At 42.5% G+C, this 121,911-nt stretch overlaps 5 protein-coding genes, 4 long non-coding RNA genes, 14 other non-coding genes and 1 pseudogene across 37 annotated transcripts; 16 read left to right on the top strand and 8 right to left on the bottom strand.

Annotated features, from left to right (window-relative positions):
- Positions 1-3,878: 3,878 nt before the first annotated feature.
- Positions 3,879-15,035, top strand: LOC147347517 (butyrophilin subfamily 2 member A2-like). 6 transcript variants are annotated; one of them, XM_086369875.1, is made up of 8 exons: positions 3,879-4,110; positions 4,570-4,697; positions 5,483-5,830; positions 8,831-9,112; positions 10,389-10,610; positions 11,011-11,031; positions 11,131-11,157; positions 13,199-15,035. In XM_086369875.1, the coding sequence occupies exons 2-8, from the start codon at positions 4,607-4,609 to the stop codon at positions 13,813-13,815; spliced, it is 1,608 nt and encodes a 535-aa protein (XP_086226001.1). In that variant the 5' UTR covers positions 3,879-4,110; positions 4,570-4,606; the 3' UTR covers positions 13,816-15,035. The 6 variants fall into 6 exon arrangements, 4 of the variants coding, with proteins under 4 accessions (XP_086226001.1, XP_086226003.1, XP_086226000.1 ...); XM_086369877.1 differs by having other exon boundaries at positions 3,919-4,110; positions 4,650-4,697; XM_086369874.1 differs by having other exon boundaries at positions 3,920-4,110; positions 4,403-4,697.
- Positions 15,036-24,485: 9,450 nt separating this feature from the next.
- Positions 24,486-37,312, bottom strand: LOC147347515 (uncharacterized). Its single transcript, XR_015152295.1, has 2 exons — positions 37,133-37,312; positions 24,486-24,701 (listed from the first exon to the last, which is right to left on the bottom strand). It is a non-coding gene; the product is annotated as an uncharacterized LOC147347515 (long non-coding RNA).
- Positions 28,020-35,012, top strand: BTN1A1 (butyrophilin subfamily 1 member A1). Its single transcript, XM_086369873.1, has 8 exons — positions 28,020-28,092; positions 28,688-28,824; positions 29,204-29,551; positions 30,910-31,191; positions 32,035-32,184; positions 32,695-32,715; positions 32,822-32,848; positions 33,253-35,012. The coding sequence occupies exons 2-8, from the start codon at positions 28,746-28,748 to the stop codon at positions 33,924-33,926; spliced, it is 1,581 nt and encodes a 526-aa protein (XP_086225999.1). The 5' UTR covers positions 28,020-28,092; positions 28,688-28,745; the 3' UTR covers positions 33,927-35,012.
- Positions 37,313-37,411: 99 nt separating the features above from the next.
- Positions 37,412-37,494, top strand: TRNAL-CAG (transfer RNA leucine (anticodon CAG)). The gene has a single exon. It is a non-coding gene; the product is annotated as a tRNA-Leu (tRNA).
- Positions 37,495-42,057: 4,563 nt separating this feature from the next.
- TRNAT-AGU (transfer RNA threonine (anticodon AGU)) lies at positions 42,058-42,131 on the bottom strand. Its single transcript has one exon. It is a non-coding gene; the product is annotated as a tRNA-Thr (tRNA).
- Positions 42,132-45,742: 3,611 nt separating this feature from the next.
- On the top strand, positions 45,743-45,815 carry TRNAR-ACG (transfer RNA arginine (anticodon ACG)). The gene has a single exon. It is a non-coding gene; the product is annotated as a tRNA-Arg (tRNA).
- An 800-nt stretch (positions 45,816-46,615) lies between these two features.
- TRNAV-CAC (transfer RNA valine (anticodon CAC)) lies at positions 46,616-46,688 on the top strand. Its single transcript has one exon. It is a non-coding gene; the product is annotated as a tRNA-Val (tRNA).
- Positions 46,689-46,930: 242 nt separating this feature from the next.
- Positions 46,931-54,432, top strand: HMGN4 (high mobility group nucleosomal binding domain 4). The gene is made up of 2 exons (XM_086369872.1): positions 46,931-47,065; positions 52,690-54,432. The coding sequence occupies exon 2, from the start codon at positions 52,755-52,757 to the stop codon at positions 53,025-53,027; it is 273 nt and encodes a 90-aa protein (XP_086225998.1). The 5' UTR covers positions 46,931-47,065; positions 52,690-52,754; the 3' UTR covers positions 53,028-54,432.
- Positions 49,056-57,498, bottom strand: LOC147347509 (uncharacterized). Its single transcript, XR_015152294.1, has 2 exons — positions 57,053-57,498; positions 49,056-49,220 (listed from the first exon to the last, which is right to left on the bottom strand). It is a non-coding gene; the product is annotated as an uncharacterized LOC147347509 (long non-coding RNA).
- A 5,493-nt stretch (positions 57,499-62,991) lies between these two features.
- On the bottom strand, positions 62,992-63,064 carry TRNAK-UUU (transfer RNA lysine (anticodon UUU)). Its single transcript has one exon. It is a non-coding gene; the product is annotated as a tRNA-Lys (tRNA).
- An 816-nt stretch (positions 63,065-63,880) lies between these two features.
- On the top strand, positions 63,881-63,952 carry TRNAA-CGC (transfer RNA alanine (anticodon CGC)). Its single transcript has one exon. It is a non-coding gene; the product is annotated as a tRNA-Ala (tRNA).
- A 473-nt stretch (positions 63,953-64,425) lies between these two features.
- TRNAI-AAU (transfer RNA isoleucine (anticodon AAU)) lies at positions 64,426-64,499 on the top strand. Its single transcript has one exon. It is a non-coding gene; the product is annotated as a tRNA-Ile (tRNA).
- A 1,091-nt stretch (positions 64,500-65,590) lies between these two features.
- Positions 65,591-65,662, top strand: TRNAP-AGG (transfer RNA proline (anticodon AGG)). The gene has a single exon. It is a non-coding gene; the product is annotated as a tRNA-Pro (tRNA).
- A 1,247-nt stretch (positions 65,663-66,909) lies between these two features.
- On the top strand, positions 66,910-66,982 carry TRNAK-CUU (transfer RNA lysine (anticodon CUU)). The gene has a single exon. It is a non-coding gene; the product is annotated as a tRNA-Lys (tRNA).
- Positions 66,983-69,542: 2,560 nt separating this feature from the next.
- Positions 69,543-71,866, bottom strand: LOC147347503 (uncharacterized). Of its 2 annotated transcripts, none has more exons than XR_015152292.1 (2): positions 71,493-71,866; positions 69,543-69,772 (listed from the first exon to the last, which is right to left on the bottom strand). It is a non-coding gene; the product is annotated as an uncharacterized LOC147347503 (long non-coding RNA). The 2 variants fall into 2 exon arrangements; XR_015152293.1 differs by having other exon boundaries at positions 71,627-71,866.
- A 5,120-nt stretch (positions 71,867-76,986) lies between these two features.
- Positions 76,987-77,077, top strand: TRNAY-GUA (transfer RNA tyrosine (anticodon GUA)). The gene is given in 2 exon segments: positions 76,987-77,023; positions 77,042-77,077. It is a non-coding gene; the product is annotated as a tRNA-Tyr (tRNA).
- Positions 77,078-77,964: 887 nt separating this feature from the next.
- LOC147347501 (heterogeneous nuclear ribonucleoprotein A3 pseudogene) lies at positions 77,965-79,492 on the top strand (annotated as a pseudogene). Its single transcript, XR_015152291.1, has one exon. The product of XR_015152291.1 is annotated as a heterogeneous nuclear ribonucleoprotein A3 pseudogene (transcript).
- Positions 79,493-80,880: 1,388 nt separating this feature from the next.
- Positions 80,881-80,953, bottom strand: TRNAA-AGC (transfer RNA alanine (anticodon AGC)). The gene has a single exon. It is a non-coding gene; the product is annotated as a tRNA-Ala (tRNA).
- A 3,380-nt stretch (positions 80,954-84,333) lies between these two features.
- TRNAY-GUA (transfer RNA tyrosine (anticodon GUA)) lies at positions 84,334-84,423 on the top strand. Its single transcript is given in 2 exon segments — positions 84,334-84,370; positions 84,388-84,423. It is a non-coding gene; the product is annotated as a tRNA-Tyr (tRNA).
- A 318-nt stretch (positions 84,424-84,741) lies between these two features.
- On the top strand, positions 84,742-84,831 carry TRNAY-GUA (transfer RNA tyrosine (anticodon GUA)). The gene is given in 2 exon segments: positions 84,742-84,778; positions 84,796-84,831. It is a non-coding gene; the product is annotated as a tRNA-Tyr (tRNA).
- A 2,681-nt stretch (positions 84,832-87,512) lies between these two features.
- Positions 87,513-88,152, bottom strand: LOC147347497 (uncharacterized). The gene is made up of 2 exons (XR_015152290.1): positions 88,006-88,152; positions 87,513-87,789 (listed from the first exon to the last, which is right to left on the bottom strand). It is a non-coding gene; the product is annotated as an uncharacterized LOC147347497 (long non-coding RNA).
- An 8,009-nt stretch (positions 88,153-96,161) lies between these two features.
- Positions 96,162-108,700, top strand: ABT1 (activator of basal transcription 1). Of its 8 annotated transcripts, none has more exons than XR_015152283.1 (5): positions 96,162-96,421; positions 97,086-97,291; positions 97,447-97,933; positions 108,035-108,343; positions 108,530-108,700. XR_015152283.1 is itself a non-coding variant. In XM_086369870.1 (3 exons), exons 1-3 carry the CDS (start codon positions 96,181-96,183, stop codon positions 97,825-97,827), a joined length of 828 nt encoding a protein of 275 aa, XP_086225996.1. In that variant the 5' UTR covers positions 96,162-96,180; the 3' UTR covers positions 97,828-99,935. The 8 variants fall into 8 exon arrangements, 2 of the variants coding, with proteins under 2 accessions (XP_086225996.1, XP_086225997.1); XR_015152286.1 differs by lacking the exon at positions 96,162-96,421 and adding an exon at positions 96,458-96,554; XR_015152284.1 differs by lacking the exon at positions 108,035-108,343.
- On the top strand, positions 102,587-102,660 carry TRNAN-GUU (transfer RNA asparagine (anticodon GUU)). The gene has a single exon. It is a non-coding gene; the product is annotated as a tRNA-Asn (tRNA).
- Positions 108,701-116,208: 7,508 nt separating the features above from the next.
- On the bottom strand, positions 116,209-117,846 carry LOC147347494 (olfactory receptor 2M2-like). Its single transcript, XM_086369869.1, has one exon. It carries the CDS (start codon positions 117,230-117,232, stop codon positions 116,309-116,311), a length of 924 nt encoding a protein of 307 aa, XP_086225995.1. The 5' UTR covers positions 117,233-117,846; the 3' UTR covers positions 116,209-116,308.
- Between the last annotated feature and the right edge of the window lie 4,065 nt (positions 117,847-121,911).

The following is a 121,911-nucleotide window of genomic DNA, read 5'->3' as shown; positions in this document are numbered from 1 at the left end:
AGCCAGAACCAATCCTCCTATGTTCAAGATGTCTAGAAACCCTAACTTAATACCTAAAGATTGTCTGTAGAACAAGAATTTGGGAGGAATGAAACCAGATGAACTGTTCAGTTCAGTTCAGTCACTCAGTCGTGTCCGACTCTTTGTGATCCCATGAATCGCAGCACGCCAGGCCTCCCTGTCCATCACCTTCTCCCAGAGTTCACTCAAATTCAAGTCCATCAAGTCAGTGGTGCCATCCAGCCATCTCATCCTCTGTCATCCCCTCTTCCTCCTGCCTCCAATCCCTCCCAGCATCAGAGTCTTTTCCAATGAGTCAACTCTTTGCATGAGGTGGCCAAAGTACTGGAGTTTCAGCTTTAGCATCATTCCTTCCAAAGAACACCCAGGGCTGATCTCCTTTAGAATGGACTGGTTGGATCTCCTTGCAATCCAAGGGACTCTCAAGAGTCTTCTCCAACACCACAGTTCAAAAGCATCAATTCTTCTGCACTCAGCCTTCTTCACAATCCAACTCTCGAATCCATACATGACCACTGGAAAAACCATAGCCTTGACTAGACGGACGTTTGTTGGCAAAATAATGTCTCTGCTTTTGAATATGCTATCTAGGTTGGTCATAACTTTTCTTCCAAGGAGTAAGCGTCTTTTAATTTCATGGCTGCAGTCACCATCTGCAGTGATTTTGGAGCCCAAAAAAATAAAGTCTGCCACTGTTTCCACTGTTTCCCCATCTATTTCCCATGAAGTGATGGGACCAGATGCCATGATCTTAGTTTTCTGGATGTTGAGCTTTAAGCCAACTTTTTCACTCTCCTGTTTCACTCTCATCAAGAGGCTTTTTAGTTCCTCTTCACTTTCTGCCATAAGGGTGGTGTCATCTGCATATCTGAGGTTATTGATACTTCTCCCGGCAATCTTGATTCCAGCTTGTGCTTCTTCCAGCCCAGCGTTTCTCATGATGTACTCTGCATATAAGTTAAATAAGCAGGGTGAACTGTAATGGTATTTTTAATCACACAGCAGAGTCCATTTCTAGCAAAGGGATATTTCCACGCCTGATCAGTTATTGATGTTAATGGATGTTCCTTTCAGCTGACGGGTACCAGGCAGAAATTACTCTTCATCATCATCACTATTTTGTTCACCAGTGTATCCCCTCTATCTGACATGTGGTTGTCAAGTTACATTTGTTAAATAAACGTGTTAATAATCCTCACTCTTTAACTGAAACTTTTCTAGATTTTAAGCCCCTACAGTTTACTCACCACAAGTTTTACAATTCATCTCATAATATTTTCACGAAATTCTCCTTGTATTAGTTTTCTATTGTTGCTGTAATAAATTGCCACAAATTTTGTGACCTAAAACAAAAATAAATTTATTATCTCATATTTTTGTAGGCCAGAAGACCATCATGGGTCTCATTGGGCTAAAATCAAGGTGACTGCAGACTGTATGCCTTTCTGGAGGCGCTAGCAAAGAATCTGTTTCCTTGCTCATTCAAATTGTTGGCAGAATTTAGTTTCTTGCAGTTGTAGGACTGAGGTGGTCATTTCTTGCTGGCTGTCAGCCTAGGGCTCTTTCCTGCTTCTGGAGGCTCCCACATTCCCTACCTCCTGGTCCTCTTCCTCCATCTTCAAAGAAGTAATCCAAGATAATCTTCCTATGAATCCAGGATAATCTCTCTACTTTAAGATCCATAACTTTAATTCCAACCTGTAAGGTCTCTTTGCCAACAAAGGTCCGTCTAGTCAAGGCTATGGTTTTTCCAGTGGTCATGTATGGATGCGAGAGTTGGACTGTGAAGAAAGCTGAGCACCGAAGAATTGATGCTTTTGAACTGTGGTGTTGGAGAAGATTCTTGAGAGTCCCTTGGACTGCAAGGAGATCCAACCAGTCCATTCTAAAGGAGATCAGCCCTGGGTGTTCTTTGGAAGGAATGATGCTAAAGCTGAAACTCCAATACTTTGGCCACCTCATGCAAAGAGTTGACTCATTGGAAAAGACTCTGATGCTGGGAGGGATTGGAGGCAGGAGGAAGAGGGGATGACAGAGGATGAGATGGCTGGATGGCATCACTGACTTGATGGATGTGAATTTGAGTGAACTCCGGGAGATGGTGATGGACAGGGAGGCCTGGCGTGCTGCGATTCATGGGATCACAAAGAGTCGGACACAACTGAGCGACTGAACTGAACTGAACTGAAGGTCTCTTTTTGCCATGTAATGTGTCATAATAAGAGGCTATGAAGATTATGGTGTGAACTCTTCAGCCTAGCACACATAGCCATGGCCTCGCTCACTCTTAAGGAGGCCTCTGTTCTGTATATGCTAAGGGCCTCCATGATTGGAGATTCATTCCTGTGACTCTCAACAAGAGTGACTCTTTTTGGAAATTTAATCTGTAGTTCTTCATTCAATTACTAAACTCAGGTATATATGTAAGTATCCCTTTGCAGAAAAGATGATTTTCCCTGTTGATGATATCTGGTGAAATTTCTACTGATCTCATCTCTTAGGTCAGTTCAGTTCAGTCACTCAGTTGTGTCCGACTCTTTGTGACCCCATGAATCGCAGCACGCCAGGCCTCCCTGTCCATCACCAACTCCCGGAGTTCACTCAGACTCACATCCATTGAGTCAGTGATGCCATCCTGCCATATCATCCTCTGTCATCCCCTTCTCCTCCTGTCCCCAATCCCTCCCAGCATCAGAGTCTTTTCCAGTGAGTCAACTCTTTGCATGAGGTGGCCAAAGTACTGAAGTTTCCGCTTTAGCATCATTCCTTCCAAAGAAATCCCAGGGCTGATCTCCTTCAGAATGGACTGGTTGGATCTCCTTGCAGTCCAAGGGACTCTCAAGAATCTTCTCCAACACCACAGTTCAAAAGCATCAATTCTTCAGCGCTCAGCCTTCTTCACATTTCAACTCTTACATCCATACATGACCACAGGAAAAACCATAGCCTCGACTAGACGTACCTTTGTTGGCAAAGTAATGTCTCCGCTTTTGAATATGCTATCTAGGTTGAACACAACTTTCCTTCCAAGGAGTAAGTGTCTTTTAATTTCATGGCTGCAGTCACCATCGGTTCCCCAAAAGCTGACTCTGAGTCAAGGACTTTGTGTCAGGTTGTCTGTTTGAGATGTAATCCCAAGAAACTGCAAGTTTGAAAATAAATAAGAAGAGAAAGCCAACTAAAAGAAAAATGACATAAAGGGTACATTAATCAGTTGGTTGTCATGTGGCAACGGGGCTCCATCCCATCTATCCAGCACTGCTGTTAAGTCACTTCAGTCGTGTCCAACTCTGCGTGACCCCATAGACGTCAGCCCAGCAGGCTCTCCTGCCCCTGGGATTCTCCAGGCAAGAAAACTGGAGTGGATTGCCATTTCCTTCTCCAATGCATGAAAGTGAAAAAGTGAAAGTGAAGTTGCTCAGTCCTGTCCGACTCTTAGCGACCCCATGGACTGCAGCCCACCAGGCTCCTCCATCCATGGGATTTTCCAGGCAAGAGTACTGGAGTGGGGTGCCATTGCCTTCTCCGATCCAGCACTAAGAAATATGTGAAATTGAGATGTGCTATGCTGACATCATCACCTGCCCACACCCCAACCACTAAACACACACACATACATACACACATAAATGGGGAGGGTTCTCCTGGTGATTACAAGCAACACCAAAATCCTTGGGGAAGTATCAAGGCTTCAAAAGAAAAAAGTATCACGCTTCTGAAAAAAAGAAAAAGAAATTATTAAAAGGCTCTGCACAGCTGTAAGATTTCAATTCCTGTACTGTTTCTGTGTGTTCTGCCCAGTAACTAGTGAGAAAGCAAGCTCAGGGATGCCATTGGCTGGCTGACCCACAGCCGGCTCTGAATCATTCATTGAAAATATTGTGACTTTGTGATCACCAGGTGGACCGGGCCCCGGGGCCCGCAAGCCCCACGCCGCCACTAACAAGAGGTGAAGAAAAGTTTTTTTCTCCCCTTTCCGAAGGGTGGTGAATATGCCCCTGGGCGGGTTTAGGGAGAAGAGGGACAGCCAGAAAATCATTATTTGAGCGGAGGGAGGAGAAAAGAAAACGCAGACGTTCATTCTAGAAGGTAAGAAGGGGAGGGGATGCGCGACCGCTCGGGGTGAGGCAAAGGGTGGGAGGCGGTAGATGGGAGGAACAAAACCCAATAAGGGGAGAAGCGAGGACCCGGGGAAGGGAGGCTTCCGGGGGCGAGGGTGGACTTATCTTGGCGTCTAGCCTGAATCGCTGGGAGAAAAGGGAGGGAGGGTTTGGAAGAGTATCAAGTGACGTCTGAAGAAACTCAACTCTGGCTAGAAAAGTGAGCCGAGGAGAGGGGAAAACTGCCTTCCAGATCGCTGTATTGTTGACATTCCATGCAGTGTTTAAAGGATCAATCTATCGGGAAATACTTAAACCGGGAGTCGAAGAGGGCGGCCCAAGAGAGAAGCTGGGGAGCTGATGATACCAACACGGGTTACAGGAAAGTATGACCTAGATCAGAACTATGGTGCCAAGTCTCCTTGGCTGATTCTCCACGTCTCTCTAGGTCTCCCGTCGGTGCCTCTCCGGGTGACTCCTCTTGGATGCTTATGGAGCCAGTTGCTTCTCTGTATTTTTCCCTGCCAGGCTTCCTTCTCTTCTTCCACCTCCTCAGCTCGTTTGCACCGATCTCAGGTAGGGGTGTACGCCACTAACTCCTATCAACTTCTCAGAAAGGAAAATCAACACTTAAGTCTGCAAAGGGTAAAGAAGGGCTGCAGTTGTGCTCACTCACCCTTTCATTCTGCACACAGTCATCATATGGATCACAGTCATCAGATGGATCCTAGGCGCACTCCAGTAGCAATCCAGTGAGAGCCAGAAAGCCAAGCTGTATATGTAACTTAAAAATCCTTAGTAGCTACATGTTAAAAAGGAAAAGGAAACCAACCGATGAAACAAACTTTCATAAAACATTTTAACTTCAAATAACCAAAGTATTATTATTTAAAATTTTAATTAATGTAAAATATGAACATAATGTAAATTATGAAATTTATTCTAAATTTTCAAAATTGTGTGTCTTTTACATTACAGCACATGCCAATAGGGACTAGCTAGTGGTGATCACACTGGACAGCTACAGTTTATATCCTATACCGCAGGCACTGTACTGGTTTGGGAAACAGAAGAAAACCTCTGTGAGCTCAGGGTTCATGAGGGGTGATCAGCATAGGCTTCTCAATGTGTTGTTCATGAAGCATTAGTACCCCCGCTAGACACACCTACTAGGTGTTTTTTGTTTTGTTTTGTTTTTTACTACCGACCAGCCGTATCCCTTCGCCCCCAGAATCCTCAGCCCAGGAAGCCCCTATGGCCTTAGAGAGAACATGTCTGTCCCCTGGAACACCCAGTTCCTTTGCTGTCTCAGAGAGTTGATGGCTGGTGCCCTTGTCTGAGTCTACCGCTTTGTGTAACAGTCCAGTTTACTGTCCTGGGACCAGCTTATCCAATCCTGGCCGTGGTGGGAGAAGACGCCACGTTACGCTGCCACCTGTCACCTGAGAAAAACGCTGAGGATATGGAGGTGCGATGGTTCCGGACGCAGTTTTCCCCTGCGGTGTTCGTGTACAAGGGCAGGAGGGAGAGAACAGACGAGCAGATGGAGCAATACCGGGGAAGAATAACTTTTGTGAGCGAAGCCATCAGCGAGGGGAGCGTGGGGCTGATCATACACAACGTCACCGCCCACGAAAACGGCATCTACTGCTGTTATTTTCAAGAAGGCAGATCTTACGATGAGGCCATCATGCACCTAACAGTGACAGGTGCGTGCTTTCGTTTTGTGAGGTTGCTTTTTCACAGCCTGACTCTTGGGGAAAGTTTTTCTCTTCACTCCAGGCCCCCTGCAGATCAGGGGAGTTTGTGCCTAGAATTCCCAGTAAACAGGGAGGGTGGCTTTTCCCTCCTCAAGGACTCAATGGGTTTGCTCTGCTACTGTGGGTATCAGCTCTTGAGACACACACAACTGTCATCTTGAGCAGGGGCGAATGCTTAGTCCCTACAGATTATCCTTATGCCTACTTCTGAGAAATCTCTAAGCATATTTCTCAGTAACATGTTTTAGAATTAGACATTTTTATTGTTAAATAGAATTTGTTGTTGCTTAGTCCCTGTGTTGTGTCCAACTCCTTGTGACCCCATGAACTGTATCCTGCCAGGCTTCTCTGTCCATGGGATTTCCAAGGCAAGAATACTGGAGTGGGTTGTGATTTCCTTCTCCAGGGAACCGTCCCAACCCAGGGATCCAACCTGCGTCTCCTGAATTGCAGATAGATTCTTTATCACTGAACCACCTGGGAAGGCCCATTAAACAGAGTACTCGTGCAGAAAAACTAGTAGAACATTAATGTACAGATTACTGAATTATTATGAGCTACAACCACTCCTCATATCAACAGATAGGATGCTGCCTTCTACTGACAGTGTCAGTTTGCTAGGGCTGCCATGACAAAAGGCCACGGACTCTGCGGCTTAAATAACAGAAATGTGTTTGCTCATAGTTCTGGAGGTTGTTAAATCCAAGATCAAGCTGTCAGCAGGTTTGGTTTCTCCTGCAGCCTCTCTCCTTGGCCTGCAGGTGGCTACCCTGGTCTTCCATCTGGGTCCTAATGTGGCCTTTGCTCTATGGGTGTGCATTTCTTGTATCTCTGTGTGTCCTAATCTCTTTTTATAAGGACTCCAGCAGATTGGATCAGGGCCCACCCTAACAGCCTCACATTGACTTAATTACATCTTTAAAAGCCCTGTCTCCAAATACAGTCACGTTCTAAGGGACTGGAGATTAGGGATGCAGCATAAAAATTTTGCAGGGACACAGTTCAATCCATAACATGCTGTTTCTCAAAATGCCCAGCTGAGACAGGTTCCTAGGAGTAAAATGAGAAATAATGAGAAAACATTTAAATATTTTGAGAATATTAAATATTTAATATTAAAAATATAATGAGAAATATTTATCTTCATCCTTAATAGATACTACACATTTGTTTTGCAAAGTGTTTGTACCAATATACACTCTCACCGATCGTATAGGATGCTCCATACCTTTTTCATTAAGTCCAAAGAGAAGTTTTTCACATGTGACTTCAATCTATTTTTTCCTTTCTAGTAAGTTATTTTCCATGACTGTGAGGATCAAACACCATTCTTGACGCTTTTCACTTCCTCTCCCTTCCCTGCTTTTTTCCTTGGGACATATCACCATCTTACAGAGTATGCATTTTACTTATTTATCCAGATTACTGTGTCTCTTCCACTAAAATGTAGTTTTCATAAAGGGTTGTTTTCTCTTTTGTTCTTGCTGTATTCACATCTTTAGAACTGAACCTGAAGCATAACAGATGCTCAGTAAATATTATCGACGGAATAAATGAATCTGCTCCGTAAAGCTGTAAGTGGTCATCACATCGTACCTGAGCTATCTCTATTCTAAGCCTGAGATCTATTTTATTTTTCATCTTTTCCCATGAGCCTCTTACCAGTCCATGCTTTTAATTATCTTTGACATATGCTTTAGTCAGGATTGTTGAGCTTATGCTCTGGTCTAAGCAGCCCTCAAATCCTAGTAGGTTAAATCAACAAAAATCTATTTCTGACACATGAAGTATATCCTTCATGAGTCTGGTGGGGCTCTACTCCATACAGACCTGCCTGGAACTTTATGGTTCACCTTGGCAGAGGGAAAGAGAGCTTGGCAAATTATGGTAAACATGAACCTGGCCTGGCCTATCCCACTCTGAATTGAGTCGTTGGACAATTTTTTGTTTGTTTTACTGTTTTTTTGGTTTGGTTAATTGGCTGGCTGGTTTTGTCCTTCGATCTGTTGTCTCATACTTGCCTTTACTGAATCCCCCTGAAATGTTTTGTAGGATTTCTTCCCAAGTTGTTGAGGTCTTTTGAATCTTATCCCACTTCAGAGTTTCCATGCCAGCCTTTCAATCCGCAACTAGTTGTTTTTTTTATTTTCCATCTTGAAAAGATCAAATTGAGGAAGAATCAGTAAGACTTAAGTGAGGTTTAATTTTGTCTTTGGTATAATTTGTGGAAGGTAAATATCTCTAAATTGGGGCGTAAAGCCTGGCTTTGCACACTAGCTCTGTCAATTCTAAAAACCAACACCTCCTTTTGATTATCAGATAGCTGTGGTGATGAGAAGCCCTAAACCAGGAGAAGGGAGACAGTGCCTTCAAGTCAAAAAGTTTCTTAAAATTCTGCCAGCCTGGCAGGTTTCTGTCCTTATTATATTGAACTTAAAACTTCAAGAAGCCAGAGCTGCTGAGAAGTCCTCTCAGGGCAGAAAGTGAAAGCCTAGACCTGTTTGTTTCTGATCAGAGTGGACACACCCATCCAGAAGTGAGAAAATTAAAATCTCTAGCTGAATGAATCAGTCAACAAACATTTATTAGGAGACAGATAGATGCTTGCTCCTGTGATGGAGTCCGTAGGGAGAGCCCAAAGAAGAGTGCAATGTAAGCATTTCCCCTCTTAGAGATCTCACTTTTTTTTTTTCAACATGTTGGCCTCCTGGTATTCTCCAAAATCAAGGTTTTCTTCCTTCCTTTTCTCCTTACTGTCTTCTTCCTTCCTTCTTCCATCCCTCCCTCTTTCTCCCTTCACAGAAGAGAGTGCATGGAATGTGCCTAATAGTTTTTTCTGGACACCAGCCTCTTGCTTTCTTGCCTCTTCATCACCCAGAGCTGCTTTCCTAATACACTTTTGCTAAGACACTATTACCTCTGTTACAGAGCCCTGGTCTCTCTCCCCAGGCCTGGGCTCTAAACCCGTTATTGAAATGAAGAGCCCCGAGGATGGAGGTATCAGGCTGGAGTGTACATCTGCAGGGTGGTACCCAAAGCCCCACGCTGTGTGGAGGGGCCCTCATGGTGAGACCATGCCCCCCCTGGAAGAGGCTTACTCTGTGAGTGCAGATGGGCTCTTCCTGGTCACCATGGCTGTGATCATCAGGGACCATTCAGTGAGGAACATGTCCTGCTCTGTCAGCAACACCCTGCTCGACCAGGAGAAGGAAACTGTGATTTTCATTCCAGGTTAGTTCCCTGCTCTCTGGAGGCTCATTTCTTTCTTTCTTTCTTTTTTTTCTTCCTGGAGGCTCAATTCATGGAGGCCGGTTGCTCAGCAGACAGATTGGAGCCCAGCAGGAGGATGGGGAGGTAGGGCCATGGGGTAGAAGGATCCTGAGCCCTGAAGAGCTGGAAGCTACAGCTGAGCTGAGGCCTCTCCTTGTCATAAGAGGAAAATCAAATTGTCTCAAAACACAGGGGTAGAAAGCCTCCTTAAGGGTAAATCTGATAGTTGTTTGATCATGGTCCTTATCCTGCAGCAATTTGCAAACATTTAGAACAGTCCTAAAACAATGGACGGTGGTGTGGGTGGGTGTTGTCTGCTGAAGCCCTCCCTTCCTCCCCATGATATTTCCCAAGGGACAGTGTTCAAGAAAGTCTGTCTATAGACATTCATAAATGCATTAAAGAAGTACTAAACAAGTATCTCATATGCTCAAGGTACTGTTCTCGAAATCGAAGATAAATCAGTGAACAAAATACAAGAAGATGCCTGCGCTCGTGGGTCTCACATTCTAGAACAGCAGAGGACAATAAGTGAAATCATTAATTAAAACAAGGAGTGAAGTAATTAAACTGTGGACTGTATCAGATAGTGATAAGTATTGTAGAAAAATATTATATTTAAACTCCTGAGGCAGTTTATCTGGCAGTTTTCAAAGACCCCTTAAGATGCAGATATGATTGGAATGAATTGAAGGCAGGGAGAGTTGGAGGAGACGAATCCAGAGAGGCCATAGGTCTGGATTGTATGGGGCAGTGTAGGCCACAAATGAACTTTGGCTTTTAATCTCAATAAGATAGGAAACATTGTAAGGTTTTGAACAAAGAAATAACATGATCTCACTTAGGCTGCTGTGCTGAGGACAGACAGCAGAAGGGCAGAAGGTATGGACAGAAGCAGGGAGGAGGGTATTGTAATGTTCCAGGCAAGAAGGGATGGTGACTTATATCACACAGTGGCTATGCTGATTCTATATGGCTGGTTAGCTTTTAGTCAGCCTTGTCCCACCCATGGTGACTCAACGTGTTACTTGCTTTTTTGTCTGCTGAGCCCCCAATCCTGGCAATTACTGTGGGGTGAGCCAGTGCAAAGTCGAAGTTTGTTTCCCTAGCTGGGGTTTCTCAGAGAGAAGCTGGTGGAGCAGGGACCTGAGAGAGCTCTTCAGATCTGTGCCCTGAGGGGCTCTCATTCTGGAGCTCCTTTTTCTCACTAAATAGGATTTTGGGGCTTCCTTTTCAGAATCCTTTATTCCCAGAACATCTCCCTGGATGGTGGCCCTGGCGGTCATCCTGCCCTCTCTGCTTCTCCTCATTGCTGGGAGCATCTATCTCATCAAGAAACTCCATCTGGGAAAAAAGATTCTGTCCATGCAAAAAGAGGCTGAAAATGAAGAGAAAGAAATTGCACGTAAGGAACTGGGGAAAGAACGTGTGGAAAAAGAGAAAGAATGCCAAACAAAAGGTAAAAGAGTAGGAGGACAGTTCACTGTCACACAACTCGGCCAGCTAAAAGCCTGGGAAACAGAGAGGGCATGAATAAAAGCAGCACCAAGGGCTTGGAACTCGCACATCCTAGTAATGAATCCCTCAGACCTGACTTTCTTCCACTCTGCAAATGCTGCATCCATTCACCTGGCTACATGTAGCCCTATCTTGTTGGACAAAAGCAAATCTAAATAAGTACTGATAGTATCGAGCCACCTGATCATATATCATTTCTGGTATCTTGACAGTTCCCTAGGCAGTGTGGGAGGAGGGTGGTGGTATTCACAGAAAAGATCAACTTTTCATTATTTAAGACAAACTCAGACTTTCTTAGTTCTTCTCTTAAAGACATTCATTTGTTTCTATTTCCTTTTCAGAGCAACTTCAAGAAGAATTGCGTAAGTTTAACATTTCCTAAACTATTCCCTGCATGATTTGTATTCTGCTCTCTTAGCCATTATCTCATGAAGCTCATCTCTCTGCCTGTCCCATTGCAGGATGGAGAAGAAACCTCTTACATGCGGGTGAGCGCCTCTAACATTCCCTGAGATCCTGAGCTTTCTCCCCACCAGGCAGCCAACACGACACATTAGAGGAGCAAGGGGGCCCAAGGCTGGCTGGGGAAGCAGGAGCCTGGCTTAGTGCACTAGCAGGATCCCACCCAGTGCTGGATTCTACCTCTGCTGTCAGAGACACTACACAGGTCTTAACGAATTCTATAGTTTACTCCTGACCATTCTTTCTTTTTTAGAATAATTTCACCCATGATCCGGAGAAGGCAATGGCACTCCACTCCAGTACCCTTGCCTGGACAATCCCATGGACAGAGGAGCCTGGTGGGCTACAGTCCATGGGGTTGCTATGAGTCAGACACGACTGAGCAACTTCACTTTCACTTTTCACTTTCATGCACTGGAGAAGGAAATGGCAACCCACTCCAGTATTCTTGCCTGGAGAAGTCCAGGGACAGGGGAGCCTAGTGGGCTGCTGTCTATGGGGTTGCACAGAGTCAGACACGACTGAAGGAACTTAGCAGCAGCAGCAGCATCCATGATCACCAAAGGTCTACCATACATAGTGAGTGAGGGAAGTCACTCAGTTTTGTTTGGCTCTTTGCGATCCCATGGGCATAGCCCGCCAGGCTCCTCTGTCCATGGAATTTTCCAGGCAAGAATACTGGAGGGGGTTGCCATTTCCTTCTCCAAGGGATCTTCCCAACCCAGAGATCGAACCCAGGTCTCCCGCGTTGCGGGCAGATTCTTTACTGTCTGAGCCACCAAAGAAGCATAAACACTCAAGCTGCCAAAACCCAGGAAACCACACATAGTAGAGCCCCCCAAAAGTTACATTTTAGTAGCCGTTGTTCTTTGAGTCCTGATTAATTTGAAAGAAGACAATACTGGCTTAGCTGTCTTTAACGTGGGAGATGGTATATAGACTACACAGTGGAAGAGCCGTGTGTGGGAAAGGCAATGAAGTTCCCAGGCCTGGCTCAGGGGTGTGTAGAGGCCAGAAATGCCTTCCTGCTCCAAGAGAGCACTGATATTCTGTGTATAGGGGAGGGGATGTGGGCAAGAGGGAAAGTACAGGGTCCAATGACCTGGTCCTAGTAAGCACTTTTGAGTTTTATGATTTGTCACCTTCTGCTCAAGAACATCATAGAATCCAGCCTTTGCTGGATCCCACAGCACTCAGACGTTTCCTCTTTCAAATTTCAAAATTATCACCGTTAGACATATAAATTTGGAGAAAGAAAAAAATCATTTTAACACAGTTGTTTTGTATTAGATGGAGACTGACTAATAGTAACTGCCAAAAAGTAACTGCAGAGACGGCTGCAGAATGTCAGGGGTCTGAAACATTTCTTATATCTGACAGGTCATAACTGTAGTCATCACACCCATGTTATTAAAGCAAAATGGATGGATATAGTTTCCCCTACCTTTTGCCCTCAGGCAGCAGGATGACTTTGGGGGAGATTATCTTCCTTTTTTAGCTTCTGAAGGGTGCTCTTGTTAGTCATTTAAATCAGTTGTCAGCGGGTTAAACCAGTAGGACACAGAGGACCGTGTAGGGACCCTTTATCACCCTTATCTGTATAGGGAAAAAATCAGCCTTACTTGCTTAATTGGGGGAGGGGAAGAGGATGGATTCTCTTTGCTAGTTTAAGCCAAGTGGGAAACTTTATTCTAACTTGAGCCCCAGAGATCATATATCTTGAATAGAAAAGCTGACAGATCTGAGAACTTTGAGAGAAAGTGGAGCCATTCATTTCAGCTCATTGGCTGAACTTTCTGTATTTCTTAGAGCCCCAGTCCTCCTCTACCCGTGGCAGCGCTCCTGCCACTCAAGAGAGAGAAGTGCAGACTCAGTAATTCAGTTCTATCTGTGAGCTGCCTGGGATCTGGGATCAAGGGGCTTTCATGGAAAAGACTGTTACCCAGGGGATTCTCCCCATGCTTTCTGGGATCTCTCAGGGGAACAGGAGTCAGGTCCTGGTCTCAGGATCTCAGGATCTCACAGTTTTGTGAGATCCCAGGCCTAACCCTGAGATTTCCTCTGCAGCTGATGTGGTCCTGGACCCAGACACTGCTCATCCTGAGCTCTTCCTGTCAGAGGACCGGAGAAGTGTGAGAAGGGGCCCTTCCAGGCAGAGCGTGCCTGACAACCCGGAGAGATTCGACTGTCGGCCTTGTGTCCTGGGCCTGGAGAGCTACTCCTTAGGGAGACATTACTGGGAGGTGGAAGTCAAAAACGTGATGGTGTGGGCTGTGGGGGTTTGTAGAGACAACGTTGAGAGGAAAGGGGAGGCCCTCCTGGTTCCTCAGAACGGCTTCTGGACCCTGGATATGTTTGAGAACCAATACCGTGCCCTCTCCTCCCCAGAGAAGATTCTTCCCCTGAAAGAGCGCCTTCACCGGGTGGGCGTCTTCCTGGACTATGAAGCTGGAGATGTGTCCTTCTATAACATGAAGGACAGGTCACATATCTACACATGTCCCCGTTCACCCTTCTCTGGACCCCTGAGGCCCTTCTTCAGGCTGGGGTCCGATGACAGCCCCCTCTGTATCTGTCCATCTTTTAGAGGGGCCCAGGGGGTCACAGTGCCTGAGGGGGGCCTGGTCCTTCACAGGGCAGAGACCCACCACAACCACCAATTCCCTGGTCTCAGAGCCAGGTAGGGAAACCCAGGCCACCTCTACTACAGCACCGCCTGGAGGAATACTACCCTCCTTCCTTCTGGTCACAGGAGAATCTCCCCCGGGGTCCCCCCGGACATGTCTTCAAGCCCCAGAGCGTGTGTCTCCCTCATTAGGCTATTGCTTTAGTAACTTGTTGCATGTAACCATGGGGCAGGGGCCAGTCTCAGGAACACTAAGTGCTGCCACATGGCTCCCAACCAACAAGTAAGTGTGAGAAAGTGACAGGCAGAGAACCAGCTGCTTTAACATCGGATGACACATTCAGCCCGAGACTGGAATTGACATCAGATACTGTGGATCTGGGGATTCCCTAATAGCTCAGTTGGTAAAAAAAAAATCCACCTGCAATCTGCTGGAGAAGGGATAGGCTACCCATTCCAGTATTCTTTGGCTTCCCTTGTGGCTCAGCTGGTAAAGAATCTACCCGCAATGTGGGAGACCTGGGTTTGATCCTGGGGTTGGGAAAATCCCCTGAAGAAGGGAAAGGCTCCCCACTCCAGTATTCTGGCCTGGAGAATTCCATGGACTGTAAAGTCCACGGGGTCACAAAGAATCGGACACGACTGAGCGACTTGCACTTGCACTTTCACTGTGGATCTGGGGCAAGGACAATGGGACATACTGAGATGTAAGAAGGGCAGGGAGCCAGAAATGGAGGTCAGAGATGGAGGAAGTAAGACAGAAGGTCCATTTCTAACCCACCCCCAGGATTTCCAGAGCACACAATAAAGCTCCACAGGCCTAGATTCAGGATGATCTAGGATGAAGGAGAATGAAGGACGAGGATGCATCTGGGCCTGGCCTGGCCTGGCTCAGGTATCCCTACAATAAACAAGGCGTCAATACTTTGTTATTGGTTGTGGCCTAAGGTTTAAGGTCCCAGATGAGCAGATAAGCATTGGACCAAGTGGATCTCAAAGTTCAGGTTCAGTGAGGAGAGCAGTGCTTTCCAACTTTTTGGCCTCAGGATGCATTTAGACACGTAAAAATTATTGAGGACAGAAAAGTGCTTTTGCTCATTTGAATTATATCTATCAATATGTGTGGCATTAGAGATTAAACTGAGAAATTTTTTAATGTATTTATTAACTTATATTAAAAAAGGAACAAGTCAATTATAGATTAATATGTAAAACATGTTTCAGGAATGATCACTATCTGTTGTCTCCAATATAAAATAAAGTTTATTGCGAAGTGTGGTATTTTTTAATGTTTTTGAAAATCTAATGTCTGGCTCCTAGAAGGTAGCTAGATCCTCACCATCTGCCTCTGTATTCAATGCTGGAATCACAGGTCATGGAGGCTCTAGAAAGCATTATCTACACTACTGAGAGAATGAGAGGAAAAATGACAAATAATATCTTATTATTATTATGGAACAATATTAACTTTGTAGACTCAAAATGTAACAGAGATGCCCCCCCCCTCAAAAAAAAATCTGTGAAACATCCTTTGAGAAGCAGGATAAAGGCTCCTGGAATTGAGTCAGGCATTTAAAATTATGGCATAAATGGTAGTATTGGACTTTATGTAATTCGGCCATCCAATTGTAAAACTTGGCTGAAAAATTTAAAAGATAGTTAAAAAGTTCAAAATTGTATTACTGCAGTTCCTACAGTAAACAAGGTGTCACGATGGACACGTTCTAGAAAATATCTGAAACATTGAACTCGGTGATTTGTTGAGATGGAAAACTGGTTTATTAATGTGCATGTGTTTTATTTTTGGTGCTGTTGACATGATAACATTTGAGCAGTTTTAACTAAAAGCACCCGACTGTAAGTTAGGAAATAAGTGCTACTAATACCTGCCTGTATTAATCTTAGAAAAATTACAGCTTTTCAGTGTTTTGGATTCTATAAAATAAGACTTTGCGTGGGTTTGCATATCTTTTATTATAGTTTGTAAAACACTTTTATTTATTCAGTATCCTTGCTTTCTCATAAGAAATGTACTAATCCTCATTTCACAGTGAAATAGTGTGGTCTAGCAAGTTAAAGTGATTTTTGTTGTTATTTAAGGAAAATAGAGTTTTCATTCTTACTTTTTAAAAAAATTGTCTCATCTTTAAGGCAGCTTCTAAACATAAAATTTAGATGTTTTAAGTATTTATTGAAACTAAGCATGAACCCAATGCTCTGCTAATCACTGTATAAAATAGCATAGAACTCAGCTCCCAGCTTCCTTTACTCAATCTTTCATTCATATATTTATTTATTCATTCATTCTCAAGAAATTTATCACCTTTAATGTATTGATCATGTGCAGTCTGTTGTGCCATGAAAGAAATAAACAGGATGATATTATAGAGAAGAATGGGTGGGAGCTAAGGAGGGCTACTTTAGGTAGAAAATTAGATGGTAAAGTTAAGGAGGGCTTCCTGGAGGAAGTGATGGGTCTTCTGAGACTTGAGGACTAAGAAAGATTCCCAAGCGGCAGGAATCTTGTGCCTATAAGCCCCAAAACAGAAATAAACTAACTAGTTAAAGGACATAATCCCCTACTGTCAGAGCAAAGACTGAGAATGGGACAAACAAGTAGAAAGAAGACAGACTCTCTGGGGCCTCATAGCAAAGTGCTGAGAATCAAACTGAAGCAGAATCTTACGGAAAACCAAAGCTCAAGTGAACAGAAAATGTCTGGAGTCACCCGAGTGTTATTATTGCCTCTTCCTAAAAGGATTACTTTTTTTTTTTTTGGTCACACTGCACAGGTTGCAAAACACAGAGTCCTAACCACTGGACCACCAGGGAGGTCCCAGATTACTAATTCTTAACAGCATGGGGAATTAAATTTTCCAGAATTTCCTTCTTTCTGGATTTGGGGCCTGGGAGGGAGGTGGAGTAGAGTATGGAGAAAAGGGGAATGGCCTCCAGGGACTTTTCCCCTTCATTGAGTGTCATGAGTTGGGCCCCTTATAATGATTCCAGCACCCTCAGGGGCTGAGAGCCACAGTGTCTGTGACTCCCATCTGCCCTCTTGGCTCTGACTGTGGCTTGGATTCAACCCCAAAATGTCGGGTGACTCCCGACATTTTCTGTTCAACTTCAAAGAATTCTGAATCAAGACCTTGTAGTGGAAGTTTTTCAGATTTTTGGCATCTTAGTTTAATTAAAGAGAGACTTTGAAAAAAATTAATATTGGAGTAATAGCTGATTAACAATGTTGTGACAGTTTCAGGTGTACAGCAAAGTGACTCGATTATACATATCAAAGAGGGACTTTAGTCTTTTACCTCGGATGGACTGGGAGTTATCATCAGTGATTATTGGGTAATAGTTTCTTCAGTGGTTAATCTTATTCCCCTTGGATCCCCATGTTGGAGAGAGTGGGCTGGGCCAAGGAGGGAGGTGTGGTGGGGAGATTGGAAGTTAGGTCTTCTTGGCACATTCTACCATTATAGGAAGTTTTCTCAGCTTAAGGGAAAGTGAAACTTACGTATCTCTGGACTCATGGAGAGCTTTCCTTAATCACATAACTATTTACACAGGCTAGACGGGAAACAGCCAGGCACATTGCTGCCAGGCTGGTTCACAGGATCATTCTTTTTTCTCCCCAGTCTCCCTGATGCTTGGCTCTAAATCAACCCTTTCATACCATAAAACACAAGGTACGTGTATAACTATCCCAGACCTTTTAATTACAGTTACTATTAATAATCAAGCTTAGAGGACTTTGATATTAGTGACATAAGTAATCTGACACAGATAAGGTATATGTACAATTATCAGTAAATAAGCTAACATTTATAATCCAAGCAGTCTCTTGGGACTATGAATCAGCACACATGCAGCTTATTCTTACATCCATCTAACAATCATTGACTGTTGGCCATGAGCCAACCACTGTCTAGGCTTTGATGAAAAATAACAGTAATCAAGACAGGTGTCATGCATGGAGTACTGTCAACCAGGGAGCACACCCAAGTTTCAATGGCCATACTTTCTACTGAGCTTTCATTATGTAGCCTTGACTGATCGAATCACGGACCACATAGTGATTGAACTCCTTCTCCAGCCCCTCTCTCTTCCTGAGTCAAGCTGACCACAAAAAGCTCAAATCCTCAATCCCCTTGGCACATGATTGGACTTTCTGTTTTGCTGACTCACCATCTCATTAGAATAAACTATCAGGTTCAGTCCAGTGAGCTCACCAGGAATAATACAACACTCTTAATACTCAGGAAATTCCAAGGGTTTAGGTTATTTCCCAGGAGACTAGACAAAGGCCAGACTCCTCACTACACAGTTTGAAAAACAATATCAAGGAGAAAGGACTAGGGTACAGTTGGATTTGGGCTACTACCAGAATAGAAAGATCAGAGCACCAAAGGATGGTAGGGAAAAGTGTGGACAGGCCAGAGAAATACGGAGAGCAAATGCAGTGTGGACTCTTGAGGTAGCAAAAGGAGTTTGTGTTTTCTTTTAACTATAATTGGAAACTATTATTGTAAACAAGGAAGTAACAGAACAATTTCTGGTAATTCCCTGGTGGCCCAGTGGTTAGGTTTCTGCATTTTCACTGCTGAGGATGAGTTCAATTCGAGGTGGGCAAAATAAGATCATGCAGGGTGAGGCAAAAAAAAAAAGAAAGAAAGAATTTCCTTTTAAAAGAGAAAAGGAGCCCAAGGAGCCCACTTCACAGGAGAGGAAAGTGAGGAGGTGTCCGGGGGGACCAGGGCTCAAGCCCATCACTGAGAGCTGCAGAGCCAGGATGGGAACAAGGTTCTCCTGACCCACAGCTGTCCTTTCTCCACCTAAGGGCCCCTCCCTACTCCCCTAAACCCCAGAACCAGAGTCACTATCAGGCTACCCCTCCCCACCCCCACTCTGCCGCCCACCCACAAGCCTGGACTCTGAAAGCCTCCTCAGACCTTCGGGAGCCCACCTCTCCCCCTCGGGGCTGTGACTGCCCCACCCCAGGGAGTCCCCAGGTGAGGGGAGCAGGATCCACCTCCTCCTCCCCGCTGAGCCCCACTTTCTGCGCCCAGCCCAGCACCCTGTCTCCTTGTCTGCTGCATCCAGGTGGGCTGTGCCGATGGGGCTGGTTGTCACCCAGAGTGTACCCTGAACACAGCAGCTGAAAAAAAAAAATAAATAAATAAATAAAAGAGAAAAATAGAAAACTTTGAAGATGTTATACTAATGAACTTGATGTTAGAGAACTGGGTAGCCTCTAGAAGCTAGTGTTGGGCACACTATTCCAAAACATAGCACCTTGGCATATAGAATATCTTAAAGCTCAACATTCAGAAAACGAAGATCATGGCATCCGGTCCCATCACTTCATGGGAAATAGATGGGGAAACAGTGGCAGACTTTATTTTTTTGGGCTCCAAAATCACTGCAGATGGTGACTGCAGCCATGAAATTAAAAGATGCTTACTCCTCGGAAGGAAAGTTATGACCAACCTAGATAGCATATTCAAAAGCAGAGACATTACTTTGCCAACAAAGGTCCGTCTAGTCAAGGCTATGGTTTTTCCAGTAGTCATGTATGGATGTGAGAGTTGGACTATAAAGAAAGCTAAGCATCAAAGAATTGATGCTTTTGAACTGTGGTGTTGGAGAAGACTCTTGAGAGTCCCTTGGACTGCAAGGAGATCCAACCAGTCCATTCTGAAGGAGATCAGCCCTGGGATTTCTTTGGAAGGAATGATGCTAAAGCTGAAACTCCAGTACTTTGGCCACCTCATGCAAAGAGTTGACTCATTGGAAAAGACTCTGATGCTGGGAGGGATTGGGGGCAGGAGGAGAAGGGGACGACAGAGGATGAGATGGCTGGATGGCATCACTGACTCGATGGACGTGAGTCTGGGTGAACTCTGGGAGTTGGTGATGGACAGGGAGGCCTGGCATGCTTCGATTCATGGGGTCACAAATAGTCAGACACGACTGAGCGACTGAACTGAACTGAACTAAAGATAAAGGAGTCTAAGAAAATTGCAGGAGAAAGGCATCTGCCTCTCATCCTTTTTTCCCTGAAAGCAGAAATATAAATCTCACATATGAAAGGTAACTTCCCTGTACCAGGTAGCAAGAAGATATCTTTATCACCAAAGGGAAGGCTATATAAACAAACCTGTTATTTCTTCACAATTTACTTCACAATTTACCTTTACCCTGAGCCCCTTTGCCTCATCAATTCCTCACAAATTTGTTTCTTTGCCTAAAATGGATTGAAACTTCCTGCTCTGACCACTTCTTCAGGTCTTCAATCTCTTGTGAGGTCTGTCAAGTAACACATGTAAAAATTCAATAAATTTGTATGCTTTTCTCCTGTTAATTTGTGTTTGTCAGTTTAATTTTCACAACCAGAGATCCTAAGAGAGTTGATTTTTATTAAAAATTTTTTTATTGATGTGTATTTGCTGTACAATATTATATAAGTTATAGGTGTACAATATAGTAAGTCACAATTTGTAAAGGTTGTAGTCTATTTAGTTATTGTAAACTATTGTAAACTACCATATCTTTGTAGTTTATCTTACACCTAATAGTATTCCCCTACCCCTGTATTGCCCCTCCTTGAAGGTTGTTTTTTAATATGATACCACTGCACTTCTAGGAACAAGTTTCTACACTGGGTACTTACTGCTAAGTAACGAATCACCCTAAAAGTTACTGACTTAAAATAACACTCAGTTGTTATTATTCATATGTCGAGGTGTCAGCTGAGTGTGGCTAATCTAGTCCTCAACTCAGCTGGGCTTTTTTGCTTCAAGCTGCAGTGGCTAAGTAGCTCAGCTTCTCGTGACAAGTGTATGAGTTGGCTGGGGCAACTATTCCACTTGTCTCCTATCCTAAGACTAAATGACTGATCAAAGCAGTTTCTTCTTATGACAGTCGGTTCCTTATGGTGTTCAAGAGTGAATGGTGGGGACTTCCCTGGAGGTCCAGTGGTTAAGACTCTACACTGTCAATGCAGTTCAATCCTTGGTTGGGAAACTAAGATTACATATGCCGTGGCCAAAAAAAAAAAAAAAAAAAAGGTGAATGGAAACAGGCAAGGCATCTCAAGAGGTCTTGGAATAGAAATATTGTCAATTTCTACATGCCACTGGTTAAAGCAAATCACGTGGCCAAATGCAAAGTTAAGAGGTGGGGAAATATACTTTGCCATGATGAGACCATATCAAAGATGAGGATTCTGGGAGGATTGAAGGACTGGGGCTAGTAATTCAATCTTTCACACCATTGTTCAAGATCCACCAAATTTCTATTTCTTACTCAAAACCTTCTAGTAGTATTTCCATCCCTAGCACTCCTCCTATCTCTAGACATGTGCTGGGATTTCATACCCTTTTAGATAACTTCCACTCAAAGGTCATCCTAGTCTAGAAATTTAGGAATACGATTCTAGATTTTTCAAAGTTGAAAGGGACTCTAAAGGTTATAATGCCCCCAATATGTTTAGATCTGAAGGAAAATGCAGACTCCAGTTGAGGAAGAAAGAAAGAAACAAGCCTAGCAGCTGCTATAGTGTTCTTCACTTAAACATCTCACAGACACCAACATCAGACAAGACCATTCTGTGCTTGTGATGGAGAGAGACAAAAACAAATCCACTCTACGATCTTATCAGCACAGGCAAAAACAAAACAAGAACACAAAGCAAGCCACAAAATTGACCATTCACCTCCCTCTCTTGGCTAACTGCAGTAATTACTACATCTTTACCAATTGCAGTTTACTTATTTAATTTTGGCCCCACTGCCAGGCTTGTGGGATCCTGGTTTGCCAACCAGGGATGAAACCTGGGCGCCTGCAATGGAAGCTCAGAGTCCTAATCACTAGACCACCAGGAAATTCCCACCAACTGCAATTTTAGCCCACTCTGTTCTTTACTTTCTAATAAAAATTATTGGAATATTCACTCCTACAACAGCCCACTGCTTTCCGACAGCATTCATCCAGAACAAACTCTTCTTTCTTTGAACCTCCCCCAAATCACCCAACACAGTCCTAAATCCTGTAATATTCAGTGCGCCTGCTCTCACTGATGCACTCCTCACCTCCCAGCCCCACATGGTGTGTGGAATCCACACTACTGTAACAAGTACCAACAAATCCAATTTCATTCAACTACAGGTGGGCTTTGGCTGCTGGCCTTCAACATGGTCACAGGCAAGCCAGATCCCACTATCAGCCTCCAGCGCTCACTCCCATCCACATGAAATTTGGCCCCAGACTTTCAGTTCCTCAGATACAGCAAAATCTCTCAGTATCTAAAGCCAAGAGGAACTTCCCACAGATTTATTAGAACAAAAATTGAAACAAAAAGTATTCTTTGTTCATGATGTATCTATAATTTTTCAGTAATCAAGTATTCACAGAAGGGAACAGTCACTCCATTGTGCATTTCATGCTCACATTCCATCCTCCTTCCTACATCTTTAACTCAAATCTTAATGGGTAATTTTCCAAAGAAACTCATACAAGAACTTGCAGAATTCTGGTGTTTCCTCCATTGTTCTGTAAACAAGGCTTTGTGTTTCTCCCCCTCCCCCTACCAGCTCTCTTTTCATAAGAGAGTAGCATGGAAGGCCTTATATTTCTTATAAAACCTCTCTGTGAAAACCTCAAAGAAAAATCAGACCAATAATGAACTCATGACTGTTGGTTGGTTGCTTAGTTGCTAAGTCTTGTCCAACTCTCTACAACTCTATCGACTGTAGCCCACCAGGCTTCTCTGTCCATGGGATTTCCCAGGCAAGAATACTGGAGTGAGTTGCCATTTTCTTCTCCAGGGGATCTTTCCGAACCAGCAATTGAACCCATGCCTCCTGTATTGGCAGGTGGATCCTTTGCTGCTGAGCCACCAGGAAAGCCTTGATGAATTCATAGCCTGCTTCTAACATTCTTTCATGTTTTCTATAGCCTGTCCTCCAGAGGGTGAATGGAGCCCTTTTTTGGAGGACCTCATCCCACCAAGTAACAGAAAGAGAGGGTCAGTGGGGGGATTCTGGGAACTACTCAGAGTGGCTCATGTAACCCCAGCTCCTTCCTTATATCCTTTTATTTATCCCTTGCACAATCCAACCTAACTTTATTGGCTCCCATATATTCCCTTCCTGAGTCTCTTTGTTCTAGGAACTCTCTGTTTCAAAAGTATTTCCAGGAATATGACTCAGAGATGTCACCCCTCAACCAGTCCTCAGACTCTTGCTGCAGGGGGACACATTTAACCTTACTCCACCCCCAGGAATGCTGCCCTTCTACACAAAAATCCATCACATCTTCCTCGGGCTTCTTCAGTTCCTTTCTACTCACCCTTTACATACACAAATCGGTTGTACTATAATGCACATAATTTTTTTCTTCTAGTTTTATTGAGATCTAATTCACGTAGAGCACTGTATATGTTTTAGGTGTACAGCATAATGATTGACTTAAATACATCAGGAAATGATCACCAAGATAAATTTAGTGAACAGCCATCATCTCATACAAATACAAAATAAAAGAAAAAGGGGAAAAGGTTTCTTTCCTTGTGATGAAAACTGCTAAGACTGACTTTATTTACAACTTTCATATGCAACATATAGCAGTATTAATTATATTTATCGTGTTGTACATTATATCCCTAGTGCTTATTTATCTTAAAACTGGAAGTTTGTACCTTTTGATCACCTTCATTCAATTCCCCCTTCGCCCTACCCCTCCACTTCCGGTAACCACAAATCTCTCTCTTTTTCTATGAGTTGGTTCATTTGTTTGTTTTGAAGCATAACTGACCTACAACCTAACAAGCATGTTAATCCATGCTGCATAGCATAGTGATTCAATATTTCTGTACATTACAAAGTGATCACTGTACAATGCACATGAACTTAATACAGGCTTAATAAATGGGGGAATTGTGTCAGCATTATAATGTCAACATATCACTAGGTCACATCTAATTATTACCAGCATGCCAATAGTGTGTGCCCTGAGAAAAAGCGGCTGGCTACAAAGTTCATGACAAGCCACAGGATATGGTGCTATGCATCACGTGCCTGTGTTCCCCCAGCCCTCTCTTAGCTCAGTTTAGCCACACGCGAAAGACATAAGCCCAAGACCCTGAGCCAGAACCGTCACGCAGGGCATCTCCACAATTTGTGCAGAGCCAGCAGCTGCCTCTCAACCTGTAGCATCCATGTAAAGAACAGGATACAGTGCCTGTGGACCAGCAGCAGCCAGCATGGAGAAGTCTGGTCCCAGTCCAGATCTAAATCAGAATCTGTTTTTAATAACACCCTCCAGTGAAGCATATGCTCACTTCAGTTAGAGAAGCACTGCTTTGGGAGGGATGGGAATGGGGAGGGGTTGTAATAGCATTAATAAATCATCTGAGATGTTTGACTATGCAAACTGTACTTAGAGGCTGTTAAAGGGGTGGGGAGAATCTGTGATGGGAACACAGAAAACCAAACAAAGGAAATAAGATCAATCATTTAACTCCCCCCCTTCCTCATCTCCCTCAAACACACACACAAAAAGTTGTACGGGAAAATAAAAGTAATTACATACAAAACTTGGTTTCATAAAAATATAGTCACATAACCATGGTATAGGAAACATTGAACAAAAATGGCATACTTCTATTGGTGATATAAAAGAATGGTGTTAGTCAGGGTTCTCCAGAGAAACAGGACCAATAGGATATATATTTAAGAAGATTTATTAAGAAGGATAGGCTCATGTAATTATAAAAGCAAAGAAGTCTCACAATCTTCCCTTTGTAACCTGGAGATCCAGAAAAACTGGTGGTGTAGTTCTGGTCCAAACATGCAGACCTGAGAAGCAGGGGAGACAGTGATGTAAGTCCAGGCAGAGTCCAAATGCCAGAGAACCAGAAGTGCCAACATCTGAGGGCAGGACCTGGAAGTTTCAGACCAGACAAAGAGCAAATTCACCCTTTCTGCATCTTTTTGTTCTATTCAGGCCCTCAAAGGACTGGATGATACCCACCTGCATTAGTGAGGGCAATTTCCTCACTTACTAATGCATATACCTATCTCTTCTGGCAACATCCTCACAAACACAGCCAAAAATAACATTTTACCAGTTACCTGGTGGTCCTTAGCCCAATCAAGCTGACACATGAAATCAACCATCACAAGAACTAAATCACCCCTAACCATACTAGAGCATCAAAAAGTAATATCTAAAAATTAATTAATCAAGAAATAGCAACATAAATTGTTCCTCTTGAGAATACTTAGATAAATACCAGATAAAGCAATAAAGCATTTGAAGAGGCTATTTCTAGGAAATGAGAACACATAGGGTGAGACTGGTGCTATTCTTATAAGCTCTTTATACTTTTTTTTTTTTTAAAGCTTTGTATGGATGACCTTGACAGAATAGAAACTGACTGTTTTTTTTTTTTTTTTAAATGCTAGTGGTTACCTCAGTAAAATGCAGTTGGAGGTCAAGTAAGACAAGGGTGAGAGTCATCATTGGCTCTGACTAGTTTATAATATCGGGAAATTTGAATGGCGTGTGATGAAAAGTGGAGTGGGGTGGGGAGAAGCCCTTATATTTTTGCATTCAATTTGCTCTTATACAGAGCACATCACATTCTTCAGCCCAAATGGTTTCATGTCTAAAAGAAAGAGTTTATGCGTCTAGTCTCCAGAACAGCAGGAAATTGCTCATAGCAGCCCCACATCACAAAGGCACCCCACAAACAATGGGAGTCATGACAGGTGGGGGCATCTAGAATCTGTGTTCACAGATGGAGCCTGGAAAATTCAGAGATCCTGTCCAGTGCTGTCGGTTTCTGTTGAAATGACTCAGATATTATCCAACCAGAACCTTGGCTGCCACATAATAGTTTGAGTTCTATGTACCATTTGGTGTCTATTTCCTGGCTCCTTTCCTTCAATCTAGCTCTCTTAGGTGAAAATAAAAGTTCTTCCCCCTCGCCTCTTCCCAAATTATCATTAGATATTTTGACAATGCAGAGCAAGGGAGAGAAGTCTAATCAGAATGAATTAAGGAGAGGAAACTCATTATCAGTGATACTTGTGAAAGTTAAGCACAAACGAAAGCTGAAAATGAGACAGATACATCTCAAACTAGGAAAGCGAAGGACTGGTTGGTGTGATTTAAGCTGCAAATTCTACTTCCGTCTATGTGCTGATAAGAGGTCAGAGAGTATAAACTCAAAGAGCTCAGTTTAGGAGGGGAAGAGAGACTTGGAAACAAAAGACAAAAATAAATGCATATGCATCTCAGAGTAGGCTTCAGGTCACGTTCCTGACAGCAAAGAGGGACCAGGAAGTTGTCCATGTCACAGGATAAATCTGGCGCATCTTCCTGGAGAGCCGATTTCAGTTGGAGGGGGTAAAGTCTAGTCAAGGTCACATTTCTTTCGAAATTTCACATTTAATGCAGTAAAATGTTTTAATTTACCTTAAACGTTATAGGTAAGCCTGAAGACTTTAGAAGTGTTTCTCACGTGAGCTAGCAAGTGCTGGGAGACTAGGGAGAAAAGGCGAAGAGAAAGGAAGCAGGAAGGCCACTAGATCTTACAGCATTTTCTTGACCAGATTAAGGGGCTTGAACTGGATGCTGGGGTCATTAAGCAGTCATGTAGACATTTTTAAGCAAAAAGTGACAAGATCAGATTTATATTTGAGAAAATTCATTCTCCTGGCACTCGGGCATATCCACTGAAGCAAGTATCTTTTTCTTTTCTCTTTTTTAAGCAGTTCTCTTTTGTTGGTCTTGATCACAGTCTCAATTAAAAGGCAAAGAACAAAGGAGTAGTGAAGGGTTTTTGCCACAAATATAATACAGAGCTGATGTTTTCAATTTTTAAAAAATTCACACATATTGTTTTTTTTTTTAAAAAAGCACCAGACTGTCAAAAAAGGCAATTACTTGAAAAGTTTACTTCCGGAATATATTAAAAATATATAAATATGAAAAATGACCAACCTATGGTATAAATGCATAATAAAGTAATAATTTGGTCTGTTTCAGCCCATTAGTGATGATGAGGAAGAATAGACCTCAGTGCTGGTGAGAAGGACATTTCCACTGATGGTGTGATTGGATTGACATTTCAGGAAGAAGCTTTGACAATATGTTCATACCCTTTGGCCTAATGAGAGTATTTCTGGGAATTCAGCAGAAAGTGTATCAGTAAGTTAACAAAAATGTGGACAAAGACTTGTGTATAAACTGCACTATTTATAATAGGCAAAAAACCCAAGATGTGCCATGATCTCAGGAATTATAGGAACCTTCAATATGATATAATATAGCTATTAACAATGTTTCAAATTACATAAAAGCATTAGTCACTCAGTCATGTCTGACTCTGTGACCCAATGGACTGTAGCCTGCCAGGCTCCTCTGTCCATGTGATTCTCCAGGCAAGAATACTGGAGTGGGTAGCCATTCCCTTTTCCAAGGGATCTTCCCAACCCAGGGAATGAACCCTGATCTCTTGCATTGCAAGCAAATTCTTTATGGTCTGAGACACCAGGGAAGCCCAAATTATATAAAAGTATATCAAATTATATAAATCATCAGTCCTATTGCTGGAGGCTATCATTACTTGCTGACATTATGAGTGATTTCTACCTTAAAATATACATATCTTTAAAATGTTTTCTATAACAGTAAGGGGTTTAACCCAAAACAGGGAGTTGTAGGCCTCATAAATTGCTTTTAGGGAGGTAGCTTTGCAGAGAGGCAACTCTGGGCCCTGAAAACTGAATCATACCCATGCATTCTCAGCCTATCTTTAGTTTTCAGCTCATATAAATAATAATAGAATAAAAACTTCCCCTCTTCTAAATCCCTATTATATGCTAAGCACATAACATGCTTAATCTCATTTAACCCTTGTACCACTACTCCAAAGAAGGTATTATTAACAATATTTCCATTTTAGAGATTTAAAAAGTGAGGCTTGGAGATGGCCCAAGACTTTGCATCTTATTTTAGTGTTTTCTTAAATCCTCTTTCTTTTTCGCTCTGTCCCCTTCTGTAAACAGGTTATCAATGCATAGCGTAATTTCTAAGCTGAAGACCACAAATCCACAGACTCTTCTCCTCTCTGGAACTTTTTTCCCCCAAAGTAAATACATCAGGGATGAGGAGGGAGTGTGTTGGGGTGGAAGGGTGTGGGGAGGCAGACTTTCCTGAGAGTACTTCCCCCTTCCTTCTCCTTTAACTTTTGCCAATAGGGCCACAACCAGCTTTCTCATTTGGTAGCAGAAGCTTGTTGGTGCCTTTTCCTCCAACATCAGAGGTCAGTATCTGGGACTGTTCTCACCCCTGAGAGAGCCAGCAGCCAGTCATTTTCTCTTTCCTGGGCTCCTTCCTTCCTAGTCCCAGGCCCTCTATTCTTCCAGCCCTTTGGCTCTCTTCAGCTCCCCTTTCTTGTTCTGTCTCCTCCAGCCTTTCTTCTTTCCTGCTCCTGCTTATTTCCCTAGTCTCTATCTCTGCCTCCATCACTGTATCTTTATTATCATTGCTAAAAGCAGATGTCAAATTATTGTATTTGAAAGAAGAGATTTTTTTGACACAGTAGTTCCAAGACTTGTCTATTTATAATACAGAAACCCGTTAATGGGTACTATGCATCACAATTGCCTTCTCCTAAGACTCTCTTGGGGGCTTAGAGCCCATTTTCTGTTTTGTACAGACAAGATTGACTAACCTTAGGGTGGTAGGTGGATGTGTGCTGACGGCAGCCGGGACTGAAAGTCTACCCTTGGCAGAAGGCAAGGAGGAAGCTTAAGGTGCAAATGATGCTTTCCAAGCTGAAAAGAATTGCTGGGAGGGCACAGGAGCACGGTGTCTCAACAACTCCTAGTTATTGCCTATTCTTTCATCTCTCCTAGGCTGAAGTTCCCGACAAACTCGAGCCCACCAGCATCTTGCTGCCCAGAAAGGTTGGAGATGGCAGTCTTTCCAAACTCCTGCCTCGCGGGGTGTCTGCTCATTTTCATTCTCCTCCAGCTGCCCAAGCTGGATTCTGGTAGGTCAGGAAGCCATCAGACTTGTTCCCCAAAACCCTTTTAGGCTGGAAGGGGTTGGCAGGCCTAGACTAGGGGATAAGTTGGAAGAGGGTTTGAGCTGAGTAGAGAAGGAGCTGCGAATTATCTTTCTGGGTGGAACTTTGTTTCAATGATGTCCTGCCTTTTTCTCTCAATTATAGGATAATTTCTAGCCTACAAGCTTGAAATTTCTCAGTAATTGTAAGCAATCCCGTTTGGTTGTCCTTAGGGACTTTCCCAAGGGCCCAGATGGATTCCCTGGAGCTGTAGTGGGAGAGTGCCCTTCAGTGGGATCCTCATCTGTATCAGTCCTCAACTCCCACCTCCACATTCCGTCCGCCCCTCTTGGTGTTTTGGCAGCTCCCTTTGACGTGATCGGACCCCCGGAGCCCATCCTGGCGGTGGTGGGTGAAGATGCAGAGCTGCCCTGTCGTCTGTCCCCCAACGTGAGCGCCAAGGGCATGGAGCTGCGCTGGTTCCGGGAGAAGGTCTCGCCTGCGGTGTTCGTGAGCCGCGAAGGGCAAGAGCAGGAGGGCGAGGAGATGGCTGAATACCGGGGAAGAGTGTCGCTGGTGGAGGACCACATCGCCGAGGGCAGCGTCGCTGTGAGGATACAGGAGGTCAAAGCCTCTGATGATGGGGAGTACCGATGCTTTTTCAGGCAGGACGAAAACTACGAAGAGGCCATTGTGCATCTGAAGGTGGCTGGTGAGTGGACGGGTTTTGACTTTCTCCGGTGACTCCATGCGAGATAATATTTTCCTGTGGCTCTGTTACTTTGGAAACCATCAAACGTGTTCCCCAAATCCCTTTCAGGCTGGAAGGGATTGGCAGGCCTAGAGTAGTAGATAAGTAGGAAGAGGGTTTGAGCTGAGTAGACAGGGAGCAGCGAATGATCTTTCTCCTTGGAACTTTGTTTCCATGATGTCCTGCTTTTTTCTCTCAATTATAGAATAATCATTTCCCCATGTTAATAATTAAATAAGTGTAAGATGTAATGACTATATAACATTCTCTTCTATTAGTGCATCATAATTTGCTTGGTCAAAGCCCAGAATTGAGCATTTAAGTTGTGTCTGTTTTTCACCATTTATAGTAAGGCTATAGTGAGCAATCCCAGTGCTTACTTGGTGAATTAGTACCCAAGACTGATTTTGTGAGATTGTAGAGCATGGTGGCTTGTTAAGGGTCTTGACCTACCTAGAAAAGTTTTGGTTTTGTTTCTGTTTTTGCTTCAAGCCAGAATTCAGAGTGAAACTATAAGGAAATGGTACACACCAAGGAACAAAGTATACTTTGAGGTCTGCCTTTCCCACCTGGCACCAAGAAAATTTCTTTCTGAGCTACATTTCCTACTGTAAAACTGGGGGAGCACCTGCCGAACAAGATTTTGCAAGAATGAGATTAAAAAAAAAAAAAAATCAGTATAGGAATTCCCTGGTGGTTCGGTGCTTCCAATGCAGGGGGTATTGATCAGGGAACTAAGATCCCACATGCCTGGAATATGAGAAACTGCTTTGTCAATTCTAAAAGCATTATATACTTGTAAAATATTGCTGTGCAATATATATTGCTTCTTATGCATATATTCAAGTAAAGATGAAGTTTGAAAAATACATGGGTGAAATGTGGGTCCCTGTTTCATAACAGGGTGTCCCACATGGTAGTATCATATATAACTCATCTTTCCTTTTTAAGGAAGTGTCTTAAAAACTGGTTATAAAGCCCTAGAGATTTGACAGCATAAAGCTGTCAATGTTACCTTTTATGAATGATAGACACCTTTGAGAATGTGCTGAAAATGGTGGCCCTTTTCGTGAAAAGAAAACATATTCTCACATATATACACAATTTGGAATATGACTTTAAGCCAATAGTTGTTTCATCTCTGATAAGATGTCTTCTTTTATGGATACCTCAGTTCCCTTGTGTAGTAAAACATGGAGATGGGTCCCTCTTATTCCCAATTCCTCTGGGCTTCTCTTTCTCAAACTATATAGCCCTACGGTTATAAGGCTCCCAGAAGAGTGTCCACTAAAGGAGTAAGGCACCTTCTTTCTCCATAGCTCTGGGCTCTGATCCTCACATCAGTATGAAAGTTCAAGAGAGTGGAGAGATCCAGCTCGAGTGTACCTCAGTGGGATGGTACCCAGAGCCCCAAGTACAGTGGCGAACTCACAGGGGAGAAGAGTTTCCATCCATGTCAGAGTCCAGGAATCCTGATGAAGAAGGTTTGTTTACTGTGAGAGCTTCAGTGATCATCAGGGACACCTCTATGAAGAATGTGTCCTGCTGCATCCGGAACCTCCTTCTTGGCCAGGAGAAAGAAATAGAGGTTTCCATACCAGGTCAGTAAAACAGGTGCTGGGTTCCTTTTTGACATAGTTTCAGGGCAACATCACATGGGACATCTGCCCAGCTACAACCTCCTGGCAGATTTGTCTATTTTTCTCATCTTAAACTTTCCCCACCTAAACTCCTGCCCGCTGAGCCCCACCAACTTCACTAGAGATTCTGAAGGCATAAGTTTTATACCTAGATCTCACAAACTTTCCAGATTTTCCATCTTAGAAGATATATCTTAGATAGGGAAGTCTTCCAGATTTTCTTAGGAGATATATCTTGGAAAAGCTTTGTCTTTGAAGGGTGTGGTCTTCCTGATTCAGAGCCTTCTGGATCTAGCTAAATCAGTTCTCCTCTTTCCACCCTTACCTCCCCCTCCTCCTTATCCCATGCTAGAGCTCCAAGTTTCCAGAGTCTTCATACTCTACCTCTGGTTCAGCAAGGAAGTTTTCCTTATTCTTGGGTCATTGAATACCCTTCTGTTGCACACAGAAAGTGATATTTCCCCTTCCTTATTTACTTCCCTCATCCCCTTGGCTCCCATCCTGCATTGATGGCTAAGGAGAAATTTCCATGATAACATGAATCGGTCCATTATATTCTTTATTCCACAGGTCCTGTCCTCAAATGACTCTTCTTCATCTTCATTCCTCTCTTTCTCTGCTCTCTCTTACCTAAGACCAAAATTTATCTGAAAACCTCAGAGTGGTATTGGAGGGACTCTTTTGCCATGGGAGGAATGTGAGAGGTCCAGGTCATCATCTATCCAGCCCCCTTTGGAATCAAGAGAGGAGCTAGATTTGCTCTGAGTTTCTCAACAAATGTCCTTCTTGGGGATTTTGTTCTAGCCTCCTTCTTCCCAAGGCTGACTCCCTGGATGGTGGCTGTGGCTGTCATCTTGGTGGTCCTAGGACTTCTCACAATTGGGTCCATATTTTTTACCTGGAGACTATACAAGGAAAGATCCAGACAGAGGAGGAATGAATTCAGCTCTAAAGGTAAGTCATAGAATCCCAGTCTACTTGTCAGGAGTGCTTCCACATGAGGGTGAACCCAAGTCCTTTAGGATGACTGCCAATGGGAGTCAAACTGCCAATCAATTATCTACTTAATTCCAGAATTCTAAAAATCAGAGGGGATTATAAAGCTCCTGAATTCAGTAGCACCCAATATGAAGAATAACAGAGGTTTGGGTATAAGATGAGTCAAAGAAATTCTAATTGAGATAATAGACCTGATGTTTATTCATTATTAATCTTCAGACTCTAGCCTTACTTTTAACTTGGTTTCTCAGTAATGATTAAAGTTCTGATACTAAGTAAGTAGGAACTTCCTGCATATTTCTTAGAAAACAAAACAAAATTCTTGTTCTTCATTTGTTGATAATGCCTCAATAATCAGGTAGTCATGAATTAAATAATTTCTTTTATATGTTTCTCACACCTGTTTTGTTCCCTCCCTCACACCCAGGCTAGAAGGTCATTAAGGTATTTCTGTTTGTTTTCCAGAGAAACTCCTGGAAGAGCTCAGTAAGTTCTATGTCCTTTGTCTTTTTTCATCCACAAAGTTGTCTCTCTCTTATTATAAAACATGTCAATAACACCCTTTCCCTCTCCCCACCCTCTCTCACTACAGAATGGAAAAGGGCTACATTGCATGCAGGTCAGTGACTCTGAATATCTTAAGGGCTCTGAGGTGCCACCCTGCAGGTATTGAAAGTCCTCCAATACTTGGAAATAAAAACCACTAATATATAGAGGGGAAAGATGATGACAAATGGCCCCAACATTATCCTTGAGGCACATAAAGGGCCCTTGGAAGATGGCTAGAAGGCAAGCCCCCTCTGACAGGGTCCCATGGGGTACTGGGGACAGTCAGTTGATACATCACCCTATGGCTGTGGATGGAAGAGGGGAAAAGAGACAGCTGAGCAGGCCAAGCAGTTCCCTTCCTGAGGAGATCTGTCAACTGCTAGAGCAGGTCTCCACTTCTTCAGAGAAGAAAGGATGGTTCTTTCAACCTGTGACATTCACTGATAATCAGACTCACTTTCTCTCTGTCTCTAGTGGATGTGACTCTGGATCCAGATACTGCCCACCCCCACCTCTTTCTGTACGAAGATTCAAAATCTGTCCGACTGGAAGATTCACGTCAGAAACTTCCTGAGAAACCAGAGAGATTTGACTCCTGGCCCTGTGTGATGGGTCGTGAGGCCTTCACCTCGGGGAGACATTACTGGGAGGTGGAGGTGGGAGACAGGACGGACTGGGCAATTGGGGTGTGTAGGGAGAATGTGATGAAGAAAGGATTTGACCCCATGACTCCCGAGAATGGGTTCTGGGCTGTGGAGCTCTATGGAAATGGGTACTGGGCTCTCACCCCACTGCGGACCCCTCTCCCACTGGCTGGACCCCCGCGCCGGGTTGGGGTCTTCCTTGACTATGAATCAGGAGACATCTTCTTCTACAACATGACTGATGGATCCCATATCTATACTTTCTCCAAGGCCTCTTTCTCTGGCCCCCTCCGGCCCTTCTTCTGCTTGTGGTCCTGTGGTAAAAAGCCCCTGACTATCTGCCCAATCACTGATGGGCTTGAGGGAGTCATGGTAGTTGCTGATGCCAAGGACATTTCAAAGGAGATCCCACTGTCCCCCATGGGGGAGGACTCTGCCTCCAGGGATATAGAAACCCTCCATTCTAAACTAATCCCTCTCCAGCCCAGCCAAGGGGTGCCTTAAGAAATACTCCAGCTCAGCTCTTCCCCTCTACTCTAACCCCCCTTCCACCACTCCCAGGGCTTCATCTGCCAGCTTTACTCAGCCCCTGTTTCTTCCTGTTGGGTAGGGATTAATTAATCTTGAGAAGGTTGTGTTGCTGCTGATAGAGTGTTAGGAATAGGCCCTTCCTAATCTGTTTCGGTAACAATAGTCAAGGGGCAGGGAGGTGACTCAGACTGCTTCTTGTGGTCTCCCATCCCAGAGGCCAAATCCTCTAGGGAGGGAATTGCAGTTTGGGGATCAAGATGGAGTTAGGTCGGCATGGGGTTATGACAGAAACATCTTGGTGTCCAGGATAGGGGTATATAGAGGAACAGGTTTTAAGTAAGCAGAAAACCCAAAGGGTTCTGGGAAGGGAAAACCGGTGGCTGAAATCCCATAAAGGAACTTGGAGGGAACATCCTAATAGAGGAAAATGAGGTGAACTCAGGCAGTGATAAACATCTGACTTGTCCCTAGAGCTTTAGGGCCCATATCTCAGATTTTCTAAGTCATTCATACAGGGTGGATCTGAGCAATTGGCAACGGGAGTAAAGAAGGTGAGGAGGTCAGATAGAATGAAAGAGGAAAGAATTTTAAACAAAATGCAAAGGGCTCTTTCCAACCTCACTTTGTTGATTCCACAAGTTGCTGGTTGTCTTCTTTCTTTTATCTAGAATCTCTCCACTTTAGAGGCATTTTCAGGCATCATCTTTCAGTGATATCACCACTTCATTGGCCATTGTCTCATGGCCAATGGCCACGTCTCACCCACATATGGTTTAAAACTGCTCAACCACACCTTTAATTAGCTTTAACCACCATCCTCTCCCATACTGAGCCATGAATCACTCCACCCCCAGCTTTCCTACATGCTGCTTCTCCTCAGGGTCCCCTGAAAGCTGCATCATTGTGCTCAGCACAGCTAGATTGATTGCACTTGTTTGTATTTGCATTTTCCTGTATGTGTTTGTCTTATCCAGGCTCCCACCTTCCATTTCCATTGGGTTTTCCAGGGTCAATGTTGCCCATGGTCTTAACCTAATAAATAAGTCTGTCTGTTGAAAACAGCTTCTGCACCTCCCTTTCTTTATTCAACAAATGGAACTGACACAAAAACAGAGACAATAAACCTGCATGGGAACTCAGTGGGTCAAAGCACTGTGGTTCTGTTTATCCAAGACCCATCCCCAGACCTGATGGCAGTAGGCTCACCAGGGCAGGCAGCACAGGGCCTCCTGTCCCAGGAAGGGCCAGCTACTTACAAAAAGGCCACAGTGCCAGTGGCTACCCACCTGTAGCCTCTGGAGGAAATATTTGGTGATGCCTCATAACTGGATAAACAAACAAACTTGGGTGATCCTCCTTTCCTTGCCCCTTCCTCAAGCTGTATTCACCCTACCCTACATTGGACTCCTGAAAGAAGACCACCATTTATCTCTGCTTTCAAAGTATGCATTTATGTTCAAATTGTACTTTTAGAAAGTAAAAGATTTTTTTGAAAGTCCAAACTTCTTTAAAAAATACTTGAGAATCTTAAGTAGTTGTTTTGCCAGTTTAATGTACTATGTGTATCCTGAAATGTATATATAAAATCTTACCCTAAATAAATGGGGCTGCCACAGGAACCCCTCTCTGAGAGTAGAAAGAGAAATAGTCAGAGGTTTCAATTAGCTCTGCGACTGCCCTCACCTTCCTATTTCCTCATGATCGTCAAGGAAAATGGTTACCAAACACAGTATTGATAAGCCTTGCAGCTCCCTTTCCATCGCAGCTCCCTTTCCATCTGGCACCAGATACCAGTGCCTGAAGGAGGAAATTAACAGTCTTGGTAGCTCTGGCTTTATTTTTAAATCTTCCAAAAGAGAAGAAAGGTGGCCTTGCTGATGCTTCGTCAAAGCCTGTCTTAATGACCTGAAGCAGAATCAGTGATACTGTGGTTTCAGAAGGTCCAGAAAGGCCTCTCCCACCAGTGCAAATAATTAACTGTAGTATTTCCAAGGCCTGACTTCCTTTTTAAACCAGAAACTAAAACCTTTCACCCCACAGCTAAAGACCAGCCTTAAAAATGCAAATGCTCCTGAAATAATAGTAACAGGACTTCATTTCACACACCAAAAGCCAACTCTGGTCATCACATGTTTGAAAGGGTCTGCCTCTCTTTAAAAGAGACCCAGACATTCACATTAAGAGAAAAATAACTGTGCAACTCCTATCATCACTAATCAACAACAGCTCTTCCGTGCCATCTCTCTGCATATCCTTATTCATCTGCTCCTTCTGCCTCCAAACAACACTCAGGTCTCCTCAAATCGCCCTCTGGAAAACTCCGAATCGACTCTCAACTATACGCGCCTTTACTCTTGCCACTCACTTTAAAATTTAAAATAGAAATCGTCTTTTTCCTTGAATACATATGAAAGTTAATTTTAAAAAGTAAAAATGATCCCAAATCTCACTCAAATATAACCAATTAAAGCATCTCTGCCTGCAGTGCGGGAGACCTGGGTTCAACCCCTGGGTTGGGAAGATCCCCTGGAGAAGGAAATGGCAACCCACTCCAGTATTCTTGCCTGGAAAATCCCATGGACAGAGGAGCCTGGTGGGCTACAGTCCAAGGGGTAGCAAAGAGTCGGACACGACTGAGCGACTTCACTTTCACTTTCACTTCTCCTTTAAAAAATAAAAAGAATCTGTATTGTTTAGTTCAAAGGACTTAAACTAAATACTTTTTGAGGAGTGTTTCAAACTAGTTGGAAAGTCTTTGAGGTACAGCTTTGCTGGACATAAACACAGATGTACGAAAACCTTACGAATTAAGGGACGATAGAGTGACATACTTGTAGAAAGAGAAAGGCAGAACTGGTTTTAGTTTGATGCCTCCTTTTTGAGAGCAGCATAACATCCATTCAGAAAAGTCCACAAATCCTCAGGGTACAGCTAGAAAATTCAGATCAAGAAGCAAGACACTTGGGACCCCCTTACATGGGTCTCGAGGGTCTAGCGGACAGAAAGGAGAGGAGGGAGGAGTTAATGAGCACCCGAGGGCTGGGCCCCAGCAAGAACCAAACTGAATAGCGTTAAGACTTCCCAGGAGTAGGTGTCAGTTTAAGTAAGGCAATTTCAGCAATATGGGTGCCATTATACAAACAAGAATTCTGTCGAGAGCGGAAAGAAATTTCCCTTACTCTTGGCTACGCAGCCGAGCGCCGTCCGGCCGGCTGCAGCCTGGAATCGAATCTGCGTTCATTCAGAAGACACTGCCCGGCGGCCCCCGCAACCCGACACTTGACTCCGCGTTTCCACTCGGGGTCGGCGTCAGGGCCGTACGTAAACTGGTGGTTGCCTTTTTTAATTGAAAATTTTCCGCATCCTCAGAAAAAGAGAAAAAAGGAAAAAAAAAAAAAAAGGGACTACCGTTCATGTAGACATTGAAATAAAATTTGAGGGCAGCTATTTGCTAGCAGGTCAGGATGGCCGAGCGGTCTAAGGCGCTGCGTTCAGGTCGCAGTCTCCCCTGGAGGCGTGGGTTCGAATCCCACTCCTGACATTGCCTACTTTTCTGAATCAGTCTAATAACGGTTGTGTGTATCATCAGCTTTCCCCCACGTTTCCCCTGTGGTTTAATCTGTTTGTCCTCTTTTCCTAAATAAATTATTCAAAATTAAAAAATTTTTAAATATTAAAGATAAGACATCAGCCAAGTTCTAAAATGAAAGCACTCTGTACCCAGAAGAGTACCCACAAGTTAAGATCTAGTTATTTTAATCTTCTTTCCCTGTCTCTAGCTGTCTGTCCCTCTCTCTCCTTTACATTCAAGGAGTTGAATAAAAGTTACTCCTTTCACTGATGTCTACAGGGCCATTCTTTAGTTTTATTTATTTATAGATTCCCTTTTAATTGCCTTTCTTCAATTTTATTTCTCATCTCCCACTCCCCCTTAAGAAATCATTGGAAAGATCATCCTTTTCTTTCTTGCTGTGTGTTTTTGTAGAACACATTTTTGGTTTCGCTATATACATTTTTAATTTACATAAATGCCGCTGTGTCATATATCTCATTCTATTTTTACTTTGTGCCTTTTGGCCAGTTTTTTTAGCAGATGTTGTGCATACACCTAGACCATATCTAGAACAATTTCAATCACTGCGGGGGAGACCAGGGTTTGATCCTTGAGTGGGAAGGATCTGACCCCATAGAGATCCTCAGCAGCCCAGCTAGAGGCCCTACTCAATCTATAACTTTTAAATTCAAGTTCCACCCATACTGCTTTGGTAACTTATGATCTTTTAAAAAGAAAGTATGAAACATTTGAGCTATATCAGCTGTCAAGTCAAGTCCACCTGTGGTTTTCATGATGCCATAAATACATGCCTACCTGCCTATGGTCATCTCCAGACAAAGAAGAATTTCAAGATCTGCACACTCTGTTCTCTTACTGCTTCCACTTACCCAAACTGAGCATCCTCGGCCTCACCACACACTGTTCCCTTTGCCTGGAGCACCTCTTCTACTTCTCTGTTTGAGAAGGTAACAGGCAGGAAGGCCAGGGGTCTCCAAAAGGAGGAAATAGGCTGCAAGTGTCAAATTTTTTTTTCTCTTAAAATTCTGTGCTGCCATGACAACACTGGTTCCACCTGAACTTAACTTTTCTCAAACCTTGAGTTAACCAATGTGTTTTTCTTATGGAAATTTTTTTCTTAAGCTATGTTAATGAAACTATGTATTTGCTTTGGAATTTACCCTTCTTTAAAATGGTTCCACCTAAGACTAACTTTTTTTTCTTTTCCCAAACCTTGGGCTGATAATAGCTCAACAAACCAGTATTCATATCAATTGTTTTATGGCTGCGGGATGACACACCTTGTGCCATCCTATCTCAAAAATGCATATTGTGGAAGAGGGGCCTGGTGAAACTCGGTCAGCTCTGAGGTGTCTCTCTTATCTGATCAATAGTTTTCTAACAGACCTAAAACATGTCGCTATAGACTAGCAGGGCACTCTTTCTGCCCCCTTCTGATGTCTATGTCAGAAGCTTTCTCTATCTCTTTTATACTTTAATAAAACTTTATTACACAAAAGCTCTGAGCAATTAAGCCTCGTCACTGGCTCTGGATTGAATTCCTCTCCTCTGGAGGCCAAGAATCCCAACGTCTTTCACGGCTCAACAACAACCTTTCATCTCCAGCCCACTTTCTTGTCTGGATCTCGCCTACATCTCCTCCATGCTCAGTCTGGCTATCACTCCTTCCAGGAAGTCTTCCCCCATCATCTATCTCCACTCAGTCTGAGCTGAGTATCAAAGTGTGGTCTACTGTACCCTCCACTCCAATGGGGTTATAGCTCACTATACTGTAATTGCCATTGAACTGTTTGATTCACCCTTCCATCAGCTTCTTTAGGACAAAACTCATGACCAAAGTGAGACTAGCATGGTGCCTGCCACATGATAAGCACTGGGTAGATAAACAAGTATTTAACTGTAAACCATTTTCACTTGTATATGTAAATCACTTTCACGATGGATACATGGAGAGTTAGGAAGATTTTTAGACTTTAGGAGAGATGGCTAAATTCTTCACCTGAAATATTCCATAGCTTCCATAGCCAGTAACACTATCCCAATGGTACAGATCAGGCAATCTATTGAGGGCCACTTGGCTGGAAGCATCCTCGTAAAGGTATTCCTGCAGCCTGATGGAGCAGAAGGGTGAAGGTTAAGGTAGATTTGGTAACAGAATTAAGGAGTGATCTAGTGTTGACATCTCTACCGTGACCCAGCTGGCCTTACCATTTGAGGTCTGTAATCTCGGCCTGGGAAAAAGGCTTTGTTGTGCAGAATATAGAAGCATAGGAAAAAGACGGTCTGTCTCTTGATGAAATAAAATTTGTATATTAAAGTAGGACAGAAAAATTAAACATAAAATTCTTTTTGTGTGTTTGTTTGGACCTCCTCCCTCCTTAATGTGCAGTGGGCACATTAACCAGAGCACCTCAAAGATAGAAGTGACTGCTCCACCATAAAGATCATTTTTTCCCTCTTTCCTTTTCTTAAAAGAATAGCATTCTTTACCAATTTTGTAGGGAGTATGGTAACTGTATGCTTGCTTTGTATGTGCTTCTATGGACTAGGTGTAACCTTGGTGAACTTCACATAAAATATCAGCATGTCATGTTGATGTACTATCACGCTGATGTACTATCCTTTGTCTCGAAAATGCAAATGACTGTTCCTTCAACTTCTAACAAGTAGAACAGTTGTCAGAGTTTTCTGAGGATCTGTCTCCTGGTTACAATCCTCAGTTTAGCTCAAATAAAGTTCCCTTTTTTTTCTTCTTAAGTTGATTATTTATTGAATTTTCATTGACACTTCCATTGCTCTGTGATGTCTATAAGGAAAAGTGGGGAATTAAGCTGCAGAGTGAGTGGAGAAAGTCTCCATAGAAGTAGAATTGTTTTCTGAACTGTTCTTCAAAGTGTTGGGACATTTTGTTTCTGCAGATAGAACAGAAGATCATATTTCAACTGTTGACCATCTACACAAAATCATGTGCTTTGAAGGTAAAAGTCAGGTTGGTGAGACTTTCTGGGCCAGGTGGAAGAGGGGTTGGTCTTGGGAGATGAGCAAGTGGGTAACAGTTACAATGAACTTTGTTTCCCTGATCTTGAGTTTCTATATAAAGGGACCAAATTATGAGCAAAACTCTAGACTTCTTTTCCACTTCTCATATTTCCTTCCTCTCTCTTATAGAATTTGGAAGAAGGTACCCTAGACCCTCCTGGACTGCTTCTTCATGTCAGCCTGGATGCTAACAGCTTCAGGTCAGTCTGTTCTAGTGGGATGTCCACCCTGTGGGTATACAATCAAAAGGATGCTTCTCCTGATAACTTCTTTCTGAAATCACTGTGACGAGTATGTTCCTCTTTGATTTTCCTTTCCAAAAAAACTCTGAGCACAAGTCCACCTTTTAAAATAGCCATTTACAACTCATGTTATATGGTTGGATTTTAGTGGTTGGTATGAATTGAGATGCTGTAGCATTCTCTAAGGTTAAAGAAAAATAAGATTATGGCATCTGGTCTCATCACTTCATGGCAAATAGAAGGGGGGAAAGAGGAAGCAGTGAGAGATTTTATTTTCTTGGGCTCCAAAATCACTGCAGATGGTGACTGCAGTCATGAAATTAAAAGACACTTCCTCCTTGGAAGGAAGGCTATGACAAACCTAGACAATGTATTAAAAAGCAGAGACATCACTTCACTGACAATGGTTCATATGGTCAAAACTATAATTTTTTCAGTAGTCAAGTACAGACTTGATAGTTGGACCATGAAGAAGGCTGAGCGCAAAAGAATTGATTCTTTCAAATGGTGCTGGAGAAGAGATCAAACCAGTCAGTCCTAAAGGAAATCAACCATGAATATTCATTGGAAGTACTGCTGCTGAAGCTGAAGCTTCAATACTTTGGCCACCTGATGCCAAGAGCCAACTTACTGGAAAAGACCCTGATGCTGGGAAAGACTGAAGGCAAAAGGAGGGGGCGGCAGAGGATGAGATGGTTACATAGCATCACTAACCCAATGGACATGAATTTGAGCAAATTTGAGATAGTGAAAGACAGAAAAGCCTGGCGGGCGACAGCCCAGGGACTCAGTCGAGTCAGACACGACTTACCGACTGAACAACAACAAGCCTTCTTAATAATACATTTATCAATCATCCCAGAGGCTGATCTTGATTAAAATATTGCCTGTAGATTGTGAAAGTAGGTTATGAAATCCCAATTATTTGAGATTCCACCAGGGAAAAGAATAGAATGACTAGAGATTATTATGCCGTTTGTAGTTTAAATCTGGTTCCTTTGCCTTAGGCTTTCCCTGGCTTCTTTGGTACTTGCTGAAAAAAATATTACATGAAAACTAAAGAAAGGTAGAAATTCTTCTGAAAGAAAAACAAATTTATCTTGGTCTCTTCTTCTTCGTAAACAATAAAACCGTCCCCACTCTCAGGGACACATAAAGCACTTTCGTGAAACCCCATAGGGAAAATTTACACTTTAAGTTGATTGGGTTTTTGAACTCTCCGTATCCTTTGCGGGCAGAAAACCACAAAAGGCCCCGCTGGGATTCGAACCCAGGATCTCCTGTTTACTAGACAGGCGCTTTAACCAGCTAAGCCACGGAGCCAACACGTTTGCCAGCTTCCAAATCAACATAGAAAAGGAATAATCTTAGCTTTCCCCCGCCCCCTGCATGTATTTCCTTGTATTGACGCTCGGGCGAGCTCTCCAGACAATCTCCCAAATCCTAAAGATGAACCCCTGCTTCTCCCCCAAAGACCTAAAAGACCGCGCAGCCATAGGAAAACTGAGACGCTCCGTGCAGGAGTGAGGTAAGGGAAACTCGGGAGCGAGCCTGAAGCTCTGGGCTGCGCCAGAGAAGTCTCCGGAAACTGACAGAAAGGGCAAGAGTTCAGCAGCTCAGGCTTCCTTGGGAGAAGTATGACCTGGGACCCCTGGAGGAAAGGAAATTAGCCACATTTACACGAGAACACCCCTCCGAGTCGTGTAACACATTTGCACCAGAACCCTTTCTGAACCAGGAACTAGTCCCTGCAGAAAGAACGCCCTGTGTTCTTTATTTCATGGATTTTAATTAAAATTCGAGCTCTTCCTTACCTCATTTCTTTCCGTAAAATTGGCTCCCACCTGCCTGCTTCTTGCTTGACTGAGTCATATCTTTAAAAAATTCAAGATTTCATTATTAAAACCTAGTCTTGGAAAGAGATAAAGGAGCAATCTCCTCTCCTCTGCAGCTAGAGGAAGAGAAGCTTTCTTGTTCGATAACTTATCCAAAGGATCTACTTGATAAAACTGTTAAATTGAGAGCATCCACAAGAAGTACTATATTTTCATACGTGCTTGTGTACTTGTAACTGTTCGAAATTCATTCTATTCTATGAAATAGATATGTCCTTAGACAAAGGACTTTAATGGAACTAGCAAGAGTTTTACAAATTGTTTTCAAAGCTCTGAAAGTAACTTCCCAAATGAACCTGTAATTATAATGGGCTGCGTGCTTGAAATCTGTGACCATTCTGAAAATGTTGAAATTAACATGCCGGTATTTTTAAACTGTAACAGTACTGAAGGATATCTCTGTCTCACTCTAAACCAGCCATTGGCATTAATCTCTGCCTGCAAACATGATGTGAGGGAGAGGTTAAAAAGCCCTGACTCTGCTAGATTTCTTTTTAATAAAACAATTGAGTCTATGAACTTGACGCACAGTCTGATTGATTCCATGAAATAAGTAAGCACTGATTTCTTTAATAATATAAGATTAACCATCGTTTTATCAATGTGCTTGGACCCAGAAAGAAAGTGAAGTTGCTCAGCCGTGTCCGACTCTTTGCAACCCCATGGAAGTCTACCAGGCAGTAACAGTCTACCAGGCTCCTCAGTCCATGGAATTTTCCAAGATAATCATAAACAGCACAGTCACACCTAACATGACTTTGTCCAAGCTGGAGTGGACATTTAGAAAGACAGCAGAACCAGTAATATTTGGTTTGGGTTTTTCCTTTGACTGGCACGTATTCAAAATTTGCACAGAAATTCTGAGAAGTCAAAGGAGTTTTTAACAAACCAGAGACAAGTCTTGGGAGAAAATGTGAGACTAAGAGCAATCATTTTCAGAAATCTGGATGTGATCTGCAAAGACCATGGACAGGCCCCTGACATTGGCTCTGTTCCACACAACTGAAATTGGAGAAGATGTAGATCTCTGTGTCATAGACTGCTGAGAGTGGAAATAGCTGGCAGTGCTACTATTTCCCAAATACCTGGGAGAGAACTGGAAGAATAGTGCACTGTGACCCAGGGAGGAGGAGACTCCACCACAGGGATGATTGATTTTACATGTCAACTTGGCTAGTCTACAGAGCCCAGTTCTTCAATTAAACACTAATGTACATGTTGCAGTTATTTAATTAAACACTAATATACATCATGTATGGATGTGAGAGTTGGGAAAGGAAGCCTGGCATGCTGCAGTCCATGGGATTGCAAAGAGTTGGACATGACTGAGCAAATGAACTGTACTGTACATGTTGCTGTGAAGGTATTTAATAAATGTGGTTAACATCTACAATTAGTTGACTATAAGTAAAAGAGATTATCCTCAGTAATGTGCATGGCCCTTATCTAACAAGTTGAAAGACTTAAGAGCAAAATGGAGGTTTTCCTAAGGAAAAAGAAACTGTCTCAAGACTTTAGCATCAGCTCCTGGCCGAGATTTTTCTAGACTGCCATCCAGCAATACAGATTTCAGACTTGTCAGTCACCACAATCATATAAGCCAATTTCTAGAAATGCATGTATATTTTCCTACTGGTTATGTTTATTCTGGACTCTCTGTTTCTCTTTTTCTAGCTGGGACAAGCCCTGAAGAAAAGACTGGAAACTGGAACCCTCAGAAAAGACCCAGCAGAAGATCTCTAAAAACAAAATGAAAGCAGGCCTCAGCTCATGTCAGAACACCAGAGAAATCTGAGGAAGTCAAAAAAAGAAGAGAGAGAAAAAAAAAAAAAAAAACACCTTACAAAACCTTCAAAACGAAGGGAGGTCTTTGCAGATATTATGTGGAGCAGAGGGATCCTAGGCATGGAGGGAGGCCTTTTTGTCCCCCATTTCTTGTAGGTAAGACCCCAGCCTCCATGACCCTCTCTGAGTTCCAAAGAGCAGATTCGAACAGTGTTAATCAAAGGAGGGGCAGCCGGGAGACCACCTGAAGCAAGATTAAAGGGACCAGAGAGGCTCATCAGAATTAGGAAGCCGGATCACCTGAGACTGGCACACACCCGAATCTTGTCAGCAACCCCACCCTTTTGAAACTTGGCAGAAGAAGAATGCTAGACTGTTACTGCCTTGATCCTTATCATACACCTCTGCCTGACTGTATAACTTCTCCCTAGTCACCACGGAAGGAGGGGCGAGGCACAGTTCTTGAGGCCCTAGCCTACTGTGTTCCCCCTTTGCCTGGCAAAGAAGTGAAGCCACTCTTTCCTTCTCCTGCATGACTGCCTCCGTATTTCTGTTCAGCATGGGTGCACAGAGAGCCAAGATTTTGGCATTACAAAGGCTTCTAGTTTCCTAGGGTGTAACAGCCAAGGTCCAAACAAGGGCGTACAAGGCCCGAGGTTATCTCCCCGAGGTCTCCTACCCTCTCTTGCCCGGCATTGGCCCCCTCGACATTGCTGAAACGTCCCAAGAACGCTCCCACCTCCAGGATTTTGCCCTGGAATTTTCCACAGTTCCAGATGGCTCTTTTCCTAGATACCCATATTTATCTTCATCCCTTTGCCTGATGGACTTTTAAATTATTTTTTCTGTTTCTCTTTTTACCTCCAAGTGCTTATCACGGTTATTTCATTTATTGGGTGTTTTAATACAGTCTTAGCTACGTTCATGCAATCTTCTTGAGGTGAAAGATCACAACTTGTTTTCTTCAGTCGTCTTTCCAGTGCCTTAAATGGTAATATTGGTTGAATGAATGAATGAATGGAGAGGTGATTTGGGGACAGAGAGGGTGCAGGGGTCGGTACAGACATCCTGAGAAAGGAGCAAGACGCTGGGGCGCCTGCAGACGAAATGGCCGCCAGAGAGTTCACGCTCTGCAGTCTGAACTAGCCAAGAAAACGCGGCTTTCAGGCCCAGGAGCAGACTCCAAAAAGTGGACGTGTGCCGCCGCCTAGTTTCTGATGAAGGCAGGTCCGCCTCCCAACCACCCACGTGCGAGGGCCAGTGGCGCAATGGATAACGCGTCTGACTACGGATCAGAAGATTCCAGGTTCGACTCCTGGCTGGCTCGTAGCGCGCATCCTCACTTTTCCTTCTTTACCTCTGCTGACCACTGAGAAACTGAGTGGAGTTAGAAAATCCACTGCAAAAAAAAAAAAAAAGAAAATCCACTGCAAGGTGAAGTTTGAAGTTCCTCTGTTTGTAAGTCTCATGAACGAGAAGGACCCGCTTTTGACCACAAGTGGGGTCAAAACTCCTTTGCAGAGCAAATTCCGCGTCCGACCATGCGGTGGCGCTAGCCAGAGCCGAACAGAGAACTGTGCCTGGGCTCGGTGACACGCCCAGCCCCGCCAGTCCATTTTGACTGAAAGATGGGTTTAAGGTTAACCTAGTAAGGCAAGAAGGAAATGGCAACCCACTCCAGTGTTCTTGCCTGGAGAATCCCAGGGATGGGGGAGCCTGGTGGGCTGCCGTCTATGGGGTCACACAGAGTCAGACATGACTGAAGTGACTTAGCAGCAGCAGCAGTAAGGCAAGAGAAAGAAATTAAAATCCAAAAGTTCAGATTGAAAGTAATAGTGAGGGGGGTGGGGAGAAAAATAAGAGTGAAGGGATTGAAGTCTCTTTTTCTCCCCTATCCGGTCATTTCCAGAATAAGAATGTATTAAGAATTTGGCTTCAGATCTGTATGCTGCAGGGGCTTTGCGCATCTAATTGGCCGCTCTCATTTGGGAGAGTAGTAGAAGAACCACTCGCGTATTAACAATGCACAATTGCAAAGATAAAGATGAGAAATCGGAAGAGGAGGAGGAAATGGGAGGAGTTTGTTTTTAGCAGAAAGGATCTGCGGAGGAAATCCACTTCCAAGAGGTTTCCGTAGTGTAGTGGTTATCACGTTCGCCTCACACGCGAAAGGTCCCCGGTTCGAAACCGGGCGGAAACAAGTGTTTTTCTTTAGCGACACTGGCGCGCCTTTATAAAGATAGTTAAAAATCTTGACACCTCCTTTTCTTATTTCTCTCGCCCCAGGCCGTGGTGCCGAGGCCACGCTGCTCAGGGTGGGTCGGGAGCCGCCGGAAGCGGACGCACGCTTCGCGCGGGGGAGAGCCGGCCGGTCCCCGGCTCGGCGAGGCTGCCCGAAGCCCGCAGCCCCGGAAGCGCATCCTTGCCTTGACTTGCCTTCCTGTTCCCGGCAGCGCCCAGCTCCGGGCGTCTTTTCGCCAGCCTGCGGTCCGTGACGGCCTTGCCTCAGCCCCGGGCACCGGCGTTGCAGGCCGGCAGCTGGGAGTCCCGCGCCCCTCGGACGGCCGCGAGACTCGGGTGAGTACCCGGGGAGCCTGAGCTTGCGTCTCCGGAAAACCGGGGTAATCCCGCTGCCCTCCGTAGATTGGCGACCCTTCTGCAATCTGGCCCTTGTCGTGATTAGGTGACCTCGGGCCCCCGACAGCCCCACCTTGCCTTCCACTCTCCAGAACAGCTGCCGTGGCTGTCCTGGGCTTCGAGTGTGAATCTTTGGGAAAAGCGGAATCCGGGAGGTGAAGGTTAGAGAGATCTCAGGTCCTTCAGGGATGAGAAGTCCCCTCACGGAGACGCTAGGGCAGAAAAAAAGGGAGGCAAGGAGGGGATTTAAAAACCTTGGGCCAGCAGGGCTGTGGGCTGGGCTGCCCTGGCCTGGACTCTTTCTCACCGCCCTTCCCCAGCTTACGAGGCCTCACGACTGAGAACCCCCTCCTAAAGGAGACACCGAAGGGTTGAGTCTGCCTCCACTTTGGCCTTTCCCTGTCAACAAGAAAAAAGACTCCAAAGTTAAGAAATGGGCCAGCTGTGGATATTCTGTATTGCTTTGAAGCTTGAGAAGTCACTGGCAGCACTTGTTTAAAACCAGGATTTGTGGCCTGGGGTCTGGCTTCTTAACTCTGTTTGTGACATGACCTGCTTCCATGTTAAGTGAATCAATCAAACGCTTTTCTGGGAAAGAAGTCTTGCTGTCTAATACCAAACAGCCTTGGGTATATCCTCAGGATCTTCTTGTTAGATGAATTAATACTATTATTGTTACTATTTCTAACAGTTAGCCAAACCTAGTCTCTCAGATCACATTGCTCCAGGTTCCCTCAAATGACTAATATGAATGTGATGTTGTTATGGACTTAAGACAAGAAAGGACAATCCTTACCTAATGAACTGTTGTGAACTGTTTGTGTTTTTTTTTCCCTTCCCTTTTTTAACAGGCAATGTGTATAGGCATCCCTTCCCCAGCCCTGCTGCTCCTCCATTTTCATACCTTCTCTGGAAGACCCATGCTTTTATCATCTTGTAATAGTTTCACTTGTTAGCAAGACAGTAAGTTTGGCAAGTGCTCAATACAAACTTATCTAAGACATTTTCACTTAAAATCCCCTCTATACTACTCAGAAATACAGGTGAGTTAATGTGGTGCCTTGAGAGGAACAAGGGCTTCAGGGGCCTAGAAGGTGATGAGGATTCATCCTCTCCATCTTTCCCTGATGCTGAGGAACAGGAGTCCTTTAGCAGGGAAGCTGAGTGTGCCCCAAGCCAACGTGCTGCAGATGGGTCACAGTTTGTCTGGAAGCTTATGGCTCTCTCCTTCTGTTCAAATCAGGTGTGTTCTGACAAAATGCAGCCGTAGGCCTACCCTTTTAAACACTCTGCCCTTTCTTACCTTCACCTACTCACCCTCCCTCCCTCCCCCAGTCTCTCTCACTTAACCTCATGTAGAAGCTCAGTCTGCCCACCTTGGAATGTGGAGAACAAATAGGCCTTGGAGAGTGACACTGTGTGACCTCTTCTCCTGTAGTGTACCGCACCTTGAATAGGCTCTTTTATTTATTTATACTATATTCTTTATTGTCTCCTTCCTAAGCTTGGTGTTGTAACCATTTTCCAGGTCTTCCCTCCAACGCCAAGGCACTATCTTGCCATAAGTAAGAGGTGGAGAGAAGAGGGTGGCTTTCTGACTTTGGGATGGGATTGAAACCAGAACCCAAGTTAGAACAAACTTCCTAGAACCCAGTTCAGTAACAATCAAAGAAGCAAAAGGCTGCTGCTAAAATGTGACTTTGCTGGGGATGGTGTGGGGTGCGTATGGGATGAGGTGGGATTTGGTCCTCGGATAGTAGAGACAGGCTCATGATGAAAGAGAAAAAAGCATGGAAAAAAGATTTTGAGAGCTGGGCAAAACATCAGAATTAATCTAATACAAGATGTATCATAAGTCACTGAGGCCTTTACACTCTTTCCTCCTGTACTTGTTTGTTAGGACTGCCATAACAAAACATCACAGACTGAATATCTTGAACCACAGATATTTATTTTCTCACAGTCCTGGAAGCTGGAAGTCCAAGATCAAGGTGGCGGCAGGTTCAGCTTCTTCTGAGACCTCTCTCTTTGACTTGCAGATGGCATCTTCTTACTGTATCCTCACGTGGTCCTCTCTGTTTGTATTATCTGTGTCCTAATATCCAGTATGACAGTCATTGGATTAAGACCCACCCATATAAATTCATTTTACTTGTTCATCTCTTTAAAGGCCCCATCTCCCAATACAGTCACAATCTGAGGTACTGAGGGTTAAGACTTCAACCTATGAATTTGGTTGTGGGGGTGGACAAATTCAGCCCATTTCTGGGGACAGAGATTGATGTATTTTATATGTTATTGACACAGTTTGGGGAATTCCCAGAAGTTAACTTTGCAGAAGATTTTAATACACCTGTATCTCCTCATCTTACTAACCATTTGTATATTTTTATTACAGAAGAAAAACATCATTTGCTTTTTATTTCTCTATTAGTCTTTTTTTTAAAGCTGTTTCTCTCAGTATATTTAAACATCATAGGTCTTTTTCTAATATTAAAAAAAAAACACAAATCTTCGTAGCTAAGAAAAGGATTTTAAAAAAAAGGACATTCCCTCCCCCCTTAAGGCTACTGAGAGAGATACCTTTCCACATCATAAAACAAGCAGTTTGGTTAAATGAAGAGTTAAATTGAGATTTTCTCAAGAATTTCAGTCCAGTTCTTTACAAAATGAATTCCAATGATTCAGAACTTTCACAAACTTGTTCTATTGTCTGTTAATAAAATTTTGCCATGAGAAATGTTATTTTAACAAAAGGGAATTGTTAGATTCCTAAAGCTTTTAAAATTGTTGCCATGTCTTGGGAAAAAAACCTCAGTATCTGTCTTGATAATTTCTTGCCTTGTTGATACCATTGAAAGTCCTATCTCTGTATTCCCCAAAGTTATATTACTTTAAAAATTTATCTGCCACACTTGAAGCTAAAATCATATTGTACATCAACTATATTTCAGTTAAAAATTTTTTAAGTAAAAAAAAAATCTTAGAAAAGATTTATCTGCCAATTAATAATTTTTCTTTTCATTCACATGCATGATGGAATATTTATAGTCCTGTGACTTATATATTTTATCACCTAGCAAATTCTTTCTTTCTTTTTTAATTCTTAAAATGTTTTTGTTTAACTTTAACTGGTAGACTTTATTTCTTTAGAACAGTTTTAGGTTTAGCAGAAAGAGAGTGCCCATATATTTCTTCTCTCTCTACCTCCATTATTAACAACTTGCATTGGTGTGGTATGTTTGTTACAATGGATGAGCCAATATTTATACATTATTATTAACTAATTATTATAATTATTGTTTACATTAAGGGTCATGCTTTGTATGTACTTCTGTGGGTTTTCTCTGATGTATAATGTCATTATCCAACATTACAGTTAGTAGCATGCAGAATAGTTTCATTGCCCTAAAAAAATTCCCTGTACTCTACCTCAAGTAATTTATTTTATATTAATACATGGCAATGAGAGCCTTTTCCTCCCCGACCTCCTTGGCCTTCATGAAAATGACATAATGTTTATCCTGCCAGCTTTTTCATTATTTGTGCATTTATCTCCTGTATTTGTAAGGTCAGTCACCTGTTCTCCTGATAAACTTCCTAAGTGTGAGTTTCAAGGATGTAATCCATATTCCAGATCCAGAATCCAGCTTGTGGCCTGTTTTTCTTGAATTTATCTTTGTTGTCACTTGCTGTGTTTGGGCCTTTGACATGTGGTGATCCTGGTTCCTCTGCTTGGGATGGATTTCAAGGGATCTAACATGAAGACTGAGCCTAGGAAAGACTGTGAGCATTCCCAGGACAGGACATGGGCTAAGAAACAAACTGGAGTGAGATGGAAGAGAATGACTTGCCATACCTCATGGACCATATCCTGCCAGGCTCCTCTGTCCTGGGATTTCCCAGGCAATGATACTGGAGTGGGTTGCCATTTCCTTCTCCAGGGGATCTTCCCGACCCAGAGATCGAACTGGCATCTCCTTCATTGTAAACAGATCTTTACCACTGAGCCTCTTTACTTTAACTCATTTCTCTCTCTCTTCCACAAGAAGGAAGGAAAATGACAAAATTTCCAGAAATTCTAGTCATAGTGAAAAAATAGTAATTTGATGTTTTAGTACCATTTACAGGTGGTCACTTGCCTTTGTTAGCCAAGAAACATAAAAATCAAATCTAAGTTTGCTCAAAAAAAGTCTGAGTTTACTCAAGGACTAAGTTTGCCCACTCTACCTAGATGGTGAGATCCAGCAGAAGTACCAAACAAAACTCTGGAGCAATTTACATAAAAGATAATTTTTTTTCTTAAAATAAAATATTATAGAGTAAGGCAGGGCATAGGGTTACAGAATTCCCCAGGTAACATTTTCAAGGATGGGACACAAGGATGAGTAGCTAATCTTGGCCTAAAGCTTTAAAAAATTTCCATAGTGTTTGAATACCAGCCATGGGCCCAAGTCCTAATTATCGAGACTCAAAATAAATCATTTCTATTTTGTATGACCTTGAATCTGTGCTCTGGGCTACCCGCCTTTTTTAACTGGCTTTTATTCTTGAGCAGACACACAAAATTACTCTCTGTAACATATAGAGAATAATGGTGTACTACTCATGTTTCATTCCCCACCCTCTTCTAGTTTAAGGGGAAGAACTCCCCACCCCCTCTTATTTCTGGATGAACACCATCCTTTGCTCAGCTCCCTTTGAGGAGACTACTGTTTGGATTTTTATATTTATCCCTTGCTCTTTTCAGTTTTACTGCATAGAAAAAGTCATTTAGTTTTACACTTAGAAATGGATCTATACTGTAGATCCATTTTGCAACTCTGTTTTTTGCCCAACATTGTGTTCTTGAGATTCATCTGTGTTTTTGCATGTAGCTGTAGTCTATTCATTTCTACTGCTGAATAGTATTTCCTTGTGCAGATATTACCAAAATGTATTTATTCTGTTGAAGGACACTGGGTGCTTTCTATGTTCTTTTTAAATTACAAAGTTGCTATAAACATTCTTGTAGGGGTCTCCTATGCACACCTCCAAGAATTCCTCCAAGTAAACACCTAGAGGTGAAATTGCTTTAAATAATGCCACACACTAATTTACACACATATGAACACACACCCTAGAAGTGTATGCATTTTAATTGTTCCACATCTGCTGAGCCCTTAATATTGTCAGACAATTTACCAATTTGATGGATATGAAATGTTATATCCTTTGATTTTTGTATTCACACCCATATTACTAATGAGGTTGACCTTTGTATTTGCTTATTCACCATTCATGCTTTTTCTAAGAAGTACTTATTAATACTTTTGCCCATTGTTTTTAAATTTTCCTTTCATCCTTTTCTCATGGAGCTGTAGGAATTCTTTACATAGTCTGGACTCTAATCCTTTGTCAGTTATATGTGTTATGAAGATCTTTCCCCAGCTTGTAACTTGACTTTTTTACACATCTTTTTGCTATATAAATTACAAATTTTAATATAGTTAAATGTGAATTTTAATGTAGTTAAATTTGTCAGTCTTTTTCTTTATGACTTAACTTTTTGTGTCTTGTCAAAGAAATCTTTCTAGGAACAGTGAGAAAGACAGAAGAACCCCTTGGGCTGCCGAGCGCTGCTGCCACCATGCCCAAGAGAAAGGCAAAAGGCGATGCTAAAGGTGACAAAGGGAAGGTGAAGGATGAGCCACAGAGGAGATCAGCACGGTTGTCTGCTAAACCTGCCCTTCCAAAACCGGAGCCCAGGCCAAAAAAGGCCCCTGCAAAGAAGGGAGAGAAGCTGGCCAAAGGGAGAAAGGGGAAAGCAGAAGTCAGCAAGGATGGGAACAACCCTGCGAAAAACCGAGATGCCTCTACAGTCCAGTCACAGAAAGCAGAAGGCACTGGGGATGCCAAATGAAGTGTACCTTTTTGATAGCTCTGTACTTCTAGTGACTCTGCTGTTTGAAATACTATTTTTAAATCAAATTTTATAAAAATGTAGATTTTTTTTTTTTAAGTTATGTTGTTAGCACACAAGATACTTCATTGTTGTCTTTTGTGGAAAGGGTAAATAACCACTGGTAGAATGTTTCAGAAGCTAGATTGAAATGGGGGGAAATAGAAGTATCTATCCTCGTATTTGAAGATTATTTTTGGTTCCCGGGAGAGATTCTCTGACATTCACGCATGTCAGCCACTATGGCTCAGAAGCCTTACTGTGTGGAGAAAAAATACTTCATGTCTTCTCCTTTCTTGATGTCATCAGCACATTCTTGACTTCCTGAAACCAGGAATCATGATACGGCCTTGACACCCCTAGAATCAGCTGCATCAGGTAACAATACTCAGGCTTTCTGGTGATGACATCAAGATGGTGTTGCTCAGAAGAACCAGGATTCCTGTTTGTAGTTTGTGGATCATCTCATTAATAATCCTGGAGTTTTTAGTTCCTTTCCTCCATGTCGGAGTTGACCTGTGAAAATCTCTTCAATGCCTCATGTAAAATAATCACCCTTTTTGAAATTTTTTCCTGTTTATTGCAGCAACAGACTTTGTTGACTTTTTGGAGAGGGGAGTTTGAAAGTTGTAAGATGTTATGGAATGTCACCCATGTCCTGTTGGAAATAACTATTTTTGGAAAGTCTCTTTTAAAGCTGGATACAAGTTAGCTTTGTGGTAGGGGAGTGATCATTTCCTAATCAAAAGTCATAAAGCTACTCTTTACTGCCTTTAAAAAGTTTTATAGTTTGCTTTTCACATTTGTCTTTAGTCCTCTCTGAACTGATTTTTACAAAAACATGAGATAGTAATTCATTATGTTTTTTTCCATATGGTAAGTGGTTGTTCCAACACAATTTTCTGGAAAAGTTCATTCTTTCCCCAATGATCTATAACACTGACTCTTTTCATAAATCAACTTTCTTTGTGTGGAGGGGTGGGGGAGTTTGTTGATGGTTTCTGTTCTGACTCACTGATCAATTTGTCTAACCTTGTGGCAGTACTATACAATCCTGAGTACTACCACTTTAGAAAAAGGTCTTGATATCTCAGGACAATTCCACCTCCACCTTCAACATCAACAAACTTTTCTTCCTTGGAGTATCTTGGCTATTCTTAGCCAATTACTTTTCTATACAACTTCTAGAATTAGATTGACAAGTTCCAAATCAAACAGATGAAAAGTTGAAATTTTTATTGGATTTGTATTGAATTTATAAATTAAGTATAATGTTGAGTCCTACAATTCATGAACATGGTATAATTTTCCATTTATTTAGGCTTTTAAAATATCTTTCAATAAAGTTATTATTTTCTCCATTAAACGTTTTCTTTTGTTAATATTTCTTAGAGACAGTAAACTGTTGGATGCTACCTTTATACAATATATTTTTAGTTACTATATTTTCTGTTTTCAGCTGAAGTTGATTCATCAGCCTTTATAAATTCATTCTTATATCTGTATATTCTTTTTGGCTTTCTACATAGATAACCATACATTCTTTTTGTTTTGTTTTGTTTCTTTACAGTCGTTAAATCTTTCCTTTTTCTAGTTTTAGGCATTGTTCAAGTGCTGGGAGTACAGCAGTGAACAAAACAAAGTCTCTGGTTTCACCAGGTTGATATTCTAGTGGGGGAGGGTGTAGAAAATACACAAATTTATGTGATGGAGTGCTTTAAATAAACAAGTGTTCAGTTCAGTTCAGTTGTGTCCAACTCTTTGCGACCCCATGAATCTCAGCACACCACGCCTCCCTGTCCATCACCAACTCCCGGAGTTCACCCAAACTCATGTGCATCGAGTCAGTGATGCCATTCAGCCATCTCATCCTCTGTCATCCCCTTCTCTTCCTGTCCCCAATGCCTCCCAGCATCAGGGTCTTTTCCAGTGAGTCAACTCTTCGCATGAGGTGGCCAAAGTATTGGAATTTCAGCCTCAGCATCAGTCCTTCCAATGAACACCTAGGACCGATGTCCTTTAGGATGGACTGGTTGGATCTTCTTGCAGTCCAAGGGACTCGCAAGAGTCTTGTCCAGCACCACAGTTCAAAGGCATCAATTTTTCGGTGCTCAGCTTTCTTCACAGTCCAGCTCTCACATCCATACATGACCAGTGGAAAAACCATAGCCTTGACTAGACGGACCTTTGTTGGACAAGTAATATCTCTCCTTTTTAATATGCTCTCTAGGTTGGTCATATCTTTCCTTCCGAGGAGCAAGAATCTTAATTTCACGGCTGCAATCACCATCTGCAGTGATTTTGGAGCCCAAAAAAATAAAGTCTGACACTGTTTCCACTGTTTCCCCATCTATTTCCCATGAAGTGATGGGACCAGATGCCGTGATCTCAGTTTTCTGAATGTTGAGCTTTAAGCCAACTTTTTCACTCTCTTTCACTTTCATCAAGAGTAAGTGGGTGCTATTTAGATAGGGTGGTTGGAGAAATCCTCTCTGATCAGATGACATTTGAGCAGAGCTTCTAATGAAGTAAAGGAATAAGACATGTGTCTCCGAGGGGAAAGCATTCCAGCAGAGGGAAAATCAAATGCAGAGATGAGATGAAAATGTGTTTGGTGTGCCGAGGAAGAACAAGGAGGCAGAAGTGACTGAATTGGAGTGAGGGTGGATAAGAGTGACAGTTGATATGATTGCAGAGATAGTGAGAGGCCAGAAAATGGAAGACTCTCCACATTGTCATTTTTCTCTGAAAATGATGGAATGCCATTAAATTTCTGAATAGGGAATCTACACAATCTAAGTTATCTGTGTGCGTGTGTGTGTGACTGATGCATGGGCAGTAGGGTGTAAGGAGTTGAAGGAGGAAACCAGTTAGATGGCTGTCCCAACTGAATTGCTGAAAATTCTACTTTATCATGCTGTATTACTATCCTGTCTCTGTTCAACTATTCCCACTCCATTTTATTTGGTATATTACAAATATGTGTGTTTTCTCTTTGCCAAACCACAGAACAGTATCAAAGATCAATATTCCCTGTTGTCAAGAATCCAAAATCAAACTCAAGTCATCACTGGGTGTTTGTTGTGATAATCCCACAGAAGGAAGGCCCTGACCCTTGTTGCCAGAGCATGAAAGAGTACACTTTCTGAGGCATTTTGACACCTAAGCAGTGAAATGAAAACAGAAGTTAGTCAACAGTAATAAGATATTTCTCATTAAGTGCTTATTGTTTTCCAGACACTGTTCTGCTCAGTGATTTACATGTATAATTTTATTTCCATGACTGTATGAGTTGAATCATATTACTGTCCCCATTTTAGCATTTAGTGAGACTGAGGCAAACAGAAATTAAATAATTTGCCCTGAGGTCCTACAGTAAGTAAAATCCAGATTAAGACCCAGGTGTATAACTCCAGGATCTAGAAGGCTCCTTATTGTTAAGATCACTGGTAACCCAACCTCAAAGGTAATCCATCCAAAAGAATAATTTGGTGTTTCTGATTAAGGAATTTCCCCAGATACCATTAGGAAAAAAATCAAATGTTAAGTAACAATATTCTACAAGCTAAACAGCTGTAATTTCCAGTGAAGAAGATTAGTAATGCAAGGACAATTTGAAAGGGGGAAAGTGGTTATAGGAATTCAGAATTTTAGTGTATCTCTAGCAACATAAAGCTAGAAGGGATACTATTTCTGTACAAGGAGGAGAATTTTTTAGACAAATATTTCTGAAGTGGAGAAGAGCAAATTTGGAAATTACAAAGTAGCCTTTAAACCTCTCTTGCCCACGCTCCTGATCCACTTAGCATTTACATTCTTATCTGTAAATTCATAAATTAACATCCTGGTTTATTAATACTTTGAGAATTTGGGTGTCTGACACGAAACAGACTGAGGATCCAGCGTTTTCAATAATAAAATTTCTGACCGTCAAAACTGAGGCATTGGTCCTGGAAGAGTTGGAAAGAAGAGGGAGGGAAACTTACTTTCCGGGTCTGCTCTTGTTCTCTCAACACAGTCATAGTGCTCCTTGGAAAATGTACGTCATTCCTCTCCAGGCCCCGCTGCGCCTTCCACCCAGGGTCATACAGGCATGATACTTTAACTGCCCCAAGACGAGGACACGAACCCTGATGTCCTCGCCTCTTCACCTCTTCTTGAGGCCGCAAAGCGCCGGGACACACCTCTGAGCAAACCTAGGCCGCACGGAGGTCCCCGCTGCTCGGTCGCCTCGCTCAGACCCCGCTGGAGTGCATCCTGATTCCCTAGGCTGATGGGGGAGGCCAAAACCGTGAAGTTTTCTCCCCTGGATTGCTCCTTACACTCTTCGCAGACCTTCGGGCTTCCGGTCCCGAGCTCCAACCTCGAGTTCCCTTCAGTGAAGTCTGGGCCAAGGGTATTGCCAGCACTAGGAGGTCGCCGCTGGTGCAGGGCTTTCAAGGTGCCTGGGAGCACTCAGGCCTCCTGCTGAAACCAACGAAGCCCTTCTCAAATTACATTTTAAAAAGCATTAAAATAGGATAACAAAGAAAAGCAGTTATACTACAGAAAAAGCTACCAAACAAAATAATTTGCGGTATATCAATGTGTACTTTTTCGGTTCAGTTCAGTTCAGTCGCTCAGTCGTGTCCAACTCTTTGCGACCCTATGGACTGCAGCACGCCAGGCTTCCCTGTCCATCACCAATTCCCGGAGCTTGCTCAAACTCATGTCCATCGAGTCGGTGATGCCATCCTACCATCTCATCCTCTGTCATCCCCTTCTCCTCCCGCCTTCAGTCATTCCCAGCATCAGGGTCTTTTCTAACCAGTCAGTTCTTCGCATCAGGTGGCCAAAGTATTGGAGCTTCAGCTTCAGCATCAGTCCTTCCAATGAATATTCAGACTGATTTCCTCTAGGATTGACTGATTGGATCTCCTTGCAGTCCAAGGGACTCTCAAGCGTCTTCTCCAACACTACAGTTCAAAACCATCAATTCTTCAGCCCTCAACTTTCTTTATAGTCCAACTCTCACATCCATACAAGACTACTGGAAAAACCATAGATTTGACTAGATGAATCTTTGTTGGCAAAGTAATGTCTTTGCTTTTTAATGCGCTGTCTGGGTTGGTCATAGCTTTTCTTCCAAGGAACAAGCGTCTTTTAATTTCATGGCTGCGGTCATCATCAGCAGTGATTTTGGAGCCCAATAAAATAAAAAGTCTGTCACTGTTTCCACTGTTTCCCTGTCTATTTGCCATGAATTGATGGGACCAGATGCCATGATCTTCATTTTTTTTGAATGTTGAGTTTTAAGCAGCTTTTTCACTCTCCTCTTTCACTTTCATCAAGAGGCTCTTCAGTTCCTCTTCGCTTTCTGCCATAAGGGTGGTGTCATCTGCATATCTGAGGTTATTGATATTTCTCCCAGCAATCTTGATTCCAGCTATTAAATATTAAACATCAAGACCCATCTTATGACTACTGTAACTTTGAAACAGTTAAGTATGAGATATCTGTAACATACTTTGTATCTCAAGTATGGGATATGGAAATGTAACAGTTCTTCTGCTCTACAGTTCTGACTGTAATTCGTTGCCTACATTCATCCGTGAAGGATATGCAAAATTTCAGTTAGAGGTTAGGGGTTTTAAAGATGTAATTTTTTTTTCCCTATCCAAATTCACCAGTCCCCAAGTTAAGAAACTCAGCAAAAATGCTTAACACAGTACCTGGCACATTGAAAGTCCCACCACACGTGTAGATATTAGTACTTTTATTATTACTTTGGTCACATCTGTCCAAATTTCTTTCAGGTGATGAAGTTAAGCATATGAAATCTTGAAAGAGCACAAAGATAAATGTTCAAGCCACTAATTTAGTCATTAAAATTTTTTTTGAGGTATGACAGACATACAGTATGGTATTTGTTACAGATGTACAACGTAATGATTCACTATTTGTATACATTGTGAAATGATCACTACAATAAGCTTAGTTAGCATCCATCACCTAACAGTTACAAATTTTTTTTCTTATGACACTTTTGAGATTTACTTTCTCAGCAACTTTCAAATATATAAGAAAGTGTTATTAACTAAATTGATTTTATTTAATAACATACTCCCTTCTCCAGGAGATCTTCCCAACCCAGGCATGGAACCCATGTCTTCCACATTGCAGGTGGATTCTTTACTGCTGAGCAACTGGGAAAACCAGTAACTAAATATATAACATACTTAGCTATATATATATATTCATTTAGATGTGAGTGCTAAAAAGTGCTGTTTGCACACTCTAACCGAATGTGGTATAAAGGAAAGGAAAGCTTGAATTGGGTGCTTGTAGGGAATGCAGGGTTGGCAAAGTGAAAAGAAAGAGAAGACGATATGCTTTTAAGGATTAAATTTCTTGATTTATCCAGCAATATTTTTAGAGCTTTGATTATGTGCCAAGGCTAAAAGACAGACAAGGGCCTTGCCTTCACCAGAGAATGATGGTATTCAGCTTCCAGAGACAGAGAAAAAGCTCACCTATCTGAAAAGAAGAGTAGAAAAAAAAGCAGAAGTGAAAAGTTCCAAAGTTTGATTCCTTAGTTTCTAAACCATTCATCCTTGCAAGGAAAAACTCAAAGGCTGCTTTGCACAAAAGATTTAGCTCTAACCATGACCTTTGGTGAAAAGACCTAGAGAGTGCCCATGTCTTTACACAACCCTGCAGCCACAAGTTGAGATTAGATGAAGCATAAGAGTAAAGAAACAGGTTGGAGAGAAATTCAGTTAGTCCCTACACATGAACGAGTTTGGTTCTGAGAGCGTATTTGTTAAGTCTAGTTTGTTAAGTCCAACAAAGTTAGCCTAGGTACCCAGCTAATACAAACAGCTACATAGTACTGTACTGTAATAGGTTTATAACACTTTTAACACAAAAAATAAAACATTTTTAATCTTATAGTACAGTACCTTAACCAGTGGAACTACCTCAAGTTACCTAGGCTTTATGAGTGGAGGATGCACGTTTTGACTGGTAAAGCAAATGATTAGAATTACTTTTTTAAAAATATATTTTCAAATTGAAGTCTCCATGGCTGAGGAATAAAGAATCTGCCCGCAGTGTGGGAAATGCTCATCTGATCCCTGGGCTGGGAAGATCCCCTGGAGAAGGGAATGTCAACCCACCTCAATATTCTTGACTGGAAAATACCATGGACAGAGAAGCCAGATGGGTTACAGTCCGTAGGATCACAAAGAGTCAGACGTGACTGAACACACACACATATCGTTAATTTACAATAGTATATAAGTTTCAGGTATACAACATGCTGCTGCTGCTGCTAAGTTGCTTCAGTCGTGTTCGACTCTATGCGACCCCATAGACGGCAGCCCACCAGGCTCCCCCGTCCCTGGGATTCTCCAGGCAAGGACATTGGAGTGGGTTGCCATTTCCTTCTCCAATGCATAAAAGTGAAAAGTGAAAGTGAAGTCGCTCAGTCGTGTCCGACTCTTACTGACCCCATGAACTGCAGCCCACCAGGCTCTTCCATCCATGGGATTTTCCAGGCAAGAGTACTGGAGTGGGGTGCCATTGCCTTCTCTGCAATACTCTATAGTTATCATAAAACATTGACTATATCTTCTGTGCTGTACAGTATATCTTTGTAGCTTATTTATTTTACACATAGTAAAAAATAATCCTCTACCTAGAAGTCATTTGATTTTAAGTGCTTGAAGATATACAGGCTAATGGGGACAGGTTTAGAGATCAAGAGAATAGTATAGAATGGAGATATAATTTGTCTGTATATAATTTAATACAGTGTCATTTTATAACTAACATATAAACTGCTCACCTCCTGGAACTGGAGTAACATTCTTGGCAAGTCTGTCAGTTAGCCACATAGCCCTTTGTTGTAGCATCTGGATTAGCATCCAGGTAGACCTTTGTTGTTGGCACACACCTCAACAGGGGTGGTGTTTTAGCCCACCAAGATCCAAGCCGCAAAATGGAAAAGTTCAAGTGGTTGACTTCTCTTTCTATCTCAAACTTCCCCCAAAGGCTGCATGTAGAATCCTTGGACTCTCATCTAATTATACATACTGATATATTGGTAAGTCTTTCATCTTCTCAAGATGTGTAGCAGCTCAACATTTGAAAATATTCAATTTTGTGACCACCCCCCTCACCACTTATCATGTTTAATTCAAGTTAGAAGTTTCTTTTCTTTTGAAAAAAACTGTAAGCATTATTAAAAAACAAAAATCCGTGGGGTCACAGCCCAAACGCACTTTCTAAGAGACAGAAAAAGCTTTCATCTACAGTTGAGTGGCCTTATCAAAGTTTTAAGGTGGTAAGTGCTTAAAGGAGAAATTTTTTGTGTGACTCATTGCAATAATAATGATGATCAGATTGGGTTACTTCTTCTGCAGTATTTTTCTTGCTGCAAATGCTACACTCTCTGAGGAAGGCCCCAGGGTTCTCACATTATGAGACTGATATGCTGCCTACCATGCCAGCAAGTCAACTGACAAGTAGTGATCTGTTATTCTTTTCTAGATGTTTTAGAAATTGTTTGATAACTGCAGTAGAAGCCTGGATTCTTAACCTCTGGACTGCCAGGGAAGTCCTTGATAATTTTTAATAGCAAGGTAAAATCTTATTTGTCTTTTATTTGCTGGATGCATTAGGATGAAATTTCCACTTTGGGGAATTACCAAAAGCCAAGTTATGCTTCTTCAGTAGTTCCTAACAGGGCAGAGATGGTGTTGGTGCCCCTGTGCTGAGGTGACCTGAGGCTTTGGAGTCTCTAGAGGAGAGAACTTGGATTTAGAGGAAAAGGCAGTGCAGGCAGATTACTCAGGGTGTAATAGGAAAGAACAAATTACTTTCACCTTTGTATTCTGTTGCTTTTGCTACAAGTTAGTCACTAAAGGGATGTTGGCTATTAGCTTAAATTATAGGTAAGAGCTCATTTCTGGGAGCCCTGCCTCCCATGTAATGAATGTTAAACTAAAATATCTTTGTTTAGCTCACAGGACACCTGACTAGGCTCGCCTGTGAATGGTTGCAGGAAGGAAGAAATTAATATTTCCCAGAACCAGGACTTCGCCCCATCCCCTTCTTTAGTATAAAAGAAGCCTGATTTCTAACTCAGAGAAGATGGTTCTTTGGGACACTAGTCCACCATCTGCTGACACTGAATACTGTTGCTATTCATTGCCCCAAAAACTAGTTTCTCAATTTATTGGTCTGTCATTCTGCAAGCAGTATGGGCCTGGTCTCGTAACAAGCATAGTACCTATTGTTCTGTACTGTATGTTAAATTTCATTTTTTTTAAATCACCCTACAGCCCAGTGATTCCAAATGAGGGTGATATAAAATGAATTTAAAGATGGGTATCACCCAGCATTTTTAGACAAACATAGAATCCAAAATAGAATGCAATACATGTACAGGTAAGTGGTAATTCAGGCAACTTTTTGTTCCTGTTACACGTTTGTGTAGGGGTCCAGATGTAAACTAAAGTATGAATTGATCGTGGCCAAAGAAGTTTGGAAAGCTCTGTCCCTGGGCCATGAGTTCTGAGTATGGTACCACCTCCTCTGTACAGTTTACCTGGACATCCTCAAAGCTTAGCGCTGAGCAGAGCTCGTCAGTGTAGGAAAAGAGAGAGCAGTTCTGCACATTGGTTGCTTTCCAAGACAGAGTTTGGCCTTTGATACATTGTGACCAATGAAACTTTTAATTGTGTTCCAGAATCTAGGTGAAATGTTGTGTGCTCTGACTTCTGGCTAAAAGGCCCTTCTACATAACTATGCCATGCTCATAATCCCTTCCTGTGTGTGTGTGTGTGTGTGTGTGTGTGTGAAATCAGTCTATGATTTGACCTTCCTTTTTCCGTTACTGTTTTGGGGGATAAACATGTAAGAAGAGGGAAGAAAACAAAGCCGCCCGAACAGGGACTTGAACCCTGGACCCTCAGATTAAAAGTCTGATGCTCTACCGACTGAGCTATCCGGGCTCACATAAGGCAGTACTACTACATTGACTATAGTCAATTTATGTATACATTCAGACGCCCCATTTTAGACATTTCGACTGTGATTCCGAAGGTTCAGAGATGGCTATTCGGAAACTACTTGACATAGAAACTCAGCCACAGTCTTCTTTTAGGCCGAGATATAACCATATTACATTAATTATAATGTCTCCCCAGTTCTTTCCACTCTCTAATATAGATAAACGCTGTATGCATAAATAAGCACTATATCTCTATGTTGCATATACATAGAGATATATACGATAGTACTATACAGAATTCAGCGCAGTCAAAAACTGTAGAATGTTGGCCTTTAGTTCCTAAGTTTCCCAGAGAAATAAGTCAAATATTCTATATCTGGGCTCAAAATACTTTCAAAAAGAAGTCAACCCAAAGCTGATAATTTTAAGGGTAATTAAATCATCTTTCGGTCGCACTTTGGACACCTGAATGTCGGTCGAGGGACTGAGGGAGCGATATGATTTCGTACTGGGTCTCAGCTATCTTTGAAGAAGAAAAAAAGAAGCAGCAGCAGCTTTAAAAGGACAGTCCCACTCTTTTTTTTCCTCGTCAGATATCCTTCGGTCTCTATGTTAAGTGCTTGACAGGGGTGCAATTACTGTAAGGCTGTCTCCACTAGGGATGCCGATGAATGTTGCCCCATTAACCATTTCAAGATTCCACTGAAAACGCAAAGAATAATTTAACTTAAGGATTCAGAAAACCTTAAGAATTAGAGAGGAGGAAAAATCCAATTCAAAGCATTGGGAAGAACTGCAAACAGCTACTCTTGGGGTCGGGGATGTAGCTCAGTGGTAGAGCGCATGCTTCGCATGTATGAGGCCCCGGGTTCGATCCCCGGCATCTCCAGGTCCTTTTACGTAAGTGATCAGAAATCATACCTTAAAAACATGTGTGAATACTTTGTATTCTAGTCTAATTTTCTATGGTTCCCTTTTAGCCACGAAGTATAGAACTGTATGTGTAGAGAGGGAAGCAGGATAACCTTGAGGAATTTTAGGATATTTTTATCTAAAATGAATGAAATTGAAAACGCAGCAAAACACACCCAGCGTACATATGGCCGAAGAGGAACAACCTGGAAACTTGGAACGGTTACTGGTCCGGAAACACTGAAAGGGGAGTAGAGGCTATTGTTGCTGAGTCACGGTGCTGAAAAAGTAGGACAAATGGGAAAAGAACGAAGGCTTCTTTGATGTAGGTAAATCCGGTGGCTCAGATACATCATTCTATTCATAATAGCAAAACAAAATAAACAAACAAAATAGCAAGAATCGAAATAGTTTGTTATTAAAGCTTGGAATACGGGTGAGGTGGCAAGTGGCCGGTTAGCTCAGTTGGTTAGAGCGTGGTGCTAATAACGCCAAGGTCGCGGGTTCGATCCCCGTACGGGCCATAGTTTACTTTTCTGGGACTGACCTACGAGACAACCTGCTGCATGATTTTGCCACAAGACCAAACCATCCGAGGGAGTCTGGGCCACCTGTCTTCTGGGTAAGTCAGAGTGCTCGAAATTTTGCCCTAGAGAAGCAGAAAAGCAGCAGGACACCGTGTATTCGTGTTTGTGTGTGTGTAAAATTCCATGGACAGAAGAGCAGAACACTTTAGGAATTATTAAATTCATTAGAAGGAAAAACTGTCACCAGCTTGTTTAGTGGCCAAACACTGTCCTCAAAATAGTCTGAAAACATACTAAGATGCAGGGCAAGTGTGAATGATCTCTGATTGCTCAGTTGAGGATTCCTATTTGACTAGATCATCCTTCATCTGAAGGGAGGATTCTCACCTTGAGAACAGTTTTCTTCCTACTTTGAATTTTGTCGTTTTTGTTTGTTTGTTTTTTAAGTAAGAAACGACTAAGCCCTTTTCCAGAATCCGCCTTGCCGTCTGTCACCAACCATTCGGTCCAGGTTGATCGACACCAGTTGTCCCTATGTTCCATCCACTCCTTGATGTTAACGCCTCCTGAATCAGTCTCGTTTTCCACTAAAATCGACTTTCAGGACCCTAATTATGTATCCCCTTGTTCCTTGAACAACGAATTTTCTTTCTTTTTTCACCACCTCAGAGCTTTATATCCCGTTGAGTGAATTTTCACTATTTTCGTCGAAAATACTAAGATATGTAAAGCTTGTAAAAAATGGGCTTATTGGGCCTCACCCCGCAGGGACTTTGACTCAGTAGATTTGAAGAAGACTACAAGTTTCTGCATTTTAAGTAAACGTCACGGTTGTTTCTTACAAAGGATGGATCAGCGACTTTTGAGAAATAGGCTTTATACAAACCAAGCTTCGAAGAACTGGGCTGCGGGGAAATCCAGGGAAGTTCTGAGCCAAGTCGATCTGTTTTTGAAACTAGGAAGAGAGGGTAGAAGGGAAAGAGAAACAGTGGGGTAAATGTAATTTATAGTTATGTACATCTACAAATGAAACTGAACACAAATGAAGAGCGAGAAGTGAAATGTTTAATCCGTTTTGAAAAGCCGATGGCTCGTTGGTCTAGGGGTATGATTCTCGCTTAGGGTGCGAGAGGTCCCGGGTTCAAATCCCGGACGAGCCCAGGTTTTGTCTGCTAACCTTGTTGAATTTTTGTTAAGTCAAACTCACCCACAAGAAATTGGTACATTTGCTGTTAAGTTAAACTGTTGTATATTCATGTAGATGTAGGCTGTGTATGCACCTGATTCCAACAAATAACTTGATAATTTAATTAAGAGAGGCAAGTACTTTTCAGCTTTGGCTCTTATTCACTTTTCCAACAGCTATAAATTGACTCTTGCAAAGCCAAATATTTCTGGTTATTCTAGAAGTTCCAACTCCACGGTTGTGGCCATATGAAATGTATAGGAAGACTATGGTCACATCTCAATTCAATGTCATCCATCATTTATTCATCACATCAAATAAATGGGTTCAAATGGAACAATCAAATATTTGCGTATACAGTTGTGAGGCTGGAAAATTTTGTACAAGTTTTTTTCGGCTTTCCTTGTTGCGTTTTCCTGTATTATTTAGGAATAGGGGCTCTGCTTGTTTATGGAGAAGGGACACTTTTTCCGTACTGCTGGAACATACTGTTGGTATTCTCTTTAAACAGATATTTGTTTAGCATATTACAATCAATGAACTTTTGCAGTCTGTGGTAAACAAAATACACAAAAATCATTGGATTCTATATTACAGTGGTTGTCAAACATTTTATGTTAAAATACAGTTGCAACACCCCTTCCCACCTCCCTTTTCTATGTGTGTAAACTTTGATTACGGAGAAGAACAACAAATGAAGGAGCATAAGGGGCCTGAAAAGGAAGGAGAAAACCGCAGGGAATTCCTTCAGGACTGCAGCTACACAGTGTGGCAAGAGGGGCCAAGGTTAACAGGTGATAGAAACAGGAGAGGAATGTCTTAGCGGGTTACGGAGAAGGCCTTGTGCAGTTCTGGGTTCGAGGACCTGAGCCCTTTAGGCTGGTAACCAACCACCTTGTCAACCAGGCCTGAAGCTCTAGGAGTACCAGAGTTGGGGGTCACTCTTAGGACGTTCAGATTACTACTCTTGGATTCCAGAAACAGTTTGTAGTCTATCAGTACAGGTTGGTAAAAATGAGAGGAAGACGGAAGAAGTTATGAAAGTGATTGGAGTGCGCTCCAATAATTTCTAATAATGCTTACATTCTTTGCCGTTTCATATCATCTAGCTTATATAACAAAAGCAGTCAAATAAAATCTAAAATCCTGTAATCACCGTCGGTCCAGGAAGTCTGTTCGACATAGTCTCTTAATTCATTAAGGCAGGATTTCAAACCAACCGCCCGGCTAGCTCAGTCGGTAGAGCATGAGACTCTTAATCTCAGGGTCGTGGGTTCGAGCCCCACGTTGGGCGAGTGGTATTTTTTTGTATCTTTTTTTCAATCTTTTCTCTCCGCTAGATTTCCGCACCTTCCTAATCTCGGAAATGAAGTTCCCCACCGTTGCCACACATGGGAAACTTTATATTCCAAAACTGTCCAATACTGAATTATGGAATCCTGGTGACCTGCTACGGTTTACTGGCTCTGTTGAACTATTCGGGCCAGCTTTCTGGCTCCGCGAAGTTAAGCCTCATCGCCCCCTGGCGGCAACGCTTTTTTTTCTGACCTTATTAGAGCTTTTATTTTGATAAGAGATACGAGGTCTCTGGTAGGGCATTGGCTTTGTTTATTTAAACTTCTGGGATGATTTCCCATCAAAAACGATTTAGGATGCAAGGATGTTGGGAAGGTCAAGTGTGAGGGTGGAGAAGACAATCCAAGCAAAAGAAACAGTTTAGGAGGCAGAGGCAGTGATGTTCATGGAATTTTGAGAATGGTGATTCTGCTTTCTGGCTCAAGCAAGTGCCATTATGTAGTAACGAGAGAGATTTTCTATTACCACTATCCCATATACCCTTTCAGCTCCTGATCACCCACACATAAACAGCACAATGGATCTCCTTATAGATAAGAATGGGGGCTTCCCTGGTGGCTCATGGTAAAGAAACCTGCCAGTGCAGGAGATGTGGAGTTGATCGCTGGGTTGATCAACCCCTGGAGAAGGAACTGGCGGGATCCATTCCATGGGGTCAAAAGAGGCGGACACGACTTAGCCACTAAACAACAACACAACATAGATGAAAATCCAACCCACAACAGGTTGAAACTGCCTAGAAAATAAAATTTAAAGATCTAAACCTGGTTTTTAAAATCCAAATTGCATTTCTGCCATTCTCTCTTGAATGGAAGTGTGGATAGTCAAGTTGGCTACCCTGGGTCTTCGCTACTGTGTCCGGGCTCTCTCTCCTTGTGCAGAGCAGGGGCTGCTCTCTCGATGCCGCGCGCGGGCTCCTCTCTATGCGGAGCACACGTTCCAAGGCTCGCGGGCTTCGTAATTGCAACCCTTGGGCTTTAGAGTGCCGTCTAAGTAGTTGTGGCGCTGGGCTCTGCGGAAAGTGGAATCTTCCCAGACCAGGGATCAAACCCCTGTTTCCTGCATTGGAAGGCAGATTCTTTTCCATTTCACCACCGGGGAAATTCCCCTAGTGTGTTTTTGCTGCTGCTGCTGCTGCTGCTAAGTCACGTCAGTCGTGTCCGACTCTGTGTGACCCCAGAGACAGCGGCCCACCAGGCTCCCGTCCCTGGGATTCTCCAGGCAAGCATATTGAAGTGGGTTGCCATTTCCTTCTGCTTTCAAATTTCGGAAGGCAAAATTCGTGCGAAAGTTTGCTTAGTGTATATCAGAGCAAAAGGAGTTAGATGTTAACATTATGTCGTTTTGAAAACCTGACAATTTTAACTGTACCTATTAAGACCAAAAGCCCCAGAACTATTGATTATTGTATTGAAAGAGTGCCTACTTCTGAGCACGCTGGAGACATACTGTTTACCACTCTCCAACCTTCCCATCCAGATCTTGCTTTTTTCTTTACTCAGGAACCTGAATATTGTTATTAAGAAATCCAATGTTTAAAGTTCGTATTTCACCTATTTAAATCAATAGCACCTATGGTTGGGCATATGGAATCACGTTTTAAAATAAGTTGACACCCTCCAATCTGGAAGTATTGTCAATATAAACAGTGAAACTGAGAATCACGAGTCAACTGAAAATGGATGGACAAGCAGCAGCTTTCCTAGAAAGTAACTGTTTTCCAGTCTCCTTTAAAGACAAGAAGTCTTTCAAATCAATTGATGACCATATTTTTATTAAGCATCTTTTCCAAGTTGGATACTTATTACAAAATTAAGGTGGTTGGAGTGACTTTTAAAAAATAGGTAAAAAATAAATAAATAAATAATAAAAAATAGGTGACAGCGACAGAAATAGAGTTAAGAGATCACCAGTATTTATCCACTAAAATCAAGGGAACCGAGATCCTGTTTCTGATTCATACGAACATTTTATTTACTAGAGAAAACACTCATTGAACATTTACAGACCACATATTGTGGATATCACACCCTAAGTCTTATTGTAAAGCCTGATTTCCCTTTGCTCACTCAGCAGCCTCTGCTTAATGTTTTGGTTTCCTGGTATGATAAAAACTATAAAGGGATGTCCTACACAGAGGAACAAATATTACTGGTATTAATAAGTCATATGTCCTGTTGTCAATTACCTTAATGGATTTCTGGTATATAAACAATTTTTTGTGTTTCTTAGAACAGATTGCCTTTCCTCAGTCTTATGGCCATTGGGCTATCTTGTTAAAATTGAGTTAACCTACTTAAAAAGTGAATTTCTGAACCCAAGACCCATGCAAACATCTCCAAGGCCAAGACCATCCCTGAGCTTGGTCCAGAACACAAGCTAACCTAACTCCTTAGACCTAACACTTCAACTGCAAAGGAAGGTGGTTAAAAAGAGCATAGGTTCCTGCTGGTTTCTTACTCTACTTGGGCTGCCAAAACAAAATACCACAGATTGGGTAGCTTAAACTAAAAAGAATTTATTTTCTTGCAGTTCTGGAGGCTGAGAAGTATAAGATTAAGGCACTAGCTGATTCAGTTACTGGTGGGCACTCTCTTCTGGGCTTATAAAGGGCTGTCTTCTTGCTGTGTCCTCAAAGGCAGAAACAGGGAATGCGCTTCCCGGATGTCTCTTCTTTCAAGAACACCAATCTGACTTTAATTACTTCCTTATTCCAAATACAGCCACACTGTGGGGTTACAAAAGAGAAAAAAAACACATTATGACATTTTGGAATTCAGGAATTTGATACATAGTAAGCTCTCACATATTTGTTGAAGAATAATTTAGTTGCCTCACCTTTAGAATACTTAACACAATCTTTTATACATATAACATTGTTTAATAAATCCCATCTATCAAAATAACTAAAAAAAAAAACTTAAGTGGCTTTTTCTTAGGACAGATAATCTGAAAGCAGAGTCCAGACTTTCTGTTCAGATTACAGTTTAACTGATCCTGGATTGAGCCAGATAGCAAAGAACAGCCAGAGGTCAGTAATTTAAGAGGCTGTCTACAAGAACATGTTAGCCTACAGTTAGATCTGACCTTGAGAGGACAGTCTCTGGAAGAAAAGTAAAGTCAGACACAAATCACAATTTTGTGAATACATAGGTCCACAATTTTGTTCTTCTCCAGATACTCCCATGAGCAGGGTGAATTGAGATGTTTTTTGGTGCCACCTTGGTGTTTTCTATAGAGTATGTTGCACCTGCATGTATCAAAAGTATATCAACTCATTCGCTAGTCAATTTTACTCAGGGTTCATGTGGGGAAATTAGAATTGGGCCTCAAGTCCAATGGAGCCCCTGGTCTTCTTCATTCATTAATATTCCTCTCTTTCAACCATCTGAGTGGCTCCTATCTTTCTTGTTTTCCTTCTTATTTTTTAGCCTAGAGCAATCTTTTTTCCAATTCCTTTTCTCCTTTGGCTCCTCTTTTTATATGTTTTTTCCTCCACCTGGGCCTGCCCTATGCAAATTGGGCTTAGCCAGGAGTGCTGTTTGTTCTGCCTGAAGTCTTCACTGTGGTCCTCGGACCTTCCTTGTCTTTTAGCCACCGCCATTTTGGACTCCTTTTCCCTATTCTACCTACCTAACAATACGAAACTAAGTGCCTGTGCCCCAGGGATTAACATAGAAACTTCTAATCGTTCCCCATAAGTAGGGAAAAGATGAACACATGAAAGGAGTGAGTAGTTCTGGGGCATGGGAGCAATCTGAAGTTACCAGGTCAGGTGGGGGAGCCGTATTGGCCAGAGTGGGATTTAAGGTGTGACTAACATGCCCTCACTCTCATTTTCTCCCGCTCCCTTTCATACAACAGATTTTCTCTTGGGTTTCCTTTCAGACTGCTGCACTGTAGGCTGGCAGTCATCTGACTTCTTTTCCTCTTGATGTAATAGCATAAACGCTGTGCATATGGAATCTAACCCTTTTCCCCTGCCCTTGCACAAAACAATTCCAATTGCAAGACTGTATAGTAATTGAGTGAGCCCTTCAGGTGTCATCACTTTTCTGATCCTAATATATGTTGGAGCCACACATTGTCATAATAGAATATCATCTCTTTCTTAGTCATAGGCTCAAAGCTATATTTTGCCCACTTATTTAAGATAATCCCCCAAAAGGCTTTCCTTAGGGACAGATGGCGTATTTCCCATATTTAAAAGTTCAAGAACAACAAAGCACCAAAAGCACAAACAAATCCCAACACTAAAAGCACACATTCCAACAAGAATGAACAGAGTAGAAGGAAACAAACTGGTTTCCAAGTCGGATAGAATCCAACAAGTGCCCTCTCCAACAGGGTATCTCAGTCAAATGCAAAACAAATTGGCTGGCCTGGTGGAGGAAAACCCCAACTGTGTGGGGGAGGGTGTTCCCTGTTGTCCACCAACAGCGACTCACACTACTGGATGATGGAGTTCTTCAGTTTCTAGAAGTCTGTGGATTCCTTGCTGCAAGCATCTGGTGCCGCTTCAGGGGACTTTGAAGGGGAAGATTTTCAGAACAAGTGGTGCCTGCAGCTTCTAGAGCCTTACCCTAAAATTGTGCCACCCGCCCACTGGCCTCTAGTAGCAAGGCCCTGACTGGCGTCACAGAAGTTTGTGATCAAGTCCAAGCTCCTACTTCTCGTCCCACACGGGTCAATCCATAGAGAGATGAGGTGTTGGGGAAAGGAATAGCGACTTTATCTGCAAGGCCAACCAACTGCAGAAGATGGTGGTCAAACGGCCTCAAGAACCCTCTGGTCTGGCTTGGATGCTAGTGTCTTTTATGGAACAAAGAGGGGAAAGTGAGGCAATCAAGTTAAAACAAACAAACAAACAAAAAAAACCAGTAAGTTGTAGCAAATATTTCCTTGTTCTCACAAGACTGAAGTGTGGGGTGGGGGTGGGGTGGGGAGGGGGAGGGATCTGATAATTTCTTCTTTCCAGCATCCATTCACAGGGGGGCTGGGTCAGGGTTTCTCTGGAAGCTAAACAAAGGTATTTTTCACCTTAAGCCCTCAGGCCTGGGAGGCACGGTTCCTGGAAAAAGGCTTTTATGTATAGTTTAATCCTTAGGCAACATCCCTTTAGCGATAAATTTATAATGAAGCTAATAGAATGCAAAGGTTAAAGTGTTTAGTCACTAAGTCCTGTCTGAGTCTTCTGTGATCTCTTGGAATGTAACGCTCCAGGCTCTTCTGTTCTTGAGATTTCATGGGTAAGAATACTGGAGTGGGTTGCCATTTCCTTCTCCAGGGCATCCTCGCCATCCAGGGATTGAACCTGCGGTCTCCTGGTTTGGCGGGTGGATTCTTTACCACTGAGGAATGTGGGTTCAAAGGTTAAAGTAAAAGAAATATGTTTAAAACGGAGTCAGATTTGTTCTTTCCGGTTATGGTAACATTCAAAATTTGTCTCCCACCTGCATCTAAGAATACTTATGAAGACGAAAAAGAAAGGAACTCCAAAACTTTCCTGCTTCTTAACACTTTCACATTGTTATACTTTACTGTGTAAATATATCGAAAAGAAGGCTAGGTTTGTTGCAGGGAAGAGCCAGTTCTGACTCTTTTTGAAACTGTTTCTTTGACTTGCTTTGTGTTGCTTTTGTTATTATAATCATATATAATGGTCTGCCTCAGAGAACACTGCCCCTGTGTTTGACTGTCAAACTCAGGTGCCTTTATTCAGCTCACAGAGAAATAATCTGACGCTGCCTACTTGTGAATGGCTGCAAGAAAGAAGAAATGAACACATCCCTTCCACAAGGTGGCCATTCCTGGAGATGTTTTGCAAGACTGATGGCCCTTTACTTTACTTCCTCAACATCCCCCATCTCTGTTCTAGAAAAGAATGTGGCATTCAGACCCAGATAAGATGGTTCTTTTGAAGTACTAATGTGCCACCTTCTCCGTCAGCTAGCTTTCAGAATAAAGTCCCATTCTTTGCCTCAACACATCGTCTCTCAGTTAACTGGTCTCTTGTGCAGGGAGTGGAGCGGGTTCGGACTCGGTAACATATGTCTCAATTACAAATTGGCACTTGCCATGGGTGCTTGCTGTCTAACTCTACAAGGATTAAATCATGTGCTGCTGCAGCTGCTGACCTTCAACACCCCCTGAAAGGAGTTCAGGGTGGAGTGCAGAAATGAGGCAGTCTGTGCTCCAGGAAAACTGGTAGGACAGGTCTTCCAACAGTTAGATATTATCAGGAGGTGATTTTAAGATATTATCAGGAGGTGATTTTATGAACCCAATTCTAGTATCTCTTCAAATCTAGAACAGCACTAAAATCCTTCACGGTGATGACTGCTCTTCATGACTAATAGAAGCTTCACAAGACTAACAGAAACTTTCTGTAAAAAGAGAATCTAAGCTTGATTGCATGCACTTCCCCATTACCAAAATCATATATATACTGACCTCCCCTACCTCTTTGGAGCGGTTTCTCAGAGCTATCTCCGGCTGCAGTCCTCTTTTTGAGCCAAATAAAACAACTCGCAACTCTCATGTGCATTTTTTCTAAGTCGACATATGGAAGAACCAGATGTGATTCTTGACCTACAAAAATTCAAGTTATTCACATACGTACACACACTTCTCAGAATCTCTCAAATCTGCTACTTGTTCTTTCCTGAAAGCTCCTTAAGACCTGTCTTAACCGCCTGAATCTTCTGTATTGTAATATGGAGCGGTAGAAAAGGAAGGAAGGATGGATACTTTTTGTATATACTTTTACAAAATGGATAGTATTAAGTATATCTATAAAATAGGATAACTTATTCAGTCAGTTGGGGTTGGGGAGGAGATAAAATTTCATATTTAAACCATTCAGACTAGCCCCTCTCAAAACAGATGTTTCAGTTTTATGAAGACTTGAGGGGGTAAATGACCAGATTAAGTGATTAGCAACTTGCTTTTAAATGTTTTGTGGAAAGTTTTACTTTCGCTTTAGGTTAGAAGGATTCGTTAACAAAACAAACCATTTGTTACACACAAATAAACAATTTGAATTTATAACAGAGATCATTTGACTTAATTCTTAAAAGACATAGAAACAACAGAGAGAAGTAACAGCATATATATCATCAAAAGGGGACGACCTACATTCACACTTGGACAGCACTGGGCAGTCCCAAATGACAGCAATCTGGAGTCCAGTTGGGAAAGGGTCCCAGGTGATGCATCCATCTCACCCGTGAGACTTCAAATAGCAGCTCTGGAGGCTCCCACTTGCCAACAAAGGTCCATCTAGTCAAAACCATGGTTTTTCCAGTAGTCATGTATTGATGTGAGAGCTGGACCATAAAGAAAGCTGAGCACGGAAGAATTGATGCTTTTGAACTATGGTGTTGGAGAAGAGTCTTGAGAGTCCCTTGGACAGCAAGGAGAAACAACCAATCCATCCTAAAAGAAATCAGTCCTGAATATTCATTGAAAGGACTGATGCTGAAGTTGAAGCTCCAATACTTTGGCCACCTGATGCGAAGAACTGACTTATTGTGTCAGGGTAGTGTGTAATTTCCTCGGTTCTGTCTAGCAGACAACAAAGATTTGACAGGGTGGACCAGTGTTTCAGCTCAGTTACAACTAAGTTTTATTCTGGGAGCAAATTATAATACACTCTCGAGTGGTGACAGCGGGCCTACCCCAAAGGAGAGACCTCAATGCGTCTTGGCTTCCTCTTGTTATAAGTTTTTTGTCTCCTTCCCCCTGAGCCTGCCCTGTGTAAACTGGGCTAGCCAAGAGGGCTGTTTGTTTCACCAGAGGTTCTCACTCCGGTCCACAGATTTTCTTTTGTTTCATTTTCGCAGGCTTTTTCCTTTGTCTTCTAGCCACCATCATTTTGGACTCCTTTTTCCTATTCTAACTACCTAACATTTGGAGAAGACCCTGATGCTGGGAAAGATAGAAGGCGGGAGGAAAAGGGGACGACAGAAGATGAGATGGTTGGATGGCATCACCTATTCGATGGACATGAGTTTGAGCAAGCTCTGGGAGTTGGTGATGGACAGGCAAGCCTGGTGTCTTCCGGCTTCCGGGGTCTTCCGGTGTCTCCCGGGCTGCAGTCCGTGGGGTCGCAAAGAGTCGGACACGACTGAGCGACAGAACTGAACTGAACTTGTAATCCCAGGCTGCAAAAAGAGCAGCTCTGGTTTTACTTTTACATTATTACAATGCTTTTTGTTTTATCTTGCCAGTCAAAGGTTAAACCCCAGGCACGGTTGGCCAGACCTCCAGGAGCTTAAGCATTTCAAGACCTGCTCCCTTTCTTATCTAAAGTGCTCCCTGACTTGCTATGCTTGCAGGCAGGCTCGGAATCCTGGCAAAGTCCAGGCAGGTTAGAAACTGTTCAGAGGCCTGCTATCCTGCTTCTGAAGCTTGAGTAAGACTGCCTCTATTTAAATTTCCCTAAAATCCCATGGATGGAGGAGCCTGGTAGGCTGCAGTCCATGGGGTCGCTACGAGTCGGATGCGACTGAGCGACTTCACTTTCACTTTTCACTTTAACACAATGGAGAAGGCAATGGCAACCTACTCCAGAGTTCTTGCCTGGAGAAAGAGTCGGACACGACTGAAGCGACTTAGCAGCAGCAGCAGCAGCAACACCTATTCAGAAACAGACAAACAAAAAGCAAGTATTTGTGCCATGGAAGAGTGAACGCTAGTCTCAGTGTTCTATTTGCACAAGGGGTTCGTTTGTCCAATGTGTATGGCTCCACCGTATTGTTGCAGGAAGGGGGATCCCTTCCAGGGCCTGAAATTGGGCTCTTGTCTAACACTTGGAAATGAATTGTCCGAGGAGACACATTGCTGCCAAAGCAAGAGATTTTATTGGGAAAGGGCGCCCGGGCACAGAGCAGGAGGGTAAGGGAACCCAGGAGAACTGCTCTGTCACATGGCTTGCAGTCTCGGGTTTTATGGTGATGGGATTATTTTCCTGGTTGTCTCAGAGTCCTTCCTAGTGGTGCACACCTTGTTCAGCAAGCCAGAGAGGAGGGTTCCGTGAGGTGGTCGGATATGTGGTGTCTCCTTTTGACCTTTCCCGAACTCTTCCGGTTGGTGGAGGCTTATTAGTTGTGTTCTTTACCAGAACCTCCGGTCATAAAACAACTCATGCAAATAGTTACTATGGTGCCTGGCCAGGGTGGGCGGTTTTAATTAGTGTGCTTCCCCTAACAGTATGACAATGTAATGATCTTTAGTGGAACGTAGAGACCAAAGCAGATTTCTCTTGTCGGTTCCCACCTCAAGTGGATTTCATTTAGGAGAGAATAATAACCATTTTGAGGTTTAGACTGTCACAGAAAATTAGACTAGACTCACACTTTGCAAAATTAACTAGTATTTGAATGACAGTACTTTCTACCTTGAGTTAGCTTTAAAATATTATTTTAGCTCCCCATGGACAGATTATTTTCTGAGTTTAGAATTAGTATGATAGTCTGATTTATCTACAGGGACTAATGTCAATTAAAGAAGTCTTAGTATGTTTTGAAGAGTTTAACTCGGTACTTGTTTTCTTCCTCCTCCTCCTATTAATTATCTGTTAAAATTGCAGATTAAAGTACTTAAAATTCTAAGACTGGTTATTTAAATTCATTCATCACAGTAAAAGACAATCTGTTGCTAAATTTTCGTTAGTTCCTCATGCCTTATTGTTTTATTTTCTTTTTGCAAACCAGTGGGTGCTACCGTTTTCACCTTGGCCCAGGGCAGTCGCCCTGTGAAGGAGTACTGCTGCTGCTACTGCTGCTGCTAAGTCTAGATTATTTTAAAAAAAGAAAGAAAACGTGGAGGCCACCAGAGCGTATTTATCAACAGCATGGGTGAACAAAACGACAAGCACCAATGGTCTCCCAGCCTTATGCAGCGATGGCATCCTCTCCGGGTCAACTTCGAAACGTAATTCCTTCGATAGCTCAGTTGGTAGAGCGGAGGACTGTAGTGTATAAACGTCATAGGCATCCTTAGGTCGCTGGTTCGAATCCGGCTCGAAGGAGTTCATGTTTTGTGTGGTTTTAAATTAAATCGCCCACCTTAAGGCCTTTGTCACTTACATAAATACTTGTGCATCTGTTGAAGACTCAACTGTGTGCAGGGAATATGTTTCTTTAAACTATTGTTTTCCGTAACAAATTCTAACACGCACGATCGCACTTCAGCACCATAATTCATTAAGGGCCGGTGCCGCAGAGAAGTCCGGAACCCCGACCAGGGGATCAGAGTTGGGCCCGTTTTCAGCAAAGGTGGTGGTGATCTAGTCGCTAAGTCACGTCCTACTCTTTTGCGACCCCAGGGACTGTGGACTGCCAGGCTCCTCTGTCCACGGGATTTCCTAGACAAGAATGCTGGAATGGGTTGCCATTTCCTTCTCCAGGGGGTCTTCCCGACCCAGGAATCAAGGAATCAAGGAATCAAGGGACAAGTCTTCGCCACACCCCTGGGGATCAGAAGACCCGGGCGGGAAGAACCCGGGAGGGGGAGGGGGCGGCCTGCTGAAACAACGCTCACCAATTGTTAGTAACTGGTGGAGCACGAGCGCCCCCTGGTGTACTCAGTTCAATCGCTCAGTCGTGTCTAACTCTGCGACCCCTTGGACTGCGGCAAGCCAGGCTTCCCTGTCCATCACCAACTTCCGGGACTTGCTCTGTTCTTTCCCGGTGGATGCTCTACTACTGGCAGCCACCTACAACCCCTGGAGGAGGGATGAAATTCTACCTCCCCTTCTAGGTTTAGTTATGCAAAGAAAGGTGATTCTCATTACTGGCTGGGAAACGTGGGTGGATGTCAGAATCACCTGCGAATATTTTACAAAGCGCCTATACTTGTGCTACTTTGGCGGTGGGACCTAGACATCGGTAGTTTTAAAAGCTCCCAGGTAGCTCTCGGTCCCATATTGAACTCGAGTTGGAAGAGGCGAGTGCGGTCTCAAAATGGAGGATCATGACCCAAGGAACCAGAGCAGTTGAGAAAGCTGTTTATTGGTGGTCTGAGCTTTGAAACTACAGATGATAGCTTAAGAGAACATTTTGAGAAATGGGGCACACTTACAGATTGTGTGGTGATGAGAGACCCTCAAACAAAACGTTCCAGGGGCTTTGGTTTTGTGACTTACTCTTGTGTTGAAGAAGTGGATGCAGCAATGTGTGCTCGACCGCACAAGCTTGATGGGCGTGTAGTGGAACCAAAGAGAGCTGTTTCTAGAGAGGATTCTGTAAAGCCTGGTGCCCATCTAAGAGTGAAGAAAATTTTTGTTGGTGATATTAAAGAAGATATAGAAGAATATAATTTGAGAGACTACTTTGAAAAGTATGGCAAGATTGAAACCATAGAAGTTATGGAAAACAGGCAGAGTGGGAAAAAGAGAGGATTTGCTTTTGTAACTTTTGATGATCATGATACAGTTGATATAATTGTTGTTCAGAAATACCACACTATTAATGGGCATAATTGTGAAGTGAAAAAGGCCCTTTCTAAACAAGAGATGCAATCTGCTGGATCACAAAGAGGTCGTGGAGGTGGATCTGGCAACTTTATGGGTCGTGGAGGAAACTCTGGAGGTGGTGGAGGAAACTTTGGCTGTGGTGGAAACTTTGGTGGAAGAGGCGGCTATGGTGGTGGAGGTGGTGGCAGCAGAGGGAGCTATGGAGGAGGCAATGGTGGATATAATGGATTTAGAGGGGATGGTGGCAATTATGGCGGTGGTCCTGGTTATAGTAGTAGAGGAGGTTACGGTGGTGGTGGACCAGGAGGATATGGAAACCAAGGTGGTGGATATGGTGGCAGTGGTGGAGGATATGATGGTTACAATGAAGGAGGAAATTTTGGAGGTAACTATGGTGGTGGTGGAAACTATAATGATTTTGGAAATTATAGTGGACAACAGCAGTCAAATTATGGACCCATGAAAGGGGGTAGTTTCAGTGGAAGAAGTTTGGGCAGTCCCTATGGTGGTGGTTATGGATCTGGTGGTGGAAGTGGTGGATATGGTAGCAGAAGGTTCTAAAAACTCAGAAGAAAAGGGCTACAGTTCTTAGCAGGAGAGAGAGCGAGGAGTTGTCAGGAAAGCTGCAGGTTACTTTGAGACAGTCGTCCCAAATGCGTTAGAGGAACTGTAAAAATCTGCCACAGAAGGAACGATGATCCATAGTCAGAAAAGTTACTGTAGCTTAAACAGGAAACCCTTCTTGTTCAGGACTGTCATAGCCACAGTTTGCAAAAATTGCAGCTATTGATTAATGCAATGTAGTGTCAATTAGATGTACATTTCTGAGGTCTTTTATCTGTTGTAGCTTTGTCTTTTTCTTTTTCTTTTCATTACATCAGGTATATTGCCCTGTAAATTGTGGTAGTGGTACCAGGAATAAAAAGTTAAGGCATTTTTAACTTTTCAAAAATAAAAAATAAAATAAAATCTCCCAGATAATTTGAACGTATTGCAAGATTTGAGAACCACTGTAGAATAGAAGTTTTTAGAAAATTAATAGACAAGGGTTAACAATAGAAAATAATTGTTAATTTTATGCCAATTTCATTAAAATATGTTAACCACACTTCTACCCCGTCTGAAAAATGTGATTCCGAATACCTACGGAAGAGTTCCCAACTATAAAAGATATTAAGTAAGGAAGAGTTGTCTGAGGGTTTTGTGCCTGACACCTTTGCATGTTCCTTCCCATGCTTCAGAACTTTTATTCTTTAAGTAAGCAATTCTCAAACTTTGGTGAGTGAACCACCTAGAGAGTTAATGTAGGACACAGAAGTCCAGGCTTAATGAACTAGGTTTGAGAGACACTGCCTATAACACATTGGCAACTACCAGTATTAACGGCTAGAACTGGTAGTATCCTTGCTCTTTGAATGCGAATTGAGGGCAAAAGAGTAAACAAGAAAAATGGTCCAATTTTCTTTTCAAAGATAGCATGGGCCTTGGATGCACAGCTTATTAGATTGTCTTGGATTTTCTCACCGAGCTCTCACCAGAGCTTCCAATTCAAACAAGTTCTCCACTGCGATTTCTCTCCCATGCTGTGCTTGCCGGCTTACTCGCTTCAATCGTGTCCAACTCTTCAACTCTTTGCAACCCTATGGACTGTAGCTCTCTAGGCTCTTCTGTCCAGGGGATTCTCCAGGCAAGAATAGGTGAGTGGGTTGCGTGCTCTCCTCCAGGGGATCTTCCCAACCCAGGGATCGAACAGGCGTCTCTTAGTCTCCTGGACTGGCAGGTAGGTTCTTTACCACTAGCGCCACCTGGAAGCCCTTCCCTCCCATAATCAGGCCATATTCCTCAAGATTTCCAGTATTAGTGCCAGCAGCAGCCCCACCATCTCCGTAGAAACAGCCAGATGACTTCAGAAGAGGAAGAGTGAATGTAAAAAAAAAAAAAAAAAAAAACCTCAAACATACCTACATATTCTTTAGCTCGTCACAATCGTATTAAGAAGTACATAAAGCAATTATCTCCCAAGTTTTAAAAAAAGGTGGAAATCATTTGTTTCAGTTGTAAGAATTTCACGTTACCTTCAAGAGATCAGACATGTGGGAAATTGATTCTGAGAATAAAAATGTAACATTAACGTATAAATAACTGGAAGGTAGATGTGTGAATTCACCTGGTAGAGACAGTCTTCAAAAACGGAGAGAAAACCCAAAGCATCCAAACTTGCCTACCTTATCACTGAAGACAAAGGTGAGGTCATCAATATTACTGACTTGCGTCTTTAAGTGGTAATGTTTAAGCAAGGTGTTTATTATTTATAGAAGCATGGGAATAAAGGCCAAAGCGTAAGTGGAACATAAAGCTGGAGAATGCGGGCATCGATCCCGCTACCTCTCGCATGCTAAGCGAGCGCTCTACCATTTGAGCTAATTCCCCACGTAGATAGGTAAACCTGTCTTCCTTTCTCACTTTAAATCTGAAAGTAATTCAGAACTTGTGGCCACTGCGATTTGTACCTGTATTCGATATTGCGCAAGAGTTTCACACTTGACTCACATCTACGGAAACCGGGGACAGGAAGGAAATTGCAGGTGTATCCAGAAGGGCAATTCAAGTTTCTCGACCAATGAGACTCGGCTTTTGGCCATCCCAATAGTTCCTGACAATTCCCTCATTCCTAAGTTTTCCACCAGTTGACTCAGCTAGCCCCAGAAACAGATTCTCCAGAGTTCGGACAAATGTCCCCTAAGATCTGCTTTCTGTCTGGCTTAAAAAAAAATCTCCGTCGGTGGACACAAGGTCACGAGGGGATGTGCGTCCCAGTAAATTCCTCCCTTCATTCTGACTTCGTAGTCCCGATTTCGATCAAGGGTGTACAAGTTATTTTTCTAAGGGTAAATATTAATAGGAGAAGAGAATATAATCATGGTTACATGCTTAGATCTGGATTCTCTGCAAAACAAAAACAAAAGTAGTAGGTGCCACTTTTTATTCTGGGCCTGCGGAGTACCAGGTACCAAGCACTGTTTTAGGTGCTACGTACTGTACAGAGTTAGTTCTGAAGAGAGAACTCTTGGGCATTTCGAGGACCATCACTTGCAGTAAAGTCATTTGAAGGTCCTTCTCCAACATCTAAATATCAACTACTTCTTTGTCTGAAATTCCATCATTAGAAACTTTTTGTTCTTATTGTTTAGTTTTATTTTCTAGTCTCAATGAAACTGGGGCAAAGTGATAAAATTGAAATGGAGAAGATGGAGCATTTTACTCAAGAAAGTGACTCTATGTTCCTATGCTGTGTAGGCATGCTGTGCAGGCCTTTCCAGAACCCTCTTAATCCTCTTAAATGCTTGCGCTTCTCTTTTCTATTTCAGTGCAATCAAGGCGGATTAAAAAAAAAAAAAAAAGAATAACTTTCTGTGGGAAAAAGTCCTCCACCTTCCTGCACCCACTCCATTTGAGACAAAAGAGTTCAAAACTCAGATATTCCAAGTGTATGTAGAAACCCACCATTTATCTCAAAATTCGGCTCAAGGTCAGCCTTACCTTCTCTCCATCTACATGTTCTCACTTTACTCTTCCTTGGATAGAATTTACCCAGGTACAAAAGTCAGTTTGTCCTCCACTCATTTTTTTTTTTTTAACATTTATTTTCCATGATTATATTAGAGATGCAAATATGGAACTGGAATGAAAAAAAGAAAAAAGTGGCCTAATTCCACAATTCAGATCCATGGATTGAGCTTTGGGATGACTGATTATGAACTGGGACCAACTTCGGGATTTCAACCATGAGCTAGGAGTTCTAGTTTCCAATAGCATTGAATTAGGTATTAAATTTTGAACCTCTTAGCTTCCATTAGAAGTAAAATGAAGATCAAGAATACTGTCATAAAATTCACACGGACATTTTAGCAGTTGTTAAACTATTGACTGAACTCTAAACTCACTGCTCTGGACTGAACTGTGTTCTTCCCACATCCAAATGTGACTGTATTTGGAATTAGAAAGTGATTATGGTTAATGTAGTAGTTAGGGTGGGGCCCTGATCCTGTAGGATTACTGTCCTCATAATGGGAGACATCAGAGTTCTCTCTGTCAAATCAGGAAGAGAGCTCTCACCTGGAACTGAATGGTTGTCATCTTGATCTCAGACATCCCAGCCTCCAGAACTGTGAGAAAATTAATTTCTGTTATTTAAACCACCCAGTCTATGGCATTTTGTCATAGCAGCTGGTGCAGACTAAGACACACATCCTTTAATCTGCCTTGTGATAAAGGAGGTAGGACTCTATAAACCACACTGCTGACTTACTACTAGGCTTTATATTCAGTTCAGTCACTCAGTCATGTCTGACTCTGCGACCCCAAGGACTGCAGCACAGCAGGCTTCCCTGTCCATCACCAACTCCCTGAGCTTACTCAAACTCATGTCCATCCAGTCGGTGATGCCATCCAACCATCTCATCCTCTGTCATCCCCTTCCTTTGCCAAAAAGGAAGCTAGCGGGAGAATGCAAGGAGGAGGAAGAGGAAAGGTGGACTTGTCTTTTCAGTTTTCTTCCTGGGAGCTTCCTGCGCCTCTAAGTATCACCCCAGTAAACTTCTGCATCCCAAAAGACACAACAGCTCTGAAGCAGCAATTGAATCCAGCACCATGCTGAATTTTTCACACTTGGCGTATCTGCTATTTTCCACCTTGTATTTGAAGCATGGATAGGACACTGGACAATGAATTAGAAACTTCACTTTCTAGGATTTCTCCTATCCAGCTGGTAATTCTCTATTAGGTCAGGAACACTGCAAGTTGCTAGATATTTTCTTAATTTTTCACGGAAAGGGATTTAATTACTGAATTCAATATTGACTACATGCTCTCAATATTCCTAAATAGAAGGCATTGGCAACTGCCATTTAAGGAAAATTTGGGAATATTTTTCAATAATATCATTTTGTATAAATAGTATAGTTTTGCATAAATTTGTATAAATAAGCACAGACATTTATAAAATATATTTTCCTTAAGTGTATTTCCAAAGAAAGCCTTTTCTCTCCAGATAATTTAGTGTATTCCCCATTTATGTCTATTTCTGCTTTAGGCACAAGTCTAAGGCAATCTCTGTTGAACCTCAATGTTTGACAATTTTCTCTGGAAAAACCATTTATTTATATTCACATTTAAATTACATAGGTGTTTTGGTTTCACTTTAATTGCACCACAGTAATCATTCAATATAATATGAACCACCCAAATTATTTATTCAACTAAAAAAATTGACACTCCACATATTTCATCATTAGATCTATGAACACACACAATTTCCCATTAGATTTTCAGAAAGAGAATCACAATGATACGAAAATGCACCAGATATTTCTCTGTTCACAACTTAGGGATCCTCTTTAACCTAATTGTGTTTTCAGTAATTATATCATTTATTGAGCAAATCTAGACTTTTTTTTTTTTAGAGAAAAAGGAAATGGTAATTAGAGGGGACAGCAGGAAATCGGGCGTAATGCAAGAAATTCACCCTAGTAGGTATGTAATACTTAGGGAGGAGGACATGGGATATCGGTAGAACTTTTAAGATATACATAGAACAATATCCTAACGTCCTAGATGTACAACCCAATGGATTTTAGATATTTATTAAATCCGTGAAAGCAATTACCCAGATCATGACATAGGACCTATTCAGCCTTTAAAAAGACTGCTCAAAATGAATTATACTTTTAAAAATGAATGCGTATTATCAAAGCAGAAATCATCTGGATAGACATTAGAAAAGGGAGTCTAAAAAAGTTCTCAGAGGTGATCCTTCGATAGCTCAGTTGGTAGAGCGGAGGACTGTAGGTATTTGACTAATGGCCATCCTTAGGTCGCTGGTTCGAATCCGGCTCGAAGGAGCATACTTTTTGAAAAGTAACTCCGCTTCAAGATAACAAGATTCTGTCCTACCCATTTAGGAAAACCGTATCACTCATGGCTCACTTTTGATTGAGAGAGGAGGAGCTAAAGCAGATAGAACAGGGGTAGCAAAGCAAAACTCTTTAGTGTTCAAGGGAATTAATTTTTAAAATACAATTATATAATCACTACCCATATTAATTTTAGAATATTTCTAGCACCTTTCACGTTTGCCTCTGTTTTTGAAATAAACAGTCAAAATTACAATACTCAGGTAAAGATTATTTAAAGTATTCTAAGACAACTGTTCAATAGCTCCTTCGATAGCTCAGTTGGTAGAGCGGAGGACTGTAGGAACTTGGTTGATGGTCATCCTTAGGTCGCTGGTTCGAATCCGGCTCGAAGGAGGTCTCATTTTAGGAAAAGCATTGCAAACCTAACGGAGAAGGCAAGGGCACCCCACTCCAGTACTCTTGCCTGGAACATCCCATGGACAGAGGAGCCTGGACGGCTGCAGTCCATGGGGTCGCTGAGGGTCGAACACGATTGACCGACTTCACTTTCACTTTTCACTTTCATGCATTGGAGAAGGAAATGGCAACCCACTCCAGTGTTTTTGCCTGGAGAATCCCAGGGATGGGGGAGCCTGATGGGCTGCCGTCTCTGGAGTCGCACAGAGTCGGACACGACTGAATTGACTTAGCAGCATTGCAAGCCTAAATACGATGATCTTGTAGGAATAGACAGATAAACAAACAAATGAACCTGAGGTAGGCACAGGAAGCTGTCAAAAAATACTTTTTTCATCTGGGTTGCTAAAAGAATCTCCAGAAACTGATTTTTCAAGGAATTGAGAAGGGGTTTATGGCAAAGGGGTAGGTCACCCTACCACAATGTTTTCATTTTTCCTAAAGGTTCAATGGCCCTTTAAAGCTCTCCGTTGAGACTTATGTGAATAAACGTTCTATCAATGACAATTTCAAATACACCCAAGGTAAAGAACACAGAATAATTTACCATTGTGGCCATCACAGTGGCAACTGACATCATCTACTCTTGCACAAGACCCACCTCCCTCATTCTTGTAGTCAATCCCCAAAGGTTTTCTCATTTCACTCTTTGTGGCTCAGTATTTTGAAGACTTCGGTGTTAAGAGCTAAAAGCGAGACCTCGTTTGTTTCTCTCCCTATTCCAAAAAAGTAGGAGGCAACTAACAGAAAGTTCTCGTCCATAAATGAATGAAACAGGCATATGAGAACTAGAGAAACACAGTTTATTAGTCTTTAGAACCACTCCATCAAAGAGCACTTGGCGAGTTAACTTTAGAAAATATACTTGGAGTCCTGTTCAGCAACGACTGTCATCTCGGATTATAACTGTGGGTAGATTTACTACTGCTTGCATCCTCTGGCTTTCTTGGCTCCCTGGTTCCACCGGGATGGGAAATCTTGAGCCACAAACTCGTCCACAGCCCCTTCCAGGAAGCCGGCCCAAGAATTTGTACGCATTCCAGGGCGCGGCGCCTTGCAGTCGACCCCAAGGCAGATGTGGGTCGGAGGAACCTTGGCGCCTTAAGGACACGGGTAGCGCGCACAAACGGACAAGTCCTCCGGCCACAAGATGAGGGGAGCGAGCCCGGAAAGCGGCCTCTGGTTTGATGAAGGGACCGCGTTCAAGACCTCGCCATAGTTGGGAACTGCCAGGGCCGAGTCCGTTCTAGCGGTTGTTCAGCTCAAGGAGGTGAAAGAGGAAAGAAGCAGGTTGCTCTGACTGGACTGACTCCATTTTTAAAAGAAAAGGAACTCCATCTTACACCCTCGGCGAACTTTTGGACTGTATATCTGAGAGGCCATGGAGATAAAATACCAGCGCACGAACAAAAACCCAGACCAGGCAGACGCCGCACCTAGACCTCCTGGAGCCAGAAGGAAAGCTATGTCCACTATCTAATCAGTCACTATCTGTAATCTTAATAATACCTATTGATGTGGGCTAAACTGTATGTCCAGTTAGCTTTAGAATGTGAATTTATGGCTAAAACCTGACTGTATCTCTTACTAACGTTGTCCAGAGCCGGTTTTAAAGAATTTGGGGATGTGGGCTTGGGCACGTACATTTTGGGCATAATAGGTTGTCACAAAAATCGGTCGGGTCCCTGGCTAAAGAGGAAACTCTGCCTCGGACCCGCGGGTGTAATAAACTGCAGTCCACTATTCACGCTATCCTTCTGAGTGAGTTTGCTTCCCGGAGCGTTTGGCTACAACATTTCGTGCTTTGGCCGGGAAACTCTTCTCTGTGAGAGACAAGTCCCATTTGGGGCTACTCCGAGGCTTCGCGGCTCGGATCTTCTAGAGGGGGGAAGGCGCCTCGCCCTTCTGGAAAGATTCCACTTCTCCACGCCGGTATCTTTCACGTTAGTGGGTAGTGGACTGCGGCAGGGGAGTTAGGCGCTGAGGTAAGGAGGTTCCCACCCTGCGGGGTGGAAGAGGGGGCCTGATCAACCCCATGGGAGGGAATAGGGGACACACACTGACAGTCAAAGTCACAAAGGAGGTGGTGTCCTCGTCGTCTTGGGGTAAATTGTTACCAGGCGATTGCAAGAGAGCTTTGGGGGGAAGAAACTTGGTCTTTGTGTGAGTATATTATGCCCTCCCCGAGGAGGTGTCCCATCTGCTGTGGAATTCTTGATCCCTCAGGGTTGTCAGGCTAAAAGGAGGAAGATACGCGAGTGAATAGAAATTGACCTTTCCGGAGACGGTCTGGGACGTGGAATATTTAATCCATCTATGTTTTCATCCGCACCCAATCAAGCCCACCAAGGCAGAACAGACTTTCAAAGTGAGAGGAGAAACAACCTTGGACCACTTGGTGTTCTGGTTCGGCTGTGCGGACCTGCAGGTGAAGACTCGCCGATCCCCCTTCTGGCAGGAAGGCTCTCCTCACCCCAATTAAGAAGGAGGAGGAATGGCAATTTAAGTGTTTCATTGAGTGGAAATATCAAGAAGTTCTTAGGATACCGAGAACTTGTGGACAGAACGAAAAGGGAAGGAAGAAGAAGGTCCAAGAAAGTAAGCGAGATGGGAGGAAGTGTATCTAAGGCAACTGTATTGGAGTGCATGATTAAGCATTTTAAGAAGGGATATGAAGAAGACTATGGGGTGAACATGACGCCTAACCGACTCCGCATATTCTGTGAGGTTGAACGGCCCTCTCCGGGAATAGGATGGCCACCAGAGGGCACCATGGACTTAAAACCAATAAAAGCAGTCTGCAGTAGTCACAGGAACGCCGAAGCAGCCGGATCAATACCCATATATTGATTCATGGCTGTGGTTGGCTCGAGATCCTCCCCCTCGGGCAAGACTCTGCATTCAAAAAGAGAGAGGGAAAACATCAATGGCACAAAAATCGACTGATGACAAAAGAGAAATTCTGCAGGATCCGGACGGGAGCTATTAGCCCTCTCCCCCATACTGGATGACGCGTCGGCCCCCTAATGCTCCACCAGGACCGGAGACCGCCTTAATGACCACCGATCCAGGGCCTGCTGGGGCTCCACCAGCTGCTCCCCCGCCAACTACCTCGGAGATCGTACAGCCGCCATCTCGGCAGGCTCCGATCCCGGCGGTAGGAACTTCTAGTCAACGTCCACAGGACTCAGCCTCAGCCGAACCTCCTAAGCAGTATCCGCCTCTCCCGGTGAGTACTGACGGAAGAGGGGAAGGAGACACAGGAATTCGACCGAGGCTGCGCTCCGCCAAGGAGCCGGGGGAAAGGGTCCCGCAACAAGTGCCTCGCAGAGAGCTACAACAGCCTGTTCAGGGAGCAGACAGACACTACCACCAGCCTCCCCGCGCCTACTATTACCAACCATTTTCCTCTGTGGATCTACTAAATTGGCAGAAACTCACTCCACCGTACTCGGAGGAGCCACAAGGCATGATCAGGCTGATGGAGACTATTTTTCGAATCTACCGTCTTACGTGGGACGACATAATCCAGTTGTTAGTCTCCCTCTTCAGTACTGAAGAAAGACACAGGATCCATACTGAGGCTAGAAAATGGCTACAAGAAGTGGCCCCCGAGTGTACTGTAAACCCACAGCGGTAGGCAGAATTAGCCACCCCTGATGAAAGGCCGGATTGGAACTATAACACAGAGGCAGGAAGGGGCCACCTTGAGAGATATAGGGCGGCTATTTTACAAGATCTCAAGAGGGCGGCCCGTAAGCCTATAAATATGGCAAAACCTACCGAAGTAGTCCGAAAGGAAACCGAAACACCTACTGAGTTTTATGAAAGACTATGCAAGACCTATAGACTTTATACACCAATAGATCCAGAGGCAGCTTGGTCTCAAATTGTGATAAATACAACCTTTGTATCTCAAGCCTACCCTGATATCAGACGCAAGCTCCAAAAGGTAGAGGGAGTATTAGCCACGACCAGCTGACAAATAATTGACATTGCTAATAAGGTGTTCAGAAACAGAGACATGGAGGCAAAAAAGAAGGCTGAGAAAAAACAGAGAGAAGGATAACAAGAGAGCAGATTAGAGGATCGCGTTACTGGCTCAGGCCTTGGGAAGGCCCCTCCCTGGGCCTTCCCCAAAACCTCCACCCCCTCTAAATCAGTGTTGGTCTCCTGGCAAGCCTCCTACAAGGAAGCCCAGGACCGCCCTGCAACCAAATCAATGCGCCCGATGCCGGGGCTTCGGCCATTGGAAAAATGAATGCCTCCAGAATAGCTGGGAAAAATAACTGGCATTGGCTGTTTTAGGGCTGGCTGAACTGGAAGCTGAATAGGGGTGCCGGGGCTCAAAGACACAAGGTCCCCAAGAGCCCATGGTAAAACTAAAAGTGGAGGACCAAATTATTGACTTTATGGTGAATACTGGAGCAGAAATGTCAGTGGTGACTGAACAGGTGGCTCCCCACAGAAGGTCACTGCTGTAGGAGTAACCAGGGAAAAGCTGACTAACCATTCTGTCTACCCCAAAAATGCCAGATTGGGGTGGGGGGCATCAAGTGACTTATGAATTCTTGTATATTCCTGAATGCCCAGTACCTCTGTTGTGGAGAGACTTGTCGTCTAAATTGGGGCCACAAGTGACCTTTCCCCCCAAGAAAGACCCACTCTCCAGTGGGCTCGACCACCTATTTACTCTCCCTCTCGGTAACCCCTCAAGATGAATGGAGGTTGCATGATCTTTCAGAAGGGAAACCTGATGGGTTAAACAATCCAGAGAGAGAGCTAATCCAACAATTCCCTGAGGTTTGGGCGAAAGATATCCACCCTCCCCCTCCCCTCCCCCCTGCCCCCGCCCGGGCTCGCCAAACATTAAGCTCCAGTGGTAAGAGAACTCAAACCTGGTGCCATACCAGTCAGGAAATGTCAGTACCAGTTACCGCTGGAGGCACGAGTTGGTATCTTTCCACATATAAATACGCTACAGCAGGTGGGCATCATGATTGAATGCCAGTCAGCCTGGAACACACTGATCTTGCCAGTTAAGAAGGAAGGGGGACAGGACTACAGGCCTGTACAGGACCTCACACAGGTCAACCAAACAGCGATAACTCTACACTCCACTGTTGCTAACCCATATACCTTACTCAGTCTCCTCCCACCGAGTGCTAAGATCTATACTTGCCTGTATCTAAAATACACATTCTTTTGTATCCACATTGCTCCGGTACCTGAACCCATTTTTGTCTTTGAATGGGAAGATCCAGCAGGGAGCACCAAACAACAGCTCACTTGGACTTACCTCCCACAAGGATTTAAGAATTCCTCGATCATTTTTGGGGAAGCCTTGGCTTCCGATCTGGATTCATTCCAGCCAGGAAGGTTTAGATACTGGTTGCTACAATACATGGATGATCTGCTGTTGGCTGCAGAGAATAAAGAACACTGCTGGGAAGGAACTAAGGCTTTGCTAGAACCATTGATGGAGACGGGCTACTGAGTTTCGAGGAAAAAGGCACAGATCTACAAGGAGGAGGTAAGATATTTGGGGTTTGTCCTGAGATGGAGTAAAAGACTGTTGGACCAATCCAGAAACGAAGTAATCTTGAGAATCCCATGACCAAAAACCTGACGATAGGTCTGAGAATTTGGGGGAGCCACTGGGTTCTGTAGAATTTGGATCCCAGGATACTCTCAGATGGACCAACTGTTATATGAACTCCTAACAGGGCCAGAAGGGAATTCACGAAATTGGACTGAGAGGCAGCAACAGGCCTTTGAAAAGCTAAAATTGGCAATTACATCGGCACCTGCATTGGGTCTGCCAGAACTTACTAAACCATTCACTCTTTATGTGACTGAAAAAGACAAAGTGGCTATGGGGGTATTAACCCAGGCTATGGGGACGTGGGATAGACCAATGGCCTATCTCTCAAAACGGCTGTACAACATTGCCACCGGGTGGCCCGGGTGCTTTCGAGTGATTGCCGTGGTTGCCTTACTGGTCCGAGAAGCATCCAAGCTAACTTTGGGCCAAAACTTAATTGTAAAGGTCCACCATGAGGTCAATGCTCTCCTATGAGGAGATCCCCACAAATGGTTGTCAACGTAGCAGATTACCCAATATCAGGGACTTTTATGTGAGAACCCCCATGTTACTATTGAGCTCTGTCAGACCTTAAATCTGGCTACATTCCTTCCTATGGGGGAAGGCGGACCCTCACATAATTGTGAAGAAATCCTGGAAGAAGTTTATGCTAGCAGACCTGACCTGAGAGACTAGCCAATCCTGGACTCACATTGGGTCCTGTACACTGATGGCACCAGCCTGGTTAAACAAGGACAATGGCTGTCGGGGTATGTGGTAGTCACAGAAAAGAGCATCATTGAGACTGGTTCTCTGCTATCTCACTGGTCTGCTCAATGGACTGAATTATGGGCTCTCATTCGGGCCCTCCAGTTGTCAAAAGGTAAGAAGACCAACGTTTACACTGACTCCAGGTATGCTTTTGCTACTTTGCAATGTACATGGGGCCCTATACAAGGAGAAAGGGCTCTTAACAGCTAACAGTAAAGACATCAAAAACAAGGAAGAGATCTTGACCCTACTAGATGCTGTATGGGAACCTGAAAAAGTAGCAATAATATATTGCTGGGCTCACCAAAAAGAGGGCACCCTGCAGGCGCGGGGAAATCGACAGGCAGATGGAGCCACAAAATAAGCCGCTGAAGAATTTGGAGTCACTGGGGTGGGATTGTTAAGGCTTTTGTGCTCTTGAGAATGCCCAAGTTAACTTCAACTGTCCCACAGTATACCCCGGCCCAAGACCAGCTGGCTGAAATAGAAAGGGCCACCAAGAATGAAAAGGGCTGATGGGAACTGCTGGATGGCAGGTTGCTAGTTCCTGAAATATTGGCCTCTTCATTAGTGTCTCAGTACCCTAGGCTACTCACTTGGGATGTGACAAAATGGAAGAATTAATTTGGAAATATTTTTTAATACCACGGCTTTCTTCCTTGTGTAAAATGGAATCCCAGAACTGTTCTGCTTGCTCAGAGGTCAATGCTACCCCCGGACATAAGCAGAAATCTCCGGGAATACAATTAAAGGGTACTCTGCCCTTTGAACATTTAGAAGTGGACTTAACTGAAATGAAACCCTACTGGTACTATCATTATTTACAAGTCGTGGTACGTACCTTTTCAGGTTGGGTGGAGGCATTCCCCACCTGAACTGAAAAAGCAAATGAAGTGGCTCATTGTCTGATTCAAGAAATAATCCCCAGATTCGGGTTCTCAACCAGTATAGGCTCAGACAATGGTCTTGCTTTTGTAGCCAATTTAATTCAACAACTATGTAAACCTCTAAATGTCAAATGGAAATTACATACAGCATATAGACCCCAGAGTTCCAGAATGGTGGAAAGAACTAACCAAACCCTAAAAGATACACTTTCAAAATGGATCATAAAGACTGAGGGTTCATGGATGGACTTACTTCTGGTGGCCTTGCTCAAATTAAGAATGACCTCATGTTCCCACGGTTATTCTCCTTATGAAACTGTCTATGGAAGACCCCCTCCCATAGTAAGACAGGTGTTGGCAAATTTGCCATGTAAGAGGGGGATGGGATTTCACAGAGGATGGAAAAATGAGGTAAAGTGATAAACCAGGGAACTAAGTTTGTCCAAGAATGGATGTCATTCCCCCTTGGGGAGCAGATTCATGAATTTGTGCCCGGTGATCAAGTGTGGGTCAAGGACTGGAAGCATGACTCCTTGGCCCCACATTGGAAAGATCCATATACTGTTGTACTAACTACACCTAAGGCAGTTAAAGTTGCAGGTGTCACTCCCTGGATCCATCACACGAGGGTGAAGAGGACATACCACACAGACCTGGAGGATGCCGAGTGGACTATACAAAAGGACCTCGCTGATCTCCGTGAAACCAAGATCATCTTAAAAAGAAAAAATGAAGCTCCGCAATCAACTCCTACTACACGGACTTTCTGGTATCCTGGGACTAACCCTAATTTCAGCATAAGACAACGTTTTCATCTCATGGGCACATTCCTATGCTGACTTCCACAATAGATCTAACTGCTGGGTATGTGGAGCTATGCCCATGTCCATCATGGATGGACTCCCATGGTGGGTGTCACCTCTACGAAGGGGTGACATGCCTAGTTTATGTGACTATTTTCTTCAGATGAAACAACAAAAGTCGAATGTGGAAACTGTCATTACAGCAGCCACTACCCATTGGTTTGATAAAAAGGCTGATGATCTGACAAAAGGCCACAGGATACATTTTAATTGTATTCTTAGCTCAGAAAATGCTTATCAATATTATGTGATAGCCAATGTCCAAACAATTAAAAAAAAAAACAGGTATTTTGACCAATTTTACCAGATATGAAATGAATCTATGTAGATTACTCCAGAAAAGGGACAACTTGTTATGATAGCTGACATTTGCTGGGAACAGGCTGTACACACTACTGGATATAATAACCAGACAATAGACAAAAAGGACTTGAAGCCAATGGGCTTTCTACGGACAGAACAGTGTTATAAGACCTATAAAATTACTTATGATCCAAATCAATCCACCCAATGGCCTGGGACGGACTAGGGAGTCAACCCCGGAATCAGGTGGATTGCTCCAAACAGCACTCATTGGTTATGCAGGACCAATCTGTGGCCATGGGTACCTAAGTGTGGGTAGGAAGATGTACTTTAGGTCTGGCCTTTGCCCATGGGAACATTAGGCCAACAATACAGGACCCCATAAATGTACCCTCCCTACGGGCCAGATGGTCACGATCAGTTTTCCATTGGTATGATTATTTGACTGCTACATCTGTTCCTTCGTTGGGCACTACAGGTACAATGATTAGAGTTGAAGCCCTAACTAATTTCACCCAAAGGGCCCTAAATGACAGCCTGAGGGCAATTCAAGCATTAAATACTGAACAAATACAAATGAGAAAGGCAGTAATTCAAAATAGAATGGCTTTGGACATCTTGACCGCTGCTCAAGGAGAGACTTGTGCCATAATAAAGGTTGAGTGGTGTGTGTATATCCCAGTCTTGTCTGGAAACGTTACTGAAGCTCTCAGAGATACACAAGCTCATGTAAAACAAATGTCAGATGACTCAGTACCTTTTCTGTTTTTTCATGGATAAAGGGGGATTGGCGAACTGTCAATTGTTGTTACAGTTGCTCTGTTAATTTTGTTATGTGGACCTTGTATTCTCCAGTATATTGTCCAATTTGTGTCGCTGATATTGACTACATTTACCCAAGTACATGCCAAAAGACCTAATGTGTAATATGTCCCTATAAGTGATATTCACGTTAGAAGCTAAGAGCATCAAGAGAGGGGAATGAAAGACTAAAGGAGCAGGTTGCCTTGACTGGACTGACTTCATTTTTAAAAGAAAAGAACTCCATCTTACACTCTCAGCAAACTTTTGGACTGTATATCTGGGAGGCCATGGAGATAAAATACCAGCGGCTGAACAGGTCTCCGGGATGGATAAAAACCAGACCAGGCAGACCCTTTACCTAGACCTCCCGGAGCCAGAAGGAATGCAATGCTCACTATGTAATCAATCACTATCTTCTGAAATCTTAATAATACCTATTGATGTGGGGTAAACTGTGTGTCCAGATAGCTTTAGAATGTGAATTTATGACTAAAACCTGATTATCTCTTACTAACATTGTCCAGAGTGGGTTTTAAAGAATTTGCGGATGTGGGTTTGGGCACATACACCTTGGGCATAAAAGGTTGTCACAAAAATTGGTTGGTAACCCTGGCTAAAGAGGAAACTCTGCCTCAGACCCGCTGGTATAATAAACTGCACTCCACTCCTTCATGCTGTCCTTCTGAGTGAGTTTGCTTTCTGGAGTGTTTGGCTACAACAGAGGGAAAATTAGTTTGTGATCTAACAGCAAATCTGTTGTTGGGGAGGGGGAAATTTCCCCTTCTCCTCTTGAGTACCTGTGGTTGCAAGATGTTAACAGGAGAAAAAGAAAGAAATTTTAATTCATGAACATGGAGGTCCCATGGAAATGGGACCTAAGAAGTGGCCAAATCAGGCAGCTTTGACACTTTTTAGACAAAGAAACTTAGGTTCTGGGTACCCAGCTAGTGAAGAATCTAAATAGAGTTTAGGCTTGAGGTAGTAAATTAAAGAAGTAAGGTTTGTTTATATAACCTTAACCTAGAATATCTTTGGTGCTAATGGTGTCTTTCCACCAAATGCATGGAAATACCTTTCACAAGAGAGATTTCTTGCTTTTAGGGAGACAGAAGAGTCTAACAGTAGTTCTTGTAGTGGTATCAGATTCTTCAGTAACTTTAATTCAACATAATCAGTATGCCACTGAGGCACATTTTGGGTACCCTGGACCCCAACACTGTGAAAACAAAGTCCCAGGGAGAATAAAGCTCCCTGTCCTAGCGGTGGCTTAAATCAAGGCTAAGTATACATTTGCCAGTAGATGTTTGAAACAGAAGTATAAATACAAATCATGCATTAACACAAATGTAAAACAGGCGCCAAATTTTAAAATAAAAGAAATTGTGGCAAGTTAAAACTTTTAGATGATTTATGCACAAAATCAAATTTTAAATTAATATTTTAAAGTAAAAAAGATTTTAACTAAATGAAAAGGTCACAAGTGAAATTTTCAAACATTAAGTCTGACTAAATTTCTAAAACTTTTATTTGCAAAGGTAAATTACATTCTCAAAACTTAAATTTTAAAAACTCAAATCTCTAAATTAAATTTGGAAAATTAGTTAACACTCAAACTTAATTAATTAAAAAACTGAAATTTCAGTAAACTTCAGAAGTTGAGCCATCCCCCAACTGGAGTCTCACCCGAGTCCTTAGGGTAAAATGCTACTTTGACCGCTAGAATACAAAGAAACCTCCCTTCACTTCCAAAACAGTTCTCCAAAATTTCCGAAGAGCATGCCTCATCCCCCTCCTTTTGCATTTCACCACGGAATTCTCTAGGATAAATTATGCTGGAGGGTCTACCTCGCCTTTGTCTCTTCAGCTCGGGAGTCAAAGGCTCTCATACTTTGTATCTCGCGGCTGACCCTGCCTACTTCCGCCCTTTCCGCTAGTTCCTGCACTTTCCGGCAGAGTCCTTTCTTTTAGTTTGACGTCACTCGAGCCGGCCCCGCCCACCAAACGCAGGCTGTCGCACACGAGTGCGTCAGAGGCGCGGCGCTTTACGGCTGCCCTGTCTTACGTATCGGCAAGCATGGAGGTAGAGGGTTTGGAGCTGGGCGGCGCGGAGCTGGGACCTCTGGAAGGGAGTGACCAGAAACTAGAGGCAGAGGAGGAACAGGAGGAATCTGAAGACGCGGCTGGTGGCAGCAAGAAACGGGTAGTGCCGGGCATTGTGTACCTGGGCCACATCCCGCCCCGCTTTAGGCCTTTACACGTACGGAACCTTCTCAGCGCCTACGGGGAGGTCGGGCGTGTTTTTTTCCAGGCTGAGGGTAAGTGCTCAGGCCTTGATGGTGAGGGAAGAGGGGTGGTACTCGCTGGCACTGAATACACAGTGCGTGTTTTGTTGCCTCAGCCGTGCTTGGAGGCGCTGACGGAGCCGGGGACCTGCGTCTCTTTTCTTTGGTAAGTAGGTGACGCGCACGTTTTAGAAGGCTGAAATGCAGAATGTGGGTAGCTTTGTATACCTAGCTGAGCCTAAATTTTTCGCTAATTTTTGGATTCTAATCTCGGCTCCGCCCACCCTACTTTCTTGAGGCGAATTTACCAGTTTGTTAAATGAGTAGGCCTGAATTAAAATCTCAGTGATTTTTCCACAAAACTGAACGTACCTCTTTGTCATGTCGAGGCCCAGGTCAAGAAACAATATATGATAGGCCGCGCCCAACTCCCATTCAGTCACTAATTGGGGTTGGGGGCCTGTGCAGGTTTTAAATAGAACGATTAGGGCAGACGTAATGATAAAAGAATTAACATTTGAGGAAAAGGTTGAGTTTAGATGAGGGGTAAAGTGTGGACTATACAGTTAGCCACTTATGGGCAAAGACAAGGTGGGATCCTGGCCTGCGGGGAGGTCTGGAGAATTGGTGAGTGGGAGGTGCTGTTGAGTGGATGCTGTATGGGCCTCTTTGACCACTGCTTTGTCTTGGACTCCAGACGGGTTCGTGAAGCGCAAGAAGAAGGCAGCAGCTGCCTCCGCCGCCGGAGGGAAAAAGCGGTCCAAGTACAGCAAGGACTACACGGAGGGCTGGGTGGAGTTCCGGGACAAGCGAGTAGCCAAGCGTGTGGCGGTCAGTCTTCACAACACGCCCATGGGCTCCCGCAGGCGCAGCCCCTTCCGTTATGATCTGTGGAACCTCAAGGTGAGGGGATTGGCTTGTCTACCGCACCACTCACCCTCTCGCCTTCGCGGCCACAGCCCACGCACCCTTATCATCTTTTTGGCGCCCATCCCTTCCATCAACTCCCCATCTGTGATCTGCCTTACTCAGATCTTTTCTTGTTTTCCTGTCCACAGTACCTGCACCGTTTTACCTGGTCCCACCTCAGCGAGCATCTTGCTTTTGAGCGCCAGGTGCGCAGGCAGCGTCTGAGGGCTGAGGTTGCCCAGGCCAAGCGTGAGACTGACTTCTATCTTCGAAGTGTGGAGCGCGGACAGCGTTTTCTTGCGGCTGATGGGGACTCTACCCGCCCGAATGGTTCCTGGGCCTTTGCCCAGCGTCCTACTGAGCAGGAGATGAGGGCCCGGAAGGCAGCTCGGCCAGGGGGGCGTGAACGAGCTCGCCTGGCTAACGCTCAGGACCAGGCCCGCTCCAACCGAGGGCTTCTTGCCAAGATCTTTGGAGCCCCTACACCCTCAGAAAGCAGGGGGAACTCCTCACCGGCCAGGAACTCTTGAGGGTCAGAGAGGCCCCTTCCACCTCCTAGCCCAGCCCAGCGTCCTGTCTACCTTATAATGACTACCCAGGCGGACTTTCTGTTGTGTTTCTCAAACCAGGAGTCTGGTGAGTTCCTCAGAAGTTTTGTAGGCCTCTCCTCTTCCTCCTTCCAGCTCCTGTACATGCCTGGCTGAGGCACTTAGTTCTTACCAGCATGATTATGCTAGTCTGCTCATGTCTGTTTTACCTTGTTCAGTTCTTGGCTTCCTGCCTTCTGCCCACTGGGACCCTTTAAAAGTCCTACTTTCTGGCCCCAGGAACAGCCTTTACCTTGAATTAGAGTGATAATGGCTAGTCCAGACAGCTGTTTACCAACCACATTATTGGGCAGCAGCAACATCCTTTTTGTTTAGAAAAGATTAATAGGGACAGGGGTTAATGGGCTAGAGTGGCTTGGGAGCCACCTTCAAAATATATTTATAGAATAGAAAAAGATATATGTAAATACATATTTTTAACATGCCTTTGTAGTTTATGGCGTGGGGGGGTGGAGATGGTCATTGGATAAGTTCCAACTTGTGTGTTGGACAGAATTCACCCACCTTCGCTCCATCTTCTGGACACAGGATACCTCCCTCCGTTTTAACCTGGATAGTTTTCCATCTAATCAGTTTCTTAGGCCATGTTGTTAACACTTACCTAATTCAACATTTACCTATCTAATCAGTTTCTTAGGCCTTGTTGTTAACACTTATTTAATTCAACGTTTACTAAGTCACTATATGAGGACACATGGCTCTTGGTGTAAGTCTTATAGACTGCTAAAAAAGACAGATGTTTAAGAAATAAATGTATAGAAGTACTGTAGGCATCATGCCAGATGTATATAAGAGGTAGAGTGAGGCCATGAGAAGGCCTGATTGATTCTATCTGGGAAAGTCAGCAACATCCTGAGAAGTGAACCAAAGTCTGAAAGAGCCTGATAAACTCCTATAATTGCAAACAAAACTCCATGGATGACGTGTTGGGTTCAGACTGTTGTGAAGGTGGGCAAAGCCTAGGAGGTAGTTGTGCACACATAATGTCCTTCTGGTGCATTTATACATTTTGTCTACGCTTAGACAAGGGAAGGTTCACAAACAACATGCAAAGCAGCTCTGGAGGTGATAGAATGCATGTAAGCCACTGATGGGAAATGAAAACTGAGATGTCAACAAAAAACTGAAAAATATCTATACACAGCCTCATAATAGACTAAAATTCTGGCTTTTAAACTTACAGGAAGTGTTAGAGCAATAATAGTAAAGTCATTTGAGTTTTGTTTGTGCCATTTATTTTCTTAGGTTCTTTTTGTTCTTTCTGCTTAACTGTCATCAATGTAATTATCATTGTGTTCTTTGGGTCAAGTGGATTCACCTACTTTGGCTCTAAATAACCAAATTTTGTTAAGATCTCAACTTGATAAGTGCAGTTTATTTGGGAGGAAAGAAATGAATTATGATCTGTTAGGTGTAACATTTTTCACAGTCCTCAAAACTCAGCACACAAACACATCTGTGCTCATTTCATGTGGGTTTATTCCATGTGGACTCTTCATGATGTCTTCCATGTGAACCAGGAAGATCCAGTTTCAGAATCTGACAAGCTGTTATATTCATTTATTCAAAGTTCTGAGTATCTGTTGTCACTTCTCCTACATAGAGAATACGAAGATGAAGAAACTTAAGTTACTAACAGTAAAACACACGTAGGGCTCAATTTTTTGAATGAATGAACTTGTGTTTCCAGATTGATGTTATATATAAGGATATTCAAAGTCAGCATTTCAGTCTCAAGTTTAAACAGTTCTGCATGTAGAGCTCAAACCTATGGGTGGGTAAGTCACAAGTGGAGTGAAAAATGAAAATAAGAATGGGTGGAAGGAAATCGATTTCCCAGGAACTATAATTGTGATTCCCTCACTTCTAAGCCCTTTGAAAGGAAAATACCTTTTTTATACTTCCAGTTTTGTCCCCATTTGAACAATGCTTAAGTTTTTTATATGAGTTAACTTGTTTAATACACAAGCATACAAAATCATATCATCTCCACATTTCCATCATTAAAATTAGGCTTATATGTGACACAAGTTGCTCCTTAATGTTTTTTATTACCAGCATCTTCCCCAGTTGCTTTGCCTATGTGTATATGGTAAATGTTTATTGCATGAACATCATGTGACATATAGTGAAGAGTTACTGCAAATATGAATGGATTAATCTAATACCAAGTGTTGCAAACTGGGTGATACAGCACTCAACCATCCCCTATATAATTAGACTGTTAGACTAAGTTAGGAACCTATTGTTGCAATGAATTCTTTGAATCAACTTAGTTACACACCATCCAAGAAGGTAGGACCCTGCATTTGCAGAAAATGATAAATTGGTAAGATGAGGAATGGGATTCTGCTAAAGAGAGTAGGAGGGCTCTTGATAGGTGTGTCCAGGCATATGAAATTCCTGAAAATGTCCAAAAATCACAAAGCACTCTTCCTCAGTTTACTTTTACATTGTTCTTCATATCTCTGGAAGTAGTCTTGTAACAATACTATAGAGTTGAAAGGGGAAAAACCCTTTGTCTAAGCCTCAGGAATGTGCCGTTTCCCTAAGAGTTAATGTTTCAGTGGATTGCTTGTGGTCCCTGACTTAAAATGGTTCAGTGTTTAATTTTTTATCTTCAGTGCAAAGGTGTTGCACATTCAGTAGAAACTACTTCCAATTTTGAATTTTGATCTTTTCCATGGCTAGTGCCATTGATAAGTGGTGTGATACTCTCCTGGAGCTGGGCAGCCATTCAATCATAAGGGTAAATGATTACTTTTCACTCTCAGTACAGTATTCAATAAATAATATGAGATAATCAACACAGTTATGAAATAGGCTTTAGGTTAGATTTTGCCCAACTAATGAAAGTGTTCTGAGCACATTTAGGGTAGAGTTGGTAAATCATCTGCCTGCAATGCAGGAGACCCGGCTTTGATTCCTGGGTCAGGAAGATCCCCTGGAAAAGGAAATGGCAACTCACTCCAGTATTCTTGCCTGGAGAATCCCATGGACAGAGAAGCCTAGTCTGATAGATTTGGCAACTAAACCACCACCACCAGGCTACGTTACGCTGTTCAGTAGGTTAGGTATATTAAATGCATTTTGGAATTACAGATGCTTTCAACTTAGATGGGTTTATTTGATGTGACCCTATCCTCAGCAGAGGAAGATTCTGTGTTAATTAGATTTCCCAACCTTTAAGAGGGAGTCCCACCTCCAACTCCCAGCAGAAGTGGTAATTTTCTTCCTTTTTGGTAAATGTGTCCACCATTCTCATACCCACACAAAGCTGCTGCTGCTGCTGCTGCTGCTGCTAAGTCACTTCAGTCGTGTCCGACTCTGTGTGGTTCCATAGACGGCAGCCCACCAGGCTCCTCTGTCCCTAGGATTCTCCAGGCAAGAATACTGGAGTGGGTTGCCATTTCCTTCACCACACACAAAGCGATTTGAGTAATAAACTCAGCCAGGGGGAATGAAATGGAAAGTAATCGGTTAAAGAGTTTGCTTTTCTAGGCTCTAATTTTTTTTTTAATATGTTAAAATGCGGAATACCTGTGAGACTTGAACTAAGCTTCCGTGAACAGCAATGTAAAGTGTTTTGGCTTTCCCTTTCCTCAGCCTCCCCTCTCAGGCGTGAAATCACTCAGGAGGATGCAGAAGAACTTACAAAGGAGCCTGGCGCAGGCACAAACACCAGTTGTGTCTCAGGATACTGCAGGATATGGGAGGGAGTGGTTGGAATTACCCTAGAAACCACAGGGGAAGGGTAAAAGGGGAGGGAAGGACAAGAAAATGTGTTTGAGAAGCACATCTGGTGTACAAGGGCTTCAGTGGGTGAGGGCTTCAATGGGTGGCAGCTTCCAGGGCGAAGACCAGGCAGTGACCCAGGACTGGTCTCAAGGGACCTGAGAATAACTGGGACTCTTGTCAGTTCCTGCCCACTCATCCCACCCGTGAGCTACTGTGTGTGATTGAGTTAAGGGTCTATATTTTAAATATATTTTTATATATTTATATAATATGTACTATATATATAAAGAGAAAATAAACAACCTAATGAAAAATGCCGTGCACTTTTAGGTACATTTTATTGATACTATTGCACCCATTTGAACATTCAGGACAGAAATTCATAATAAAGCACTAGTTAATATGAAATAATAAGACAATGGAGACCAGAGTTATGGCTTTCACTTAACTAAATGTGAAAGTGCCCAAACTACTCACCTAAAGGAAGCCCTCGCCTGAATTCTTTTCAAGGAACAACTTGGTAGGCTTGGCTTTTGTGATGGTCATTTGTTTCCCCTCAACTTTTCCAACTTTCTATTGGAAAACTTAACAACAGATTTTCTTCTAAATTATTTACCCATCTTTGTTGCTCTTACTCGTGTCTTTCCCATTTAATTTATCTTCGTGTCTACGGAATCCTTCGAGGGGTTTTTCGTCAATTGAATTATTAGCGAAAACTCTCTCACTGAAATGAGAATAAGTTCTGTCTGGATGTCTTTCCTTAGAATAAGCTCATGTTTGGGTAAACAACAGTTACGCATCCCAGCCCACTTAATTGACACTCCACTTTTTCTCTACTAGGTATAATATCTGTATTATTACCCAGCAAAAGATGCATTTCTAAAATGTTATATACAGTTTAAACAAAAAATAACATCCTTGGAAAAGAAACTCTATAGTGTCTGGCTCTGTGGCGCAATCAGTTAGCACCTTTGGCTGTTAACCAAAAGGTTGGTGGTTCAAGCCCACCCAGGGCCGGCTTTGACGGATGTGATTTGTTCAGGTCAGATCAGTCGCTCAGTTGTGTCCGACTCTTTGCAACCCCATAAATCGCAAAATGCCAGGCCTCCCTGTCCATCACCAACTCCCGGAGTTCATTCAGACTCACGTCCATCGAGTCAGTGATGCCATTCAGCCATCTCATCCTCTGTCGTCCCCTTCTCCTTTTGCCCCCAATCCCTCCCAGCATCAGAGTCTTTTCCAATGACTCAACTCTTCGCATGAGGTGGCCAAAGTACTGGAGTTTCAGCTTTAGCATCATTCCTTCCAAAGAAATCCCAGGGCTGATCTCCTTCAGAATGGACTGGTTGGATGTCCTTGCAGTCCAAGGGACTCTCAAGAGTCTTTTCCAACACCACAGTTCAAAAGCATCAATTCTTCGGTGCTCAGCTTCCTTCATAGTCCAACTCTCACATCCATACATGACCACAGGAAAAACCATAGCCTTGACCGGATAGACCTTTGTTGGCAAAGTAATGTCTCTGCTTTTGAATATGCTATCTAGGTTGGTCATAACTTTCCTTCCAAGGAGTAAGCGTCTTTTAATTTCATGGCTGCAATCACCATCTGCAGTGATTTTGGAGCCCAGAAAAATAAAGTCTGACACTGTTTCCCCATCTATTTCCCATGAAGTGATGGGACCGGGTGCCATGATCTTCATTTTCTGAATGTTGAGCTTTAAGCCAACTTTTTCACTCTCCACTTTCAATTTCATCAAGAGGCTTTTGAGTTCCTCTTCACTTTCTGCCATAAGGGTGATGTCATCTGCATATCTGAGGTTCTTGATATTTCTCCCGGCAATCTTGATTGCAGCTTGTGTTTCTTCCAGTCCAGCATTTCTCATGATGTACTCTGCATATAAGTTAAATAAGCAGGGTAACAATATACATCCTTGACGTACTCCTTTTCCTATTTGGAACCAGTCTGTTGTTCCATGTCCAGTTCTAACTGTTGCTTCCTGACCTGCATACAAATTTCTCAAGAGGCAGATCGGGTGCTCTGGTATTCCCATCTCTTTCAGAATTTTCCACAGTTTGTTGTGATCCACACAGTCAAAGGCTTTGACATAGTCAATAAAGCAGAAATAGATGTTTTTTGGAACTCTCTTGCTTTTTCCATGATCCAGCGGATGTTGGCAATTTGATCTCTGGTTCCTCTGCCTTTTCTAAAACCAGCTTGAACATCAGGAAGTTCACGGTTCACATATTGCTGAAGCCTGGCTTGGAGAATTTTGAGCATTACTTTACTAGCGTGTGAGATGAGTGCAATTGTGCGGTAGTTTGAGTGTTCTTTGACATGCCTTTCTTTGGGATTGGAATGAAAACTGACCTTTTCCAGTCCTGTGGCCACTGCTGAGTTTTCCAAATTTGCTGGCATTATTGAGTGCTGCAGCACTTTCACACTATCATCTTTCAGGATTTGGAATAGCTCCACTGGAATTCCATCACCTCCACTAGCTTTGTTCGTAGTGATGCTTTCTAAGGCCCACTTAACTTCACATTCCAGGATGTCTGGCTCTAGGTCAGTGATCACACCATCATGATTATCTGGGTCGTGAAGATCTTTTTTGTACAGTTCTTCTGTGTATTCTTGCCATCTCTTCATAATATCTTCTGCTTCTGTTAGGTCCATACTATTTCTGTCCTTTATCGAGCCCATCTTTGCATGAAATGTTCCTTTGGTATCTCTGATTTTCTTGAAGAGATCTCTAGTCTTTCCCATTCTGTTGTTTTCCTCTATTTCTTTGCATTGATCGCTGAAGAAGGCTTTCTTATCTCTTCTTTCTATTCTTTGGAGCTCTGCATTCAGATGTTTCTATCTTTCCTTTTCTCCTTTGCCTTTCACCTCTCTTCTTTTCACAGCTATTTGTAAGGCCTCCCCGGACAGCCATTTTGCTTTTTTGCATTTCTTTTCCATGGGGATGGTCTTGATCCCTGTCTCCTGCACAATGTCATGAACCTCATTCCACAGTTCATCAGGCACTCTTATCTATCAGATCTAGGTCCTTAAATCTATTTCTCACTTCCACTGTATAATCATAAGGGATTTGATTTAGGTCATACCTGAATGGTCTAGTGGTTTTCCCTACTTTCTTCAATTTCAGTCTGAATTTGGCAATAAGGAGTTGATGGTCTGAGCTACAGTCAGCTCCTGGTCTTGTTTTTGCTGACTGTATAGAGCTTCTCCATCTTTGGCTGCAAAGAATATAATCAATCTGCTTTCGGTGTTGACCATCTGGTGATGTCCATGTATAGAGTCTTCTCTTGTGTTGTTGGAAGAGGGTGTTTGTTCTGACCAGTGCATTTTCTTGGCAAAACTCTATTAGTCTTTGCCCTGCTTCATTCCGTATTCCAAGGCCAAATTTGCCTGTTACCCCAGGTGTTTCTTGACTTCCTACTTTTGCATTCCAGTCCCCTATAATGAAAAGGACATCTTTTTGGGGTGTTAGTTCTAAAAGGTCTTGTAGGTCTTCATAGAACCGTTCAACTTCAGCTTCTTCAGTGTTACTGGTTGGGGCATAGACTTGGATTACTGTGATATTGAATGATTTGCCTTGGAAACGAACAGAGATCGTTCTGTCGTTTTTGAGATTGCATCCAAGTACTGCATTTCAGACTCTTGTTGACCATGATGGCTACTCCATTTCTTCTGAGGGATTCCTGCCTGCAGTAGTAGATATAATGGTCATCTGAGTTAAATTCACCCATTCCAGTCCATTTCAGTTTGCTGATTCCTAGAATGTCGACATTCACTCTTGCCATCTCTTGTTTGACCACTTCCAATTTGCCTTGATTCATGGACCTGACATTCCAGATTCCTATGCAATATTGCTCTTTACAGCATCGGACCTTGCTTCTATCACCAGTCACATCCACAGCTAGGTATTCTTTTTGCTCTGGCTCCATCCCTTCATTCTTTCTGGAGTTATTTCTCCACTGATCTCCAGTAGCATATTGGGCACCTACTGACCTGGGGAGTTCCTCTTTCAGTATCCTATCATTTTGCCTTTTCATACTGTTCATGGGGTTCTCAAGGCAAGAATACTGAAGTGGTTTGCCATTCCCTTGTGATCTGTTAGGAACTTTGTCCGTGGGTTTATTTACTTTCTGATTCTGATTCCCTATCAGGTTCTGAAAATCTTTACTTATTAAGTGAAAATCTTACCAAATGTTTCCTAGAGTTGTCTTTGGAAAAGTTTCACTGAATAACTGAGGGATAGAGTGAAGGTGTCTCAGGAAATCAGTAAGTTAAAGGTGTCTGCTGGTGCGTGAGAGACCAATCTGAAGAGACAAATATTTTCATGCCCCTCTGCTGTATACAGGGACCAGTGTATGACTTATGGGGACCTCAGTGAGGGAATCTGAGACACGGAGAGAGACGGAAGAACACAGTACAAATCAGTACAAGTGACAGACATGGAGAGAGAGGGAGGCAGAGAAACAGATGAAAACTATATTGAAATCAAGATCACATGTGACTTTAGAAGAGGATCCACAGGCGCCTTTTCTAAAGGAGGCACTTCAGAAAGGCCTACGGTGACAGAGATCTTCTGAAGTATGAGATCACCAAGGAAGGATGAAGTTTAACTTGGATTGGCCGAGAAATCCAGAGCCCAAAGTTGCCCTGTGAGAACCTGAAGAATCCTAGGATCAGAAGCAAATTATCTTCAAAGGATGATTCCTGATCCAGATCTTCTTTGAAAAAGGTTCCTGACTGGCAGACTTTCTGAATCTTCAGGAAGCTTCAGGAGTTTTTAATACAGCTTAAATTGATAAAGTACATGGTCCATCATCTTTAGAAATAGAGCCCAATAGAAATGCCATGAAGATGTTCTCAATTTAGGAGCATCTCTCCCACCTGAAAGCAGAGCTGGCTTAAGCATAGCTCTACTATTTCACAACCAGAGTGCTAAACATTCTCAAGAATCACAGGGACATTTCGTGGTCCAAAGACTTCCATTTGCTACCCCTTCTTTGGAAAACATACACTGACAAAAGTTTGTTCCCTCAGGTGATTTCCTGGACCCAACACATTCTCCCTTTATGATGACGAGTTATTCTCCCTTGACCACTGGATTTCTGCATGTATTTGAAAACTTTGAAAATAAAAGTAATTCATCCTTAGGGTTAGTTGAACCTTAAAATAAAAAATTCGTTCCAAAGGTCTGGAAACAGCCAGGAATCTTTGTTCCCTTACATAAAGTAATTCTCAATTACTTCACTTAGTTAAGTGGTTATAAATTTAGATCAAATGGAAGCTTGATTGAATTTTAAATCTTAGTGTTTTGGCATGTCTAAATATTAATCCCATGTTACATTATGTCCATTACATCCCCATAGAGATAGTATAAATGTAGAATTTATTGTTAACTAGTCTTCTATAATGGAGAAGGCAATGGCACCCTACTCCAGTACTCTTGCCTGGAAAATCCCATGGACGAAGGAGCCTGGTGGGCTGCAGTCCATGGCGTTGCTAAGAGTCGGACATGACTGAGCGACTTCTCTTTCACTTTTCACTTTGCTGCATTGGAGAAGGAAATGACAACCCACTCCAGTGTTCTTGCCTGGAGAATCCCAGGGATGGGGGAGCCTGGTGGGCTGCTGTCCATGGGGTCGCACAGAGTCGGACACGACTGAAGTGACTTAGCAGCAGCAGCAGTCTTCTATAAAGAAACTTTAAGTGGGAGTCTGATATGAACAGTCCAGTTCATTGGAGAAATTTAGAAGTGCAAGGGTCATGTTTCTAGGTCATAAATATTATTTACTATAATTCATCGACAGATGTGAGAGTAGCTTGATGTTCACCTAATATATTTTAGTTGGTTTTAAAAGTTATTATCAAAAATAGCATGATAAATTAGGGTGTAGAAGAAACTCTGAGAATCATGGTTTAAAGGGATAAGCAGAAAATCTCTAAGTTCTCAGTAACTGAGACAGGTCTAGATACTCAGATTTGGATCTGAAGCCCAAGGGAATAAAAGAATAGATAGAAGACATGCGAAATAATTCTATTGAATTTACTTTACAGAAAATATGTAAAGACATAATGTTACCCATGTAATAAAGTTTGGAAATAAGATTTAAAAATCTTTTCAGTAGGGTAATCTAGAATAGGAAAACTCATATAAGCACGTGAGCTTAGCATAAAAATATATGATATGAATCTCATAGATCCCAATTGTGTGTTGCACTTTGGGGATGCTTGGGCTGTGATTCTGCAAAACACATTTCCCCTTTGCTGGCTGGTTTTCTGTTAGATTCTGTCACTAGAGGGACTATTCTCTGGTACGTTCTGTATTCTAGGGTGACAGCTCTCCACTCTGCATTGACAAAACATTTGTTCCATTTTCCAGATTTTATGAAACACCTGTAGATCCAGGTTTATTGTATCCTCAGAGATCGGACATCACCTGGGGGATGATGGAGGATGAGGAAATGGATCAGAAATTGAGGGCAATCACAGGTCATGGTGGTGGATTTCTGGTTAAATTGACACACACTGTTCTTGCTAAAACTGGAATTCTCAAGCGAGTGCACAAGCGAGTGCACAGACGGGCCTAGGAGAAGGTTCAGGAGGGTGACCAAAGTTTTTTCAAGCAGAGAAAACTTGGCACATCAGGACTCATGGGGCATCCAGCTACTTTCCCAACAGCTTGCTAGAGGTTTGTCAAATTTACTAACGATTTTTTATTTTGTTCATTTTCCCTATTTTGCTATTATATTTTAATTATTTTTCACTCTCTTAGTGTTACTCTTTCCTTTCTTCTACTGTTTTGGTTTGAATTTTTTCTTTTTTCTATCTGATTAATGTGGAAACGGATCCCTGACTTTTAAATTTCTCATTTCAGGACATCCCTGATGGTCCAGTGGCTAACACTCAGTCTCCCACTGCAGCGGACCTGGGTTTGATCTCCGGTCAGGGAACTAGAACCCACATGCCACAAATAAGAGTTTGCATGCTGTGACTAAGAACTGGCACAGCCAAATAAATTTAAAAAATAAATAAATTTCTCTTCAGAGCTCTGTGTTTTCCTTCATACAATTTTGTATGTGTATTTTCTTTTGTGGATTTTATTATGTTATCCTTCTATTATCTTATAGTTTAAATATTTTCATTCTCACTTGACTTATTCCTTGACCCATGGGTTATTTTTTATTTCCAAATATCTGTAAATTTTTGGTATGTTTGTTGTTGATTTCTAATTTGGTATTTTGTGAAATTTCAATTTTAAATTTACAGATACTCATTTGATGGCTCAGGACATGGTCTACTTTGGTGACTATTTTATTTGCATTTGACAAGAATGTATTTCAAAGAGCCATTCTTGGTGCTTTGTTAATTATCTCCCACTGTATGTTTGTTTTCTTGTGCATCCCTTTTTGTTTTGCTTGTGTTTCCTTTGAGTTTGAGTTCCTATTCTTTTGCTCAGTTTTTTTGAGATGGAAGATTAGTCTACATATTTTCAGGCATTCTTATGTTCTGAAGTGCATTCACATCTATAAAATTTCCTTTTTCTTTTGCACCATCCACAAATTTTAATATGATGTGCCTATATAATTGAGTAAAAATATTTATTTTTTATTGTGGTTTCTGTTTTGACACGTGTTATTTAGGAGTATGTTCCATAATTTCCAAGCAGGTATAGATGATCTGATTACCTTTTTATTATTGATTTCTAGTATAATGCACTGTAACCAATAGCAAAGTGAATGCTTCTGGTCCTTTGAAGCGAGGCTTCAATTATGACCCAACATACTGTCCATTTTAGTATATTTTCAGTGTAACCTCTTTTAACAAAAATCAGCATGTTGTACATTACCTCCTCAGGACTTACTTTATTTTTGACCATCTTTACCTATGTCAGCAAATTTAGAAAACTTAGCAGTGGCCACAGGACTGAAAAAGGTCAGTTTTCATTCCAGTCCCAAAGAAGGGCAATGCCAAAGAATATTCAAACTACTGCACAATTGTGCTCATTTCACATGCTAGTAAGGTTATGCTCAAAATCCTTCAAGCTAGATTTCAGCAGTATGTGAACCGAGAACATGCAGATGTACAAGCTGGATTTAGCAAAGGTAGAGTAACCAGAGATCAAATTGCCAACATTCACTGGGTCATAGAGAAAGCAAAGGAATTCCAGGAAAACATCTGCTTCATTGATCACACTAAAATAAAACCTTTCTTTGTGTGGATCACAGCAAATGGTGAAAAATTCTTCAAGAGATGGGAATGCCAGATCACCTTACCTGCTTCCTGAGAAACCTGAGCGCAGGTCAAGAAGCATAGAAACAGATGTGGAACAATGGACTGGTTCAAAATTAGGCAAGGAGTAAATCAATGTTGTGTATTGTCACTCTGCTTATTTAACTTATATGCAGAGTACATCATGTGAAATGCTGGGCTGGATGAATCACAGGCTGGAAGATTGCCGGGAGATTGCCGGAAGAAATCAATAATCTCGGATATGAAGATGACACCACCCTAATGGTAAAAAGTGAAGAGGAACTAAAGAGCATCTTGATGAAGGTGAAAGAGGAGAATGAAAAAGTTGGTTTGAAACTCTACATTCAAGAAACTCAGATTATGGCATCTGGTCCTATCACCTCATGGCAAGTAGATGGGGAAACAATGGAAACAGTTAGAGACTTTATTTTTTGGTACTCTAAAATCATTGAGGACAGTGACTTCAGTCATGAAATTAAAAGATGCTTGCTCCTTGAAAGAAAAGCTATGACAAACCTAGACAACGTATTAAAAAGCAGAGACATCACTTTGCCCAAAAAAGTCTGTCTAGTCAAAGCTATGGTTTTTCCAGTAGTCATGTATGGATATGAGTGTTGGACTGTAAAGAAGGCTGAGTGCTGAAGAACCAATGCTTTCAAACTGCGGTGCTAGAGGACTCTTGAGAGTTCCTTGAACAGAAAGGAGATCAAACCAGTCAATCTTGAAGGAAGTCAATCCTGAATATTCATTGAAAGGACTGATACTGAAGCTGAGGCTCCAATACTTTGGCCATCTGATGCGAAGAACTGACTCATTTGAAAAGACCCTAATGCTGGGCAAGATGGAAGGCAGGAGGAGAAGGGGACAACAGAGGATGAGATGGCTGGATGGCATCACCGACTCGATGGACATGAGTTTGAGCAAACTCCAAGAGATAGTGAGGGATTGGGAAGCCTGGTGTGCTACAGTCCATGGGGTTGCAAAGAGTCAGACACGAATGACTGACTGAACAACAACTCTTTGAAAAGTCCTTAAAAGATAAAGTGGGAGGCTACCTTCCTAGTGGGTGGGAAAATATGAGGCTTATATTTGAAAAATTGAGTGACCCCAAAATTTTAAATATTCTCAAAATCACACTTGTAATTTCCTAGCAGGTTACTACCAATGCTACTAACCTGCTACTACCTACTAGGTTACTACCTAGCAGTACTATTAATTTTCCTCTTAAAACTATCTTTTATATTTATATTTTAAATTTAGTTTCACATATTTCTCAATGGAAAACCGGTACAGGCTTGTTCTTAAATTAGGCCTTGGACCACCAGTTTGAAATATCTAAGTTGCTGCCTTGACTTTCACATTTTTACAAATGGTTCATTTAAAATGAAAATTGTTTTAACCACATGTAGCCCATTCACAAGATTCTTTTCACAGTTTTCAAATAACCCTAAAGCAACCAACACAATTAGCAATGCTTAATTATTTAGAAATGCTGAATTCTCATGGAATGTGGAACAATGTGTTCTAAACAGTGTTATTTTAACCAATGGATTAGAACATTAAGGAAAGCTCACTGGAATATATCAGTTCAGTTCAATCGCTCAGTCGTGTCCAGCTCTTTGTGACCCCATGAATTGCAGCACGCCAGGTCTCCCTGTCCATCACCAACTCCCGGAGTTTACTCAAACTCATGTCCATTGAGTCGGTGATGCCATCCAGCCATCTCATCCTCTGTCATTCCCTTCTCCTCCTGCCCCCAATCCCTCCCAGCATCAGAGTCTTTTCCAGGGAGTCAACTCTTTGCATGAGGTGGCCAAAGTATTGGAGTTTCAGCTTCAGCATCAGTCCTTCCAATGAACACCCAGGACTGATCTCCTTTAGAATGGACTGGTTGGATCTCCTTGCAGTCCAAGGGACTCTCAAGAATCTTCTCCAACACCACAGTTCAAAAGCATGAATTCTTTGGCTCTCAGCTTTCTTCACAGTCCAACTCTCACATCCATACATGACTACTGGGAAAACCATAGCTTTGACTAGACGGACCTTTGTTGGCAAAGTGATGTCTCTGCTTTTTAATATGCTATCTAGGTTGGTCATAACTTTCCTTCCAAGGAGTAAGCGTCTTTTAATTTCATGGCTGCAGTCACCATCTGCAGTGATTTTGGAGCCCAAAAAATAAAGTCTGACACTGTTTCCACTGTTTCCCCATCTATTTCCCATGAAGTGATGGGACTGGATGCCATGATCTTCGTTTTCTGTATGTTGAGCTTTAAGCCAAGTTTTTCACTCTCCACTTTCACTTTCATCAAGAGGCTCTTTAGTTCTTCTTCACTTTCTGCCATAAGGGTGGTGTCATCTGCCTATCTGAGGTTACTGATATTTCTCCTGGCAATCTTGATTCCAGCTTGTGTTTCTTCCAGTCCAGCGTTTCTCATGATGTACTCTGCATAGAAGTTAAATAAGCAGGGTGACAACATACAGCCTTGACGTACTCCTTTTCCTATTTGGAACCAGTCTGTTGTTCCATGATATACTGATCTTTAAATATTTCTTTCTCAATCTTTAAAGTAATAGACCCATGCACATGTAAATCTTCAAGCTTTCTGCATACCAGTTCATTCAGTAATAAGGTGTTCAGTGTGGGAAATTGCTTCACATGCAGAGCCCAAAAACCATGAGTGAACTGCCTTAAATTTATTGACTCACAAAACAGCACTTATTAATATTTATCTTCCTAAATGAATCACTATGCCTTTACCAGTAGCCTGGTGGCAGAAGAAGGAGCAGAAAATTGCTGAAGGTCATAATTGCAATTCACCAAGGAAGAAGGAAGGACATGCTAAGTGCCTGGTTCTCTCATCCCAGTCTACTGTACTCGCACCTTTTCTTTCATTTCTTCCCTTCCCACTACATTTTGATGGGCTTTAATTTCCCTTGTGATATGTTTTTCAATGCTAAACTTCCTCCCTAACTTTGCTTTTTGTCATTTCCTCATTACCATTTCTCCTGAGTTCACCACTTTCCCTCCTCACCCTTTCTCTTTCTTCTGTAAATGTTTTCCTTTTCTAACACTTTCCTCTTATACACATAGTTTGTATCTCTTCTTATTTTTCCCATACTTACTATTTTTCTTCTAACACCCACACAATACTTCTTTGTACACCTCCATCTCCCTTTACTCTCTACTAGTTTAATGCCTCTTGAGGTCACAGGAAATAATTACTAAAATGAGGAATTTTAAAAAACAGATTCAGTTCAGTTCAATCACTCAGTCATGTCTGACTCTTTGCAACCGCATGGACTGCAGCGCGCCAGGCTTCCCTGTCCATCACCAACTCCTCGAGCTTACTCAAACTCATGTCCATTGAGTCAGGGATGCCATCCAGCCATCTGCCATCCCCTTCTCCTCCTGCCCCCAATCCCTCCCAGCATCAGGGTCTTTTCCAATGAGTCAACTCTTCGCATGAGGTGGCCAAAGTATTGGAGTTTCAGCCTCAGCATCAGTCCTTCCAATGAATATTCAGGACTGATTTCCTTTAGGATTGACTGGTTGGATCTCCTTGCAGTCCAAAGGACTCTCAAGAGTCTTCTTCAACACCACAGTTCAAAAGCATCACTTCTTCAGCACTGAGCTTTCTTTATAGTCCAACTCTCACATCCATACATGACTACTGGAAAAACCATACCTTTGACTAGAAGGACCTTAGTTGGCAAAATAATGTCTCTGCTTTTTAATATGCTATCTAGGTTAGTCATAGCTTTTCTTCCAAGGAGCAAACATTTTAATTTTGTGGCTGCAGTCACCATCTGCACTGATTTTGGAGCCCAATAAAATAAAGTCTCTCACTGTTTCCATTGTTCCCCCGTCTATTTGCCAAGAAGTGATGGGACTAGATGCCATGATCTTAGTTTTCTGAATGTTGAGTTTTAAGCCAACTTTTTCACTCTCTTTCACTTTCATCAAGAGGCTCTTTAGGTCTTCTTCACTTTCTGCTATAAGGGTGGTGTCATCTGTGTATCTGAGGTTATTGATCTTTCTCCCAGCAATTTTGATTCCAGCTTGTGCTTCATTCTGCCTGGCATTTCACGTGATGTATTCTGCATATAAATTAAATAAGCAGGGTCACAAAATACAGCCTTGACGTACTCCTTTCCTGATTTGGAACCAGTCTGCTGTTCCATATCCAGTTCTAACTGTTGCTTCTTGACCTGCATACGGATTTCTCAGGAGGCGGGTCAGGTGGTCTGGTATTCCCATCTCTAAGAATTTTCCACAGTTTGTTGTGATCCACACAGTCAGAAGTTTATCCTGAAGTCCTTCAATCTATGAAATGTCAGAATGATTTCAATGGATGGCATCCTGGGAATTGCTTTTCTCTTTCAAACTGGACTTGGTGTTTTGGGGAATGCCATTCTCTTTGTGTGCTACCCTCATATTTTCTTTGTGAGCATCAAACAGAGGTTCATATGCCTCATAATAACCCACTTATCTTTGGTTTATATGTTTCTAGTTTGTACTACAGGAATCCCTGAGGCAGGAGCAGCTTTGGGGTTCAGAACTCTCATAGATGATATTATATGTAAGACAAATGCTTGCCTACACAGAGTAGCATGTGACCTTTCCATCTGTTTGACAAGTTGTTTAAGCATTCTTCAAGCCATCACCATTACCCTGGTAGCTCTTACTGGGCATCATTTAAAGCCAGAAACCCACTGTACGTCTTTTATTCCTTTCTATACATCTGGATGCTTAATCTACTCATATCTTCTAACTTAGTAATCTCAGTTACAGCCTTAAGGAATAGATCTCTATCCAGAGTCCTGCTTCATTTGGGAAATAAATGGATGACCTAACTAGATGGTTCTTTCTCACATTCATGGTTCTTCGAAATACCTTCTTCCTGGGTTCTATGTGCTGGACCAGTGGATATATGATGCTTCGCCTCTGTAAGCGTCATAAGCAAATACAGCACCTGCACAGGTCAAGCACTTATTTCAAAATGAGCCCTGAGATGAGAACAATGAAAAAGATCATCAATTTAACTCTGTGTTTCATCTCTATCTAAGCTTGATAGATATCTGTATCTAAGCTTGATACAATTTTTCCCTTCAATCTAGGCAGTTTTTCAAAAACTGACCCGGTGTTTTTGAATACCAAGAAATTCATTGGGGTAAGTTTTGCCTTAATAAGCCCTGTGAAACTTCTCAGCAATGACAATCAACTGCACAGATTTTCATCATCTGTTTTTAAGAAAAGTAGAAATTAATGACTCAAAAAGTGAAGTTTAGTTGTCATAATGATACTACATAGGAATAAACGCCAGGCAATGATGAGATACTGTCAAGCAATTTATTAAGAAACAAATTATAATTATCCTCATTAATAAACAATGAAAGTTGATAGTGCTTCCACATTGTCTTGCCTTTAGAAAAATCAATTTTAAGACCACAAGTAAAAATATTAATATAACTCACTTAACAACAAATAATATTGAAATAACCACTCTAGGTGAAAAAGTCAATCCCAAAATGTTACAAACAACTGTATAATCCCACATATATGGCATTCTTAAAATGATAAAATTACACAAATAGAGAAGAGCTTAGTGTCTTCCATGGGTAAGGATGAGGTAGTGAGGCAGGTGTGATTTAAGGCCACATGAAAAATCTTCGTGGTTTCAAAGGTGTTCTGTTTCTTGACTGTATCAATGTCAACATTCTGGTTGTATTATTGTACTCTAGTTTTTCAAGATGTTTCTTACCAATATGAGAAACTGGGATGTCTCTATTACTTCGTATCATTGTCTATGAATCTACTGTCTGCCAAAATGGCAGTCCAGTGGTTAGGGCTCAGTGCTTTCACTACTGAGGGTCTGGGTTCGATCCCTGGTCAGAGAAATAAGATCCCACAAACCCGTGCAGCACAGGCAAGAAAAAAAAAAACTGAACTACTAAAATGCGTTAGTAGTTTAGGGATAAGGAGGGGTAGAAAGGATGCTGACATCACCAAGCATGCGTGCATGCTTTGTTGTGTCTGACTCTGTGACCCATGGACTGTAGCCCGCCAGGCTCCTCTGTCCATGGAGATTCTCCAGGCAAGATTACTGGAGTGGGTTGCCATAACCTCCTCTAGGGGATCTTTCTGACCTAGGGATCAAACCTTCATCACTTGTGTCTCCTGCATTGACGCCACCTGGAAAGCCTATATACAAATATGTATATGTAAATACATATATATATTTATATATATATATGCACACACACACACATATATATATAGTCTGTGTGTATTTGTTACTAAATCACGTGGGGCTTCATTTTTTTCACAAATAAATGTGCAAGAGAGAGTAGTTATGAGAGAAAAAAGAATCCCTGTAAACCATTATCCAATTTGTTCTCTAGATTACTTCTTCCCTAGTACCTTACTGAATACTTTGGCCACATCTTTGTTCTGGAGGCTGTATATAAGGGGATTCAGCATCGGAGTGAGAATGGTGTAGAAGGCTGACACCATCTTGTCCTGGGCTGGGGATCGATTAGAAGTGGGTCTCTTATATATGAACATAGCCACTCCATAATACAGCCCCACCACAATAAGATGTGAAGTACAGATGGTGAAAGTCTTGTGCCAAACCTCCCCAGAACTCATGCGAATGATGGTTATAATTACACGTGTGTATGAGATGTTGATGAGTGACAAACGGAGGAGGAGCATTACTTCACAACAGATGAAAATAAGTGTTTCAAATGTGGAAGTATCCATGCGTGAGAGATGTAGGAGTGCTGGGACATCACAGAAGAACTGGGATATTGCTTGGGAACAATAGGAGAAGGACAGAGTAACAGCTACATCAACAATGCCATCAAAGACACCAAGGAACCATGAAGAGGCAGCCATGAGTCTACAAAGGTTCCAGTTCATGAGACTGGGGTACTGAAGAGGGTAGCAAATGGCAACATAGCGGTCATAGGCCATGACAGCCAGCAAGAAGCACTCAGCACCACATAGGGACACACAGAAACATATCTCAGCTTCATATCCTGCTACAGAAATGGACTTCCTGCCAGACAGGTAGCTGTGGGCCATCTTGGGTACAGTGGTGCAGATGATCATGAGGTCCATGAGGGAGAGCTGGCTGAGGAGGAAGTACATGGGGGTGTGGAGCCGCGTGTCCAGGTAGATGAGGAGGACCATGAGAGTGTTTGCCAAGAGCGCCATTGTGAAGATGCCCAGGACCAGAGAGAAGAGAAAGATGTGAGTGGGCGTGTAACTAAACATTCCCATCAAGATGAAGTCAGGGTTGAATGTCTGATTGTCCCATTCCATGATGAATATTTTCTGTATCTAGAACCACAAGAAGTTATAAACATTACATATTACCTTATGTGCTATATTTATAAACCAACATACATGATATGTCAGGACTGGAAAAGAACGAGTAGAGACTTTGTAGTCAGGTGGTGTTCATCACACTCAAGTTCCACCAACCTGCATGTCCACTGACAGGTTATTTCTATGTGTTTCATTTTACTTCCTTTACATAGTAGAAATAACTTGTTAATTGGGTTGTTGTGATTATTAAACATACAAATCACAGCATCTAGACAGAGCATTTGACTCATTGAGAAACATATAACCTATTATTAGATAGGATTATATCCATAAACTTATCATATGTAAGTATGTAATAAATTCTAAAACAGGAAGAGAGCATTTTAATGTCATTGCCTATATAGTATAGTAAAATAACTATAACTAATAATCTATTGTTGCCAAGATATATTAACATTTGCATTTATATACTCTTATTTGTGTACAAATTTAATGACTAAGCAGGATTACTACTTATACAATAATATAGATGATGAACTTCCAGTTCAGAATAATTGCAAGTAATTTATACATCATGAATATTTAATTGTGGATGAGAAAGTTAAAAAAAAAGACAGAATTTTAATTTATGTTTCAGTTTGACAGGGCAGTAACTTGAGATCTCCCTACCCAGAGAAGTATTTCACTGAAGCTGAAAGTGAAAGAGGAGAGTGAAAAAGTTGGCTTAAAGCTCAACATTCAGAAAACTAAGATCATGGCATCTGGTCCCATCACTTCATGGCAAATAGATGGGAAAATAGTGGAAACAGTGTCAGACTTTATTTTCTGGGGCTCCAAAATCACTGCAGATGGTGACTGCAGCCATGAAATTAAAAGACGCTTACTCCTTGGAAGGAAAGTTATGACCAACCTAGATAGCATATTAAAAAGCAGAGACATTACTTTGCCAACAAAGGTTTGTCTAGTCAAGGCTATGGTTTTTCCGGTGGTCATGTATGGATGTGAGAGTTGGACTGTGAAGAAGGCTGAGCACCTAAGAATTGATGCTTTTAAACTGTGGTGTTGGAAAAGACTCTTGAGAGTTCCTTGGACTGCAAGGAGATCCAACCAGTCCATTCTAAAGGAGATCAGTCCTGGGTGTTCATTGGAAGGACTGATGCTGAAGCTGAAACTCCAATACTTTGGCCACCTCATCCAAAGAGTTGACTCATTGGAAAGGACCCTGATGCTGGAGGGATTGGGGGCAGGAGGAGAAGAGGATGACAGAGGATGAGATGGCTGGATGGCATCACCGACTCGATGGACGTGCGTTTGGGTAAACTCCAGGAGTTGGTGATGGACAGGGAGGCCTGACATGCTGCGATTTCATGGGGTCGCAAAGAGTTGGACACGACTGGGCAACTGAACTGAACTGAACTGAAAGTCCATTAGAAGGACCTATCAGTATTTTATTCACCATTGTATATTCTTTTTTTCTTAGAGAGGGTCCCTCATGGACTTCCCTGGCAGCCCAGTGGTTAAGACTGCATGCAGGGGATTGGGGGTTCAATCCCTGGTCAGGGAACTAAGATCCCACATGCCACATGGTGTGGCCAAAAAAAGGAGGGTCCCTCAATGTTTTAGAACTTTCAAGCCCAGCCAAAATTTCCCTGTCCTTGCTCTCGTTTCTTCATTAGTAGAATGTGTATGCAATTCTATTATCCAGAGACTACATCTCCTGTTTTGATGTTGGACTATGGCAGGTGACCCATCATTGCACTGTGGGTATTATTTGCAAACAGTATCTTTCCTGTTTTCTTCTACTGTCACTCTCCTTGCTCTGGAGATTGCATGTCCATTCTGGATTGCCCTTCCTTCACTATTTTGTGGTGAAATCAGCATTCATGTGTGTGGTTTGTGGGAGGAGACTATGAGGGCTATAATGTGCTTTGGTCTACTCTACTTAGACACTAATACTAATTTAGAACCCTGATCAACTTAACCTCAACCTAAGTTTCCTCATGCCTTTTGAAGGACAAAGATTCCGTGTGCTTCAAAATGCACATTCCTAGGTACCACCCGACCTACTGAATCAAAACTATGTTTAAATAAGCCTGCAAGTGATTTAGATGCTGGCTAATGTTTGAGAACCACTGTTGTAGTCCATCTTCCTGCTTCAAAGAGGACCTTCTCATGGTATTTCATATAGAGATAAGTTGGTCTCTTTTGGAAAGGTACACTACTTCTGAAAATTTCTTCTGTTTTCCCAGAAGCATCATTCAATTTTCAGTAAAGTAAGTCTATCATTTCCCATCCCCTGGATGAAATATTCTCTGATTACTCTTTTTAATACCATTGAGTTATGTCACTCTCCTCTTTAAAATCCTCCACAAGTTCCAAATTCTCAGAACAAATAGCAGCTATTTATATTGAGGCTTGGGCTACTGCACCAGAAGTTATATCCACCATCTCAAGAGGTTTCTTCTCATAATTTTTCATCATAAACTCTGACAATTCTACATTCATCCATATTTTCTGATGTGAGGTCTCAACATACTTCCTTCATGAACAGTAATGCTTCATTTTTCAAGCCACTGCAACATTTTCAGTTTGTTTCTTTATTCCACCTCTAGAATAATGGCATCATCCCATGAACTCTATTGCATTTTGATAGACAATATGCTCCCAACTTACTAAACTCAATCATGTGGCTCCTTCTACTGCTCTTTCCCAGAAGTGATGCAGAGTGCTGATCAGGGACATCCATTTTGAGATTAGACATATCTGAGTTTCAATCACTGCTGTACTGCCAACAGTGATATTATCAAGATTTCTCTATTGTTTAAAAATAAAATCTATAGTGAGACTAATATCTGTCTCTCAGGATTGTTGCAAGAATTACAGAAGATTACTTTTATAAATTACTCAACATAAAGCTTAATCCAAAATATGAATTCAGAAAATAACAGCTTCAGCTATCTCAAACATTATTACTATAATCACACTTTTGGCATTTAATCGTATTATATTTGTTATACTACCATAACAAGTTATCAAAAACTAGGAGTACTAAACAATAAAAACTTACTGTCTCACAATTCTGGGCTAGAAATGTCACTTCAAGGAGTCAGCAAAACTGGTTCCTCCTGAGAACTACAAGGAAGAAACAGTTATATGCCTCTCACCTAGCTTCTGGTGATTGCTGGCAATCTTTAGTACTCCCTGGCTTGTAGAAAATAACCCTAATATATTCCCTCATCTTCACATGGCAATCTTGCTGTGTTTGTGTCTGTTTCCATATTTCCTCTTTTTATAAGGATGCTAATCATTTGGATTAACACTCACCCTAGTGATCTCCTGTTAACTTGATTACCTCTGTAAGGACCATATCTCCATATAAGGCCACATTCTGAGTTATTGGGATTTCAACATATAAAATTTGAGGGACACAATTTGGTCCATAAAACAGATATTAATTTCCTTTTTAATTTTTATCCTATTATTTTGTATAATGGCTTATTCTCTAAACTAGAGTTCAATTCAGTTCAGTCACTCAGTCGTGTCTGACTCTTTGCAACCTCATGGACCGCAGCATGCCAGGCCTCCCCGTCCATCACCAACTCCCAGAGTTTACTCAAACTCATGTGCACTGAGTTGGTGATGCCATCCAACAATCTCATCCTCTGATGTCCCCTTCTCCTCCTGCCTTCACTCTTTCCCACCATCAGGATCTTTTCCAGTGAGTTAGCTCTTCTTATCAGGTGGCCAAAGTATTGGAGTTTCAGCTTCAACATCAGTCCTTCCAATGAATGGTCAGGACTGATCTCCTTGCAGTCCAAGGGACTCTCAAGAGTCTTTTCCAACACCACATTTCAGAAGCATCGATTCTTCATCCCTCAGCTTTCTTTATAGTCCAATTCTCACATCCATACAAGACTATTGGAAAAACCATAGCCTTGACTAGACAGACCTTTGTTGGCAAAGTAATGTCTCTGCTTTTTAATATGCTATCTAGGTTGGTCATAACTTTCCTTCCAAGGAGTGAGCGTCTTTTAATTTTATGGCTGCAGTCACCATCTGCAGTGATTTTGGAGCCCAAAAAAAATAAATTCAGCCACTATTTCCACTGTTTCCCCATCTATTTGCCATGAAGTAATGGGACCGAATGCCATGATCTTAGTTTTCTGAATGTTGAGCTTTAAGCCAACTTTTTCACTCTCCACTTTCACTTTCATCAAGAGGCTCTTTAGTTCTTCACTTTCTGCCATAAGGATGGTGTCATCCGCATATCTGAGGTTATTGATATTTCTCCTGGCAATCTTGATTCCAGCTTGTGCTTCATCCAATCCAGCATTTCTCATGATTTACTCTGAATATAAGTTGAATAAACAGGGTGACAATATACAGCCTTGACATACTCCTTTTCCTATTTGGAACCAGTCTGTTGTTTCATGTCCAGTTCTAACTGTTGCTTCCTGACCTGCATACAGATTTCTCAAGAGGCAGGTCAGGTGATCTGGTATTCCCATCTCTTTCAGAATTTTCCACAGTTTGTTGTGATCCACACAGTCAAAGGCTTTGGCATAGTCAATAAAGCAGAAATAGATGTTTTCCTGGAACTCTCTTGCTTTTCCAATGATAAAGCGGATGTTGGCAATTTGATCTCTGGTTCCTCTGCCTTTTCTAAAACCAGC

This window comes from Bos grunniens, chromosome 23 (genome assembly GCF_055505025.1).
Source record: "Bos grunniens cultivar Pamir isolate PY7600 chromosome 23, Bosgru_T2T1.0, whole genome shotgun sequence".
In the NCBI taxonomy this organism is placed as follows: Eukaryota; Metazoa; Chordata; class Mammalia; order Artiodactyla; family Bovidae; genus Bos; species Bos grunniens.
This window is presented reverse-complemented; position numbering and strand designations above follow the sequence as displayed.

Excerpts from the sequence above, each read along its gene's own strand:
- LOC147347517 (XM_086369875.1), top strand. The coding sequence starts at position 4,607 with ATGCTTATGGAGCCAGTTGCTTCTCTGTATTTTTCCCTGCCAGGCTTC. Across the intron at positions 4,698-5,482 it reads CTCGTTTGCACCGATCTCAG|TCCAGTTTACTGTCCTGGGA; the intron begins GTAGGGGTGTAC and ends TTTGTGTAACAG. Across the intron at positions 11,032-11,130 it reads GCAACTTCAAGAAGAATTGC|GATGGAGAAGAAACCTCTTA; the intron begins GTAAGTTTAACA and ends GTCCCATTGCAG.
- BTN1A1 (XM_086369873.1), top strand. The coding sequence starts at position 28,746 with ATGGCAGTCTTTCCAAACTCCTGCCTCGCGGGGTGTCTGCTCATTTTC. Across the intron at positions 32,185-32,694 it reads GAATGAATTCAGCTCTAAAG|AGAAACTCCTGGAAGAGCTC; the intron begins GTAAGTCATAGA and ends TTTGTTTTCCAG. Across the intron at positions 32,849-33,252 it reads AAGGGCTACATTGCATGCAG|TGGATGTGACTCTGGATCCA; the intron begins GTCAGTGACTCT and ends CTCTGTCTCTAG.
- HMGN4 (XM_086369872.1), top strand. The coding sequence starts at position 52,755 with ATGCCCAAGAGAAAGGCAAAAGGCGATGCTAAAGGTGACAAAGGGAAG.
- ABT1 (XM_086369870.1), top strand. The coding sequence starts at position 96,181 with ATGGAGGTAGAGGGTTTGGAGCTGGGCGGCGCGGAGCTGGGACCTCTG. Across the intron at positions 96,422-97,085 it reads TGTTTTTTTCCAGGCTGAGG|ACGGGTTCGTGAAGCGCAAG; the intron begins GTAAGTGCTCAG and ends CTTGGACTCCAG. Across the intron at positions 97,292-97,446 it reads ATGATCTGTGGAACCTCAAG|TACCTGCACCGTTTTACCTG; the intron begins GTGAGGGGATTG and ends TCCTGTCCACAG.
- LOC147347494 (XM_086369869.1), bottom strand. The coding sequence starts at position 117,232 with ATGGAATGGGACAATCAGACATTCAACCCTGACTTCATCTTGATGGGA.